Raw genomic sequence first — 144,179 nt, forward strand, 5'->3', positions numbered from 1 at the left:
GAACTGGACGATGATGCTCCTAACCCATTGCCTGAATTCACTCAGCACACTCTCAGGTCATCCGTTGAAGTTGGCCAAATGAGGGACCAATTTGCGGCCTACTTTATTTCTGATGTAGGACGGGTGCACTGGCAAGATGAAATGGTGTAATGTTTTTGTTTGTTTATGGTAATAAAAAACCTTATTTGATACCATTACTGAGTGCACTATATTTTTTAAACTCCAATTAAATAAAAAACTTCCCATGTATAACTGAATTTTTTGATGTTCACACACCTGGGCAGGTAAATACACATATGAGTTAAAATGCAGCATTGCTAGTCTGCGTGAAATATATTGGAACGAGCAAAGCTGCAGGCCATGAATCAGGAAACCAATTTTTTTCAAGAGAAAATTGTCCAACTAGTTGAAACCCAACCCCAATGAAAGTCCATTGGGAATACAAGTCAGCATTGAGTGGATGAATGTAATCTGCTCAATTCCAACTTACAAGTTATTACACTAGGCCTTGGAATGACTATACTAGGCCGTGGTATTTCAAATATGAGTATAGTAGGCCTTGGGCCTACTAGTATAGTCATATGTGAAATACCACGGCCTAGTATAGTCATACCAAGGCCTACTCGATTTTTACCAACTAGGATCTTGTTTCACGAAAAACAAACTGGTGAAACTTGACAAGTTTCACCAGTTTGTTTTTCATGAAACCAGATTCTAGTTGGTAAAACTAGAGTTATTACACTAGGCCTTGGAATGACTACACTAGGCTGTGGTATTTCAAATATGAGTATAGTAGGCCTTGGGGCTAGTAGTATAGTCATATGTGAAATACCACGGCCTAGTATAGTCATACCAAGGCCTACTCGATTTTTACCAACTAGGATCTTGTTTCACGAAAAACAAACTGGTGAAACTTGACAAGTTTCAACAGTTTGTTTTTCATGAAACCAGATTCTAGTTGGTAAAACTAGAGTTATTACACTAGGCCTTGGAATGACTACACTAGGCCGTGGTATTTCAAATATGAGTATAGTAGGCCTTGGGGCTAGTAGTATAGTCATATGTGAAATACCACGGCCTAGTATAGTCATACCAAGGCCTACTCGATTTTTACCAACTAGGATCTTGTTTCACGAAAAACAAACTGGTGAAACTTGACAAGTTTCAACAGTTTGTTTTTCATGAAACCAGATTCTAGTTGGTAAAACTAAAGTTATTACACTAGGCCTTGGAATGACTACACTAGGCCGTGGTATTTCAAATATGAGTATAGTAGGCCTTGGGGCTAGTAGTATAGTCATATGTGAAATACCACGGCCTAGTATAGTCATACCAAGGCCTACTCGATTTTTACCAACTAGGATCTTGTTTCACGAAAAACAAACTGGTGAAACTTGACAAGTTTCAACAGTTTGTTTTTCATGAAACCAGATCCAAGTTGGTAAAACTCGAGTTATTACACTAGGCCTTGGTATGACTATACTAGTCCGTGTTATTTCACATATGACTATACTAGGCCTTGGGTTGGTTTTTAACATGTATTTACCCATCAGTGTGTGTGAGCGGCGCAAACAACATTAATGAAACTTTGTAATGGTGAACCACAAATGTAAATTTATTTTTAATCACAAAAATAAACCAAAAAATTATTTTTTCCGGCGTTTGGGGGCAGATGGTTTCAATTTGGGGGTGTGCAGGGAATATGCAACACTTGCAGTTGAAGACGGTGTTTGAGGGGAAGGGGCAACAAAACTTGTGGGGGAAGGTAGTCCAGTTAAGGGAATTAAACAAGGAACACTTGGAGGAGAGGAAATCTGTTCAGGTACATTAGTTGTAATGGCATGTCGCCGTAGGCTTGTGTGCCTGGACCGACTTTGGCCCAATGCCCGCCTTGATAGATTTCGCCTTGAACTAGGGGCAAATATTGAGTGTAGGTCCCCCGTCTGCTGGTGTGGCTGCTGCTGCTGAGGTGGCTGCTGCTGCTGCTGAGGTGGCGGCTGCTGCTGAGGTGGCTGCTGCTGCTGCTGAGGTGGCTGCTGCTGCTGCTGAGGTGGTTGCTGCTGCTGAGGTGGCTGCTGCTGCTGCTGAGGTGGCTGCTGCTGAGGTGGCTGCTGCTGCTGAGGTGGCTGCTGCTGCTGCTCTTCGTTGGCAGTGCTCGTCCTTGCAGGAGGACTGGTGGCGGCAGTGATGGTCCAGGTTTGCGGAGTGGTGGTGGCAGGGCTACTACATGTTGTTGTAGCGGCAGGGCTGTTCCATGTTTGCCTAGTGGTGGCTGAGCTCCACGCATGCATGGGAGTGGCGGTGGTGCTCCAGACAGGAGCAGCGCTTGCCATGGTGGTGTCGGTGAAGTGACCAGCTGCACTCAGACTTGTGGTGGTGTAATGGTGGGTGTCCTGGCTTTGAATAGAGGTGTCCGTGCAGTGGTATGCAGCACAAGTCGGTAGTGAGGTGAAGCGAGTCAATGGTGGCACAGGTGGAAATGACACCACTGACTGCTGACCGTACCGATTATGCTGCATAGCCTGCAAGAAAGCATTGTTGCAGGCCTGCAGCACATTCAGCTGTTGCTCAGGACTAAGGTGTTCCGCCATGCCCTTTTCAATCTTACTAAAAAAATGGTGTGCTGGTCTGTTGAGGTCGGCCTCCAGACGGTCAAGGCGCTGTTCTACAGAATTGAAGCGGTGTTCAAAGTGGTTAAAACCACGTTCCATGAGTGCAAAACCGCTTTCAACTCTGTCGGACAGTGACTTGAGGCTGGAATTAAAGGCCTCGCTCAAATGCATAAACTCGGGCAAGACATTCCTGTCCAAGGCCCTCTGCCGCTGGCGGGTAGTGCCCGCATAACCAGTGGCAGAGACCTGGGACAGGGGAACACCTGATGGCCCAGCTTCCTGGTCACCAGCTGTGTGTGTGGCTGACCTGCAAGGTGCTTCCTGGCTGTCGGATGGCTGGGACGGGTCAGAGGACGTCCGAGGAAGGACCGCTCCAGGGCCAGGTTGCAGGGTGCTGCTCCAGGTGCTGTGGAAGAAAGGAAAATCATTACTACCATGCCTTTACAAGAAGCATCAGCTGTGGATTAGAAAAACACAGATTAATAAAAATAAAAACCCAAAATTTATAATACTTACGATCTCGTGGCAAGGACTGGTCTTAGGAACTGCAACGCGTGATAGTGACGGTATCTAGTTCTGGTCCTTGACGCAGATCCACTGCGAACCTGGCCCTCAGCACGAACATCACTGTTGAAGCGGTCCTTGATCGAACGCCAACGTGTTCGGACTTTGTCCACTGTTGGTAAAAAAAAAACAGTGCCGTCAAGGACAACAGTCACTGTGGCACAATATAGCAATACAATACTCAAAGCAGTCACTGTAGAGCCCGATGACACTGTTGGGTTTCCTGCTAGAATATACCTAGCAAGAAACCCAACAGTGCCGTCAAGGACAACAGTCACTGCGGCACAATATAGCAATACAATACTCAAAGCAGTCACTGTAGAGCCCGATGACACTGTTGGGTTTCCTGCTAGAATATACCTAGCACGAAACCCAACAGTGCCGTCAAGGACAACAGTCACTGCGGCACAATGTAGCAATACAATACTCAAAGCAGTCACTGTAGACCCCGATGACACTGTTGGGTTTCCTGCTAGAATATGCCTAGCACGAAACCCAACAGTGCCATCAAGGACAACAGTCACTGCGGCACAATACAGAGCAGGGAAATACTCACTAAACGCCTTTTTGGAGGATGCTGTGGCGCTGTCCCAGCCATCCATCAACGCTGCGGCCACCTCATTCCATAGCCGCCGGGTCACCACAATGTCCTTGTACAGCCGGTCATGGCTGTCCCACAACGGCGAACGCTCCTGGACCAGGCTGATGAGCTGCTCATTATCCAGGTAGACGTCTTCATCCCGTTGTGGAACCTAGACAAAACACATTCATTAGAATAATCAAATTTAAATTGAATAAAAAGTTACAAAAAAAAGAAACATAAAAACGAGTAAAAATAGAAGATAAAAAATAAAGAACATTACAAATCATATGATACATACATTCCGTATCACCACCGGGACTTGGCTTCGCTGCTCCTGCTCTTCGCCCTCACTAGTCCCGTCCGCAGAAGATGATGATGACGATGTCTTAAAAAAGTTGAAAAAAACGTAAGAGATTTGGAGAAGCAGCAGATATACTTACCAGATGCACGAAAATAATCACCTCACGGTCTGCTTGCGCCAATTCCTGCCGCGATGGGGAATACTCGGATTCTGAAGACATACTGCATGTAAAAATAATAAAAATCATTAGTACATACATAATTTAAAAGGACAGGCATATAATGTAATATACTCACATTCTTTGCTGATAGAAGATGGGTTCCTTGTTGACTGTCTGCTCTCCAATCTGTCAGTGTAGTAGTGGCAGAGTTTTGGCAGGCACCTCCTATATAGACTTTTTTTTTTTGACTTTAGAAGATTATAACTAGTACAACAAGTGGACACCACCAAAAAAATGCAGCGCTAAAAAAACGCATGCATGCGCATGCCAGTGCGCACGTATGCGCATCCATAGGCTATAATGGCCATTTTTAGCGCAAAACGTGCGCATACGTGCGCATGCGCTTTTTTGCAGGACCAAAAAATGCAACATGCTGCGTCTGTAAAATACAAACGCACACCCCAAAAAAACGCAGCGCATGAAAATCGCATACGTGCGCATGCCAGCGCGCAGGTATGCGCACCCATGTTAAATATAGGGGAAAAAACGCATGCGCACGTATGCGTTTTTTTCCAGCGCAAAAAAACGCAAATGTGAAACCAGCCTTAGTTGCATATTATTCATCCTGTGAATAAACAGGAAAATTTTGTTTCTACTTTTATTTGATCATTCACTTTTTTGTTGATCCAAATTGATTGTATATTTAAAAATTTTCAATAAAGACAGATTAAATATAATAAAGGAAATCAGTGAATTATTTGTGATTGTGGCTTTTTCTGGCTTTGATGCAGCATGAAGAATACAGAATGCTCCACCTTGTACAGTCTTCATCCTAAACAAGAGACAGAAGCGCCACATGGATTTGTGGCAAAAGTTGGAGAGAGAGTAGTCTGAATTGAGTTGGGAAACATTTGCACTTTCCTCTCAGTCATTGAGCTGAAGCTGGCTAGCCGTGAGTCAGTTCCAAACTTGACAACTTTGCATCTGTAGCAGCACAGTAATTCAGGTGCTTGTTACTTCTTTTGCTTCCAAGTCACAAGCTGACCAGTGTTGATGGGAACACAATTGCTTTATTTCAAGCAATGCTTTGTGAAAGCAGCACATGGCTCTTATCTCAGACCTTCCCCAAGGCTAGCTGAGGAGTAACTATAGTACTCTGTAAGGAGCCTCAGCACCAAGCTTCTCTCCACATGACTACCTCACTTTTCTTATGGCTATTTAAACCTCATTCTGGTAGGATCCATTTAACCTATGGAGACAACTTTTATCAAGAAAAAAGACGGCGCACAAGATGGTGAGCTTTTGCTATTGTATTATAATAGTCAAAATAGTGTACAAAATTAAAAACTGATATGGCCAAAGCTGCAAAAAATATTCTACTCCTTGGTTCTGGATTGCACATGAATGCAAATTAGATTGCATGAGAACCAATGCATTTTTTATCTGATTTTGCTTACGGATGTCAGAGCACTAAAATGCTTGGATTCTCTTCACTGTAACCAATCTATCCCTAAGGTCCCGTGCACACATTGAGTATTTGGTGAGTTTTTTACCCCAGTATTTGTAAGCCAAAACCAGGAGTGGAACCGTCAGAGGAAAAGCATAATAGAAACATTTGCATCACTTCTGTATTTTTCACCCACTCTTGGTTTTGGCTTACAAATACTGGGGTAAAAAAAACTCACCAAATACTAAATGTGTGCATGTGGCCTAATGCTCGGATTCTCACTTGGAAAAACTAGTACAATGGGAGTCATTGGGAAATCTGAGCATTACTCCGGCAGATCCTACAAAGAGATTTGAGTTTCTGACAAAATGTTGAAATGGATGTAAAAACTGCTGGATCGAAGGAGAACAGCATGGGGACGAACTCTGGAAGCATCTCTGTTCCCATATCGCTGCAGAGAGCAATGCTGTCACACTTTTACTTCACTTTAATAACTGACAATAAAACATTCAAAATCGAAGCGAAAAAATTTAAAAAACATTCTTTCCTTTATAATGACTTGTAGATAAGATAAAATTTAAAAAAGGATTTAAAAAAAAGCATAATTTAAGTAAATGAAAATTAAAATTTTTATTAAAAAGTGGAAATTTCATTGTAATTTATGAAGGATGCAAGAACTGCCAAAAATTGGATGACAGAGGGACTCTGATATACCCTGTATTAGACATAAAGGATGGCCTCGTGCACTTTCTGTTCAAATGGTCATGTAGTGGTACTCCTAAACTCATAAAAGCTATGCACTAAGTGCAAAGCCTGCCCAAAATTACAAGTAGGGTCATCCATTCAGCCTTCAAGACAACATCTGGAAGGCCTCATTCAAATATTGAGAAAGCTTAGTTGCTGTACTCCTACACTCATAAAGGCTCTGCACACAGTGCAAAGCCTGAGGCAAATTACAAGCAGAATCATTCATAGACCCTTGAAGGAAACAACTGGAGAGCCTCAGTCAAACATTCAATATTAAAAAATCACTTTATGTGTTGGTGTCTTCAGGTGGTTGTCTCAGTTGTCTGATGGGAATTTTTTCAACATATTTTCCACAGTGACCTTCTGGTATAGCACCATTTTATTAGACTTCTCATTCTCAGGAAGGAGATATGCAAAGTTCTTATTATAATGTGGGTCTAGCAGAGTGAACAGCCTGTACTCTTTTTTAGCCAAGATGAATATAATGCGAGGGCCACGGGAAAGTAGTGGTACATAAAGTTTGCCATATGTGACAAGATCCCTGCAGCCAACACTCCTCCCTAATTTCCTGCCTTTATATTCTTAACTTTTTTTTTTAATTAGCTGTTTCCTCACAATCTCTCTGTTTATGGAAAGTGTGGATTCCTTTATCCCTCCATAGCACCATGAAGATGAATTGATGTTACAATTGCTTTCTTAGAGAACACAGTACCAAAATAGGAATTTAAAATTTCGGCCTTCTGAACAACATTTTTGACCACTTAACCATATTCATCCTGAAAAAATCCTATAGCATCTTTAACTTTTCTTTTGCTTTTGACATAAGCCCCAAATCTGATTTTATTGCTCTTGGTCTCCCTTGCAAGCCTCACTTCACTACTGGCTTCACTTTTCTAACCCTTGCCCTGCATTCACTACATACAGAAAGGTATGGGAAGTACGAGTTCTCCTTAGTTGCATATTATTCATCCTGTGATTAAACAGGAAAATTTTGTTTCTACTTTTATTTAATTGTTCACTTTTTTTGTTGATTCAAATTGATTGTATATTTAAAATTTTTCAATAAAAACAGATTAAATATAATAAAGGAAATCAGTGATTGTGTCTTTTTCTGGCTTTGATGCAGCATGAAGAATACAGAATGCTCCACCTTGTACAGTCTTCATCCTAAACAAGAGACAGAAGAGCCACATGGATTTGTGGCAAAAGTTGGAGAGAGAGCAGTCTGAATTGAGTTGGGAAACATTTGCACTTTCCTCTCAGTCATTGAGCTGAAGCTGGCTAGCCGTGAGTCAATTCCAAATTTGACAACTTTGCATCTGTAGCAGCACAGTAATTCAGGTGCTTGTTACTTCTTTTGCTTCCAAGTCACAAGCTGACCAGTGTTGATGGGAACACACTTGCTTTATTTCAAGCAATGCTTTGTGAAAGCAGCACATGGCTCTTATCTCAGACCTTCCGCAAGGCTAGCTGAGGAGTAACTATAGTACTCTGTAAGGAGCCTCAGCACCAAGCTTCTCGCCACATGACTACCTCACTTTTCTTATGGCTATTTAAACCTCATTCTGGTAGGATCCATTTAACCTATGGAGACAACTTTTATCAAGAAAAAAGACGGCGCACAAGATGGTGAGTTTTTGCTATTGTATTATCATAGTCAAAATAGTGTACAAAATTAAAAACTGATTTGGCCAAAGTTGCAAAAAATATTCTACTCCTTGGTTCTGGATTGCACATGCATGCAAATTAGATTGCATGAGAACCAATGCATTTTTTATCTGATTTCGCTTACGGATATCAGAGCACTAAAATGCTTGGATTCTCTTCTTTTTTTTTTAAACATCATTTTTATTGATTTTGTAATGAAGTTGCATATTACAAGTTATAAACTTTGCATTGAATTGTTACAAAGAACATATTTAACATGCTTATCACCTAAGCCTGAATAGGAGCAAAAATAAACTTAACAAATATAAAATTATCAAACCCCCTTACCTCCACATTTTTATACATTACATTGACTGAAATCCGACACCTTATCCTCCATATAGCTCATATAACACATTTCAGTTTACCCAGATTACCACTCACATCCTCTAATAGATACCAATCCGAATACACAAAGACGCTCGTTAAGTCTGGAATTTCTCTGGTGGTCAGTGACGTTTCTATAAACAGTCTCCATTTTTAAAAAAAATTTTTCGTCATTTTATCTTTCATGGAATCATAGAATCGTAGAGTTGGAAGGGACCTCCTGGGACATCTGGTCCAACCCCCTGCTCAAAGCAGGATTCGTTAAGTCATCCCAGTCAGATGTCTGTCCAGCCTCTGTTGAAGACTTCTATTGAAGGAGAACTCACCACTTCTCGTGGCAGCTTGTTCCACTCATTGATCACTAACTGTCAAAAGTTTTTTCTAATGTCTAATCTGCGTCTCCTCCTTTTCAGTTTCATCCCATTGCTTCTAGTCTTTCCTTGTGCAAATGAGAATAAAGTTGATCCTTCTATAATGTGACAGCCCTTTAGATATTTGCAGACAGCTATTAAGTCTCCTCTCAGTCTTCTCTTTTGCAAACTGAACAATCCGAAATCCTGCAACCTTTCCTCATAAGCACTGGCGTAGCGTTGGGGGGGCGGGGGGGGCGGTCCGACCCAGGCGGCATGTGTGTGGGGGTGGCGCGGCAGCAGCAATTCCACCCTGCAGTGCAGTGCAGCGGCGGGCAGGGAGCGATGCGATCACGGCAGCTCCGCTGCCTGCAAGAGTGAATAGCAGGAACGGAGCGGCAAGGGTCCGTCCTGCTTCCTGCCCGGAGGCCGCGCTTCCTGTTTCACACAGAGGAGTGCCGCAGAATGACGTCATCATTCAGCGGCCGCTGCTGTGTGAGGGAGGAAGCGCTGGCGATGCTGCGGACAGGTGAGAGGAGAGAGGTGGTGTCTTGTGTGTATGTATGTGTGTATGTATGTATGTATGTGTATGTCTGTGTGTATGTCTGTGTGTATGATGGAGCAGGCAGTGATGGGAGTGATGGTCTAGAAGACAGTGATGGGGTGAAGGAGCAGACAATGATGGGGTGATGGAGAAGGCAGTGATGGGGTGATGGAGCAGGCAGTGATGGGGTGATGTAGCAGGCAGTGATGGGGGTGATGGAGCAGGCAGTGATGGGGTGATGGAGCAGGCAGTGATGGGGTGATGGAGCAGACAATGATGGGGTGATGGAGCAGACAATGATGGGGTGATGGAGCAGGCAGTGATGGGGTGATGGAGCAGACAATGATGGGGTGATGGAGAAGGCAGTGATGGGGTGATGGAGCAGGCAGTGATGGGGTGATGGAGCAGGCAGTGATGGGGGTGATGGAGCAGGCAGTGATGGGGGTGATGGAGCAGGCAGTGATGGGGTGATGGAGCAGGCAGTGATGGGGTGATGGAGCAGACAATGATGGGGTGATGGAGCAGGCAGTGATGGGGTGATGGAGCAGGCAGTGATGGGGTGATGGAGCAGACAATGATGGGGTGATGGAGCAGGCAGTGATGGGGTGATGGAGCAGACAATGATGGGGTGATGGAGCAGACAATGATGGGGTGATGGAGCAGGCAGTGAGGGGAGTGATGGGGGTGATGGAGCAGGCAATGATGGGGTGATGGAGCAGACAATTATGGGAGTGATGGAGCAGGCAGTGATGGGGTGATGGAGCAGACAATGATGGGAGTGATGGGGGTGATGGAGCAGGCAATGATGGGGTGATGGAGCAGGCAGTGATGGGGTGATGGAGAAGGCAGTGATGGGGTGATGGAGAAGGCAGTGATGGGGTGATGGAGAAGGCAATGATGGGAGTGATGGGGTGATGGAGCAGGCAATGATGGGGGTGATGGATAAGGCAGTGATGGGGTGATGGAGAAGGCAGTGATGGGGTGATGGAGAAGGCAATGATGGGAGTGATGGCGTGATGGAGCAGGCAATGATGGGGGTGATGGAGCAGGCAATGATGGGGTGATGGAGCAGACAATGATGGGAGTGATGGGGTGATGGAGCAGGCAATGATGGGAGTGATGGGGAGAAGGCAGTGATGGGGTGATGGAGAAGGCAGTGATGGGGAGAAGACAATGATGGGGTGATGGTCGAGAGGGCAATGATGGGGTTGTGGGTGAGAATGCAATGATGGTGGTGGTGGAAAGGGCAATAAATGGGGGTGGTGCAGGAGGAGGAAATTATGGAGGTGGTGGAATGGGCAATGATGGGAGTGGTGGGGGAGAAAGCAAAGATAGTGGTGGAGAAGAAAATGATGGAGGTGGGGGAGAGGACAATAATGGGATGCGAGGGGAGGAGGACAATGAGGGGTGTGGGGGATTGGGATATACATAATAAAGGAGACTATGTAATATATACCTGTATGTGTGTGTGTGTGGCTATATAACATCAATAATCTATATATATATGTATATATACACACGTAGCTTTGACGCCATAAAAGGAGGGGGGCCCGGACACATTTCTTGCACAGGGACCCCAAGCTGTCAGTGTCTGCCCCCTGTCCGCCAAAATAATTTGTACTTTCTGTCACATTATTAAAAATTAGTATTAAAAAAGCCATTAGGTCTTCATCCAGCATCATCAAGCTAATACATACATATAGAGAACTGCAAGAAGTTGAAAGTCTAGAAATTTAGAAATAATAGCAGAGTTAGTAGCAGACTAAAAATTAGATCTTTGAGTGTAGTGTGGGCTCTTCGGATGCTTCCGAATTATCAACGACCAAAGGGGCGGCAAATTTTTCGACCGCCCCGGGCGCCACAAACAGTTGCTACGCCACTGCTCATAAGACAGTGTTTGCCGACCGGTCACCATTCTGGTTGCTCTTTTCTGAACTTGCTCCAGTTTGTTTATTTCAGTCTCTTTATTTCTTTCTGTTTCTCTTTCTTCCAAAAATAAGACAGATCTTAAACCTTTCTTGATCTCTTTTATCCCAGGGAGTGTTTTAGCTAGCCAGTGTTGCAGAATTAGATGTTTTGTCACTATTGCAATGGTGTGAAACAAGTCATGTAGCCGACCCCTCTTGTTTTACCTGTCGTAAAGTGAAATAACCAACACAATAGATCTACTTCTACCCATATCCCACATATCTTTAGACACATATCCTGGACTTTTAACCAGAGTTCTTGTGTCCTGGGACATGACCACAATCCATGTTCTGTGTCTGTTTTGGGCATTGTACATTTTGGGCAACTTGTCTGCCTATCAGGATTCTGCGGAGTCGGAGGTATATTGAAGCCACATATTGTTTTATGCATTATTCTGAACTGACTATCTCTCCATTGTTCATTGATTATTTGCTTTCTTACCAATTCCCAGCCCCGCAGAATCTTGTGCTCAAGTTCTTCATCATGTATTTGTTTTTCCCATTTGTGAAATATGTTGCCCTTCCCTGAAGGGCGTAATATGTCCCTCAGCATCCCATATATTGAGGTGATAGATATTTCTCCAATGTCTTTGGTAACCAAGTCCTCCCATATTTCTGAATCGATTTCCTTCCTCACATCCTGAAGGAGGTCTAACACATAATGCTTTAATTGACTATATAACAGCAAATGAAATCTCGGCAGCTCAAATTTGTCTATCACTTTCCTCTGGAATTCCTCTGGAATTCTCTTCCTGAGGAAGTGGTGATGGCCAACTCACTGAATGAATTTAAGAAAGGAATGGAGGCTTTTCTTGTGAGTAACAGTATAGAAGGTTACGGATAACAGAATATTATAGGTAGATGCAGCGTCGGACTGGCCCACCGGAGAACCGGAGGATTCTCCGGTGGGCCCTGGCATCTGGTGGGCCCTGGCACCTGCTGGCATACAGGGCCAGCAGTTGCCTAGGGCCCCCGCTGCTCCAGGGGCCCCCAGCCAGTGGTGTGTCGCACACCATGCAGCTGCTATGGGGGCCCCTGCCAGCGGAGTAGCAGCGGGTGTCAGGAGGCAGGAGCCCCTGTCCCCGCTGCTAAAGAGAAATGAATATTCACTGCGAAGCAGGTCTCCACCCCCAGAGGCCCCGCCCCCAGCCCAGTAAGCTGCTCTGCAGACTACAGCTGTAAATCAGGGCCGGCGCCGCCCTCAGTCCTCTCTGCTCCTGACTCACAGCCAGTGGGCGATGACGTCACTACATCGCGCACCCGCTGTGTGTCTGGCAGAGGGGGCAGCTCCTGACACTGAAGCCGGCATCAGCGTGGGAGCGAGGAGGAGAGGTGAGTATTGTGTTTTGTTTTTTTTTTTATATCTCTCTCACTCTATCTGTATCTATCTATCTATCTATCTATCTCTCTTATATCTATCTATCTTTCTATCTCTATCTATTATCTATATCTATCTATCGCTCTATCTTTATATCTATCTTTCTATCTCTACATCTATCTCTATATCTATCTATCTATCTATCTATCTATCTATCTATCTCTATATCTATCTATCTTACTCTATCTATCTCTATATCTATTATCTCTATATTTATTATCTATCTAGCTACCATCTATATCTAGCTATCTTTATCTATATATATCTCTATCTAATATCTATATCTATCTATCTCTATACCTATCTATTTATCTATCCGTTATCTATCTCTATATCTTTTCTCTGTATCTATCTATCTCTATATCTATATCTCTCGCTATCTATCGCTCTATCTCTATATCTCTCTATAGCTATCTATATATCTATCTATCTCTATATCTATCTCTCTGTATATCTATCTATCGCTCTATCTCTATATCTTTCTATCTCTATATCTATATATCTATCTATCTTTCTCTATCTATTTATCTCTATATCTTTTCTCTGTATCTATCTCTCTCTATATCTATATCTATCTATCTCTATATATCTATTATCTCTATATCTATATATATTTCTCTCTATATCTCTCTCTATATCTATCTATCTATTTATCTCTATCTCTATATCTATCTCTCTGTATATCTATCTATCTTTCTATCTCTATATCTATCTCTATATCTATCTATCTTTCTCTATCTATCTATCTATCTATTTATCTCTATCTATTATCTATCTCTATCTATCTATCGCTCTATCTCTATATCTATCTTTCTATCTCTACATCTATCTCTATATCTATCTTGCTATCTATCTCTATTTCTATCTATATCTATATCTATCTATTATGTCTATCTATCTAGCTATCTCTATTATCTATATCTACCTATCTCTATATCTTTCTATCTTACTCTATCTCTATATCTATCTGTTATCTCTATATTTATTATCTATCTTTATCTATCTCTATCTATTATCTATATCTATCTCTCTATCTATTTATCGATCTCTGTATCTATCTCTCTCTATATCTATCTCTCTCTATATCTATCTCTCTCTCTATCTACCGCTCTCTCTATCTCTATCTATCTTTATATCTATATCTATCTCTATATCTATCTATTATCTCTATATCTATCTACCTATCTATCTCTATATCTCTATATCTATCTCTATATCTCTCTCTATATCTCTCTCTATAGCTATCTATATATTATCTCTATATCTATCTATCTATATATTATCTCTATATCCATATCTATCTCTATATCTATCTATCTCTATATCTATCTATCTCTATATCTATCTTTCTATCTAACACTATATCTCTGTATCTATCTCTATATCTCATTATCTATCTATCTCTATCTCTCTCTCTTTATCTATCTATCTATTGATCTATCCATCTATCTCTATATCTATCTCTATATCTATCTATTATCTCTATTATCTATATCTATCTATCCATCTATCTATCTAGCTATCTCTATCTATCTCTATATCTCTCTCTATATCTGTCTATCTTTCTAACTCTATATCTATCTATCTCTATACATATCTCTATATCTAGCTATTATCTCTATATCTATCTCTATATCTATCTATCTCTATATCTATTATCTCTATATCTATCTATCTCTATATATATCTCTATATCTATTTTTATTTATAGCCATCTATCTATATATATTTATCTCTATATCTATCTATATATGTCTATATTATTATTATTATTATTATTATTATTATTATATCTGTATATCTCTATCTATTATCTATCTCTATTATGTATCTCTATCTATATATCTATCTCTATATCTTTCTATCTATAGCTATCTATCTCTATATCTATCTATCTATCCATTATCTATTTTCTATCTATCTCTATATCTATCTATCTACCTATCGATCTATCTATCTATCTATATTTCTTTCTATATCTATCTTTATATCTATCTCTATCTATCTCTATCTATCTCTATGAATCTTTCTATCTATATCTATCCATTATCTTCTTTCTATCCATTATCTACTATCTATCTCTATATCTATCTATTTCTACATCTATCTTTCTATCTATATCTATCTAACTCTATATCTATATATCTATATAGCATTATTCCCTATGAGGGGGGCAGTATTATACCCTATGAGGGGGCAGCATTATACCCTATGAGGAGGCAGCATTATACCCTATGAGGAGGGCAGCATTATTCCCTATGAGGGGGGCAGTATTATACCCTATGAGGGGGGCAGTATTATACCCTATGAGGGGGTGCATTATACCCTATGAGGGGTTGCATTATACCCTATGAGGGGGCAGCATTATTCCCTATGAGGGGGGCAGTATTATACCCTATGAGGGGGGCAGTATTATACCCTATGAGGAGGCAGCATTATACCCTATGAGGAGGGCAGCATTATTCCCTATGAGGGGGGCAGTATTATACCCTATGAGGGGGGCAGTATTATACCCTATGAGGGGGTGCATTATACCCTATGAGGGGGGCAGTATTATACCCTATGAGGGGGTGCATTATACCCTATGAGGGGGTGCATTATTCCCTATGAGGGGGGCAGTATTATACCCTATGAGGGGGTGCATTATACCCTATGAGGGGGTGCATTATTCCCTATGAGGGGGGCAGTATTATACCCTATGAGGGGGGCAGTATTATATTCTATGAGATGGCTGCATTATATTCTATGAGATGGCTGCATTATACTATGTGAGGGGGCTGCTTTATATTCTATGAGGGGGCTACCCCAACTCCTGCTACATAATTAAGACATGTACAACCTTATATTATACCCGGATATTAGCGTGTTTTACCGCATAATTGGTGGTCTGGTATTTAACTCTGTGCAGCTACATAGTGGGCCCCAAGAATGATTTTCTCTGGTGGGCCCAAGGTGTTCCAGTCCGACGCTGGGTAGATGGTTGACCCAGCTTAGGGGAAGGAATTTTTTTCCCTATGGAGAAAATTGGCTTCTACTCTGTGGGTTTTTTGCCTTCCCCAGGATCAACAATGCAGAACAGCTGCACTAAAAATAGGCTGAACTAGATGGACATAAGGTCTTCCGTCAGCCTTCAAAACTATGTTACTATGTTACTTCCAATCCCCCCCGTCAACCAGCGGCCTTCTTGTAGATGTAGTAAGTCCCCTAACGTTTATATACCTTCCCCAACCACTCTGTATAATTTACTTTCTCTTCCTAATCTAAAGCCAGGAAATGCCCAAGGATTCAGGTGTTTCGACACTCTTCACGTCATTTTTAGTTTTTTTCTTACTGCCTTCCATGTGGCAATGGTATCTTTACATATTACCGAGTATTTAATGTTTGGCGGTATGTGTGACAGCAGCGTATGCAGCAGCGCCGTCAGGTCTCACAAGCCACAAAACTCCATTTCCAATTTGTAGTCAGTATATCGGCCCATTTTTTTAATCCAGTCTATTACATTCCTCATTAAACACGATAAATTGTATCCCCTAATATTTGGCAATCCCACTCCCCCTCCCTTCTTTGTGTGCATTAGAGTTCTTATAGCCAATCTCGCTCTTTTACCCCTCCAGATGAATTTAGAAAAGGCCCTGTTTAATCTGAGAACATTTGCGTGACGAATTAACATTGGGATAGTTTGCATTGGGTACAGTGATCTCGCAAAGCTTGTCATCTTGATTAGGTGGCAGCGACCCAGCAGCGAGAGGGGTAGATTTCCCCACCTCTCCAACTCCTCTATTTTGTCTATGATAGGCTTATAATTGAGATCATAAATCTGTTTCGGCGTTCTCCCTAAATAAATTCCCAAGTACTTTATAGATGTTGTCGCTTTCGGGATACCCATTATATTACTCTCCTGGCCACGTTTTACCTCACTCCTCATGAACAGAATCTCACAATTAGACTTACTTAAATGAAAGCCTGAGAATTTTCCAAACTTTTCAATTTCAAGCAGCAACATAGGGAGATCTTCCTCTCAGTTGTTCATGAACAGAATTATGTAATCTGCAAATAGGGCATTTTTGACTGTCTCATTTCCCACCTTTATCCCTTTGTAGGAACTGCAATCACTTAAATATCTCAACATATGTTCTATTGCTAAATTAAACAGAAAGGGGAAAGCGGGCACCCCTGCCTTGTTCCTTTTTTCAGCTCGAAGGCATCTGAGAGAAACTCCAGTGTGTATACCCTCGCTTTGGGATTCTGATATAGTACTGCCAAAAATTGTCTAAACGGACCTATCAGATTTATTTTATCCAACACTTGACCCAGCCATGGCCACCTCACATTATCGAACGCTTTTTCTGCGTCCAGTGTGACCATAGCTGGATCCTCTCCCTTATCCTAATGCTTCCCTCGAATCTTGTCTAGCAATAACATGGCTTTCCTTATATTAGTAACGGCTGATCTTCCCTTCACAAAACCTGTTTGTTGCTTTGATATCAATCTAGGCAGTATCCTAGCCAGCCTGTCTGACATTATTTCTGAGAGTTTAACATCTTGATTTATTAATGATATCGGTCTATATCCTGAAGGGTCTTCCAAATCCTTCCCTCCCTTTGGGAGAAGCTTTATGTAGGCCGTATTCATCCCTTCTGATGTAGCTTCCCCTTGCAAAATGTGATTATATAAATCTTTAAGCGTGGGAACTATTTTCTCACTCAGTGCCTTATAAAATGAACCATTAAATCCATCGGGCCCTGGAGCCTTATTGTCCCTCAGTCCTTTTATTGCCATACTAATTTCTTCCTCCGTGATGCAACCATTTAAATCCTGTAATTCCTCCTCCGTCAGTTTAGGGATATCAATTCTACCCAGCCATGTCTCCCCCGCTACATCTTGATGATCCTCATCTTTGATTAACCTAGCATAGAATTTGCCCAGAACTCGGTTTACATCTTTGGGATTAGTCAGTCGTTGTCCTTTTTTATCTCTAATTGCCATTATAGATGTACCCACATATCTTCCCCTAGCCAAATTAGCCAGTATTCTCCCTGCTTTGTCACCATACCTATTTAATTCTACCTCCCAGTGATTTCTATATAATTGCTCTCTTTTTTCCGCCCATTCTTCAAAATTTTTTTTGGCCCGCATCCATTTATCTTTATCCTCATCCAGTAGTGAGTTCTTATATTTTGTGTAGGTGCTCCTAACTTCGCTGCTTGCTCCTAAGTACTGCTCTTTTATTCGTTTTTTTATTCTCTGCGAAGCCATGATGTTTCCCCTTATCACCACCTTCGCTGTTTCCCAATATAGTCTGGGGTTAGATTTGTGCTCCTCATTATACATTGAAAACTCTGTCCACCATTCCCCCATCCGTTTCACAAAATCTTGCTCTTTTGTCATGTTTCCTGGGAATCGCCATAGATAGTCCGTCCCTTTCTGATGTGCATCAGCTAAGTCTAGAGATATAGGACTATGATCAGATATCATCATGTCCTCAATATTGACATCACACATTTTGTGTAGTATCTTATCTGACACAAAGAACATGTCTATTCCTAACCATGTCTTGTGTGCATGAGAGTAATGTGAATATTCCCGATCCATAGGGTGTGACGTTCTCCACGCATCTTTCAGCTGCCAATTCGATATCATATCTTCCAAATAACCTTTTTTCCCCCATATCTCTTCCCTTCTCCTGGATTTAATCTTATTAAGCTCCCTTTTCTGTCCTCTTCCTCCTTAAGCACCTCATTACAATCTCCTCCTATGATTATGTTGTTACCACTATCAGCCAGTATTTTGGTCTGTAAGGACACAAAAAATTTCTTTTGAATTATGTTGGGGGCATATATATTGTACAGGGTAATACTTTCATTATTTATCTCTAATTTCAAATGGATTAACCTACCCTCCTGGTCCATTTCTATGGATGAAACTCTGTGTGCCAGTGCTTTATGTATAAGTATTAGGACTCCTGCTTTTCTGTCTACCGAGCTAGAACCATAAACTTCTCCCACCCATAATTTCCTCATTCTAAAAAAGTCTTCTTTACCCAAGTGTGTCTCCTGCAGCAAGGCTAGATCTCTTTTCAATCTTTTCAGGTGACGAAGTATCATCATCCTTTTATGTGGTGGGTGCAACCCTTTTATATTCCATGTTATTAATCTAACCATTTTTAATTGCAAAATGTTTTTTTCTGCGAGGACGTGTGAAGCTTCTCCCTCTCAGGTATGTACTGCCAGTCAATGTCATCTCAGTCAGTAATAAATTAATTAGTACAATAGCAGTGGGCTCATGAACTTTAACTTCCCTCCCTCCCTTTTTTCCCCCTTCTCATCTCACCTTCTCTCCATATAACAACCTCTTTGTTGACTCCTCTTTTTTCCGCCATTATCCAAACCAAAAGAGAAACAATTTCCCGCTCGCCTATTATCCCATATCTATCATGTTGTACCTATTTTATATCCATTCTCTATCTGAGCCCTGACCGTCATGTAACCTTGAAACTCTGAAATCTTAGATCAACATCTAGTTCCCTTAATTTATCATATCCATTTCCTAACATCTTAATATTCACAACCATATTATCTTAAAGTCCTTCTCCATCTCCCCTTTTTGATGTCAGAGCGGTATAAAAATACTTTACTCCCACCCCCTTCATCCTCCCAAGCAATATCTCCCAATGTGAACCTCGCATTTGTATGATACTTTCCCCCTGGAAGATATCTTAATTTAACACAAAATACTCCCATCAACATTCAATGAAGATCTTGTCTTCTACCTAGTATATACTTCACATCTGGTCATCATTATCCCAACTTCAAATATGTCTTTTTGTTGTGAAAACCTCACAATGTCCATAAACCTGGAAGTCACAAATTCGCCATCAGCCAGTATGATCAGCTTGCAGACCAATTAAATCAGCATTCTCCATTCAGTCCAACAGGACCTGAGAAAAGAAATAGGATGGGAAAAAAAAGAAAGAAATAGGAGAAGGGGGGATCTCTCCACCAGCTGTCCTGTAGTCTTCCTTGAACATACATAGTTCCATCTGATATTGACCCGGTCAGGTGAATATTGGATTCTCTTCACTGTAACCAATCCATCCCTAAGGTCCCGTGCACACATTAAGTATTTGGTGAGTTTTTTACCCCAGGATTTGTAAGCCAAAACCAGGAGTGGAACGGTCAGAGGAAAAGCATAATAGAAACATTTGCATCACTTCTGTATTTTTCACCCACTCTTGGTTTTGGCTTATAAATACTGGGGTAAGAAAACTCACCAAATACTGAATGTGTGCAGGTGGCCTAATGCTCGGATGCTCACTTGGAAAAACTAGTACAATGGGAGTCAATGGGAAATCTGAGCATTACTCCGGCAGATGCTACAAAGAGATTTGAGTGGCTGACAAAATGTTGAAATGGATGTAAAACTGCTGAATCGAAGAACAGCATGGGGACCAACCCTGGAAGCATCTCTGCCTCCCATATCGCTGCTGAGAGCAATGCTGTCACACTTTTACTTTACTTTAATAACTGACAATAAAACATTCAAAATCGAAGCTAAATTAGAGAATACGGTAAAAAACACTTTCCTGTATAATGACTTGTAGATAAGACAACATTTAAAAAAGGATTTAAAAAAAACTAAATTTAAGTTACTGAAAATTAGAATTTTTATTAAAAAAGTGGAAATTTCATTGTAATTTATGAAATATGCAAGAACTGCCAAAAATTAGATGTCAGAGGGACTCTGATATAACCTGTATTAGACATAAACGATGGCCTCGTGAACATTCTGTTCAAATGGTCATGTAGTGGTACTCCTAAACTCATAAAAGCTATGCACTAAGTGCAAAGCCTGCCCAAAATTACAAGTAGGGTCATCCATTCAACCTTCAAGACAACATCTGGAAGGCCTCATTCAAATAATTAGAAAGCTTAGTTGTGGTACTCCTACACTCATAAAGGCTCTGCACACAGTGCAAAGCCTGACACAAATTACAAGCAGGGTCATTCACAGACCCTTTAAGTGAACAACTAGAGAGCCTCATTCAAACATTCAAGATTAAAAAATGACTTTATGTGCTGCTGTCCTCTGGTGGTTGTCTCAGTTGTCTGATGGGAATTTTTTCAACATATTTTCCACAATGACCTTCTGGTATAGCACCATTTTATTAGACTTCTCATCCTCAGGAAGGAGATATGCAAAGTTCTCATTATAGCGTGGGTCTAGCAGAGTGAACAGCCAGTACTCTTTTTTGGCCAAGATGAATATAATGCGAGGGCCACGGGAAAGGTAATGGTACATAAAGTTTGCAATATGTGACAAGATCCCTGCAGCCAACACTCCTCCTCAATTTCCTGCCTTCATATTCTTAACTTTTTTTTTTGAAGACGGGGACAACATTTGCCCTTCTCCAATCTTCTAAGACTTCTGTTCTCGAGCATTTTTCAAAGATTCTGGCTAGTGGTTCTGCAATTTCCACTGCTATCCTCTTACCCTAGGATGTAATTCATCTCTACCAGGAGATTTAAATTCATTTCAATTAGCTGTTTCCTCACAATCTCTCTGTTTATGGAAAGTGTGGATTCCTTTATCCTTCGATAGCACCATGAAGATGAATTGATGTTACAATTGCTATCTTAGAGAACACAGCTGCAAAATAAGAATTTCAAATTTCGGCCTTCTCAACATCATTTTTGACCACTTAACCATATTCATCCTGTAAAAATCCTATAGCATCTTTAACTTTTATTTTGCTTTTGACATAAGCTCCAAATCTGATTTTATTGCTCTTGGTCTCCCTTGCAAGCCTCACTTCACTACTGGCTTTACTTTTCTAACCCTTGCCCTGCATTCACTACATACAGAAAGGTATGGGAAGTACCAGTTCTTCTTAGTTGCATATTATTCATCCTGTGATTAAACAGGAAAATTTTGTTTCTACTTTTATTTGATCGTTCACTTTTTTTGTTGATCCAAATTGAATGTATATTTAAAATGTTTCAATAAAAACAGATTAAATATAATAAAGGAAATCAGTGAATTATTTGTGATTGTGTCTTTTTCTGGCTTTGATGCAGCATGAAGAATACAGAATGCTCCACCTTGTACAGTCTTCATCCTAAACAAGAGACAGAAGAGCCACATGGATTTGTGGCAAAAGTTGGAGAGAGAGTAGTCTGAATTGAGTTGGGAAACATTTGCACTTTCCTCTCAGTCATTGAGCTGAAGCTGGCTAGCCGTGAGTCAATTCCAAACTTGACAACTTTGCATCTGTAGCAGCACAGTAATTCAGGTGCTTGTTACTTCTTTTGCTTTCAAGTCACAAGCTGACCAGTGTTGATGGGAACACACTTGCTTTATTTCAAACAATGCTTTGTGAAAGCAGCACATGGCTCTTATCTCAGACCTTCCCCAAGGCTAGCTGAGGAGTAACTATAGTACTCTGTAAGGAGCCTCAGCACCAAGCTTCTCTCCACATGACTACCTCACTTTTCTTATGGCTATTTAAACCTCATTCTGGTAGGATCCATTTAACCTATGGAGACAACTGTTATCAAGAAAAAAGATGGCGCACAAGATGGCGAGTTTTTGCTATTGTATTATAATAGTCAAAATAGTGTACAAAATTAAAAACTGATTTGGCCAAAGCTGCAAAAAATATTCTACTCCTTGGTTCTGGATTGCACATGCATGCAAATTAGATTGCATGAGACCCAATGCATTTTTTATCTGATTTTGCTTACGGATGTCAGAGCACTAAAATGCTTGGATTCTCTTCACTGTAACCAATCCATCCCTAAGGTCCCGTGCACACATTGAGTATTTGGTGAGTTTTTTACCCCAGTATTTGTAAGCCAAAACCAGGAGTGGAACGGTCAGAGGAAAAGAATGATAGAAACATTTTCATCACTTCTGTATTTTTCACCCACTCTTGGTTTTGGCTTACAAATACTGGGGTAAAAAAACCTCACCAAATACTAAATGTATGCATGTGGCCTAATGCTCGGATGCTCACTTGGGAAAACTAGTACAATGGGAGTCAATGGGAAATCTGAGATTTACTCCGGCAGATCCTACAAAGAGATTTGAGTGGCTGCAAAATGTTGAAATGGATGTAAAAACTGCTGAATCGAAGGACAACAGCATGGGGAAGATCCCTGGAAGCAACTCTGTTCCCATATCGCTGCTGAAAGCAATGCTGTCACACTTTTACTTCACTTTAATAAGAGACAATAAAACATTCAAAATCGAAGCGAAATTAGAGTTTACAGAAAAAAAAGTTAAAAAACATTCTTTCCTGTATAATGACTTGTAGATAAGACAAAATTTAAAAAAGGATTTTAAAAAAACATAATTTAAGTAAATGAAAATTAGAATTTTTATTAAAAAAGTGGAAATTTCATTGTAATTTATGAAGGATGCAAGAACTGCGAAAAATTGGATGTCAGAGGGACTCTGATATACCCTGTATTAGACATAAAGGATGGCCTCGTGAACATTCTGTTGAAATAGCCATATAGTGGTACTCCTAAACTCATAAAAGCTATGCACTAAGTGCAAAGCCTGCCCAAAATTACAAGTAGGGTCATCCATTCAACCTTCAAGACTACATCTGGAAGGCCTCATTCAAATAATGAGAAAGCTTAGTTGTGGTACTCCTACACTCATAAAGGCTCTGCACACAGTGCAAAGCCTGACACAAATTAGAAGCAGGGTCATTCACAGACCCTTTAAGTGAACAACTAGAGAGCCTCGTTCAAACATTCAAGATTAAAAAATGACTTTATGTGCTGCTGTCCTCTGGTGGTTGTCTCAGTTGTCTGATGGGAATTTATTCAACATATTTTCCACAATGGCTATCTGGTATAGCACCCTTTTATTAGACTTGTCATCCTCAGGAAGGAGATATGCAAAGTTCTCATTATAGCATGGGTCTAGCAGAGTGAACAGCCTGTACTCTTTTTTGGCCAAGATGAATATAATGTGAGGGCCACGGGAAAGGTAGTGGTACATAAAGTTTGCCATATGTGACAAGATCCCTGCAGCCAACACTCCTCCTCAATTTCCTGCCTTCATATTCATATGGTTTTTTTTTAAGACAGGGACATTTGCCCTTCTCCAATCTTCTAAGACTTCTGTCCTCGAGCATTTTTCAAAGATTTTTTGATTCTTTTTCAAAGAATTGAACCAGAAGGGAACTGAAGGTAACTGTACACAGTCACTGTAAACAATGTTTCTGTTTGTTTTCACTTTCACCCCAATAATCCTTCACTTTCGGCTAATTCCCCTAATCCCCACTCCTAGTAAGGAACTTTTCATCTCTTCTTCAATCCTCCCCATCCACCTCGCCTCCTCCTCAAAACTGTTCCTTAACATACAATCCTCTGTCTCCAAACACAGACCCCTCATGCCCTCCCCTGCTCCCACCTGCTAACACTTTCTCTGCTCCTTCTCACTGCTGGTGATATCTCTCCAAATCCTGGTCCTCCTCACCACATTCCCACAGTCATTTCTACCTCCCATCCACGCTCTATCACAACCTTCCGTAACCACTCCAACCTTATACCCATTCACCCAGCCCCCGCTTCCCCAGTCCCACTAACAGGAGCTCTGTGGAACGCTCGCTCTGTCTGCAACAAGCTTTCCTACATCCATGATCTTTTTGTTACTACCAAACTTTCCTTCCTCGCCATCACTGAAACCTGGCTCACCCCTTCTGACACAGCCTCTCCTGCTGCACTTTCATATGGTGGCTTCCACCTTTCTCACACCCCCCGCCCCAGCAGCAAACATGGTGGAGGAGTTGGTTTTCTCCTGTCAGATACCTGCTCCTTCACCCCAATCCCACTGCCACCCTCTGTTACCCTCCCTTCCTTTGAGGTGCACTCTGTGCGCATCTACTCCCCCTCCAACCTCCAACTGGCTGTCATCTACCGGCCCCCAGGGCCTGCCACCACCTTCTTTGACCACTTCACCACCTGGCTACTTCATTTCCTTTCCGCGGACATCCCTACTATCATCATGGGCGACTTCCTCAGCTTCCACTAAACTTCTATCTCTCACTTCCTCCTTCGGCCTCACTCAATGGTCTTCTACAGCCACCCACAAAGATGGCCACACACTGGACCTCATCTTCACCCGCCTCTTCTCCCTATCTAACCTCTTTATCTCACCTCTTCCTCTCTCTGACCACAACCTTCTCACATTCTCTTCCCTCTCCACTCCATGTCTACAATCCCCACCCCACAAACTTTCACACCCTCGCAGAAATCTTAAACACCTTGACCTACACTCATTCTCTGAATCCCTCCTCCCTCTCACAGATATAAGTTCCTTACACAATGCGGATGACGCTGCTGCTCTATATAACACCACAATGGCTGTAGCTTTGGAATCTGCTGCCCCACTTACACATACCAAAGCTCGCAAAATCAACAGACAGCCCTGGCACACCAGCCTGACCAAAGAACTGAGGCGAGCTTCCAGGGCTGCTCAGCGCAGATGGAAAAGATGCCACTCCAACGAGCACTTCATCGCATTCAAACAGTCTCTCACTACTTTCAAGACCACACTCGCCACAGCGAAACAAACCTACTTCTCATCGCTCATATCCGCCCTGTCTCACAACCCTAAACAGTTATTCAACAACTTCACTTCTCTCCTCCGTCCCCCAGCAACTCCTCCCTCCCCACTCATCTCAGCTGAAGACTTTGCCTCATTTTTCAAGCAGAAGATTGATAACATCAGAGACAGTTTTGGTCAACAACCCCCAGAGCCCCTCCTCCCAACTTCCCAGCCCTCCACCTCCAAAACCAACTTCTCCACCATTACAGAAGATCTGTTAGGCGTCAGATTCCTGGCACTGCACAGCGGGAATCCAGAGCCAGACATCCTGCGGTCTCCCATTCTTCCTCGACCAGTTCACATGGTCCGGTTTTCTGAACCATCCACCGGGTCATCAGACTTATCGTCTGACGAGTTTGAGGTTAACGCCATCGTGGGGCGCAGGTTTGTCCGTGGCAAAAAGTTTTATTTGGTGGACTGGAAGGGTCATGGTCCCGAGGCTCGGACCTGGGAGCCGGTGGAGAACATTCATGCACCGCTCCTGATCGCGGCTTTTGAGCGCAGTGAGGCTCAGAGGGGAGGGGGCCCATGTTAGGCGTCAGATTCCTGGCACTGCACAGCGGGAATCCAGAGCCAGACATCCTGCGGTCTCCCATTCTTCCTCGATCGCTCCGGGTGTTGCTCAGCAAACACGGCGAGCCAGGCTTGCTGCTCAGACTCGCTCTGGCAGCCTGGATGTTGCTGCCACCTCTGGTGCAGCAATGGCAGCACAACCTGCTTTGCAGGGAACCGCTCCTGAGGCTAAGTCCTCATGCCGTGCTACTGGGCATGCCCGCAACTTGACCTCTCACTGGAGAGCAGGGGTCACATGCTCAGGTCCTGCGTCGGATCTGACTGGTCCTTCCCAAGCTAATGGAAGGTTCCGGAAGCGCATCGCTATAAAAAGCCCGCAGGGCGGCTCGGCGATGCGCTAGTGTAGACTTATCTTGCTATGTGTGTGAATGGTGACGGATGCATGGACTGGTGGCTGACTCATGAAACCCCTTCCCTCGGATAATACGATTGGTGACAGAGTGTGTTCTTAGGTCAGCACCGGGTAGAGGCAAGCTACGCCACAGTGCTCCTTCGCCTACACTAGCGTCCGTCGGTGCCCGGTCCTCGGCGCCGACGCTTGCGGCTATAGTTGCCGCTGCGCTGCATTAACGGCAGCTATTGGTGTTCGCGGCTGCGACGCCACACGCTGACTCCTGTGACGATAACAGGGCCAGCACCTTTGTATATATTTCTGGCAAGCGACTCTGTGTCTGAACAGAGCCGCTCCTAGCGTTCGGGTGATGTTAACCCGTGCGCACTACTTCACCTTCTGGTGCATCTGCCATTGCCCAGCAGCGGTCTTACCAACTACCGCACGGTGGACCCCGGGCGGCGAACGCACCTCTTATTATTTTATATCTGGTGCGTTCCGCCGACCATAACATTACACTAGCGCCAGGCTCTGGCTGGCAATGGCAGATGTGCAGAAGCTGCAGCGCTACATTCGGCAGCTGGAGATCAGGTTGGCGGCTATCGAGAGCACCAACTCAGCTGCGAATGCTGCGCTAGCTGCCGCCCAGACGGTCGCTGAGGCCGTCTCACGTGTACCCACACTCTTGCCCTCGCCGACAATCTCTTCCCTCCCGCTCCCCGATAAGTTTTCGGGTGAAAGCGCCACCTGTAGGGGATTCGTCAGTCAGTGCTCCATTCACCTGGAGTTGCTGGCTGCACGGTTTCCTACAGAGCGGGCTAAGGTGGGCTTCATTGTCTCCTTATTGTCTGGCCGGGCATTGCAGTGGGCCACGCCATTGTGGGAACGTGATGATCCTGTGGTTCAGGGGCCTGCTCAGTTCCTCGCGGCTCTGAAGCAGGTCTTCTTAGGACCACGGGTCACGCACGATACGGCTCTCCAACTGTTGTCGTTAACACAAGGGTCACTCTCGGTTAGCCATTATGCTGTCCGGTTTCGGACATTGGCTTCCGAATTGGAGTGGCCGGACAAAGTATTAGTCCCAGTGTTCTGGAGAAGCCTAGCTGAGTACGTCAAGGATGCTCTAGCTACCCGAGATATTCCCACAACTCTAGAGGAATTGATCGCCGTCTCCACCCGTATTGATCTCCGGTTCACGGAGCGCGGGTTGGAGAGGACTCTATCCAGACGTAAAATTAACCTGGCTCCCACCTTTACTGAACCACTGAGCCATTCCGCACAGGAGTCTCCCTCCACCGAGCCCATGGAGGTATCTCGCACCGGCACTAAGCCACGTCAGGTGCGGGGCTCCGTGCGCTGTTATCACTGCCAACACTTTGGCCACACGGCTGGCACATGTCCTCAGCGGCCGAAGGGACGACCCCGTTCCATGGTTGTAGGTGGTGGCCAGTCCCAGATGGAGTCCTTTTCGCCTAAGCCGGTATTCCGGGGTACCCTAGATAATGGTTCCTCCACCTGGGAGGCAGAGGTCACTCTGGATTCCGGGGCCGAGGGGAACTTTATGTCCTCGAGTTTTGCCCAGAGTCACACTATCCCTCTGGTATTACTCCCACAACCTCTGACCATCAGGGTGGTGGATGGGGCACCATTGCCGTCTCGAGTGACCCATCAGACGGTCCCACTCGGTCTCGCCATGTCCCCCTCACATCGGGAGACCCTGTCCTTGCTTATTATGCCTCATGGCATCGATCAGGTACTCCTTGGGGTTCCCTGGCTTCGTTGTCACTCCCCTCACATTGATTGGGCTTCCGGGAGAATATTGGGCTGGAGCAAGGACTGCGAGGGTAGGTGTCTCAGGGACAGTCTTCAGGTAGCGTCTACGGAGCTGCCTACAGACCTCTCCATGCTCCCTGAACCTTACCATCAATATGCGGACGTCTTCTCTAAGAAGTCCGCGGAGACACTCCCGCCGCACCGTCCCTATGACTGCCCGATTGACCTCCTGCCAGACACAGAACCTCCTCGAGGTTGTGTTTACCCATTATCTCTCCCGGAGATGGAGGCAATGTCCCAATACATCCGGGAGAACCTGGCACGGGGCTTTATCAGGAAGTCGGTGTCACCGGCCGGGGCAGGCTTCTTCTTCGTTCAGAAGAAGAGCGGAGAGTTACGCCCTTGCATCGACTACCGGGGTCTCAATGCCATCATGGTAAAGAATAAGTACCCTCTCCCGTTGATCTCTGAGTTGTTCAACAGGTTGCGTGGGGCGCGACTCTTTACTAAGCTAGATCTACAACCTGATCTGTATTCGCGAGGGAGACGAGTGGAAGACAGCTTTTAATACTCAGGATGGCCATTATGAATATCTGGTCATGCCCTTCTGCCTTTGTAATGCGCCCGCTGTCTTCCAGGACTTCGTCAACGACGTCTTCCGTGACATGCTTTCTACCTCGGTGGTGGTCTATCTGGATGACATCCTCATCTTTTCGCCAGATTTGCCCACCCACCGGAAAGATGTCTGCAGGGTATTTGACCGCCTACGGGCGAATTCCCTGTTCGCCAAGGTGGAGAAGTGTCAGTTCGAGCAGGAGTCCTTGCCATTTCTGGGCTACGTCATCTCGGCCCAGGGGTTGGCTATGGATCCGGCCAAGCTGCAAGCGGTTATGGACTGGCAGGAACCCCATTCTCTTAAAGCGGTGCAGCGCTTTTTAGGGTTCGTTAACTATTATCGCCAGTTCATACCCCACTTTTCCACCCTGGTAGCTCCTTTGGTTGCTCTCACGAAAAAAGGAGCTAATCCTAAGGCGTGGACCGAACAGGTTTCTAAGGCCTTTTCCTCCGTAAAGTCCCACTTTGCAGGCGCTCCCATTTTACACCATCCCGATGTGGATAAGCCATTTATCGTTGAGGTAGACGCTTCTTCCGTCGGTGCAGGAGCAGTCCTTTACCAAAAGGATGCTCAAGGTCGGAAGCATCCCTGCTTCTTCTATTCTAAGACCTTCTCACCGGTGGAGAAAAATTACTCCATCGGCGACAGGGAGCTGCTGGCCATGAAATTGGCTTTTTCCGAGTGGAGACATCTCCTGGAGGGAGCCCGGTTCCCCTTTCAGGTCTTCACGGACCATAAAAACCTGGTCTATCTTCAGACGGCCCAACGCCTGAATTCCCGCTAGGCCAGGTGGTCGCTCTTCTTTTCTCGCTTCCGCTTCACCCTACACTACCTCTCCGGGGAGAAGAACGTCCGAGCAGATGCCCTCTCACGCTCGGTGGTCTCAGCGGAGGAGGGAGAAGCGGAGCCTCGGTTAATTCTCCCTCCGGAGAGTTTTACGACCGTGGCTCCTATCGCTCTCGAGTCGGTACCGCCAGGCAAGACCTTAGTGCCCCCTCGGCTACGGCCAGAGGTTCTTGCCTTGGCACATGCCTCCAGGCTAGGTGGCCATTTTGGTAATAAACGGACCACCGAACTCCTGGCAAGGTCATATTGGTGGCCGCATATGGCTCGAGACGTCAAGGCATACGTGAAAGCATGCGTCTCGTGTGCCCGGAACAGGCCCTCTAGACAGAGGCCGGCGGGGCTCATTTCCCCTGCCAGTAGCGGATAGACCATGGGAAATGGTGGGCATGGACTTTATAGTTGGCCTGCCCAAGTCCAGTGGCAGTACGGTCATCTGGGTGGTTACCGACCATTTTTCCAAAATGGTACATCTGGTGCCACTCGCACGCCTACCCTCCGCCCGAGGTCTGGCCGTCCTGTTCATTAAGCATGTATTCCGTTTACATGGTATGCCGGACAAAATCGTAAGTGACCGAGGTCCCCAGTTTGCGTCTCGTTTTTGGAGGGAGCTCTGCAGCTTACTCAGCATCGAGCTAAATCTGTCTTCCGCCTACCATCCCGAGACGAATGGCTTGGTCGAAAGGGCCAATCAGACCTTGGTCACCTATCTACGACATTTTGTCTCTGCCAGGCAGGATGACTGGGCATCCTTGCTGCCTTGGGCTGAGTTTGCCCTAAACAATGCGGTGGCCGATTCCACTGGTCAGACGCCCTTTCTCCTAAATTATGGTCAGCACCCTCGCGTCCCTGTCCCAATGCCGGTGTCCTCCGCTGACTCCAGGGTGGGATCGCATGCAGGATGCTATCCGGGCATCTAAAGAAAGGATGAGGGCGTCCGCCGACACGCATCGGCGACCCGCACCAAGCTTCTCCCCTGGCGACATGGTGTGGCTCTCCACCCGGAATATCAAACTGCGGGTCGAGTCTCCCAAATTCGCACCACGTTACATTGGAACGTTCAAGGTCCTCGAGCGACTTAGCTCAGTGGTCTACCTACTGGCTCTTCCTCCACATTTGGCCATATTGGACGTGTTTCATGTGTCCCTCCTCAAACCAGTTCACATGGTCCGGTTTTCTGAACCATCCACCGGGTCATCAGCTTTATCGTCTGACGAGTTTGAGGTTAACGCCATCGTGGGGTGCAGGTTTGTCCGTGGCAAAAAGTTTTATTTGGTGGACTGGAAGGGTCAAGGTCCCGAGGCTCGGACCTGGGAGCCGGTGGAGAACATTCATGCACCGCTCCTATTCGCGCCTTTTGAGCGCAGTGAGGCTCAGAGGGGAGGGGTCCCATGTTAGGTGTCAGATTCCTGGCACTGCACAGCGGGAAACCAGAGCCAGACATCCTGCGGTCTCCCATTCTTCCTCGACCGCTCCGGGTGTTGCTCAGCAAACACGGCGAGCCAGGCTTGCTGCTCAGACTCGCTCTGGCAGCCTGGATGTTGCTGCCACCTCTGGTGCAGCAATGGCAGCGCAACCTGCTTTGCAGGGAACCGCTCCTGAGGCTAAGTCCTCATGCCGTGCTACTGGGCATGCCCGCAACTTGACCTCTCACTGGAGAGCAGGGGTCACATGCTCAGGTCCTGCGTCGGATCTGATTGGTCCTTCCCAAGCTAATGGAAGGTTCCGGAAGCGCATCGCTATAAAAAGCCCGCAGGGCGGCTCGGCGATGCGCTAGTGTAGACTTATCTTGCTATGTGTGTGAATGGTGACGGATGCATGGACTGGTGGCTGACTCATTATGAAACCCCTTCCCTCGGATAATACGATTGGTGACAGAGTGTGTTCTTAGGTCAGCACCAGGTAGAGGAAAGCTACGCCACAGTGCTCCTTCGCCTACACTAGCGTCCGTCGGTGCCCGGTCCTCGGCGCCGATGCTTGCGGCTATAGTTGCCGCTGCGCTGCATTAACAGCAGCTATTGGTGTTCGCGGCTGCGACGCCACATGCTGACTCCTGTGACGATAACAGGGCCAGCACCTTTGTATATATTTCTGGCAAGCGACTCTGTGTCTGAACAGAGCCGCTCCTAGCGTTCGGGTGACGTTAACCCGTGTGCACTACTTCACCTTCTGGTGCATCTGCCATTGCCCAGCAGCGGTCTTACCAACTACCGCACGGTGGACCCCGGGCGGCGAACGCACCTCTTATTATTTTATATCTGGTGCGTTCCGCCGACCATAACAAGATCGACTCTCCGCTCTACTCTCAAGATCACATCTCACCACTTGTGCACTTGACCCGATCCCATCCCACTTCATCCCAAACCTCACCACAGTCTTCATCCCAACCCTAACCCATCTCTTCAACCTATCACTAACAACTGGTGTTTTCCCCTCAAGCTTTAAACATGCCTCAATCACATCTATCCTCAAAAAGCCCTCTCTTGACCCATCCTCTGTATCTAGCTATCGCCCTATATCACTTCTCCCCTATGCCTCCAAGCTACTGGAACAACACGTCTACCTTGAACTGTCCTCCCATCTCTCTTCTTGCTCCCTCTTCGACCGCTTACAATCTGGCTTCCGGTCACACCACTCCACCGAAACTGCCCTTACTAAGGTCACCAATGACCTCTTAACCGCCAAGAGCAAACGACACTACTCTGTCCTCCTCCTCGTGGACCTGTCGGCTGCCTTTGACACAGTGGACCATTCCCTACTATTACAGACCCTCTCATCCCTTGGCATCACAGACTTGGCCTTGTCCTGGATCTCATCATACCTAACAGACCGGACATTCAGCGTCTCCCACTCACACACCACCTCCTCACCTCGCCCCCTATCTGTCGGAGTCCCACAAGGTTCAGTCCTAGGACCCCTGCTCTTCTCCATTTACACCTTTGGCCTGGGACAGCTTATAGAATCTCATGGATTTCAGTATCATCTCTATGCTGATGACACAGATCTACATCTCTGGACCAGCTATCACCTCCCTGCTAACCAGAATCCCTCAATGTCTGTCCACTATTTCATCCTTCTTCTCTACCAGATTTCTGAAACTTAACATGGACAAAACAGAATTCATCATCTTTCCCCCATCTCACGTGACCCCCCAACGAACCTATCCATTACAGTAAATGGCTGCCCACTCTCCCCAGTCCCACAAGCTCGCTGCCTCGGGGTAATCCTTGATGCTGATCTCTCCTTCAAACCACATATCCAAGCCCTTTCCACTTCCTGCCGACTTCAACTCAAAAATATTTCACGAATCCGTTCATTCCTCAACCAAGAATCTGCAAAAACCCTAGTCCATGCCCTCATTATCTCTCGCCTTGACTACTACAACCTCCTGCTCAGTGGCCTCCCCTCAAACACTCTCGCACCCCTCCAATCTATTCTAAACTCTGCTGCCCGACTAATACACCTGTCCCCCCGCTATTCCCCAGCTTCTCCCCTCTGTCAATCCCTTCACTGGCTCCCCATTGCCCAGAGACTCCAGTACAAAACCCTAACCATGACATACAAAGCCATCCACAACCTGTCTCCTCCATACATCTGTGACCTCGTCTCCCGGTACTTTCCTGCACGCAACCTCCGATCCTCACAAGATCTCCTTCTCTACTCCCCTCTTATCTCCTCTTCCCACAATCGCATACAAGATTTCTCTCGCGCATCACCCCTACTCTGGAACTCTCTACCACAACATAGCAAACTCTCACCTACCATCAAAACCTTCAAGAAGAGCCTGAAGACCCACCTCTTCCGACAAGCCTATAACTTGCAGTAACCACTGATCGACCAAACCGCTGCATGACCAGCTCTACCCTCGCCTACTGTATTTTTACCCATCCCTTGTAGATTGTGAGCCTTCGCGGGCAGGATCCTCTCTCCTCCTGTACCAGTTATGACTTGTATTGTTTAACATTATTGTACTTGTTTTTATGTATACCCCTCCCTACATGTAAAGCGCCATGGAATAAATGGCGCTATAACAATAAATAATAATAATAATAATAATTCTGGCTAGTGGTTCTGCAATTTCCTCTGCTATCCTCTTACCCTAGGATGTAATTCATCTCTACCAGGAGATTTAAATTCATTTCAATTAGCTGTTTCTTCACAATCTCTCTGTTTAGGGAAAGTGTGGATTCCTTTATCCTTCGATAGCACCATGAAGATGAATTGATGTTACAATTGCTTTCTTAGAGAACACAGTTGCAAAATAGAAATGTAAAATTTCGGCCTTCTCAACATCATTTTTGACCACTTAACCATATTCATCCTGTAAAAATCCTATAGCATCTTTAACTTTTCATTTGCTTTTGACATACTCCCCAAATCTGATTTTATTGCTCTTGGTCTCCCTTGCAAGCCTCACTTCACTACTGGCTTCACTTTTCTAACCCTTGCCCTGCATTCACTACATACAGAAAGGTTTGGGAAGTACGAGTTCTTCTTAGTTGCATATTATTCATCCTGTGATTAAACAGGAAAATTTTGTTTCTACTTTTATTTGATCGTTCACTTTTTTTGTTGATCCAAATTGAATGTATATTTAAAAACTTTCAATAAAAACAGATTAAATATAATAAAGGAAATCAGTGAATTATTTGTGATTGTGTCGTTTTCTGGCTTTGATGCAGCAGGAAGAATACAGAATGCTCCACCTTGTACAGTCTTCATCCTAAACAAGAGACAGAAGCGCCACATGGATTTGTGGCAAAAGTTGGAGACAGTAGTCTGAATTGAGTTGGGAAACATTTGCACTTTCCTCTCAGTCATTGAGCTGAAGCTGGCTAGCCGTGAGTCAATTCCAAACTTGACAACTTTGCATCTGTAGCAGCACAGTAATTCAGGTGCTTGTTACTTCTTTTGCTTCCAAGTCACAAGCTGACCAGTGTTGATGGGAACACACTTGTTTTATTCACGCAAAGCTTTGTGAAAGCAGCACCGTTGAAGCGCAAGTGCGTGAAACGGCTGTTGTCCGTTTCTTGTACATTCCTCCCGAGCCAATGCTTTTTATCCAATAAAGAACTTCTACGAGAGAATGGAGAGTGCCATTCTTTCTCCCTTTTTCTTAACATGATACAGTTTTGTGTTTTCTATTGGATTGAGCACCCGTTCTGAAGGTAGCATGGCGCACAGTCCAGGTGTGTGAATTTGCGTTGCAGTCATAGAACTGTATTGGGGATAACAGCAGTGCCGAATCTATTCTCTCATTTTGGATATGTATTTGATTGTTGTAATTTTTGATATATTAATAAAAGTTACATTTTTGTACATTTTCCCCTATTCTTGTGTGCATTTTCTTTTATATCATTACACTTAGCCTGAAGAGCCTGATTGGCCAAGGGAAAGGAGTTGTGACTTGGCTAGGCCCAGCTTGGCTGCAACAGAAGCCATTGACTAAATTTAAGCCCTGGCCTCAGCAGAGGCACCAGGAAGGAGCGGGATGGAACAGAAAAGAGGCAGAGCCAATAGGAATGAAAAGGATAAATAAAAATAGAAAGAGACGTATGAAGGGAAACATTAGGCTAGTGGTAAGCAACTGCATCACGAGAGGGGATGTGGGCCAGGAATTAGTGCAGCGCAGCATGATGAGGGGTGAAGATCTACTTGCTTGTCCTAAAGTGAATTGACCAGTGGTCCAGATCTTCAGCTCACTCTTCTCTCCCCGCTCTGGGGAGGGGAAGAAGATCAACGGCAAGGAACCTTTGCATCAGTATCTGAATGTTAACCGCATTAGGAGAGAAAAGGTTCTGCCATCCAGACAAGAGCAAATACGTCCAAACTATATTCTCTATCTTTTGGATCCATTGCCCTCTTTTTCCGTATCTGGAGCAGAAAAGAGAAAGAGATTAGTGAGGAATAAAACAGAACATTAGCAGAACCTGGAGACTACAGACTTGTGTCTGCCTCCTACGTGACACCAAGCTATACTGAATAGGGCGTCTCCAGATGTAGGCTGTAGTCTGCTGAGGATGAGCCGATTTTATTTCTTTAGGCGATAACTTTTAGTGTCAGCCTCCTGGTGGACACAGTGTACTCAAATGGGTACCTGTGTCCCCCGATAAACAGCCCCATAATATATATTTTTATTATATTTCAAAAACTGTCTAGCTGTAGCATTCAAATGGTTAAATAGCAGCCATTTGACCTCGATTCTGTCACTTAACGCCCTCTCAATATCCAATTTCCATTTTTGCATATTTTTTTTTGGCTAAACAATATATACTTCTGAATGACTTCATTCATTTTACAACACAATGTACTGGATAACGGGAAACAAATCCAAGTAAGGTGAACTTGCAGAAAAAAATCAATTCTGACATTGTTTTATTTTTTATTACTGCATACATTGTGTGGTAAAAATTACATTACATCATGATTTTCGAGATTGTCCTGTTGAGCGCAATTTCCATTATTTTAGTGGTGAAAAAAATCAAAAATTAAAAAAAAACCCGTAAAAAAAGGTTTGTGTCGCTATTTTCCAAGATCTGTAACGTTTTCATTTTTCAGTTGATGGAGCTATGGATGTGAGATTGTTTTTTGCAGGGTGAGCTGACATAATTGCTAAATATGACATTTTGATCACTTCTTACTGCATTTTTTTTTGCAGAGCTGTGGTGACAAAAAACATAGCAATTTTGGCATTTTTAATGTTTATCTACGGTGTTAACCGATCAGGTTAATTATTTTATCGTTTGATAGTTCGGACTTTTATGAAGGTGGTGATATCACATATGTGGATTTTTTTCAAACATCTTTTAATATCTCTACTTTTAATTTGGGAAAGGACGGAGATTTGAATCTTATTCTGTTTTTTTTTTTGCTTTTTACAGTATTTGTTCCCATAGGAGACCTGAACCTGTGATCATTTGTTCAGTATTGCTGGATATAGTAAAAATCAGAAACCTGTAATAGCAGTCACTACACCCCGACCATCATAGGGAGCCATCTGCGCCTGCGGTGCATTTAACAGGATAACAGTTGCATGCGAATCTCTGCACCTCCCGCTGGTTTTGTATGCATATCCTAGCTTTGATACGCAGCCGTTATCTGTCAAATATGTCTGAGCACACTCCATACACCGGCTCCTGACTTGCGCTGTACATTTACGGTGGATGTCGAGAAAGGGTTAAGAGGCGAGTGCTGGCTCTATAAAACAGTCACCAATTGCTCGCTCCATACTTGCACACCCTGACTGTGACAAATATATGCATCACAGGTTGTTAGGGGGTTAATAATTTACTTGAACCCCAAATCATCCTACATCTGACTACACAAAAAATTAAACATATTTTATCTCGTAATTGTATGTACAAATAAAGTAAAAGTAACCCATCATTAGCGCCATATAGTGAATGGCATAGTAAACCGTGACACTACTGTATTAAGTGCTCAAGTAGGGTCCCAAACCGTAATATACAAATATTCAAGTATAATGAAATGGGCACTCAAACGGATGATCTAAAGATCGTTTTAATGCAGTCCACAAATAGTACAAAATACAAAGGGGACATGTATCAGCCCGAGGTTATCCAGTGTCACAATGCGTATGAGGAGAGCGCGGCAAGAGGGAGGTCACGGAGAATTACCACAGTTGTCTAAGTCAAAATTCTGCCCCTTGTCTCCATTCTTCTCCCGTGTCTCCTATCCTGCCCCCGTGTCTCCAATCCTGCCCTGTGTCCCCATTCTGCCCCTTGTCTCCATTCTGCCCCTTGTCTCCATTCTGCCCGTGTCTCCAATCCTGCCCCCGTGTCTCCTTTCTGCCCCTGTGTCTCACATTCTGCCCCCGTGTCTCCATTCTGCCCCTTGTCTACATTCTGCCCCGGGTCATGTGTCTCCATCCTGCTGGTGAAACATAGTGTGGCTTGTCGCCTTCATTAAAAAAACAAAAAAACTTTCCGCTTACCTTGACGCGCTCCTGCGGCGATGATCTGTCCCGGCGTTTCAAGTACACACTTGCCAGTGAATGACAATGACGTCATACGCCGGCGATGTGCGCACTGACATCACTGCCAGCCTCCGATTGGATGGCAGCTTTAACTATTGCCTTGCGGTCGCGCACGAGCCAGCAAGGCAAAAGAATAACTGAACCTGCGTCTCGGATGCAGGTTCAGTTACTGCACCGGAGAATCCTGCCACTGGGGGCCCGATCAACAGAAGAGACGGGGCCCTCTGCTGACCGGGCCCCATACGCCAGTCAGGGCAGTAATACCCTGATGGCGGCCCTGCGCACAGACTAATCAGGTCCGTGCGTGACAATACACACTGCTGGCCAAACAGAGGTAAGCAGCTCACGTCGGCGTGCGCGTGACTGGAGGTGCATGGCAGTGACTTCATGCTTTCCCGTCGCTTGCATGCTGAAATCAACTGCCGACTGTCTCGACGCTGTTATCATGTGTCGATTGCTAGCCAGGGCCTGAAAATATAGGAGAGGGGAGTGGTCAACAGTGAACTGCTGAGAGCCTTAATGCAGAAAAGCTTCCAGGAGCTCTCAACTGAGTAGATTAATCCCTGCACTGCACCATTTAATATGAATGTGAAGAGCTTCTAATCAGTGCGAGAGTATGAGAAATCAGACGCTGTGATATACTCGCTCATCTCAGTCACAGTAAACCCGTGACATCGGCTTCAGAGTAGTATAGTGCGTGGTGGGAGAGTGGAGAGAAGGTGAGTATAATGGTTTATGTTTTCCTATACATTAACCCCTCTCTGCCATCTGACGTACTATCCCGTCCATGGGACCCGGGCCCCTATGCCCATGGACGGGATAGTACGTCATAGCGATCAGCGGCGCTCACGTGGTGAGCGCCACTGATCGCGGCCGGGTGTCAGCTGATTATCACAGCTAATACCTGGCACTATGTGTCAGGGGTGGTCACGGACAGCCCCCGACACGTTAAACCCTGGCACACTGCGATCAAACACGATCGCAGTGTACCGGAGGTTAAGGGAAGCATAGGCAGGGAGGGGGCTCCCTCCGTGCTTCCCTGAGACCCCCGCAGCAGCGCAATGTGCAGCGCTGCTGCGGGGGTCTCCTTCCCTGAAGTTCCCTGGATTCAAAATGGCAGCGGGGACCTTCGGGGGCCTGTAGGGAACTGGCTTCCTCACTGCCTGCAAAGCGATCTGTCACAGCGATCTGTGATGTGACAGTTCAGTGATCTGTCATATGACAATTATGTCCCCCCTGGGACAATGTAATAAAGTAAAAAAAAAAAAAAAGTGTAAAATTAATTTATAAAAAATCACTAAATAAATTAAAAAAAAAAAAATTCCCTAATAAATTCATTTTTTGGAAATAAAAAAAACCCAAAATAATATAAGTATACATATTTGGTATCGCCGTGTCCGTAACAACCCACCCTATAACACTGTCCCACTAGTTAACCCCTTTAAAAATACAAATAAAAAACGAAGCAAAAAATAATGATTTATTATCATACCACCGAACAAAAAGTGCAATAACGCGCGATCAAAAAGACAGATATAAATAACCATGGAACCGTTGAAAACATAATCTTGTCCCGCAAAAAACGAGCCGCCACACAGCATCATCAGCGAAAAAATATAAAAGTTATAGCTCGCAGAATAAAGCGATGCAAAAATAATTATTTATTTTTATTAATTGTTTTCATTGCATAAAAGCGCCAAAACATAAAAAAAGACATAAATGAGGTATTGCAGTAACCGTACTGACCCGAAGAATAAAAATGCTTTATCAATTTTACCGCACGCGGAACGGTGTAAACGCACCCCCCAAAAGATATTCTTGAAATGCTGGTTTTTGTTCATTCTGCGTCCCAAAAATCGGAATAAAAAGCGATCAAAAAAGTCACATGCCCAAAAATGGTATCAATAAAAACATCAACTCGTCCCGCAAAAAATAAGACCTCACATGACTCGGTGGGTCAAAATACGGAAAAATTATAGCTCTCAAAATGTGGTGATGCAAAAACTATTTTTACAATAAAAATCGTCTTTTAGCGTGTGACAGCTGCCAAATATAAAAACCACCATAAATAGTAAATCAGACCCCCCGTTATCACCCTTTTAGTTAGGGAAAAATAATAAAATAAAAAAAAGTATTTATTTCCATTTTCCCATTAGGGTTAGGGTTAGGGCTAGGGCTGAGATTAGGGTTAGGGGTGCGTTGGGGTTGGAGTTATAATTGGGGGCTTTCCACTGTTTGGGCACATCAGGTGCTCTCCAAATGCAACATGGCGTCAGATCTCAATTCCAGCCAATTCTGCGCTGAAAAAGTCAAATGGTGCTCCTTCCCTTCCTAGCTCTGCCATGCACCCAAGCAGTGTTTTACACCCCCACACATGGGGTATCAGCATACTCAGGACAAATTGCAAAACAACTTTTGGGGTCAAATTTCTCCTGTTACCCTTGGGAAAATAAAAAAATTGGGGACTAAAGATCATGTTTATGGAAAAAATATGATTTATTTATTTTCACGCCCGGACGTTATAAACTTCTGTGAAGCACTGGGGGTTCAAAGTGCTCACCACACATCTAGATAAGTTCCTTGTGGGGTGTAGTTTTCAAAATGGGGTCACTTGTGGGGGGTTTCCACTGTTTAGGTACATCAGGGGCTCTCCAAAGGCAACATGACACCCGCAGACCTTTCCATCAAAGTCTGCATTCCAAAACGTCACTACTTCCCTTCTGAGCCCCGACGTGTGCCAATACAGTAGTTTTCTCCCACATATGGGGTATCAGCATACTCAGGACAAATGGGACAACAACTTTTGGGGTCCAATTCTCCTGTTACCCTTGGGAAAATGAAAAAATTGGGGACTAAAAGATCATGTTTGTGGAAAAAATATGATTTTTTTATTTTCACGCCCGGGCACTATAAACTTCTGTGGAGCACTGGGGGGTTCAAAGTGCTCACCACACATCTAGATAAGTTCCTTGGGGGGACTAGTTTCCAAAATGGGGTCACTTGTGGGGGGTTTCTATTGTTTAGGTACATCAGGGGCTCTCCAAAGGCAACATGACACCCGCAGACCTTTCCATCAAAGTCTGCATTCCAAAACGTCACTACTTCCCTTCCGAGCCCCGACGTGTGCCCATACAGTAGTTTTCTCCCACATATGGGGTATCAGCGTACTCAGGACAAATTGGACAACAACTTTTGGGGTCCAATTCTCCTGTTACCCTTGGGAAAATAAAAAAATTGGGGATTAAAGATCATGTTTGTGGAAAAAATATGATTTTTTATTTTCACGTCTGGGCGTTATAAACTTCTGTGAAGCCCTTGGGGGTTCAGAGTGCTCACCAAACATCTAGATAAGTTCCTTGGGGGGTCTAGTTTCCAAAATGGTGTCATTTGTGGGGGGTTTCCACTGTTTAGGCACATCAGGGGCATTCCAAAAGCGGTATGGTGCCCAATCCCAATTCCAGCCAAAAAAGTCAAATGGCGCTGCTCCCTTCTGAGCTCTGCCATGCGCCTAAATAGTGGTTTACCCCCACATATGGGGTATCAGCGTACTCAGGACAAATTGCACAATAACTTTTGGGGTCCTGTTACCCTTGGAAAAATAAAAATTGAGGGTGAAAAGATCATTTTTGTGGAAAAAATATGATTTTTTAATTGTATGGCTGTACGTTATAAACTTCTGTGAAGCCTTTGGGGGTTTAAAGTTCTCACCACACATCTAGATAAGTTCCTTGGGGGGGTCAAGTTTCCAAAATGGTGTTATTTGTGGGGGGCTTCCACTGTTTTGGCACATCAGGGGCTTTCCAAACGCGACATGGCATCCGATCTCAATTCCAGCCATAAAAATCAAATGGCGCTGCTTCCCTTCCGAGCTCTGCCATGAGCTAAAATAGTCGTTTACCCCCACATATGGGGTATCAGCATACTCAGGACAAATTGCACAATAACTTTTAGGGTCCTATTACCCTTAGGAAAATAAAAATTGGGGATGAAAAGATCATTTTTGTGGAAAAAATATGATTTTTTAATTGCACAGCTGTACGTTATAAACTTCTGTGAAGCTCTTGGGGGTTCAAAGCTCTCACCACATATCTAGATAAGTTCCTTGGGGGGGTCTAGTTTCCAAAATGGGGTCACTTGTGGGGGGTTTCCACTGTTTAGGTACATCAGGGGCTCTCCAAACGTGAAATGGCGTCCAATCTAAATTCCAGCCAATTTTGCATTGAAAAAGTCAAAAGGCACGCCTTTCCTTCCGAGCTCTGCCATGCGCCGAAACAGTGATTCCCCCCCCACATGTCAGGTATCAGCGTACTCAGGACAAATTGCACAATAACTTTTGCTGTCCAATTTCTCCTGTTACCCTTGGTAAAATAAAAAAAATTGGACCTGAAGTAATTTTTTTGTGTAAAAAAGTTAAATGTTCATTTTTTTTTAAAACATTCAAAAAATTGCTGTGAAGCACCTGAAGGGTTAATAAACTTCTTGAATGTGGTTTTGAGCACCTTGAGGGGTGCAGTTTTTAGAATGGTGTCACTTTTGGGTATTTTCTATCATATAGACCCCTCAAAGTGTCTTGAAATGTGATGTGGTCCGTAAAAATAAAATGGTGTTGTAAAAACGAGAAATCGCTGGTCAACTTTTAACCCTTATAACTTCCTAATAAAAAAAAAATTTGTTTCCAAAATTGTGCTGATGTAAAGTAAACATGTGGGAAATATTAGTTATTAAGTTTTTTGTGTGCCATATTTCTGTGATTTAAGGGCATAAAAATTCAAAGTTGGAAAATTGAAACATTTTCAAAATTTTCGCCAAATTTCCGTTTTTTTCACAAATAAACGCAAGTTATTTGAATGAAATTTTACCACTAACATGAAGTACAATATGTCACGAGGAAACAAAGTCAGAATCACCAGGATCCATGGAAGCGTTCCAGAGTTATGACCTCATAAAGGGACAGTGGTCAGAATTGTAAAAATTGGCCCGGGAGTTAACGTGCAAACCACCCTTGGGGGTTAAGGGGTTAAAGAACAGTAGCAGAACAGGACATATATACCAGGCTGGAGGACATATATACCAGGATGGAGGACATACTGTATGTACCAGGATGGGGGACATATATACCAGGATGGGGACTATATATACCAGGATGGAGGACATATATACCAGGATGGGGGACATACTGTATATACCAGGATGGGGGACATATATACCAGGATGGGGACTATATATACCAGGATGGAGGACATATATACCAGGATGGGGGACATACTGTATATACCAGGATGGAGGACATATATATCAGGATGGGGACTATATATACCAGGATTGGGGACATACTGTATATACCAGGATGGGGACTATATATACCAGGATGGGGACTATATATACCAGGATAGGGACTATATATACCAGGATGGGGGACATATATAGCAGGATGGGGGACACATATACCAGGATAGGGACTATATATACCAGGATGGAGAACATATATACCAGGATGGGGGATATATACCAGGATGGGGGATATATACCAAGATGAAGAACATATAAATCAGGATGGGGGACATACATACCATGATGGGGGACACATATACCAGGATGAGGGACATATATACCAGGATGGGCGACATTTATACCACGATGGGGAACATACTGTATATACCAGGATGGGGGTTATATATACCAGGATGGAGATATATATCAGGATGGGGCCCAGGATAAGGGCCATATAGAATCATAGAATCGTAGAGGACCTCCTGGGCCATCTGGTCCAACCCCCTGCTCAAAGCAGGATTCGCTAAATCATCCCAGTCAGATGTCTGTCCAGCCTCTGTTTTTTAAATAAATAAATAATCTTTATTTTTATATAGCGCTAACATATTCCGCAGCGCTTTACAATTTTGCACACATTTTTCATCACTGTCCCCGATGGGGCTCACAATCTGAATTCCCTATCAGTATGTCTTTGGAGTGTGGGAGGAAACCGGAGTACCCGGAGGAAACCCACGCAAACACGGGGAGAACATACAAACTCCTTGCAGATGTTGTCCTTGGTGGGATTCGAACCCAGGACCCCAGCGCTGCAAGGCTGCAGTGCTAACCACTGAGCCACCGTGCTTGAAGACTTCCATTGAAGGAGAACTCACCACTTCTCGTGGCAGCCTGTTCCACTTATTGATCACTCTGTCAAAAAGTTTTTTCTAATATCTAATCTGTGTCTCCTCCCATTCAGTTTCATCCCATTGCTTCTAGTCTTTCCTTGTGCAAATGAGAATAAAGTTGATCCTTCTGCAATGTGACAGCCCTTTAGATATTTGTAGACAGCTATTAAGTCTCCTCTCAGTCTTCTCTTTTGCAAACTAAACATTCCCAAATCCTGCAACCTTTCCTCATAAGACAGGGTTTGCAGACCGGTCACCATTCTGGTCGCTCTTTTCTGAACTTGCTCCAGTTTGTTGATGTCTTTTTTAAAATGTGGTGCCCAAAACTGGACACAATATTCCAGATGAGGTCTGACCAAAGAGGAGTAGAGGGAAATAATGACTTCACGTGATCTAGACTGTATGCTTCTGTTAATACATCCTAGAATTGCATTTGCCTTTTTTGCTGCTGCATCACACTGTTGACTCATATTCAGTCTGTGATCTATTAGTATACCCGTCTTTTTCACATGTGCTGTCACTTAGCCCTATTCCTCCCATTCTATATATGCTTTTTTCATTTTTATTGCCCAGATGTAGTACTTTGCATTTCTCCCTGTTAAAAACCATTCTGTTAGTTGCTGCCCACTTCTCCAGTTTATTTAAATCTTTTTGAATCCTCTCTCTCTCTTCTCTAGTATTAGCTATCCCTCCTAGCTTTGTGACATCAGCAAATGTAATCAGTTTACCCTCAATTCCTTCATCTAAATCGTTGATAAAGATGTTGAACAATACAGGGCCCAGGACAGAGCCCTGTGGTACCCCACTTGAGACATTCTTCCAACTGGATGTGCAGCCATTTACGACCACTCTTTGGGTCCGATCACTAAGCCAGTTATGAATCCACCTAACAGTTGCCTTGTCCATTCCATACTTAGTCATTTTTTCAATAAGGATTGTATGAGAGACTTTGTCAAATGCTTTGCTGAAGTCAAGATATACTATATCTACAGCATTTCCTTGATCCACCCAATCAGTGATACCGTCATAGAAGGAAATTAAGTTAGTCTGACATGACTTATTAGTTACAAACCCATGCTGACTCTGTTTGATCACTTCATTCTTATCCAGGTATTGACATACATGTTGTTTAATAATTTGTTCAAAGATCTTCCCTGGTATAGAAGTCAGACTCACCGGCCTATAGTTGCCTGGGTCCACCTTCTTCCCCTTTTTGAAGATAGGAACAACATTTGCTCTTCTCCAGTCTTCTGGCACTTCTCCTGTTCTCCAAGAATTTTCAAAGATTATGGAGAGGGGTTCAAAAATTTCTTCTGCTATCTCCTTCAGTACTCTGGGGTGTAATTCATCTGGACCTGGAGACTTGAATTCATTTAGGTTAGCTAAGTGTTTCCTCACTATCTTTCTGTTTATAGATATCCTGGATTCTTCTATTCCCTTAATAGGACAGTGAATAACAGTAGGTGTTACATTTCCTTTCTGAGAGAAAACAGATGCAAAATAGGAATTTAAAAGTTCAGCCTTCTCAACATCCTGTCTTACCATTTCATCATTTTCATCCTGTAAAAATCCTATAGCATCTTTGACTTTTCTTTTACTTTTGACATATCCCCAAAATCCTTTATTATTGCTTTTGACATCTCTTGCAAGCCTCAATTCATTCCATCCTCTACCAGGATGGAAGATAAATATATATACCATGATAAGAGACATCATACTTTCCCCAGTACCGGAAGTCCGCTGCCTCAGAGTAACCTTTAACTCTGCCCTGTCCTTCAAACCGCACATGCAAGCCCTTTCTACCGCCTGTCACCTCCAGCTCAAAAATATTTCCAGAATCCGTCCTTTCCTCAACCCTCAATCTACTAAAATGCTTGTGCATGCCCTCATCATCTCCCGCCTCGACTACTGCTACATCCTTTTCTGTGGTCTCCCTCCTTACACCCTCGCACCTCTCCAGTCCATCCTTAACTCTGCTGCCCGACTAATTCATCTTTCTCCTCGCTACTCCTCCGCTTCTCCCCTCTGCAAATCTCTTCACTGGCTCCCATTCTCTCAGCATATCCAGTTCAAATGACTAATACTGACCTACAAGGCCATCTATAACCTGTCTCCCCCATATGTCTCTGAATTAATGTCCTGATATCTTCCCTCACGTAATCTTCGTTTCTCCCAAGACCTCCTTCTCTCCTCCACACTTATTCGCTCCTCATCCAACCGCCTCCAAGACTTCTCCCGAATAGCCCCCATCCTCTGGAATTCTTTTCCCCAAGACGTCCAGCTATCAACCACATTCGGATCCTTCAAACGGAACCTGAAAACCCACCTCTTCAGGAAAGCCTACAGCCTGCAGTGACCCCACTACCTCCTCACCACTACCGGTGATATCACCTCAACCTACACCGGAACTGCTGCAACCCCCCAACCTACTGTCTCCTTCCCCACCATCCTGTAGCATGTAAGCCCGAAAGGGCAGGGTCCTCTCTCCGCTCTATCAGTCTGTCATTGTTAGTTTGTTTACTGTAAGTGATATCTGTAATTTGTATGTAACCCCTTCTCATGTACAGCACCATGGAATCAATGGTGCTATATAAATAAATAATAATAATGAGATATATATTCCAGGATGGGGAATATATATACCAGGATAAGGGATGCGTATATACCAGGATTGGGAGTATATATACCAGGATAAGGGACATATATACCAGTATGGGGGATATATACACCAGGATGTGGGGGCAAACCTGGACCGGGACCCATTGGACTCTAGTTACGCCACTGGTCAGAACTATCAAAATATAAAATTATTTAAAACATGTTAAACCCCTTGGCGACATGGTGAAACTCGGTAGTGGGTGTATGGAAGGGGCTTATGAGGGGAGCTCGCTTCATACACGGCATGGTAGGCTGTGTGTTATGGCCAGAAAATGCCTCCAATAGCTATGGGTGGTGCGCAGAGACTTTCCACGCGCCAGTGACGTGATCGCGGAGTGCCGATGGATTACTATTACAGCCGGGGGGTCTGCTTAGGATCTCTGTGCCTGTCATTACGGACTCTTCATTGAAGCTTTGCCTATGGCCGGACTCCAAAGGAGGACAGCTGTGTATAGCACAAGCGATCAGACGATCGCAGGTTCAGGTCACCTGAGGGGACTTATAAATACAAGTAAGAAACAAAAAGGTTTGAAAAAATATGTAAAAAATAAATAAAAGTAATCTAAACATTGAAATCACCCTCCTCGTCACCAAGTAAAGATAATAAAAGTCAAACACTACATATACTGTAATTGGTATCGCAGAGTTCAGAAAATCCCGATCTATCAAAATATAAAAATAGCTAAACAAAAAAAAATCTTGACACCTTTGGTTCGGCTACAGCCGTCCTGACCCGGAGATTCGCCCTTCCGGGTTATTTTTAGTGTAAAGTGAATGCAGTAAAAACAAAAATAAAAAAAACCAAGGTGGAATTGCATTTTTTTTCTCCATTTCACCTTTCAGCGTATCTGGCATTTTTTTTTTCATGTTTTTCAGTAAAGTGAACGCGTCCAGGAAAAAAAAAACAACCCTTGTAAGGCGACTGTGACGGAAAAAAATAAAAAAAAGTCATGGCTCTTGGAAGAAGGAAAGAAAGAATGCAAACAGAAAAAGACCAACCAGCCGCATGCAGTGCTGGAAGCCAATGATTTCTCACAACACGCGCTGGGCTCGTCCGTACTTCTCATAAAAAACGGACAGAAGAACCGCAGTCGGCTCAGCGCACAGCGCCCCCTCATGGACGGACACGCCCACCGCTAAGCAATTACCATATCTCCGCCTCCTCTGTGTTGCCAGGAGACGCAGGCGTGGCCAGCTTACGGCGTAGTATGACGTGTGACACCCGCCGCTCGGGGTGAGAGGTCACGTGTCGGCCGTCGCGTTCTGGTTTTTGTCGTTTTTGCTGGCCGTGCTCTGTGCTGCTCTCGGTTCCGCCTCCCGTTATATGACAGATCTTCCAGCGGCCCGGGCGGTCTCCATGCGGGCGCGGGAGCTGTGCGGGCGAGAGCATGACCCGAAGAGCAGCTAGCAGGAAGAGGAGAGCGGCGCCGGGAGCAGGCCCCGGGGAACAGGTCGGTGAGAGGCCGGCGGGAGAGGGAGGCCGCACTGGAGGGGATGTCCGGTATACAACCGAGGGGAGAGCAAGAACGGACAGCGGGGAGCAACGGAGACCGGGGCGGTGTATAGATGGCTGTGAAGGGAGCACACTATGGAGGCAAACATCATGTGTGCACACAGCACTGAGCCTGCGTTATACCCCAGAGCTGCACTCACTATTCTGCTGGTGCAGTCACTGTGTACATACATTACTGATCCTGTACTGATCCTGAGTTACCTCCTGTATTATACTCCAGAGCTGCACTCACTATTCTGCTGGTGCAGTCACTGTGTACATACATTACAGTACTGATCCTGAGTTACATCCTGTATTATACCCCAGAGCTGCACTCACTATTCTGCTGGTGCAGTCACTGTGTACATACATTACATTACTGATCCTGAGTTACATCCTGTATTATACCCCAGAGCTGCACTCACTATTCTGCTGGTGCAGTCACTGTGTACATACATTACATTACTGATCCTGACTTACATCCTGTATTATACCCCAGAGCTGCACTCACTATTCTGCTGGTGCAGTCACTGTGTACATACATTACATTACTGATCCTGAGTTACATCCTGTATTATTCCCCAGAGCTGCACTCACTATTCTGCTGGTGAAGTCACTGTGTACATACATTACATTACTGATCCTGTACTGATCCTGAGTTACATCCTGCATTATACTCCAGAGCTGCACTCACTATTCTGCTGGTGGAGTCACTGTGTACATACATTACATTACTGATCCTGAGTTACATCCTGTATCTCTTTTTTATTATAAAAGTACAAAACAAAACTTACAGACAAACGCAATAAAAAACCCTTTATTCATAAACCCCAAAAATGTCCAGCAGAAAAAATGCTCCTCCATTTCATTAATACCCCCCAGCAAAGGAAGAGACCTCAACCTATATCGTTTTTTTCCCTTCCTATGTACCTTTTTTCCCCTCACACTCATACTCATGCATTCACCTCTAGAAAAAAAAAAAATATTAGGCCAACAGCCGTAAAGAAAGTAAATGGGCCACCTGGCCAAAACTTATATACTGTGTGTGTGTGTGTATGTATGTATATATATATATATATATATATAACATTTTTAAAAAATTTTATTTTATTTTTCCCTCCTAAACTAAACTACCACCATTCCCCAAAGATCCCACGAAAGCTTGTGACCTATCACACCGCAAGGTCCATACAAGTTTATGGCCTTTTTTTCCCATCTTCTTGGCATCCCGCCGGACGTCCATTCTTCAAAACCCATTACCCCCTCCCACCCAAAAAAAACCCCACCCCACCTAAACTAAATCCCCCCTACACGCATCATAGTACACCTACAACATATATACAGTTGTGGCCAAAAGTATTGACACCCCTGCAATTCTGTCATATAATATTCAGTTTCTTCCTGAAAATGATTGCAAACACAAATTCTTTGGTATTATCTTCATTTAATTTGTCTTAAATGAAAAAACACAAAAGAGAAGGAAGCAAAAAGCAAAACATTGATCATTTCACACAAAACTCCAAAAATGGGCCAGACAAAAGTATTGGCACCCTCAGCCTAATACTTGATTGAACAACCTTTAGCCAAAATAACTGCGACCAACCGCTTCCAGTAACCATCAATGAGTTTCTTACAATGCTCTGCTGGAATTTTAGACCATTCTTCTTTGGCAAACTGCTCCAGGTCCCTGATATTTGAAGGGTGCCTTCTCCAAACTGCCATTTTTAGATCTCTCCACAGGTGTTCTATGGGATTCAGGTCTGGACTCATTGCTGGCCACCTTAGAAGTCTCCAGTGCTTTCTCTCAAACCATTTTCTAGTGATTTTTGAAGTGTGTTTTGGGTCATTGTCCTGCTGGAAGACCCATGACCTCTGAGAGACCCAGCTTTCTCACACTGGGCCCTACATTATGCTGCAAAATTTGTTGGTAGTCTTCAGACTTCATAATGCCATGCACACGGTCAAGCAGTCCAGTGCCAGAGGCAGCAAAGCAACCCCAAAACATCAGGGAACCTCCGCCATGTTTGACTGTAGGGACCGTGTTTTTTTCTTTGAATGCCTCTTTTTTTCTCCTGTAAACTCTATGTTGATGCCTTTGCCCAAAAAGCTCTACTTTTGTCTCATCTGACCAGAGAACATTCTTCCAAAACGTTTTAGGCTTTTTCAGGTACGTTTTGGCAAACTTCAGCCTGGCTTTTTTGTGTCTCGGGGTAAGAAGTGGAGTCTTCCTGGGTCTCCTACCATACAGTCCCTTTTCATTCAGACGCCGACGGGTAGTACGGGTTGACACTGCTGTACCCTCGGACTGCAGGGCAGCTTGAACTTGTTTGGATGTTAGTCGAGGTTCTTTATCCAACATCCGCACAATCTTGCGTTGAAATCTCTTGTCAATTTTTCTTTTCCGTCCACATCTAGGGAGGTTAGCCACAGTGCCATGGGCTTTAAACTTCTTGATGACACTGCGCACGGTAGACACAGGAACATTCAGGTCTTTGGAGTTGGACTTGTAGCCTTGAGATTGCTCATGCTTCCTCACAATTTGGTTTCTCAAGTCCTCAGACAGTTCTTTGGTCTTCTTTCTTTTCTCCATGCTCAATGTGGTACACACAAGGACACAGGACAGAGGTTGAGTCAACTTTAATCCATGTCAGCTGGCTGCAAGTGCGATTTAGTTATTGCCAACACCTGTTAGGTGCCACAGGTAAGTTACAGGTGCTGTTAATTACACAAATTAGAGAAGCATCACATGATTTTTCGAACAGTGCCAATACTTTTGTCCACCCTCTTTTTTTATGTTTGGTGTGGAATTATATCCAATTTGGCTTTAGGACAATTCTTTTTGTGTTTTTTCATTTAAGACAAATTAAATGAAGATAATACCAAAGAATTTGTGTTTGCAATCATTTTCAGGAAGAAACTGAGTATTATCTGACAGAATTGCCTGGGTGTCAATACTTTTGGCCACAACTGTATATATTGTGGTGTAGTGACCACTGTGTCCGCTAGGGGGCGCTGTGTGGATGTCCCAAGAGAGAGGGTGAGTGGCAGAATCCTGAAGGACCGTTATGTATCTCAAGGTGGGTGGCCTTGAGATGGAGACTTGTGTGTGTGTTGATCAGCAATGATACTGCTGAGGTGTTGTTTCAATGTGTCAGGGAGAAGTCTCCAGGTAATTGAGGAGGCGGGCGGGCCCAGTTAGGGTATGTGCACATGGTGTGGATTCTGCTGCGGATCCGCAGCGTTTCTGCAGCTGCGGGTCCGCAGCAGATTTAGGTGCGTCGTACAGTACCATTGTTTTCAATGGTAAACTGGAAAACGCTGTGCACATGCTGCGGATTTTTCCGCGTGGTTTTGCTGCGGTTTACAATCCGCAGCATGTCAATTCTTTAGTGTATAAACGCTGCAGTTTCACACCTCATCCATTATGAGGTGCAAAACCGCAGGACTTTAGTCCTGCGGATTTATCTGCGGTTTTTACTACAAAATCCGCAGAGCCAAAAAACTCCGTGTGCACATAGCTTCACCTGCAAACCCACCCAGGGTGTGTGTTTGAGAACGTTGTGATAAGTGTGTTAATGGTTCAAGGACCTGTGATGAGGTCATAGCCATGTGACCCGGTGGGCGTGGCTACGGATCGTATAAGGTGGCCAGGGTAGGTCACATGTAGTGAATGCTGGGACCTGGTTTGTTCGTTTTGGAAGGTCCCGTCTCAGAGAGATGGGGCTGTCTTCCTGACAGCAAGGAACGCTGTGTTGAATGGCTGCATGTGCCTGATGATTCCCTTGACGAAATGGACGTCTGCAGCATGATGAAGGAACTAAGAGGAAACCCTGACGTGGGTGAGATAACTGAGACTGACGATCCTGTGTATGCATAACCTGTGTGACCACAGGGATTGCAGAGCTGAACTCTGTCATGGACGCTATGCTGATTAAGTGAACTTTATGTTGCCGCTGTGGGTTTATGATGCTAAATAAACCGCATGGACTATGATTGTTTATGGAAAACCCGTGCCGGATCTGGTTTTGTGGCGGCTAAGTGAGTATCCCCTACTTGAATAACAGCGCTACCTCACAATATATACAATCTTATAATAACATATATCAATAATATCTACTATATAATTGTCTAATTCTGTCTGGTGCAGGATTTCCGTTACAGACAATCAGCGACAGGCGCAGTGCGCAGGTGCAGTCCGGAATTCGAAGGACGCACGCCACCGCTACTGTCGGGAGATCAGCGGCGTTAGCCGCTGATCTTCGGACGGTTGCCGCGGGTCATCTCCGGCCGCACTGACGTCAGCGGCGACGCACCCGGTAGATGACCGGCGCTAGCCGGTACCCAGGGTCCGGAGGAGAGGAGACTCCTCCTGACCCTGGGTACCATAAACCTGTAAAAAATAGAATTAAAATAAAAAAGTGATCTCACCTTCCGACGGCCCCCGGACTCTTTCCCTCCTCTTACCACGTGCCCGGCATCTTCCGGTCCCAGTAATGCTTTGCGCGAAAGACCGCTGATGACGTCACGTTCTCACGAGAGTGACGTCACCACCGATCCTTCACTGCATAGGCAGCATCAATAGTAAAAATCCACACTTGCGGACAAAAAAGAATATTACTCCTTCTTATCCAAAACGAAGCGAACCACAATTATATTAAAAACCTGTAACTCTATTAAACAAAATAAAGACATTTAAAATTGGCTACATATTCATTGCTTCCTGACCTGTACCTAAGTATCATTAATAATACACTAAGAAGAGCAGTTTATTTAATCACCATCCAAAACAAACCATTAATATTCCTATCCAGAAAAAAATCATATCCTGGGAGATCAATGACATGATTTTTTCTGGATAGGAATATTAATGTTTGTTTTGGATGGTGATTAAATAAACTGCTCTTCTTAGTGTATTATTAATGATACTTAGGTACAGGTTTATATGAAATAACACTTTGGATATGCGTATGGATTAGAACCTCCATTGTTATTGTGTGCTGTTTTTTTTTTTTTTTTTTTTTTTTCCCCTTTTGGGGTATGTTATCAGGAAACAATGAATATGTAGCCAATTTTAAATGTCTTTATTTTGTTTAATAAAGTTACATGTTTTTAATATAATTGTAGTTCGCTTCATTTTAGATAAGAAGGAGTAATATTCTTTTTTTGTCCGCAAGTGTGGATTCATGTGTTGAAGTGTTTATTTAAATACTTGGAAAAAATTGTGGTTTGAATCAATATTAAAAAGTTGATCACAATTGTCAAACACTATGCTTAACAAGTGTGACCAACCTGTCAATCACATTCCAAGCGATGCTTCAAATCGCTTGGAATGCGCTTGAATTCCGCACTCGAAAATGGCGTGAAAAACGCATGTTTTACGAGGGAAAACGCATGCGAATTGGCCATAGTCTAGAATACCCGATGCGTTAGAATCGGGCCACCATCTAGTATATCAATAATAACCACTGCACACCTTAACCATGACCAAAGAACAGGCCCAAGTCCAATGCTTGCAAGCCCTATGCCCGGGTTACCAATTAGAAAACAAAAATCTATAAGAGGGATACAGCCCACCACCAGGAACTGGAGACCATAGAGGCTCTCGCCCTAATCTACCGCACATCACCCTGACCCTCCCTAACAACACAAAAGAGAAAAAAACCTGTCCCTATAGCCCAACCAATCGCTCCCTACCTGTCCCTCAGTGACCCTCACTACCAATCTAATACTAACTACCTGTCCCTAAAGACTGTCCCTATCTGTCCTTCCCTGTCCCTACACATCTATCTGACCCTAAAAAATAAATATAAAAGGATAAAAAAGACTAAAGTCCTCGTCACACACAGCGATCTCGCTAGCGAGATCGCTGTTTTTGTGACGCCAAAGCGATCTCGCCAGCAAGATGGCTGTGTGTGACGGGGATCAGTGACCGTCCCCCCTGCTTGGTATCGCTGATCGTGCTCGATCGTCCTGGGCCATTATTTGATCGCTGGTCTCCCACTGGCCAGCACGCATCGCTGCGTGTGGCAGCGAGAGACCAGCGATCAGCGACGCTGGTTTCTAATGTAAACATCGGTTATCCAGGAGCCGTGCGGCTCTTAGATACCCGATGTTTACCTTGGAAACCAGTGTGTACGCCAGTTTCCAAGGTAAACAGCAGGCATCCAAGAGCTGCGGCTCCTGGATACCCGATGTTTACATTAGAAACCAGCTTGCTCGCTGGTCCTGATCGCTGGAGGGGCTGTCTAACGATGTCCCAGCGATCCCATCCATGTCGGATAGTTGGTGGGATCGCTGGGACCTCGTTATGTTTAACGGGGCCTTAACTCAACCCTATCACAGGCACACAGAACCTAACTCTCCCTAGGGCACGTTAAAGGAGAAACCCCTCCATAGAAGTGAGGCCCTCCCTGCACCCAGCCTCTCAAACTCCAGTGAGCGCACTTTTGCCAGGTCACCCAGGATGTTCCTAATCACCTCTTCCCTGGGGAGGACTTTCCGCTGAGTAGACACTAGACACCGTGCATTCCATGTGTAGAACCTAGTTACTAAACTAACTAAGAAAACAGTGCCCTGATCTCGGCCACCAAGGGACCTGAATGCCCCATAGAGCCACTCCACATAGGAGAGGCCTGCCAGCCAATGGAACACCCACCCTGCTGTAGACCTCTGTATTAAAGGTACACCGAAGCAGGAAGTGCCCCATGCTTTCAAGCATACCGCCACACTCCTCGCGGGGACAATCCCAGTCATCAGAGCTCCTGCACTTCAGGTTGTCCCTCACAGCTTCCCATGGAAGCAGCGCCAAGTCCTAAAACTTCAAGGGGATCCGCTTAGAGTTCAATAACTCGAGCCCCACCTTCAGATCCCGGCTTGGGCAATCCCTGAGCGCCAGGGGCTTCTGAAAGTGGGTCAACAGGACCCTATTGTCAAGAAACCTTCTCAACATGATCCTGATCTCCCAGACCCCACCGACGGATCACCTTCAGAACCGGGGTAACATAAGCCGGAAGATGCCCATGAGGTGTATGAAGGTCCTTCACCTGCCCTCCTGTCTCCCATTCCTGGAAGAAAGGCCGAAACCACCCCCTACAGAATACCCACGGAGGAGCCCTCTAACCAGAGGTTGGCGATGTTTGCCTTAAGAAAGGTTTTTACTAGAAACACCAGTGGGTTGACCATACCCAACTCTCCTAGTCTCCTCGTGCGGTACGTGACCTTCCTCTTGATTTAGGTTCAGCCTATTTCCACATAATAATTGGAAAAACAGGCTGTAGACCCGTGTCCAAAGAGGCTCTGGCAAGATGCAGACGCTGCCCAGATATATTAGCAAAGGAAGCAAATAGCCCTTGGCAAGACTAACCCTTTCCCTTAGGGTCAAAGACCAACCCTTCCACTGATCCACCTTCTGGGCGGCAACCTTAAGTCTGCCCTCCCAGTTTTGCTGGGGATAGTCCCCCGGGCCGAAACTGATGCCTAATAATTTTGCTGTGGCCTGAGGCCCTGGAAGGGTGTCTGGGAGATCAAAACTTGGATCTCCCCCTCCCAGCCAGAGACTCTCACACTTTTCCCGGTTGATCATGGACCCGGATGCCACCGAGTAGCGTTCAACCTCAGATATCATCCAATCTGCCTCCTCTCTCGAGGATACAAAAAGAGAAACGTCAGCATACGCCACTACCCTCAAGGCGGCCTCTGGCTCCACCTGATCCATCCCGACTCCCACCAATGGTCTGCGCTCCACCCTCCTTAAAAGGGGGTCAATAGCGAACACGTATAACGGTGGGCTCAGAGGACAGCCCTGGCGGACACCAGACCTCACCTTGAAAGGGTGTCCGACCCAACCGTTCACGAGCAGAAAAGTCTCTGCCCCATTGTATAAAACTCTCAACCAATCAACAAACCTCCCAGGCAGACCATACCTCAGAAGGACGGACCAGAGGTACTCATGGTTAACCCAGTCAAATGCCTTCGCCTGGTCTAAGAACAGCAAGTACCCCTTCCAGTGACCTGACCTGCCCTGCTCCACTGCCTCCCGGACACCGAGCAACACTAAATGTCCTGCGGCCTGGAACAGCGCAGTGCTGGGCCTCCGAAAGGAGCTGGGGCGCAAACTTCACCAACCGATTAAAAACACCTTTGCCAGAACCTTTCGGTCCGTATTGAGAAGCGCTATGGGATGCCAATTCTCAATACGGGACGAGTCTTTACCCTTTGACAGAATAATCAGGGCTGACTTCCTCATTGAACTGGGCAGAATGGCCAAGGAGAGACACTCATTAAACACCTCAGTCAAGAGGGGGACCAAAGAGTCCCTAAAAGTCTTGTAGAACTCAGATGTTAAGCCATCCGGACCAGGCGACTTTTTGGGCCGGAGCCCATCAATCGCCCGTCTCCCTTCCTCTTCCCTGAATGCTTCTGTCAAAACATGAAGATAGGGGTCATCCCCCGGCTCAGGGATGTTTTCAGCCAGGAAAGCCGACATCTCATCCCGATCAGGATCCCTCCTCCCCAAGAGGTGTGAGTAGAAGGATCTGACCACCTCCAGGATCCCTGATTTGAATCTGTTCAGGGATCCCGTACTGTCGATCAGTCCTGTCACCATCTTACAATTCACTGACAACCTGCAGTTTCTGTAAGGGTCGGGCGAGTGGTACCTCCTGAAATCCCTCTCAAAAACCAAGGATATGTGTGACGATTAGGAACAGGCTACGTCCGAGCGTGGACCCTCTGGATCGCGGATCCGGAGCCCCTGGGACGAGCACGCCAGGTGAAGACCGACCCCTATACAGGGATCGTTTGGGGCAGGACCACAGGGGACAGAGGTGCGACAGCCGGAACCAAGAGGGACGGCTCGAAGGACAGCAAGGCTATGGGAGACAGACAGAACTAAGGAACTAGAGCAGGGATTCCTGGGCGGGAAGGAGGAACAATAGGAGCAGCAGGGAAGGGTATGGAGAGACAGGCGGAGAGGGTCTAACACAGCCGACAGACAGGGAAGACACTGGGGAAATGCACAGACAGAGCGGGGCAGGCAAGGAGGGCGGTACAGGGACAGAAGCGGAGCAGACGGGTGACAAGGAAAATATGTGAAGTGAGGACTACAGTGGAACTGTAGCGGTCAGAAAGGTGCAGGAGTACCACATGATCACCAGGCGCCCTCCTCATAGGGAGGACGCCTGAAATATCCTGCAGCCCCGCCCCTCAGCGACGCCCCCCCCCACCAGAGGAAGAGAGCGGGACAGGAGCGTGCAGGTGCGGAGACGCTGCGGCGGGCTCGGCCGCTGAAGGGGCATCGGCGGCGGGTGCCTATTATACTGGCACCCCTTGAGCAAGGTCTTCACCCTGGAGATTTCCTTTTGATCCCCTCCAGTCGAGACGAGCTGCCGATACAGGCGGTACCTGTTCAGGCCCCTGAGGCTCGAGAGCTGACGGAAGAACCTTGCTACCCTTCTTTTGAAGCTCTCCCACCACTCAGACTTACTGCTACAAAGACCTAAGAGAGGTACCTGGCTCTGAAGAAATTCCTCAATAGACTGTCTTACTTCTGCTTCTTCGAGAAGGGACGAATTCAGCTTCCATAGGCCTTTCCCCATGCGGGGAGTCTCTGTAACATTCAAAGTAAAGAAAATTAAACAGTGATCGGAGAACTCCACCTCAACAGCGGACACAGCAGAAGAGACGGCTTCCTCCTTTAAAAAATCCTATCTATCCTAGACCTACTGCTTCCCCTATAAAAGGTGAAACCCCAGTGAACTGGGGTGTGCTCGATGTGGACATCCACCAGGCGAGCTTCGTTTACTATGCTATTCAGGGCTATGCTATCATAAGCCAGCAGGTCTCCGAGGCCTCCCCTATCACGGAGTCTGGTTATAGTATTAAAATCTCCACCGAAGACCACCTGCTGACTCGTAAAAAGATAGGGCTTGATCCTCAGGAAGAGACATTTACGGTCCCACTTAGATTGCGGGCCATAAATATTGATGAGCCGAAGCTCCTGTCCCCTCATGAAGACGTCAAGGACCAAACATCTCCCCATTTCTACCTCGATCACCCGTCTGCATTCCACCTCCGCGGTCTTAAAAAGGACCGCTATACGGCTCGGCCGCAAGAGACCACTATGAGGGCCCACTCCTCCATTCCCTCTTTGCTTTGTAGATGGACCCCAGGTCCGTTAGTCTGGTCTCCTGCAAAAATAAAATATCAGCCTCAACCCGGGTGAAAAAATCAAAGGCCGTAAATCTAGCCGTATCCGACTTTATGCTGGCGACATTAATCGACGCCAGAGTCAACAGGGTAGTTTCCGCCATCATGGGTGATTGAGTTAGGTGGCCTGTTTTTTTTATCCGTACCCCCCGATTTCCTCTCTCCCTCTGAGGAGGATCCCGACTCACCCCTCCTCTTTAAAGACACCGAGGTGTCCATATCCTCCTTTACAGCACTGGACATCTCCTTCCCAGAACTAGTTTCCTCTCTCCTGGACCCTGAGGTAGTCCCCCCTCCAGAGGAGTGTGAACCCCCGGAGGATGGACCTTGCCACTGCCTGAAGGCACCCCAGATGTAGCGTCCGGTCCCTCACCCTCGACCTCCGACACAACAGAGTCATCAAGGGCTTGGAACCGATTGGAGAGGGGGATCAGAGGAGAGCCGGTGAGCCCTCCCGTAGACACCCTAGCGGTCGGGGGGGCATTACATTTTTTTTAGCCTTGTTCTTCCGACTCTTACCGGTACGATTGTCACCCGTTTTTTTAGGCTGCTCCAGTACCTCTTCATCCAGACTTTCATACTGGGAAGAGTTATCAGAAGCAGCCAACTCCTCCCTCTCCATCCTCCGGATCTCCTCGCTCACCGCCTTCTCCCCCAGGGCCTCAGAGGCTTCAGCTTCCGCCTCCAGGATGGGGCAGTCATCACCCCAGTTGACTGAGGCTTATCCTGCCCCCTGTCCTTACTGCACCTCACCTGTTGCCACTGGTGGGCAAATGTACTAGCCTCGCCTTTCAATGACCCCTCAGTTCCCCTCACGCCTCCACCCTCAGCTCCAGCAGAAGTTGCACCACCGGGGCCCCCCCCCCTTGGCTCCCCCCTGCCGTGCCAGAGATGGTGCTGGAAAAGGAAAGGGGGCAGCGGCTACACGGGTGACCTAGGTCACCACACAGGTGACACCTAATGTCACCACAGGTCGAGGCAAGATGGCCTTTGGTTGCCCCTGGATTCTGTCCTTCCCCAGAAATTCTTAGGAGGGGATGTGAGTGACCATACCACCTGAAACCTTCCACTTTAACATGAAGGTCCATCGCCCTGACCAAATGGCATACTCGTCCCTATTTTTCTTTGGGACCTCCGTGACGTCCCCATAACGGGAAAGCCACGTCAAGATGACGACCCCAGAGAGTGACTCGTTACTTGTCAGGACGATCACCCTCTTTACACTATTTTAGCAAGACGCCGCCTGTACGGCAAAGTCTCGCCATCCGGGCTCCCTTTGCCATTTCGAAATTCGACCAAAAAAGCTCTAAGCCTTCTGGCCGAACAAAACTGACATCGAAGAAGGAGGTGCCAAACGGATGAATCGGGGCAAAGATGTCCGTCGCCCTGAAGTCCATCTTCAGAAGGAGCTCTACAACCCTCGCCCTTGACGGGCATGCTTCACTGCCCCTCCACCGAAGATGGACCACATTCCGCCAGGCCACCCCGTTTCCCCCTCCCTTTTATCTTGGAAGGCAGCCAGGCCGTATCTATTCAGCCAGAAAGGCCAAGTCCACCTCTCTTCCCTCTACTTCGATTGTCTGTTCTCCCTTTTTGAGGGCCTCCAGGAAACTGTGCCGCAAGATGCTCTCCCTGAGGTCCAGAGGTGAGGAAGCCCCCCGACTAGACCCCGAGGCTCTAGCCCCCCCTCCTTAATATCTCTGGTGGCTGGGGGGGGCAGATGGACCGGCCCCCTCCCTGCTCCTCCCACTACCATCAGACACCCCATTCACACTTGCCACCCCATTCACACTTGCCACCCCATTCACACTTGCCACCCCATTCACACTTGCCACCCCATTCACACTTGCCACCCCATTCACACTTGCCACCCCATTCACACTTGCCACCCCATTCACACTTGCCACCCCATTCACACTTGCCATCTTAGACACACTGCCACTCGCATCCTCAGCCACAGACACTTCCATACCCGCACCCCCTCCTCATCCTTTCCATCAGTCACCCCACTCTCGCTCACATGCACACTGGGGTCAATATCATTTTGCCTCTCTTTTTGGGTATTTCCAGGTTTTGCCGTTTCTGCACTGCTACCACCACCTACTGGTGGCATTTTCCCTGCTGGGGGTTCTGCACACAGTGCTGCTGTCCCAGTCATGCTGCCATAGGGTTTTAGCAGCACTGCACCCACAGCTTGCACAGAGCTGCCTCCATCACTGGCAGGGAGGAAGCCAGGAGCAGTTCTGCCTCCAGCTCCATCCTGCGTAGTTGCCGGCGCCCCTACCTCAGGTAAGCCCCCAGACTCGGGGGACCCCGCCAGGCAAGCGCCTTGCTGCTGTCTGCTGCAGCTGCAGTCTCTGCTTCATTGCTGGCCAAGACCATTGTTTTTCCTTTGGTTGGCAAGCCACGCCCCCAGCCTTCAGCTGCACAGCCACCCAAAGCTCCACCCACATGGGCAGCAGGTGCCGAGGAGGCCACGCCCACAGAGACCGGCTGCATCGGGACCCCCGGAGCCGACCCAGAGCCGGGACCACCCCCAGGGAGCGCCCCCCCCACTATCACACCCAGGGCCACAAACAGCCTGGCCACAGCAACTCCGGCGGCCGGCCCCAGGCTAGGCCACTCCGCCTCAGCGTCCACTGGTGGCGGGGCCCCCAGCCCTGACTTCACCGCAGACCCCTCCAGGGGAGCTGACCCCACCATTTTCTTCTTATGAGCCAGCTCTGCCAGAGCCGCAGGCCCCTTCACTTTACTAGGTGCCTGGGTCCCAAGAAGCGATCCAGCTTTAATGGATCTGTACGTGGGGGACCCAGACACCCCAGCGCTCACCGCCGGAGATGCGGAACCGGCTGTCAATCTCTTGCCCACTGGGACGCCCTCAACAACATGCTCCATATCAGACACATCACTACCCCCTCCGTTATCACAAACAGAGGCAGCACCCTGCGTGTCATGGCCTGTAATCTCCCCGCTCCCTTGATGTGGACCCACAACAGATCCCGAGCCGGGGTGGGTAGTGGGTGCCGCACAGTGGGACCGAGGGGCCCCAGAGAGGGGGACATACACAAACTTCTGCACAACAGATGTTTTCTTTATCTTTCTTTGCTTTTCTCTTCAACCCCCTCCTGGTTGCCTCGTCTTCGCAGATCTCATCCCCGAACCTCAGCTGCTTAAAACGGATCGGGAACTTGATCTGCCGGATCTGCTGCATGACGAGGCAGCCCCCCTCACTGCTACTACCACCATCCTCATCCTTCTCCCTCGCTCCCGCTGCCCTCTGAAGGGCGAGAATCTGACAGCCACTTGCTCGGGGGCTATCCCACTATGCGACGCCTGGAGATCTCTTACCAGGCGGTGGGCAAGGCACGACCTCCTCCTCGCATTCCTCTTCCTCATCTCCGCCTGGCCGGAGCTCCGTGGCCCCTCCGCAGCCCCACCAGTCATGGCTCTGAACCGGTCGTCGTTCTCCTGCTTTTCGCAGAGTGGCCCGCTGCCGGCCAGGATCTCATATCTCCGGCTTTCCAGGTCTTGAATGGATTTTTTTTATCTTCCTGACCTCGGCGGATAGCTCGGCCTTCTTATTGCTGGAGGCCGTGTCCGACCTCTCCTTAGCTACCCTCAACTCACCCCAGAGGGATTGAAGCTTCCTTGAGGCGTCCTCATACTCGCAGAGGTGCGCATAGATGTGGGAACCAAAGACCACGGTGGATTCTTTCGCCACCTTGGTGCCCCAATCAAGAGGCACCGCTGCAGCACCCCTGCTCGTACTCTGCCCACCTCCGGGGGGAGGAGCCGCCATGGCCTCGGGGGTCCTACAGGTCTTCATGCTAGATCCCTTGCCTGATCCTTGGCTAGATCTTGTGACCCTAGCCGGAATGGGAGTCCTCCCCCCCCCCCCCCTGCTGGCTTGGACCGGGAGGTGGGAGCTGTGGGCCCAGCCCTGGAGGCCAGTCCCAAAATGAGCCTTCTTTCCTGGGAAGGAGGCAGAAAAAAAATCCTGGATGGAAAACTTTTCCCTTCCCAGGAGCTCTCTCTAGGCAGCACACACACAGAGCACACGGCAAGCTTCGCCTCTTCCTGTATGACACTCAAGAGCTGCACTCACTATTCTGCTGGTGCAGTCACTGTGTACATACATTACATTACTGATCCTGAGTAACATCCTGTATTATACTCCAGAGCTGCACTCACTATTTTGCTGGTGCAGTCAGGGGCGTAACTACCATGGTCGCAGGAGTTGCCACTGCGACCGGGCCCAGCAGGCATATCTTCCAATCATCCCGATTCTCGTGAGACTTTGCCTCATTTTTCAAGGAGATTGATAACATCAGAGACAGTTTTGGTCGACAACCCTCACAGCCCTTCCTCCTAACTGCCCTGCCCTCCTCCTCCAAAACCAACTTCTCCACCATTACAGAAGATCGACTCTCCACACTACTCTCAAGATCACATCTCACTACCTGTGCACTTGACCCGATCCCATCCCACTTCATCCCAACCCTAACCCACCTCTTCAACCTATCACTAACAACTGGTGTTTTCCCCTCAAGCTTTAAACATGCCTCAATCACACCTATCCTCAAAAATCCCTCTCTTGACCCATCCTCTTTATCCAGCTATCACCCTATATCACTTCTCCCCTATGCCTCAAAACTACTGGAACAACACGTCCATCTTGAACTGTCCTCGCACCTCTCTCTTCTTGCTACCTCCTTGACTGTTTACAATCTGGCTTTTGGCCACACTACTCCACTGAAACTGCCTTTACTAAGGTCACCAATGGCCTATTAACCGCCAAGGCCAGCGACACAGTGGACCATTCCCTATTACTACAGACCCTCTCATCTCTTGGTATCACAGACTTGGCCCTATCTTGGATTGCGTCATATCTAACAGACCGGACATTCAGCGTCTCCCACTCGCACACCACCTCCTCACTGCGCCCCCTATCCGTCGTAGTCCCACAAGGTTCAGTCCTAGGGCCCCTGCTCTTCTCCATTTACACCTTCGGCCTCGGACAGCTCATAGAATCTCATGGCTTTCAGTATCACCTCTATGCTGATGACACACAGATCTACATCTCTGGACCAGATGTCACCTACCTACTAACCAGAATTCCTCAATGTCTGTCTGCTATTTCATCCTTCTCCGCTAGATTTCTGAAACTTAATCTGGACAAAACAGAATTTATCATCTTTCCCCCATCTCACGCGACCCCCCCAACGGACCTATCCATTAAAGAAAACGGCTGCCCACTCTCTCCAGTCCCACACGCTCACTGCCTTAGGGTTATTCTTGACACTGACCTTGCTTTCAAACCACATATCCAAGCCCTTTCCACTTCCTGCCGACTTCAACTCAAAAACATTTCACGGATCCGTACATTCCTCAACCAAGAATCTTCAAAAACCCTTGTCCATGCCCTCATCATCTCCCGCCTTGACTACTGCAACCTCCTGCTCTGTGGCCTCCCCTCTAACACTCTCACACCCCTCCAATCTATTCTAAACTCTGCTGCCCGACTAATCCACCTGTCCCCCCCGCTATTCTCCGGCCTCTCCCCTGTGTCAATCCCTGCACTGGCTCCCCATTACCCAAAGACTCCAGTTCAAAACCCTAACCATGACATACAAAGTCATCCACAACATGAGTCCTCCATACATCTGTGACCTCGTCTCCTGGTACTTATCTGCACGCAACCTCCGATCCTCACAAGATCTCCTTCTCTACTCCACTCTTATCTCCTCTTCCCACAATCGCATACAAGATTTCTCCCGCGGCATCCCCCCTACTCTGGAGCGCTCTACTACAACATATCAGACTCTCGCCTACCATGGAAACCTTCAAAAAGAACCTGAAGACCTACCTCTTCCGACAAGCCTACAACCTGCAGTAACCACCGATCCACCAAACCGCTGCACAACCAGCTCTACTCTCGCCTACTGTATCCTCACCCATCCCTTGTAGATTGTGAGCCCTCGTGGGCTGGGTCCTCTCTCCTCCTGGACCAGTCGTGACTTGTATTGGTTCAAATTACTGTACTTATATGTGTTATGTATACCCCTCCTCACATGTAAAGTGCCATGGAATAAATGGCACTATAATAAATAATAATCATTTTTGACCCCCCCCTACCCCACCCACGTCCTGCACTGAGCCACCACGCCCCCCCCCATGCACCCCATCCTCGCCCTCCCGCAGAGACCCACAGCACTGACAGCAGCCTGTCGCTAGGCTGTTTTCTCCAATGTGCGCACAGGACCTGTGATGAGGTTACAGGGGGGGAGGAGTCAGGGGTCACATGATCAGTGGCCTTCGTGTCTGCAGGACTCTGCTGTGCTGGTTGTCATGGTGCTGGATGAGGTAAAGTTTGTGTGGGGTCAGGAGGGGTTTGCAGTGTGGATGTAGCAGAGCCGTGTGTGTACGAGGTGTACGGAGCAGAGATGGGCATGTATTTTGGCATGGGGGGGCCCATAACTTTGTAATTACGCCACTGGGTGCAGTCACTTTGTACATACATTACATTACTGATCCTGTACTGATCCTGAGTTACATCCTGCATTATACTCCAGAGCTGCACTCACTATTCTGCTGGTGCAGTCACTGTGTACATACATTACATTAATGAACCTGAGTTACATCCTGTATTGTACCCCAGAGCTGCACTCACTATTCTGCTGGTGCAGTCACTGTGTACATACATTACATTACTGATCCTGAGTTACATCCTGTATTATACTCCAGAGCTGCACTCACTATTCTGCTGGTGCAGTCACTGTGTACATACATTACATTACTGATCCTGAGTTACATCCTGTATTATACCCCAGAGCTGCACTCACTATTCTGCTGGTGCAGTCACTGTGTACATACATTACATTACTGATCCTGAGTTACATCCTGTATTATACCCCAGAGCTGCACTCACTATTCTACTGGTGCAGTCACTGTGTACATACATTGCATTACTGATCCAGAGTTACATCCTGTATTATACCCCAGAGCTGCACTCACTATTCTGCTGGTGCAGTCACAGTGTACATACATTACATTAATGAACCTGAGTTACATCCTGTATTATACCCCAGAGCTGCACTCACTATTCTGCTGGTGCAGTCACTGTGTACATACATTACATTACTGATCCTGAGTTACATCCTGTATTATACTCCAGAGCTGCACTCACTATTCTGCTGGTGCAGTCACTGTGTACATACATTACATTACTGATCCTGAGTTACATCCTGTATTATACCCCAGAGCTGCACTCACTATTCTGCTGGTGCAGTCACTGTGTACATACATTACATTACTGATCCTGAGTTACATCCTGTATTATACCCCAGAGCTGCACTCACTATTCTGCTGGTGCAGTCACTGTGTACATACATTACATTACTGATCCTGAGTTACATCCTGTATTATACCCCAGAGCTGCACTCACTATTCTACTGGTGCAGTCACTGTGTACATACATTGCATTACTGATCCAGAGTTACATCCTGTATTATACCCCAGAGCTGCACTCACTATTCTGCTGAAGTCACTGTGTACATTCTGATGCGCCGTGGCTCTGCTCCAGCTTATCCCTTTAATGGCAGTGACCTATTGGGGCTCATGTCAGTCTTCAGTGAATAATCTCGTGGCTTGTCCCCTTCCATCCAGTTTATCCTTAGATGGCTAAAAGCATAATGAAAACAAGTTTTCCTTTTTTGACATGTAATACTGCAGATCTTTGGCTCCGTTTGTTTTATTCTCAGTCAGTACGTACCCGCGGCCCCGCCACTGCTCTATTGCGGTGACATTGATGACGCGACTACAGAGTGGTTACATTAGCCAATGACTACTCGGCAGCCTCTTGCACGATTACTGAGCCCAGTGACCATAATAAAAGAAGGTCTGAGAGCAATGCAATGACCACTCTACAAATAATCACTTTATTTTCATTGGGATCAAGCATTTGGGCTATTTGAAAACGGAACCTGCAGTAAGATTTGCCCCGCTGCATTATTTGCCAAGCTTGCAGCTTTATCAGAGGTGATAGTGGCTTCCACCTACGCACTATAAGGGCCCAATTGAAAAGCAGAACTTGATCGATGATCTCCAGATGAGGACTTTGGCCAGTAATTAGTCATTTTATAGGTTGTCAATAAGTGATTTATTTATTTTTTTTACATTTTTAGATTTTAAGTCGTAGGATAAACAGAATGGTTGACCTCGTTAAAGGGCTAGTCTGCTTAGGTAACTTGGTTTTTATAGTAGGGGATATGGTTTATCATCCGTTCATGTCATGCAGTTTGCAGAGCTGCTGCCAAGATCTGCCTTTGGTCTATGTGTGAGGGCAATTTCACACATCCAGATAATTCCGGTAACGGAAAACACGGTACCGGAGATATCCGTGTGGCACATGTGTGCCGCATCATTACCACACCTGACTTTCCTCCGGGGAAGTAGTGCTACAGTAGGCCACTGTTCCTCCGCATATGGTGCTGAACGTGGCTCTCATTCTCCCTGCTCTGCCGGCAAAAGCGTGTGCAGGGAAGAATGACTGGAAAAAAAAAAAGATTTGGGGTCCTCCTTATATTTTTAACCAACCCGGCAAAACTAACAGGTGCGGGCTGCTACTTTCAGGCTGGTAAGGGGCCATGAATATGGCCCAAATAAATCAGTAGCCTGCAGCTACACAGAAAAGGCGCATCTATTAGATGCGCCTATTCTGGAGCTTTGTCGGGTTCTTCCCACTTGCCCTGTAGCAGTGGCAAGTGGGATCATAAGGGGTTAATGTCACCTTTCTATTGTAAGGTGACATTAAGCCTGGCCTTTTCTGGGCAGCTGCGGGCTGCTGTTTTTAGGCTGGGGGGGGACCATATTCATGGCCCCTTACCAGCCTGAGAATAGCAGCCTGCACCTGTTAGTTTTGCCTGGTTGGTTAAAAATATAAGAAGGACCCCACGTCAGTTTATTTTCCTTCATTCTTCCCTACTTGCGCTGTTGCTGGCAGAGCAGGGAGAATGACAGCCGCGTTCAGCACCACATGTAGGGGAACAGCGTTTACAGTAGCGCTTCTTCCCCGGCAGCCGTCCGTACTGACGGAGGACTGTGTACACTGTTCTCCGTGTGCACATGTGCCGCACGTATTGCAGCCCGTGTATCCGTGTCAAAACGGACATGTCTGCGTGTTTTGCACACGGTCCGTGTGTCCGTGAATGCACGCTGACATCTGCGTAGACCCATTCATTTGAATGTGTCTACGTGTGCCGTACCGGAGCCACTGACGTATGAAACAGGCCTTACAGGGCTGCCCTGTCCCCCCCAGCAGTGCCAGGTATTGCTGCATCTTTCCTGCATTACTTATGGTGATGCAGCTTTCTTTCATGATAAAGAAAGTGAAGAAAAATAATAAAATTAATGTAATGTGGTTTCATTAGTGTCAACACCCTCTTATAATCGGATGTTTGACCTATTCTGAACAAACCAATCGTATTTACGTTCATGACACATAGTAGTCAGAACATGGCTGTCTTTGTTTAGTGATTCTGATTGACCCCATATAAAGTTTTGCTGTTCTTATAGTAGGATTTTACTGACATTTTTTAGTTGGATTTTACAGCAGAAGCCATGGTCTGTAAATAGCTGACAGCACAGCAAAGGGAACTCGTTGTTGAATGTGATCAGTCATGAGGGGGGTACAAAATATGCATTTGATATACCATATAACATTGTGAAGATGTCATCAAGAAGTGGCTTAAATTTGGCACAGAAAGACTTTATCTAGAACTGAACATCTCAAAAATTGATAAAAAGACTAGAAGAAAATTGGTCTAGGAGGCTGCCAAGAGTTCTACAGCAACATTAAAGAAGCTGCAGAGATTTCTGGCAAGACTGGTTGTGTACTGCATGTGACATCAAGGCCTCCTTATGTTTGGTCTGTGGGGTAGGGTGGAAAGACTGAAGCTTTTTCTTACAAAGAAAAACACCTAAGCCCGGCTATATTATGCCAAAACCTACAAAAATTCTGCCAAAAGATTGGGGAAAACATGTACTGGTCTGATGAGACCAAGGTTGAAGTTTTTGACCATAATTTCAAAACGTTAGTTTCGCACAAAGCCAACATTACACATCACCAAAAGAACACCATACCCCCAGTGAAGTATAGTGGAGACAGCATTATGCTTTGTGGATGTATTTCACTCTCTGGAATGGAAACTTTAATCAAGGTTGAGGGAATTATAAACATTTCCAGTATCAGTTAATTTTGCATCAAAACCTTATAGCTTGTGTTAGCAAGATAAACAGAAATGTCACCTTTCAGTGACGACTCTAAGCATACCTCCAAATCAACAGAATAATGGCTTTGTCTGAAGATCAAAGTTTTGGGTGGCCCAGACCTGAATCCAGTTGAAAATGTGGGTGTCCTGAAGAGGGCCCTGTGCGCAGGAGATGCCCTCGCAATCTGACATATTTGGAGCTATTGCAAGGAAGAGCGGGCAAAGATTAATTCTACAACCCCTGGTAAAAATTATGGAATCACCGGCCTTAGAGGATGTTCATTCAGGTGTTTAATTTTGTAGAAAAAAAGCAGATCACAGACATGGCACAAAACTAAAGTCAATTCAAATGGCAACTTTCTGGCTTTAAAAAACACTAAAAGAAATCAAACAAAAAATGTGGTTATAAATGGTATATTCTCTAACTGGGTCGCTGTGACCAGTGGGGTATCGCAGGGGTCGGTGTTGGGACCTATTCTCTTCAACATATTTATTAACGAACTGGTAGAAGGTTTGCACAGTAAAATATCGATATTTACAGATGATACAAAACTATGTAAAGCAGTCAATACACGAGAAGATAGTATTCTGCTACAGTTGGATCTGGATAAGATGGAAATTTGGGCCGAAAGGTGGCGGATGCAGTTTAACAATGATAAATGTAAGGTTATACACATGGGAAGAAGGAATCAATATCGCCATTACACACTGAACGGTAAACCACTGGGTAAATCTGACATGGAGAAGGACTTGGGGATCCTAGTTAATGATAATCTTACCTGGAGCATCCAGTGCCAGGCAGCGGATGCCAAGGCAAACAGGATCATGGGGTGCATTAAAAGAGGTCTGGATACACATGAGAGCATTATACTGCCTCGGTACAAATCCCTGGTTAGACCGCACATGGATTACTGTGTACAGTTTGTACAGTTTTGGGCACCGGTGCTCAGGAAGGATATAATGGAACTAGAGTGGGTACAAAGGAGGGCAACAAAATTAATAAAGGGGATGGGGGAACTACAATACCCAGAGAGATTAGCAAAATTAGGATTATTCAGTCTAGAAAAAAGACGACTGAGGGGCGATCTAATAACCATGTATAAGTATATAAGGGGACAATACAAATATCTCTCCGAGGATCTGTGTATACCAAGTAAGGTGACGGTCACAAGGGGGCATTCTCTGCGTCTGGAGGAGAAAAGGTTTCTTTACTGTTAGGGCAGTGAGAATCTGGAATTCCCTGCCTGAGGAGGTGGTGATGGCGAACTCAGTCGAAGGGTTCGAGAGGTCTGGATGTCTTCCTGGAGCGTAACAATATTGTATCTTACAGTTATTGTTAGGTTCTTTAGAAGGGCGTAGATCTGTGGATTTATTCTGACAGAATTTTATAGGCCGAACTGGATGGACTAATGTCTTTTTTCGGCCTTACTAACTAACTATGTTACTATGTAAATGTGGTAGTCAGTAATGGTTGGTTTTAAAAAGTAATCACAGGGGAAAAATTATGGAATCACTCAATTCTGAGGGAAAAAATTATGGAATCACCCTGTAAATTTTCATTCCAAAACTAACACTTGCATCTAATTAGATCTGCTTGTTAGTCTGCATCTAAAAAGGAGTGATCACACCTTGGAGAGCTGTTGCACCAAGTGGACTGACATGAATCATGGCTCGAACACCAGAGATGTCAATTGAAAGAAAGGAGAGGATTATCAAACTCTTAAAAGAGGGTAAATCATCACGCAATGATGCAAAAGATGTTGGTTATACACAGTCAGCTGTGTCTAAAATCTGGACCAAATACAAACAACATGGGAAGGTTGTTAAAGGCAAACATACTGGTAGATCAAGGAAAACATCAGAGCGTCAAGACCAGAAACTTAAAGCAACAGGTCTCCAAAACAGGAAATGCACAACAAAACAAATGAACGAATGGGAGGAAACTGGAGTCAACGTCTGTGACCGAACTGTAAGAAACTGCCTAAAGGAAATGGGATTTACATACAGAAAAGCTAAATGAAAGCCATCATTAACACCTAAACAGAAAAAAACAAGGTTACAATGGGCTAAGGAAAAGCAATCGTGGACTGTGGATGACTAGATGTCAGTCCTATTCAGTGATGAATCGTGAATCTGCATTGGGCAAGGTGATGATGCTGGAACTTTTGTTTGGTGCCATTCCAATGAGATTTATAAAGATGACTGCCTGAAGAGAACATGCAAATTTCCAGTCATTGATGATATGGGGCTGCATGTCAGGTAAAGGCACTGGGGAGATGGCTGTCATTACATCTTCAATAAATGCACAAGTTTATGTTGATATTTTGGACACTTTTCTTATCCCATCAATTGAAAGAATGTTTGGGGATGATGAAATCATTTTTCAAGATGATAATGCATCCTGCCATAGAGCAAAAACTGTGCAAACATTCCTTGAAAAAAGACACATAAGGTCAATGTCATGGCCTGCAAATAGTCCGGATCTCAATCCAATATCTTTGGTGGAAGTTGAAGAAAATGGTCCATGACAAAGCTCCAACCTGCAAAGCTGATCTGGCAACAGCAATCACAGAAAGTTGGAGCCAGATTGATGAAGAGTACTGTTTGACACTCATTACGTCCATGCCTCAGAGACTGCAAGCTGTTAGAAAAGCCAGAGGTGGTGCAACAAAAGACTAGTGATGTGTTGGAGTGTTTTCTTGTTTGTTTTTCATGATTCCATAACTTTTCCCCTCTGCTTGGTTTGAAAAATAACCATTACTGACTACCACATTTTTTGCTCTTGATTTCTTTTAGTGTTTCTTAAAGCCAGAAAGTTGCCATTTGAATTGACTTTAGTTTTGGGCCATGTCTGTGATCTGCTTTTTTTTTTCTACAAAATTAAACAACTGAATGAACATCCTCCAAGGCCAGTGATTCCATAATTTTTGCCAGGGGTAGTAGATGTGTTGTGTGCTGATAGACTGCTACCCAAAAAGACTGAATGCAAAGGGAACGTTCACAAAGTATTAGTTTAAGGGTGTGTATATTTATGCAGCCACTTTGTGTATTTTCCATCTGAAAAAATTCCGTTTTTCTCAATGGATCTGTACCGATTATGGGTGACCTTAAAGGTTGGAAAAAGTTTTGGAATAACTCTTCATGGTTTGAGATATATATATATATATATATATATTTTTTACATGGCAAAAACCTGACCTGTTAATAGAGGTGTGTAGACTCCTTATAGCCACTGTAGAGACAGCGTAAACAATTTTACAGGTTTGAGATCGCTGCAAACTGCTCCCGATATTTTAGCTTCTTGCGCTTAATTATTTTGCAGGCTAATTGGGATCCTGTGGCTCATAAGCGCAGGCGGCTTCCTCCAGAGAAGAAGTCTATGGTGTGTTATCTGAAAGCCAGGGAGTTGAAGGCACAGGATGACCCCAGTTACCACCGCCTGTTGCGGGGCTGCGCGGCTCAAGCACTCCCTGGCATCCTGAAGGAGAGGGAGTTCCAGCTTGGAACCCTCAACAAAGTGTTTGCGTCGCAGTGGCTGAACCATCGCCAAGTCGTCTGCGGTACCAAATGCAATACAGTAAGTTTATTGAATGTTTGCCTCGTCTCATTGTATATGTTTAGTGGAGGCTGAAGAATATGGCGCTTCTACATTCTTTTGCAAAAAAATTTTGATAGGGGGAAAATTCCTTTTGTGCAATAGAACACGTAGTAGGAAAATGGTCAAACGCTGACAGCGGCATTTAACAAGCATTTCCGGCCGCCAGGTGGGAAATACGCACATCACTGACCGCCATCATGTGATCAGGGGTCAGCTATGCGTTGGCATAACAACCTGGAGACCTCTATGGTTGTTGATGCCGGATTGCTAAGCGCCACCCGGTGGTGGGCGCTCATAGCAATGCTGTAATTCGGCTACATGTAGGTGATCTGTTCATCGCCTATATGTACCAGAGCCAATCAGGCTATGGCAGCTTGGCTATTGAAGCATGCCAAAAAAAAAAATGTTTTTAAAAATGTGAAAAAATAAAAGAAAGTTTAAATCGCCCCCCTTTCTCCCCATTCAAAATAAAACAAAGAAAAATCACACCTATTAGGTATCGCTGCGTTCTGAATCGCCCGATCTATCAGTAAAAACAAGGATTAACCCTATCGCTAAACAGCGGGAAAAAAACACGACATTGAGTTAAAATGCAATAACTGGCGATCAAAAGATCATATCTGCACATAAATGGTATCATTAAAAACGTCAGCTCAGCGCACAAAAAATAAGCCCTCACCCAGCCCCAGATCACGAAAATTGGAGACGCTATGGGTATCGGGAAAATGGCACAATTTTTTTTTTTTTTTTTTTTTTTATTTCCTAGCAAACTTTGGAATTTTTTTTCACCACTCAGATAAAAAAAGAACCTAGATATGTTTGATGTCTATGAACTCGTAATGACCTGGAGAATCATAATGGCAGGTCACTCTTAGCATTTAGTGAATCTAGCAAAAAAAGACAAACAAAAAACCTGTGAAATTTCACTTTTTTTGCAATTTCACTGCACTTGGAATTTTTTTCCCGTTTTCGAGTACACGACAAGCTTAAAACAATGATGTCTTTCAAAAGTACAACTTGTCCCGCAAAAAATAAGCCCTCACATGGCCATATTGACGGAAAAGTAAAAAAGTTATGGCTCTGGGAAGAAGGGGAGCGAAAAATGAAACCACAAAACCGAAAAAAGCTCCTGTCATTAGAGGGTTAAACGTTCTGTAGACAAATCACACCTGTAATTTGCAGCAAAACCTGCAGTTTTTATTGCAATGAGAGCAGGTTAGCATTAAAAAGAAGAAATGCATGAGAAAATGGCATAAAGATATGACCACTAGGTGTCCACAGCAGCGGAGGTATGTGTACCCCAACAGTTTGACTGACAGCTAGCACTGATGCACTGCAGAGCCGTCTGTTGGTCAAAATGCCTGGGGCATGCATACGGCCACTGCGTTCAATCCTGTGAGTAGTGACTGTAGCCACATCAGCACGCCTGTATGACTGATTTCTCCTCAGGAAAATCAAGTTAATTTTCTCTTGGGTGCTGCACTTTCAGGCCGGGCACGTTCCTAACACTACTAGCCTGTAAGTAAGTTTGGATATAATGCTACAGTGGGGAAAAAATTATTTAGTCAGCCACCAATTGTACAAGTTCTCCAACTTAAATAGATGAGAGGCCTGTAATTGACATCATAGGTAGACCACAACTATGAGAGTCAAAATGAGAAAACAAATCCAGAAAATCACTTTGTCTGATTTGACAAGATTTATTTTTCAAATTATGGTGGAAAATAAGTACTTGAAGTTCATCTCAATATTTTGTTATATATCCTTTATTAGCAATGACAGAGGTGAAACGTTTTCTGTAAGTCTTCACAAGGTTGGCACACACTGTTGGTGGAATGTTGGCCCATTCCTCCATGCAGATCTCCTCTAGAGCAGTGATGTTTTGGGCCTGTCGCTGGGCAACACGGACTTTCAAATCCCTCCAAAGGTTTTCTATGGGGTTGAGATCTGGAGACTGGCTAGGCCACTCCAGGACCTTCATATGCTTGTTACAAAGCCACTCCTTCATTGCCCCGGTAGTGTGCTTGGGATCATCATGCTGAAACACCCATCCACGTTTCTTCTTCAATGCCCTTGCTGATGGAATGAGATTTGCACTCAACATCTCACGATACATGGCCCCATTCATTTTTTCATGTACACGGATCAGTCGTCCTGGTCTCTTTGCAGAGAAAAAGCCCCAAAGCATGATGTTGCCACCCCCATGCTTCACAGTAGGTATGGTGTTCTTTGGATGCAACTCAGTATTTTGTTTCCTCCAAACACTGCGAGTTTTGTTTCTACAAAACAGTTCTGCTTTGGTTTCATCAGACCATAGGACATTCTCCCAAATGCTCTTCTGGATAACCCAAATGCTCTCTAGCAAACTTCAGACGGGCCCGGACATGTCTGGCACTGCAGGATCGGAGTTCCTGGCGGCGTAGTGTGTTACTGATGGTAGCCTTTGTTACGGTGGTCCCAGTTCTATGCAGGTCATTCATTAGGTGCCCCCCCCCATGTGGTTCTGGGATTTTTGCTCACCGTTCTTATCATTTTGAACCCATGGGGTGAGAACTTGCATGGAGCCCCAGATGAGGGAGATTATCAGTGGTCTTGTATGTATTCCATTTTCTTATTATTGCTCCCACAGTTGATTTCATCACACCAAGCTGCTTGCCTATTGCAGATTCAGCCTTTCCTACCTGGTGCAGGGCTACAATTTTGTTTCTGGTGTCCTTTGACAGCTCTTTGGTCTTCACCATAGTGGAGATTGGAGTGTGACTGAGGTTGTGGACAGGTGTGTTTTATACTGATAGCAAGTTCAAATAGGTGCCATTACTACAGGTAGAAAAATATTATGAATTGCGAGTCCTCAGTGGTTGATACCGTTTAATGGCTAACTGAAAAGATGGTAACAAATTGCAAGCTTTCGAGGTTACTCAATTCTCCATCAGGTCTCTGCATTATTTCTGTGTGATGTTATGTATAAATGTGATTCTTCAGATTTTGTATGCGTGATGAAGAGACCTGAGTAGCCTCGAAAGCTTGCAATTTGTTACCATCTTTTCAGTTAACCATTAAAAGGTATCAACCACTGAGGACTCTCAATTCTTAATATTTTTCAATCTACTGGCTAACACGGTACAAAGATATAGATCTTTACTACAGGTAATGAGTGGAAATAAAGTCCGTGGAGCCTCATTTAAGTGTCTCAAACATGGGACTAGCCAGATCTTCCTCCAGGGAAGTACCCAGCCAAGGGGTGGCTCCTTTCGGAAACCACCATATTAAGTGGAGTAGTAGGTAATGAGTGGAGGACAGAGGAGCCTCTTAAAGAAGTTGTTACAGGTATGTGAGAGCCAGTAATCTTGCATGTTTTTAGGTGACCAAATACTTATTTTCCACCATAATTTGAAAAATAAATCTTGCCAAATCAGACAAGGTGATTTCTACTTCGCCTCATTGGGGGACACAGGACCATGGGTGTTATGCTGCTGCCACTAGGAGGCTGAAAATAACTGAATACAAAAAAGGTTAGCTCCTCCTCTGCAGTATACACCCTCATGCTGGCTTCAAGAGAACCAGTTCTTGCTTAGTGTCCGTAGGAGGCACACGGGTCTGGTCTTCAGACTCCAAATTTTTTTTTCTACTTTTTCCTCGGATGAAGGGGCAACATATCTTTTCAAGGCTCCGATCTCCCCAAGCTTCCACGTATCCTCTCCTGCGACGAGGGACGCCATGTCTGAGCTGATTTTTAGGGGCGACGGGTCCCTTGAAGGGCACCGATCTCCCCGCACCATCAACAGATGAGCACATGGAGTGTCGCCTTCATGTGTACCCTCTTCTGCAGCCAGGCCTAATGGTGGACAACCAGCTCTGTCCCATCCTAGGGGATTGAACCCCTTGGATGTACAGAGGCACTTCCTTGGCATCCATGCAGCCCCCACTGCATCACCACTTTTTTTTAAGCGGATGATACAAGGAGGCGGACGGTCCCTCTCCACCTCCCTATTAAAGGAATGGTGGATTGAGGATTCCTTCTTTATCCCTGCACCGTCCAAACGATAGCGACCACACTCTGAACTGCTGAATAGAGCTGTGTAATTTGCCATCCGGCAGCTGCCGTCCGCATTATGTTGCGATAAGGCGGCTCCGGCAGCTAACCTGCAGGCAGAGCGGTCGATCTCTGCATTTTGCTCCACGGCCTTCCGGTTCCCAGTGGTGAGTACCCAGGTCAGATACGGTGGGGGACAGGGGCTCCTGAGCAAGATTTGCGTTCCTTCCGGGATCCAGCCAGCGCTGAAAATTTAGCCTCCGGCTTTTACCTCCGCTAGGCCGCAAGCTGGAGATTCCGCCCCATTGCGCGCGTTCCCAGCGACTCCGCCTCTATTGGCGCTTCTCGCAGCGCGAGATCTCCTCCCACAGGAAGTCTCGGCGGCCATTACAGGACACAGTTTCCATTGAGAGTCCTCAGCTGCCCCTCCCCTCTCCGGGTCCAGGTATCCTCTCAGAAGCACAAAGGATCGCGAGGCATAGAGCCTGGGTAAGACTATTTCTGCAGTCCATTGGCCTTTGTACCCCCCCCCCCCGGGTTGGGAGTCACCACCCCCTCTGTAGTGAGTACATGAGCCCTGCTGTTTACCTCAGGGACCAAGGCACATGCTGTGTTTTTTCCCTAATTCCCAGCTGTTTACCTTGCTGATAAATGGGATGTATCTGCCTTAGATAACGGACAGTGTGTCCTATCATTTACTTGGCTACATTTTGACAGACGATTAATCCCTGCATTGCTTGTTTTTGCTCACACTACAGAGCAGAGCGGATGTCCTTTATAGAAATGACCCTGGACACCTTCCGACGGGTTGATGCTCCCTCAAGACATCGTCCTAACACTTCATCAAATGTTATTCCAACCGGTTTGCCATGACAGTACTGGGAAGAATAGTGGAAGCAACGGAAGCGGTTCCCTTCGCTCATTTGCATCTCCGTCCCATGCAGCAGGCTCTTCTGGCGGCTTGGGACAGGAACCCGTTCTCTCTCGACCGCCGGTGCCCTTGCCCCTGCGGGGACATTGAGGTCTTCTCTCATCCAGGGAAAATTCTTTCTCCTGGTTTAATGCCTAGTGGTGTCTACAGACTCCTGTCTCCTTGGCAAGGGAGCAGTCCTTCACCACCACACTGCTCAGGGGCGCTGGTCAACTCGGGTGACAAGCCTCTCGATCTGGCCAGCTCTGCAGCAGATCCATTATCTCCTGGCAGGTCACCCCATCCAAATTCTATCGGACAAAGCCACGGCTGTGGCATATATCAGTCATCATAGGGGTACCCGCAACAGGGCGGCCATGTGCGAGGTAGCACGTATTCTCCGATTAACAGAGAGGAATCGCCTGGTATTTTCAGCAGTTCATATCCCATGTGTGAAAAATTGGGCGGCAGTTTTTCCTACCCGTCAAAGTTTCGCCTTGGGACAGTGGGAACTTCATCTGGAGGTCTTTTGACAGATCTGTATTCGTTTAAGGACTCCGGACATGGTTCTGATGGCTTCAATATTAAACACCAAGATACTCCACTTCAGAGCTCGGTCTCGGGATCCCAAGACCATCGAGGTGGATGCACAGGTTTCTCCGTGGCATCAGTTTCGTCTTCTGTACGTGTTTTCCCCCGCTTTCTTTACTTCCGAGGGTCAGCAGGAATTTCAAGGAAGAGAGATCTCCAGTAATCCTAGTCCCCTCAGATTGGCCATGCTGGGCATGGTATGCAAATCGTCGCTGATCTCCCGTGGCGACTGCCGGTTCATCCAGTTCTGCTCTGCTAATGTCCGATTTGTCATGAGAACTCAGGGGTCTTGTGTTTAACAGCTTGGCCGTTGAAGTCTGGGTGCTATCTCAAGCTGGGTTCTCTCATCAGGGGTTTCTCGCCATGAATTGCGTTTGGAAGCCTGCATCAGCTAGCATCTATCACCGCACCTGATAACCATTTTCGCATGGTACAGACACCGCGGACGTTCTTGTGTCTTCTCTGTTCCCTTCATTTTGGGAATTTTTTCCAGGCTGGCCTGGAATCAGGTTTGGCGCTCAGCTCTCTCCAAGACCAGATCTCGGCCTAACTGTTTTATTCCAGCGCAGGATTAATTCCAGTCTGCCAGTGAGGACTTTCTTTCAGGGGGTCGCCCATGTGATAACTCCCTATAGAATGCCGTCAGAGGCCTGGGGACTTTATTTTGGTCCTGGGTGCTCTTGCAGATGCCTTTCGAACCATTGCAGGACGTCTCTGTTGTGAGTTCATTTTCCCCTTCACCATTGAGGTCTGATGAACTCCCTCTTCTAGTAGTGAAGGAAGGTAGTGAGGCTGATTACCAAGCACCTGAGCAGGATGATGATGACTGGGTGACTGGAATTGCTGACTGGATATAAGGCAGCCGACGCCCTTCTGCCTTGCTGGTGATTTCCCTGAGGGATTCTAGGAGACCAGTCTGATTCCTGCTCCTCAAAAGCTAAGTTTTCTGCTCTACTTTTTGCATTTGTGTTTTGGTTTTGTTTTGCCTTGTTTTTCTGGATTTCTGCCATTCCCTGCTGGGGTGAGCTGAATTCCTTTTTGCTCTGTCTTCAGAAAATACCTGAGTACTGATATAGTCTTTTTGAAGCCTAGCCTCTTCAGGGCTTTTTTCCCTATCAGTCTGTTGGCTCTTGTTTTGGCGGATTGCAGACAGCAGCTTTTCTATCCTGTCCTATTTAGTTAGCTTTGGCCCCATCATTTGCTCAGCCTATCTTGCTGTGTGAGTGTTTTTTCATCTTGCTTCACCGTCATTATATGTTGGGGGCTGCCTATTGCTTTGGGGTCTGCTCTGGGGCAGTTTAGATTTCCCTTTCTGTCTTTAAGCTATTTAGTGCTCTGGCTGTGATCGAGGGGTCTAGGGCACCGTGGGAACCCCCCACGGCTACTGCTAGTTGTTGTTGTTAGGTTCAGGGGTCTGCAATCCGATAGCTGCCAACTTCTCTGGTTTTCTGGACTTAGCTAGTATTTCTGTTTTTTGCCTCCTACGGTGACTCATTCATAACACATGGGGTTTGACCTGTTATGTGGTTCCCCACTCAGGGACTGCTTTGGAACGTCCCATGGTTTGTGTCCCCCAATGAGGCGAAGGAGAAATGGGGATTTTTGTGTACTCACCATAAAATCATTTTCTCAGAGCCACTCATTGGGGGACACAGCACCCACCTTGTTAACCTTCTGGCTTGTTCTTGTTTTATTTAGCTTGATGTGTTGCACTCTGATATGATGTTAATGATCTCCTACTGCTTTTGCACTGAATGGTTCTCTTGGAGCCAGCATGAGGGTGTATACTGCAGAGGAAGGGCTAACCTTTTTTGTATTCATTTAGTGTCAGCCTCCTAGTGGCAGCAGCATAACACCCATGGTCTGTGTCCCCCAATGAGTGGCTCAGAGAAAAGGATTTTACGGTGAGTACACAAAAATCCCTATTTTCTGGATTTGTCTTCTCATTTTGACTCTCATAGTTGTGGTTTACCTATGATGTCTATTACAGGCGCCTCTCATCTTTTTAAGTGGTAGAACTTGCACAATTGGTGGCTCACTGAATACTTTTTTCCCGACACTGTATATAGACACATCACTTTGCTGCACCGACTCACGCTATGCAGGAGCACGCAGTTTATATCTGTTGCTGGGGCCATGATGGGGGGACACAATATCTCTGCATACCACTCCACATCCCCTCTATGTGATCTGATAGAGGCTACAATTGTTTTTTCGCTGAGGTCATTGTTCTATTTCTGGGTATCGGGTGTAGATTGTCTTTGTATTGAGCGTTTCCTAAAATACCGAAAGTCTCCTGATAAATCTGTAAATGTGCATTATTTTCCAAACTTAATTCCCCCTGCTTTTTTGTTCTTCTTTTTTTTTTTTTTTTCATTAGTTATTTGTGGTGGATGTACAGACTGGACAGATTACAAAGATCCCCATCCTAAAAGATCGAGAACCAGCCAATACGACGCCTCAGAGCTGTGGAATCCATGCCATCGAGATCAACCCTTCCCGGACACTGCTGGCTACCGGGGGAGATAACCCCAACAGTCTGGCAGTGTATCGACTGCCAACCCTGGATCCCGTCTGTGTGGGAGATGTGAGCTTTAGTTTTTATTTGGACTCCAGATATAAATAATGTAGGTTCACCCCCAGTTCTTGTGCAGCGTCATCTTGTTCTCCACGGGCATGATCGGAGAGGTAATGTGTACTGTGATGAAGCCGGGCACAGCACACCCTGTGTCTCTTCATGCGTCCATGGAGGGAAAGGCATTGGTGCAGAGCCCATGCTTTGGAGCCCGGTGGTGACTACAGCATTTGTGGGAATGTGGACCGATGCTAAAGGAGCAATATTGGACACTGGACTGCATTAATTTTATCGCTGTTATAGAATGTTAGAGTTGGGTCATCGTGTCCAACCCCCTTGGCTCAGTGCAGGATTCACTAAACAATCTCAGACAGATGTCTGTCCAGCCTCTGAAGACTTCCATTGAAGGAGAGCTCACCACCTCTCGTGGCAGCCTGTTCCACTCATTGTCAAAGTTTTTTCAAATCTTTTTCTTCTCCCTTTCAGTTTTATTCCATTGCTTCTTGTGTTTCCTTGTGCAAATGAGAATGATGATCCCTCTACACTGTGACGTCCCCTTCAGATATTTGTAGACAGCTATTAAGTCTCCTCTTAGCCTTATTTTTTGCAAGCTAAATATTCCCAAATCCTTTAAAGTTTCCTCGTAGGACATACTTTGCAGTCTGCCCACAATCCTGGTAGCTCTTCTCTGAACTTGCTCCAGTTTTTCAATGTCTTTTTAAAATGCGGTGCCCAGAACTGGACACAGTATTCCAGATGAGGCCTGACCAAGGAGGAGTAGAGGGGGATAATGACTTCACATGATCTAGACTCTATGCTTCTCTTAATACATCCTAGAACTGTGTTTCCCTTTTTCGTTGCTGCATCGCACTGTTGCTATATTTGAGAAAGACAAAAGAGGCAAGATAGTTTGGAATAATGAGGTTATCCGGTATGGCATTGTGGCGATGAACGGTAGAAAAATCACTATAGCAGTTCGTTTTTTAAATTTATACAATTTTAGTTTCCTACAGACCCCACTAGCGGGAGATCACTGCATACTGTTGTATACATTAACCTTAATAATGGTAAAACTCCAAAGCTCCATCCTAGTGAGGGCTGTAGACAAACACATTTATATTTAGAGCTTTAAATTGAATCTGACTGTATGATCTCAGCCATGTATGTTTGACTCTGGAATGCGGCGGTGCAACTGAGGAGCAAAACATGCTTTAAAAGCTGCTAAGCTGCATTGGAGACTAGTTGGGCAGGCGGGAACCTGGTGGCTTCTTGTTGTCCTGGAGTGACAGGTCTGATCCTATACCCTCACGTAGGAAGAGACTTATCAATCCAGGGCAGTGGGCAAGAGGAAGCCGCCGGGGACCAATCTGTCCGACTGGAGAACTGTTGTTGAACTCTGTGGTTAACCCCCCACATTAGTGCTTCTTAAAAAAAACTATGCATTGCTTACTTCCTACTATCATAAGCTTCTATACATCTTGTATGTCTTACCATAATTATATTTTATTTTTTCTTTAAAGGAGGGTCACAATGACTGGATATTCTCTATTGCATGGATTAGTGACACCTTGGTTGTGTCAGGTAAGTTGTTATGAGGACAAGAGTTTCCAATTGGTCTTCTACATTTAGGCCCTGATTCATTAGGACCGATAGTTTGCCCACCAGTCTTAATGAATGAAGCGTTGGCGTACAAGGCGTATACCTTTTAATGAATTTGGTTTATCTTACAAATGTTGTACGCCTCTGCCAGAAAATGTTACTCCAAATATCTGGTGTTCACTTCTGGCATAATTTGTTACTTTTCTAATTTAAAATATGATTTTTGTAATGTAAAATTTGATTAATTTGTTGGACAGGCTTTGCCCCAGCTCCAGACGCTTTAACCCCTTACTGCCATCGGATGGAATAGTACCGTCTGATGGCAGCACACCCGCTTTGACGAGGGCTCCGGTGGTGAGCCCACCTCAAAGCCGGGACATGTCAGCTGTTTTGAACAGCTGACATGTACCCGCAATAGCCGCGGGTGGAAGCGCGATCCGTCCGAGGCAATTAACTAGTTAAATGCCTCTGTCAAACTCTGACAGCGGCATTTAACAAGCACTTCCGGCCATCCGCCCGGAAATATGCTCACCGGTGACCCCCATCACGTGATCGGGGGTCATCGGTTCGTTGGCATGAGTGGTCGGCGCTCAAAGCAATTGAGCAATTCTACTATATTGAGGCAATCTGCTCATCTCTGTGTAGCAGAGGCGATCGCGCTATGACAACTTCGAGTCTCTCATGGAGGCTATTGAACCATGCCAAAAGTAAAAAAAAAAAAGTTTTTCAAAATACGAAAACAATAAAAAAAAACATAAGTTCAAATCACCCCCAAATCGCCCCATTCAAAATAAAGCAATAAAAAAATCAAACGTACACATATTTGGTATCGCCGCATTCAGAATTGCCCGATCTATCAATAAAAAAAAAAAAGGGTTAACCCGATCGCTAAACAGCGTAATGAGAAAAAAATCCAAACGCCAGAATTACGTTTTTTTTGGTCACTGCGATATTGCATTGAAATGCACTAACGGGCGATGAAAAGATCGTATCTGCACATAAATGGTATCATTGAAAACGTCAGTTTGGCGCACACAAAATAAGCTTCACCCGACCAGAAATCACGAAAAATGGAGACGCTACAGGTTTCAGAAAATGGCGCAATTTTAAATGTTTATTTTTTTTTCCTTCCACATTCCATTAATTCCTGTGAAGCACCTGAAGGGTTAATAAACTTCTTGAATGTGGTTTTGAGCACCTTGAGGGGTGCAGTTTTTAGAATGGCGTCACTTTTTGGGTATTTTCTGTTACATAGACCCCTCAAGGTTATTTCAAATGTGAGGTGGTGCCTAAAAAAATGGTTTTGTTTCATTTTATGTAAACATGAGAAATCTCTGATCACCTTTTAACCCTTATAACTAATTGTGCTTATGTAAAGTCGACATGTGTAAAATGGTTATTTATTAACTATTTTGTGTGACATAAGTCTGGTTTAAGGACCTAAAGATAAAGACTCTGTACCGTTTAGTTAACTTTATAGAAAACTGCAGGAGCTGCAGCAAAAAAAAAAAAAATGCATACCCTGTAGGGGTGTGGAAATTTCATAGCATTCTTTACTTGAATTAGAACTGGAGTCTCTTACAAGAGACTATTCAGAGACATAAAGGAAAAACATAACTTCTCCCTTCATTATAGCAGGATGCTATAGAAGCTTGCTGACTGTTTCCAAAAGTAAGCAACAGAATTGTGACTGAATCTCTGGCCTAACGCAAGATGACTACACAACGCAACGCAAGTTTCTCCAGAAAACTACCCTGCATGCACTCATTGTCATAAAACAACAAACTGTTTTATTAATCCTCTCTGTGTCCAGCGCCAAGTCTCTGCCGCTGCCCTAGGCTCTTATGTTTGGCTGCAGCAGTGACATCACATCGACATCGCTGCAGCCAATCATGAGCTTTGGCTGCTTTGTGTGTGTAGATGGCAGAAACCGCTCAGAGCCGCTGAGCTTATGATTGGCTGCAGCGATGTCGACGTGATTGCTGCAGCCAAAGAGATGTACACTTTTTATTACAAAAAAAGAAAAGACCTTTTGTCCAGATTGGTCTGAACCCCTTTCTTTTTTCAGGCTCCCGTGATGGATCCATGGCTCTTTGGGAGATTAATGACGAGGTGCTGAATGAATGCAACTTCCAGCACAGCCGCTCCCGGGTACCAGTCTATGCTCACATTTACCACAAAGCATTGAAGGACATCCCCAAAGAGAGCAGCAACTCCTCAAACTGCAAGGTCCGCGCCCTGGCATTCAACAGCAGGAAGAAGGTAACGTGTGCCCATACCTTGTCTGTTGCTCCACCGCTACTGAGCTCCTGTCTTGTGCAGAAAATTCCAGGAAACCTTCCCCTCCAAGCTGCACAGACTGTGACGACCAAACCTCTTCTCTAATGGAGATCAGGGGAACCTCTCCGCTTCTGTTGGGACTCCTGTTACTTGTGACATCTTAAAGCAGGGATGACAAACTCCAAAACAGAGATGGCCAAAAAAAAACAAAATTTGCACAAAGTTACTGGTCAACCTTGATATCTTATTAACAACCCTCCGCACAGTGTCATGATGTGCCCCACAGAGCCCTCCGCACAGTGTCATGATGTGCCCCACAGAGCCCTCCGCACAGTGTCATGATGTGCCCCACAGAGCCCTCCGCACAGTGTCATGATGTGCCCCACAGAGCCCTCCGCACAGTGTCATGATGTGCCCCACAGAGGCCTCCGCACAGTGTCATGATGGGCCCCACAGAGGCCTCCGCACAGTGTCATGATGGGCCCCACAGAGGCCTCCGCACAGTGTCATGATGGGCCCCACAGAGGCCTCCGCACAGTGTCATGATGGGCCCCACAGAGGCCTCCGCACAGTGTCATGATGGGCCCCACAGAGGCCTCCGCACAGTGTCATGATGGGCCCCACAGAGGCCTCCGCACAGTGTCATGATGGGCCCCACAGAGGCCTCCGCACAGTGTCATGATGGGCCCCACAGAGGCCTCCGCACAGTGTCATGATGGGCCCCACAGAGGCCTCCGCACAGTGTCATGATGGGCCCCACAGAGGCCTCCGCACAGTGTCATGATGGGCCCGTATGATCACCCTGTGGGCCAGAGTTTGATGTGTGTCTTACAGGAAATGCTAGAGATACTGTCAGTTTCCTTAAACATCTAGTAACACTAGTGCTAGCGGATGTAGCTGCACCATATGTCATCATAACTCTGAATATAATATATTTCTCCTACGCCTCATTGGGGGACACAGACAGTGGGTGTTATGCTGCTTGCCACTAGGAGGACACTAAGTAAACACAGAAAAAAGTTAACTCCTCCCCTGCAGTATACACCCTCTCCCTGGCTGGGAATTCCCCAGTTCTTGTCTGCAGGAGGCACTTGGGTCTGGCTTCAGACCCCACCGTTTTTATTTTATTTTTTAATTTTCTGTAAATTTTTATTTTTTAATGGAGTGAAGGGGGTGACGGTTCCTTTCAACGGCTCGCTCTCCCCCGAACCAACAACAGGCAAGCACACGGAGTATACCTCCCCGTACACTTTCCTGCGACGACTGGGGCACTGATTTTTCTGGGCGACTGTTCCTTTACGGTCCCGGACTCCCCACACGGATACGAGGGCAAGCGCGGAGCATACGGAGTGCATGGAGAAGACTTGTGGAGCTCTTCGGATGCCCTGAATCAGCCCCATAGCCTCTCTATCCCCCTGCCCATAAGGTGGATCGATTGAGGTATACCCCTTTAACAACTCCGGCTCTGCAACATCGCCCGAGAGCTTTTTTACCTCAGGATCTGAGATGGGATGAAATCTGCAGTCTCCTGGACAGCGCAGAAGGCGTGAGCACCGGATTGAAGGTATGGGGTCAGGTCCTGGTCCTTGGGAGAAGCGCTGACCTAGTCTCAGCGGCGGTACACCAGCGCCCCGTCGCGGCTCCCCCCTTCACCCGGCGCTTGCCGCGGGTAGGCCCAAAAATTTAGTCCCTGGCTTTTCGGCCTACTAGGCCACAATTTACATAGCGCCGCCCGCCGTTAGCGCCGCCGCCCATGTCTTTAGCGCCTCTCGCTCTGTACGAGAGGCGCCCTGCTAGTCTTGAGGGCCATGTCCTTAACCCCTTCTCTGCTCCTCGGGCTCTGTGACTGCTGCGGGGGTGCGCGCACGGATGGACAACACCTGGTGACGCTACAGGGCCACCGATATTCCTCCCAGGGACACAGCATCAGGACCATGGGTAAGCTGCATCTGCCTCAGAGCAAAGCTTAACCCCTTCTCTGCACATTCCCTGCAGCTGTAGCTAAGGCTCTGCTTGTAACCCTTTCAGGGACACTGTCTAAATGTAAAAAGGCAAAATGGGGGCTACTAAGAAGCACCCTGCGTCCTTTACCGCTTGTACCACAAGTCTGTCTTGCCCAGTGCCCAGACTAATCCGCTATGCACGGATTGCAACCCGGCTTGCGCTAAAACATCATCCGCCGCCGCTGCAAGGTGTTCCCTGTGTTTAGCTCCCCTGAGTGGGCTGCGCCCCTGTCACGGTCTGTGGAGTCACTGTCCAAGGCTACAGACTTCCTCCAGGAATCCTCTTTAAGTCAGAACGCGTCTTTACCGCCCGAGGAGGGCTTTGGAGACAGCCGGGAACCGTCCACCAGCAGGTGCCGTGCTCGTTCAAGGGATCCTCGGTCTTTAGAAAGTGGACCCATGACGCGTCCCCTAGTCACGCTCGCGCTTCAGCATTGTCGAGTTCTGCCTCTCGCTCTCCCTCTCCTAATGTTCGCATAGAACATGACTCTGAATTCGAGTCTGACATGTTAGTCCCTCACAATCTTCCAAATGTCCGTGAGTCGCTTGGTTCTCTTACAGAGTCAGTCAACAAGTTTTCTGAAGTTGGACGAGGAGAATATTCCCGCTCTGGAACACGTTATCTCCTTTAAGAGGACTAAACGTGAACGCAGGGTATTTGCCAGCCATCTGGAGTTTACGGACATTGTCCAGAAACTTAGGAACCGACCACATAAACGGTTCACAAGGCAAAAGCCTATCGAGGCTAAATACCCCTTTCCTCCAGATCTAATGAAGGATTGGTTACAGTCCCCCTCGGTGGATCCTCCCTTATTGTGTCTTGCTCCTAAAACTCTTCGATCCGTTTCTGAGGGCTCTTCAGTCAGAAACCCCCCCGATCGTCAAATTGGCTACCTCGCCCGTTTGGTTTTCGGAGCTTCAGGAGCGGCTTTTTTCTCTTTTGCGGCGACTTGACTGGCTAAGGACAACCAGTGTGTCACGCTGCCTCCGGATACTCACCCGGCCTCCGCTCCCATGCCGCAGCCGCCCGACAGCCACGGCGGTCCCTTCTGACAGGCTCGCGGCCGACGGGGTCTCTGCATACAATGCGCATGCGCGCCTCCCTCCTGTTACTTGTGCTCCGGCAATGCCCTGACCCGGAAGCACCTACGGACCAATGGCAGACCTGACAGGGCCATATCAGGCCGTTCCCCCCCCCCCCCCCCGAGGGAGGCGCCTGATCGTTGTTTGCTAGCACACTGGGCCCTGCTTCCTCTTGTGCTCTCTTCAGTCTCGCAGTCCTGTCTTCAGTGATTCCTGCAGTATCCCCGCAGACGTGCCTTCCGTGTTCCCTGCAGTAGCCCCGCAGTCCGGTGCTCCGTGGGTCCAGCTATCTACACTCCAGTCCTGCAGTCCTACTCCAGTCCTGCCTCCGGTGTTCCTGCTCCGCCCTGCTATCCACACTCCAGTCCTTCAGTCCTACTCCATCCCTGCCTCCGGTGTTCCTGCTCCACCCTGCTATCCACACTCCAGTCCTTCAATCCTACTCCAGTCCTGCCTCTGGTGTTCCTGCTCCATCCTGCTATCCACACTCCAGTCCTACAGTCCTACTCCAGCCCTGCCTCCCGTTCTCCTGCTCCATCCTGCTATCCACACTCCAGTCCTACAGTCCTACTCCAGTCCTGCCTCCGGTGTTCCTGCTCCATCCTGCTATCCACACTCCAGTCCTACTCCAGCCCTGCCTCCCGTGTTCTTGCTTTGTCCTGTTGTCTATGCTCCAGTCCTGCAGTTCTACTCCGGTCCAGTCTCCAGTGATCCCGCACTCCTACTCCAGTCCGTCCTGAGCCGCCTCTCTGTACCGGCTATCGTGGTACCCAAACCCCTGGGCCTGCTCCTAACGATCCCTGTATAGGGGTCGGCTCCACCTGGCAGCTCACCCGGGGCCCCTCGGTGCCACGGTCCAGAGGGTCCACTCCTGGAGAATTTTCTCCTTACCAGCCGTGGTAAGTGTCGCCAAGCAGATAATTCACGCAGATTTTGTAGTAGACGCCTCGTTTTAGATGCTGCTAATTGCACTGCTAAGGCAACCACTAATGCAGTCTCCATCAGAAGAGCCCTATGGCTACGCGATTGGCGGGCAGATTCCACTTCCAAGAGATCAAAGACTTCTCTGCCCTATCAAACTAGTCGCCTGTTTGGAGAAAAACTAGACCAGCTCTTTTCTGACACTTCCGGGGGGGAAAAGTAGGTTTCCTCCCCAACAAGGGGCTGTCCTGCAGTTTTCAGAATCAACAGCCGTCTCGTTTTTTTCGACCTTTTTCGTAACAGCTCCAGCTGGTCCTCCACAACCTTTTCTTCCGGATCAGATCGGTCCCCACGTGGAGACAGATTCCCAGGTCTCTCACAGACCTAACCGCTCTTGGAAACCCAGGCCAAGAGCATCTGAATCTAGGGGAGCAGATCCTATAGATCCTCTACTCAATGACTTGTGGTGTCCGGCAGACACCGACACCAGGCGTCGGCAGAACAGTTCTGCAACGCTGCGACTTAGTCCAGCCTGCATACCTTTACAAAACATTGCCAAATTCATTCTCAGGCCTGTCTATAAGGCTGCGACTTGGTCCAGCCTGCATACCTTTACAAAACATTACCAAATTCATTCTCAGGCCTGGCTATAAGGCTGCGACTTGGTCCAGCCTGCATACCTTTACAAAACATTACCAAATTCATTCTCAGGCCTGGCTATAAGGCTGCGACTTGGTCCAGCCTGCATACCTTTACAAAACATTACCAAATTCATTCTCAGGCCTGGCTATAAGGCTGCGACTTGGTCCAGCCTGCATACCTTTACAAAACATTACCAAATTCATTCTCAGGCCTCTGCGGATGCAGCTCTTAGCAGACGCATCCTGCAATCGGCAGTACCACAGTGTTGAGTTGGTGGTACATGGGGTATTAGCAATTGTATGTTCCCCACCCAGGGACTGCTTTAGGACGTCCCACTGTCTGTGTCCCCCAATGAGGCATCGGAGAAATAGGGATTTTTATGTACTCACCGTAAAATCCTTTTCTCCGAGCCAATCATTGGGGGACACAGCACCCACCCTGTTTGGCCTATTGGCTCACTGTAGCATTCTTAGGTTTTGACAGTTATGGTTGTCATTTGTTTAATGCTCCTAATGCTTTTCCACCGAACTGGGAAATTCCCAGCCAGCGAGAGGGTGTATACTGCAGGGGAGGAGTTAACTTTTTTCTGTGTTTACTTAGTGTCCTCCTAGTGGCAAGCAGCATAACACCCACTGTCTGTGTCCCCCAATGATTGGCTCGGAGAAAAGGATTTTACGGTGAGTACACAAAAATCCCTAGTTTTACATCATTGGATGTTAGTGTTGTGCTTATGCAATGCTACATTTCCACCAAATCAACTACCTTTTTATGCCCTACATAAATATGCACAGTATAGGTGCTGAAAAATAAAAATTGAGGCAGCTATGAAGACTGAGGCTGTGCTCACACTACTGGCTTATAACAGAAGCCATATTGCTGCAGTGGATCCTGCGTGTGGCTGCTAGCCGATCCATTTGACTTAAATTTGGCGCTTTCTTATTTCCATTACTAAAATTGCTACTCAAAGGGCTATTCCCATCTCCAAGATCCTACACCAATATGTAGTAGGTGTAGTAATAATAATATTGGCAAATATTTCCAATTAGAAATGTAGTATAGTTCCTCTGATTCGCTATGTCTCTTACCCCATGTGCAGGGCGTTGCAGTAACTTAGGTATTCATGGTTGCGACCACTCATATAGTGACAGTTAGTGGTCGTAACCACTGAACGTATGAATGTGGCCTAAAGAACGTCCTGGTTCTTCTAGGAACACTAAACAATTAGACATGCATACAAATAAAAAAAATCCTAGTGCTTTCCCTTCATTTCCTTACTGTTGTGTTTTTTTTTTTTTTGTTTTTTTTTTTGTCTCGTGTAACAATTTAGGCTGCTAAACACATCTGTCACTCTGACTGCAGACTTGTGAATCCTCGCATCACGCACAGTGCATGCTGCCGGGAGTGGGAAGTCATGACCACAAGTATGCAGTTAGTATCCTACCTGCCACATTCCGACTAGATGTGTCCAGGCTTGCTTAATTCACTTGTATTGAGTGAGGCCGCACATGTTTAGTTGGCACATGACAGCAAGTATGTGATTTGCAGGCATGCCGTCATGCGCCCTCCTGGCACTGGAAAATCCTGACAGCGTACACTATACGCGCTGTGAGAATTCACAAGCCTGCAGTCACATAGAGGAATCATGAACCAATATTCTATAAAGTGTCTTTAATAAATTCTGTTAATATCTAGTTATATCATTATGGGCTATATAATTCTAACAAGAAAATTGTTTGTTTGCAGGAGCTGGGGGCCGTGTCTCTGGATGGTTATTTCCACTTGTGGACCGCAGAATACAGTTTAGCCAAGGTATCTGAATATGGCGCTGAAGGGATTTAGGGAAACTTAGCCAGGTAGTTGGAGGTCTAATACGTTGGATACAATTTTTTTATTTTTTTTTTCTTAAATGAATATATTTGGGGCTAAAAAACACCCGTCACCCCCTCTGATCAACTGTGATTGTCAGGCGACGGCTAGAAGTACTCACGGCGCTGGCCGTCTTCTGATAGTGGCCACCGCAGGGTACTACACATTCGCCTCATTCAAATCTGTAAACTAATAATATAACAGCCGCACTCAAAAATTTTTAGTTTTTCCACTGCAAGTGAAAAAGGTTTATTGAAACACCACAGAAGTAAGTAGCATGTTGAGGTAACGTTTCGACCCTGTGTCGGGTCTTTCTCAAACCTCACTTAAGGAAGAACACGAAGTAGAAAACAGGAGAAGCCACAGCAGAATGAATATACAGAAAGGGCTAGAAGCCGTACGTGAAAATCCGGCAGGGCAAAGGACCAGGCAGGAGTCTTGGAATAAGCTGGAACTGTGAAGCACTACAGACGGCGCATTGTGCTTCACAGTTCCAGCTTATTCCAAGACTCCCCGCGGCTGCATGTCTGTCTGTTAGGCAGTCCCTGCATGGGTTGTGGCTGTGGAACAGCAGCGAGACATGCAGCCGCATGGACTCGAACATATTATTCGACCACGCTGAAGACACTCGGTTAGCACCCGAGCATGCTCAGATAACGCCTTATCCGAGCGTGTTCGCTCATCATTGGTCACAGCCAATCCATTGGCCCATCTCCAGGCAGTACAGCACGAACAATAGTTATATTGTATGTAGTCAAGTGTTGCATTTTTTAATGCAGTAAAAATGCACCATTTAAAAAAAATCACTGCAAAATGTTACTGGTTTACTGTGTTTGTTATGGTTTATTTCATAACAAATTTTCTCTTCTATTTTTGCACCCATTTTGGTCCATATAATTTTTTTTTATTATTCGAAGGCAACTGAACATGTGAGCAGAGCCTTACAAACTCTGCCATCAGACCGAGCATACTGACGTATTTTTACATAACCCATTCTGCAGGAAAACAAACAGCGTGTGAAAGCCAAACTGCAAAATTTGTAATGACTCGGCTGCAAAAATAAGTTTTTGATTTCCCCCCCCCCCCCCAAAAAAAAAAAAAAAAATGATTTTACTAAAACAATACCCTATAACCTGAAAATGAACTAACCATTTACTTTGAAGCAAGCTATGTATGCGGGGAGCTCCCCCTAGTGGTGGGTTAATTTGAATCCAAATGAAAACTCTTGCATACTTACGGAAACTCAAGTGATCAATAGATCTAATCTAAACAGGAACCTCCGTGGTATAATAGCAGGCATTATGGTTTTACTGCTTTGATATCAGATGGAAAAAATTGTACACCAGAACTATATATAATAAAGATAAAACACACTTTATTAATTACAATAATACAAAAAACATATAAAAAGTGGGAAACCACAAGATAGCACCACAAGCCCACATATAACATGTAGTAGTAGGCATATGTTATACAAAAAAATGAATCCATGTTCCCTAATGGTAATATGCAGTCAAGTACATTATATGGTCTCGGAGACATACCATGCAAACAAGTTGGTTAAACCAGCACAAGCTAGGAAAACAGCAGGAGAAAAGTGTGTATAAAGAGAATCGTTACCTCCTGTGGGATGTGGTGCCAAGCCCCCCACTCCAACGCGCGTTTTGGCGCACTGCTTTCTTCTGGGAGTTTTACTACGTTGTAGTATTACTGCTTCTCTAAAGACAGGTTTAATGGTTAAACTTGACATCGGATTTAATGACTACTTTTTCTTTCTCCTCCTTCCTTTCTGGTCTTAAGCAGCTGCTGTCTACAAAGTTACCCTATTGCAGAGAGAACGTCTGTCTTGCCTATGGCCTGGAGTGGTCCGTCTATGCTGTGGGATCACAGGCGCACGTGTCTTTCCTTGATCCTCGGCAGCCTCCTGAGAGCGCCAGGTCCGTGTACTGCAGGGAGCAAGGCAGTGGTGAGTCTATGGACCTTAGTAGTTGAACATGGTGTTGTAGAGAAGTATTATTTCCTATTTTAGGAATTTACATCCCTCACAAGCCTTGGAACATGAGAAATTTCAGTTTTGGATCAGCTTTTTTTTTTTCTTATTTTAACTAGTGCTTCAAACTAAGCAGGAGTAAATATTGATTGGACCCACATTCTCCCCAGCAGCAAAGTGATGATTGAAGTAATGGTGGAATAAGCTGGAGGTCTTCTAGATCTGAGCTGTAATTTTGTCTCTGGCTAAATCAGCAGTGGGGCTATTAGCCATGTATATACTGTACGGCTGCTGCAGACGGGAGGATACTCTGTCTTGGTTTGATCACATATAGTCTGTATTTGTGTGCAGGTATCCGCTCTGTGAGCTTCTATGAGCATATAATCACTGTGGGGACCGGTCAGGGCTCTCTGTTGTTCTACGACATCCGGGCGCAGAGGTTTTTGGATGATTCCACCAGTTATTTTAATGGTTCAAAGTCCAAAGGAGACATCCTCAAACTGACAACCGGGAAAGGCTGGCTGGTGAGTACATGCAAAGGCGATAAACGGAGGTCCTGGGTTTAATTAGCAAGACGGATGCTAATGTAACTTTTTCTATTGGCTTGCATGGATAAATTAATCTTGTATAGCAATTCAATATTTATTGGGCTTACAGCATTTTTCCTATGGATAGGAGAGAAGTTTGCTGGAAATGGGGGTCTAACTGATGGGAGCGCCTCCCATCCTGGAAATGGGGCGCTGCATAGCCCCGTTTGAATGGCGCGATAGTCGAGCATGGAATGGTGGTGTACATGCTCAGCCTCCAGTGATCAGCAACTTATCAGTTGTCCTATAAATAGGTGATAACTTGAAAAATTGTATAATCCCCGGTTTTCCATACTTCATAAAATTAGAGTTTTGAACTGCATGTAGGTGGTGCTTTTAACCCCTTAGTGACAGCCAGTTTGGTACTTAATGACCAAGCCAATTTTGACAATTCAGACCACTGTCACTTTATGAAGTTATAGCTTTGGAACGCTTCAACGTACCCCACTGATTCTGAGATTTTTTTCTTCGTGACATATCGTACTTCATGTTAGTAGTAAAATTTCTTCGATATGTCTCGTGTTTATTTATGAAAAAAACAGAAATTTGGCAAAAATTTCGAAAATTTTGCATTTTTCAAACTTTGAATTTTTGTACCCTTAAATCAGAGAGTCGTTTCACACAAAATCGTTAATAAATAACATTTCCCACATGTCTGCTTTACATCAGCACAATTTTGGAAACATATTTTTTTTTTTCTGTTAGGACGTTATAAGGGTTAAAAGTTGACCAGCAACTTCTCCTTTTCCAACAAAATCTATGAAACCATTGTTTTTAGGGACCACATCACATTTGAAGTGAGTTTGGGTGGTCAATATAACAGAAAATACCCAAAAGTGACACCATTCTAAAATCTGCACCCCTCAAGGTGTGCAAAACCACTTTCAAGAAGTTTATTAACCCATCAGGTGCTTCACAAGAACTAAAGCAATGTGGAAGGAAACAATGAACATTTTACTTTTTTCACAAAAAATTTACTTTGGAACCAAACTTTTTTATTTTCACAGGGGTATCAGAAGAAAATGCACCACAAAATTTGTTGTGCAATTACTCCTGAGTATGCCAATTCCCCATATGTGGGGGGGAAACCCACTGTTTGGGCGCATGGCAGGGCTCAGAAGGAAGGGAGCACAGTTTGACTTTTCGAAAGCAAAATTTGGTGGAATCAATGGTGGAGCCATGTCGTGTTTGGAGAAGCCCTGATGTGACTAAACAGTGGAGCACCCCCCCCCCCCATTCTAACTCCCAACGCCCCAGCCCTAACCTCAACCCTTGTTGTGACAGCCATTTATGAGCCATCCTTCAAGCACCAAACCCCAAAATCTTCATATCTCCCTGTAACCCCTATGCAATTACATTGAAGAGACTATAGCTTGTTTTTGTGACAGCCATCTGTGAGTTATCCTTCAAGCACCAAACCCCAAAATCTTCGTATCTCCCTATATCCCTAGCCTCAGCCCCACCCCTAACCAAAAAATGGAAATAAATACTTTTTTTTTTTTTCCTAACTAAGGGGGTGAGAAAGGGGGGTTTGATTTACTATTTTTTATTTTGATCACTGTGATCAAAATGAACCAATAGGAAAAACCTCCCTATTGTTGCTGACCGTCAGATCTCAGCGGCACGCCTGCTGTTTTCTTCCCAAAAGAAGATGCTGGGAGTCATCGGAGGTACCAGGGGGGCTCAGGGGACCCCATTTCGCTCTCCTCTGATGTGCTAGATCATATCAGAGAAGAGAGAAATAAATGGGAAACCAAACTTTTTTTTTTCCGGTTGCCGTTATTCGGTGAATAACGGCGATATCAACACTGGGGATGGTAAAAACCAACCCGAATCAAGTTCTCCTGGGTCTTAGCTACCCCCGATAGCCGAGCCCTCGAGATTTTTCGACTCTGGAGGGGCACTATACACTTAGCGCCTTTAAAATGCGTCGCTGAGGAATAAGTACCCTTAACTGCCACCGTTAAAAGGCGTATTGGCGGTTTTTAAGGGGTTCAAGTAGCCCCGCGAATTACATTTTTCACCTCTCCACAAAATAGTTGACAAATGTACAGTGAGGGACCGCCACTCTTTGCAAGAATGCGACTTTTCTGTCCCCTGTGTACATGGAGCATTGTCCGTTGGGGAGGAAATGTTCCATATCCCATAGATTTGTACAGTGTGTTGCAATTTTCTGAGACCAAATAGAGCAGTGAGAATACATTGGGCAATGGATGCCTAATGGTGGGATCACACTCCATAAATGTCCCTGTCAAAGAGACGGCAACATTTAAGAGGATAATGGCAGCAATCAGAGATGAACAACCCCAGCAGGCATCTGTCATACAGTGGGGAAAATACAGTGCCTTGCAAAAGTATTCGGCCCCCTGGAACTTTTCAACCTTTTCCCACATATCATGATTCAAACATAAACATACCAAATGTAAATTTTTGGTGAAGAATCAACAACAAGTGGGACACAGTTGTGAAGCTGAACGAAATTTATTGGTTATTTTAAATTTTTGTGGAAATTGAAAAACTGAAAAGTGGGGCGTGCAATATTATTCGGCCCCTTTATCTTAATACTTTGTTGCGTCACCTTTTGCTGCGATTACAGCTGCAAATCGCTTGGGGATTGTCTCTATCAGTTTTGTACATCGAGAGACTGAAATTCTTGCCCATTCTTCCTTGGCAAACAGCTGTAGCTCAGTGAGGTTTGATAGACATTGCTTGTGAACAGCAGTTTTCAGCCTTTTCCACAGATTCTCAATTGGATTCAGGTCTGGACTTTGACTTGGCCATTCAAACACCTGGATACGTTTGTGAACCATTCCATTGTAGATTTTGCTTTATGTTTGGGATGATCATTGTCTTGTTGGAAGACAAATCTCCATCCCAGTCTCAGGTCTTTTGCAGACTCCAACAGGTTTTCTTCAAGAATGGTCCTGTATTTGGCTCCATCCATCTTTCCATCAATTTTAACCAGCTTCCCTGTCCCTGCTGAAGAAAAGCAGACCCAAACCATGATGCTGCCACCACCATGTTTAACAGTGGGGATGGTGTGTTCAGGGTGATGAGCTGTGTTGCCTTTACGCCAAACATATCGTTTGGCATTGTTGCCAAAAAGTTCGATTTTGGTTTCATCTGACCAGAGCACCTTCTTCCACATGTTTGGTGTGTCTCCCAGGTGGCTTGTTGCAAACTTTAAACAACACTTTTTATGGATATCTTTGAGAAATGGCTTTCTTCTTGCCACTCTTTCATAAAGGCAGATTTGTGCAGTGTACGACAGATTGTTGTCCTATGGACAGACTGTCCCACCTCAGCTGTAGATCTCTGCAGTTCATCCAGAGTGATCATGGGCCTCTTGGCTGCATCTCTGATCAGTCTTCTCCTTGTTTGAGATGAAAGTTTAGAGGGACGGCCGGGTCTTGGTAGATTTGCAATGGTATGATACTCCTTCCATTTCAATATGATCGCTTGCACAGTGCTCCTTGGGATGTTTAAAGTTTTTGGAAATCATTTTGTATCCAAATCCGGCTTTAAACTTCTCCACAACAGTATCACGGACCTGCCTGTTGTGTTCCTCGGTCTTCATGATGCTCTCTGTGCTTCAAACAGAACCCTGAGACCATCACAGAGCAGGTGCACTTATACGGTGAATTGATTATACACAAGTGGATTATATTTATCATCATTAGTCATTTAGGACAACATTGGATCATTCAGAGATCCACAATGAACTTCTGGAGTGAGTTTGCTGCACTGAAAGTAAAGGGGCTGAATAATATTGCAAGCCCCACTTTTCAGTTTTTGTATTTCCACAAAAATCTAAAATAACCAATAAATTTCGTTCAACTTCACAATTGTGTCCCACTTGTTGATTCTTCACCAAAAATTTACATTTGGTATCTTTATGTTTGAAGCATGATGTGGGAAAAGGTTGAAAAGTTCCAGGGGGCCGAATACTTTCGCAAAGCACTGTATTTGATACACTGCCAATTTTTGCAAGTTTTCCCACCTACAATAAATGCAAAGGTCTGTAATTTTTATCGTAGGTACACTTCAACTGTGAGAGATTGAATCTAAAAATAAAAAAAAAAAACAGCAAATCACATTGTATTATTTTTACATAATTAATTTGCATTTTCTCTCTCACCCATGACAGCACCACGGAGAGAGGGGATCCGCCCTTCAGGGACAGGAACCTACAGAAAAAGGGCGGTACCTCTCCTCCGCCTTCAGTTGGGTTCCTGTCCCTGACGGGGGGACCCACAGTACGGCGTACCTGTGAGGAGTCCGGGGCCGGCCTGTCCGGGTATCGGCAGCGGGGAGGCCCCTGTCGCGGCAGGTGCGGTGCCCGAAGCCGCCACCGCCGGGGCCGATTCGGGCTGCCGAGTGAGCGGGGGGGGGGGGGGGGAGACGCCGGAGTCGCCGCTCCGGAAAGGTGGTCGGGGTTCAGCGGGACCCAGTGGAGCGTGGGCAGCGCCATGGTACGGAGAGTACCAAGATGGCCGCTGCCCCGGAAGTAGACCAACGACTTCCGGGTCCCGGAACCAGGCGCATGCGCAGGAGCGCGCTTCCCGACCAGCGCGTGCAGGGGGAGCGGTGACGTCACGCGGCGCCAAGTTTAAAAAAGGTGAGGTGCAGAAACTCCTGGCTGGAAGCGATCCTAACAATGGAGGATAGCGACCAGCAACAGGAGCAGAGGCAGCAGCTGAAACAGCAGCAGCAGCACCACCAACACCACCACCGACAAAAGGAACGAAACACAGAGTGCCGTTCCAGCAGTCACTCCACGCGGCGTAGCACGTCAGCAGCGAGGAGCAGAACGCCACCAGGAGATCAGCCTATACAGGACCTGACTCCGTCTCCCGAACCGGTACCTGCAGCCGCGCGCCTTTTTTTGGGGTAAGTGATCTTCGTGAATGTCACCCTTGTAATGCAATCCCTCTCCCTTATTAGGGAAAGAAGAAGGCTAAAAAGAAGAACAGGGAATGTCCCACTTGCGCTAAACCCCTACCGGTATCATGGGAGAAAAAACTATGCGAGTCCTGTACAAAAGAAATTGTTTGTCAGGAGACTCCGGATTTCGCATCTGACCTAAGGGCCGCAATTAAATCAGAGGTCCAGAGTGCCCTCGAATCCCTTAAACATAAGGCTAAAACGAGGAAAAAAGACACGGTAGAAACCTCCCAGTCAGACTCTTCCACATCGGGAGAAATCTCGACTAAATTCTCAGAATCCGGCTCCTCATCCTTAGACGAGGAAACAGGAGGACGCCATTGTTTTCCCCTAGAAGAGGTAGACAAACTGGTGAAAGCTGTAAGGTCTACCATGGGGGTATTGGACCCGAGGCCGGATAAGACAGTCCAGGACATAATGTTCGGGGGGCTAGACCAGAAAAAACGGAGAGTATTTCCGCCAAACGAAATCGTCAAGGGTATAATCAAAAGGGAATGGGACAAGCCAGACAGGAAAAATACTACAGTCCCTTCCCTTAAAAGGAAATACCCCTTTGAGGAGGAGGCATCCACGTCTTGGGACAGAGCCCCGAAACTCGAGGTGGCAGTCGCTAAAGCCTCAAAGAAATTCGCCCTTCCCTTTGAGGACATGGGCACCCTCAGGGACCCCCTAGATAAGAAGGCAGATACCTTTCTAAAGGGGGCTTGGGAGTCTGCAGGCGGTAACCTCAGGCCAGCGATAGCGGCGACATGTACCTCAAGAGCCCTAATGGTATGGGTGGACCAACTTGAGAAACAGCTGAGGGAAGGGACACCTAGAGATAAAATTCTAGATTCTATTCCAGTAATAAGGGGAGCGGCTGCATTCCTAGCAGACTCATCGGCCGATTCAGTCAGACTGTCGTCCAAAACAGCAGCACTTTCAAACACGGCCCGAAGGACACTATGGCTTAAAAGTTGGCCAGGGGACCTTCAGACCAAAATGAAATTATGCTCCATCCCCTGTGAAGGAAAATTCCTTTTGGGAGAAACGTTAGATGACATCCTCCAGAAAGCAGGGGACCATAAAAAAGGATTCCCAAATTTAGGGCCAGCGGCATTTAAAAGACCCTTTCGGAATAGGAGGTTTTTTCAGAGAAGACCACCAAGGGAACAAAAGTGGGATGATAAAAGAAGAGATAGAGGCTTCTTCTTTAATAACTCTCCCCGGGACAAAAAGCCCTCCAAGTGACAGTACGCCAAGGGTGGGAGGAAGGTTATCCTTTTTCCTTCCAGCCTGGAGGAGAATTTCAACAAACCCCTGGATAATAAACAATCCAGGAGGGCCTAAGGATAAACTTTTTCTCTCTCCCACCTCAAAAATATGTAACAACGCCGCTGAGATCCAGCATGCGAGAACAGGAAGCGCTAGAAAGCGAGGTTCTAGGCCTAGTAAAAAAAGGAGTCCTCCAGGAGGTCCCCCTGCAGGATATGGGCAGAGGGTTCTACTCCCCTCTTTTTCTAGTGACCAAACCAGACGGCACCTTTCGTACAATTATAAATCTGAGAAAGCTAAACAAATACGTCAAGAACCAGAGCTTCAAAATGGAGTCGATCAAATCTACCACCAAAGTCCTGTTCCCAAACTGCTACATGACTGTGTTGGACCTCAGCGACGCTTATTATCACGTCCCTATCCACAAAGACTCCAGGAAGTATCTGAGGTTAGCCGTCTCAATAAAAGGCAAGGTCAAAGAATTTCAGTACAGAGCCCTGCCGTTCGGAATATCGATAGCCCCGCGAGTATTCACCAAAATAGTAGCGGAAATGATGGCTCATATAAGGAAACAAGATATAATAATAATCCCGTATCTAGACGATTTCCTAATAGCGGGCAGCTCGGCTCAAAAATGCAGGGAACAGAGAGACAGGGTGATGAACACTCTACTAGACCTGGGCTGGCTTCTAAATCTAAAAAAATCAAGATTGGAGCCCAGCAGGGTACAAGAATTCTTGGGCCTAACACTAGACTCAAGCATTCAGGAGTGTCGCCTCCCAAACCACAAAAAGGAGAAGATCGCTCAAATTACAGCAAGATCAATCCAAAATCCCTCCATGACGCTAAGGAAGGCCATGTCACTGTTGGGTTCACTATCTGCCTGCCTACCAGCAGTTCAATGGGCTCAGTTACACACGAGAAATCTCCAGTGGGACGTATTGGCCAACCAGGCAGTAGTAGGGGGACACCTAGAGGGTCGCATTACCCTAAATTCAAGCACTATTCATTCCCTAGCTTGGTGGGGAAACCAGGAGAACCTGTCCAAAGGGATCCCCTGGGCACCAAAGATAACACACGTAGTGACAACAGATGCCAGTCCCACAGGATGGGGAGCGCACATGAACAACGAGGTGACTCAGAGCGAATGGGGAAATCAAGAATTAAGAGCCTCCTCAAATCAAAAGGAGCTTCTAGCAGTAGGCTATGCCCTAACACACTTCCTACCCCTACTCCAGAACCACCATGTCCGTATCCTATATAAACCACCAGGGGGGAACCAGGTCCCGAACCCTAATGGACACATCCGCCAAAATCCTCAAACTAGCGGAGGCAAACCTATTATCTCTGACAGCCCTACACATCCGCGGTACAGAGAATCAAAGGGCAGACTTTCTGAGCCGCACCCAATTGCGACAGGGGGAATGGGTACTAAAGCAGTCCATTTTTCGGCAGATTGTAAAAATGTGGGGGACCCCAGACGTGGATCTGTTCGCCGACTTCAAAAACAAAAAAGTAGACGCCTTCTGCTCCCTAGATCCCAGGGGGAATCCTCTAACTCTGGAAGCATTTATGCTCCCATGGACACAGGATCTAACATATGCCTTTTCCCCAATCATGCTCATCCCAGCAGTCCTAAAGAAAGTCAGGCAGGACAGGGCAAGAATGATACTGATAGCCCCCTTCTGGCCCAAAAGAACCTGGTTTTCCTGGCTAAGAATGCTCTCAGTAACCGACCCATGGGTCCTACTGGATCTCCCGGACCTGCTATCGCAGGGCCCAGTGCTACATCCTCAGGCACCGAACCTCCATTTAACAGCATGGAATTTGAGAGGGCACTGATGAGGGACAGGGGTTTTTCAGAAAACCTGATAACTACACTACAAAAGAGTAGGAAACCGGTTACAATGAGAGCTTATGGTAGAATATGGAAAAAATTTCTATCCACCTCTAGGGCAAAGGTTTAGGACGGGGTTCAGATTGATAAGATCCTAGAATTCCTACAAGTGGGCCTAGAACAGGGTCTGGCGGTCAACACATTAAAAGTACAAATAGCGGCATTAGGCGCCCTCTATAACCATGATGTGGCGGGTGACCCCTGGGTAGCACGGTTTATTAAAGCCGCAACCAGATCGAGGCCAATAGCCAGTCAAAGATTACCATCATGGGACCTGAATCTTGTACTTTCAACACTGACAGGCCCTCCGTTTGAACCAATTTACTCGGCACCCCTAAAAATCCTATCTCTTAAAACGGTGCTTCTGGTGGCACTAACATCAGCCCGAAGAGTGAGAGATATTCAAGCCTTGTCAGCGGGGCCTCCTTTCACAAAAATTCTAGAGGATAGAGTTATCTTAAAACCTGACCCAGCCTATTTGCCCAAAGTGTCATCACATTTTCACAGGTCCCGGGAGGTAGTCCTTCCTTCCTTCTGCCCAAATCCAAAAAATAAGGGGGAAGAAAAGTTCCACACTTTAGATGTTAAAAGGTGCCTAGTACAGTACTTAGAGGCCACCAAAAAGTGTAGGAAGGAAGGCTCTCTTTGTATGTTTCCAGGGTCCTTGGAAGGGGCTCAAAGCATCCAAGAGTACCCTGGCAAGGTGGATAAGGGATGCGATTTGCCCTGGCATATTCATCCAGCGGGAATACCATCCCAGAAGGGCTGAGAGCTCATTCCACAAGGGCAATGGCGACCTCATGGGCTGAACGATCTGAGGTATCAATAGAACAAATCTGTAAGGCGGCCACCTGGTCATCACCTTCGACCTTTTTTAGGCACTATAGATTAGATCTAGCCTCTACATCTGACCTGACCTTCGGGAGAAGGGTCCTTCAGGCGGTGGTCCCTCCCTAAGCTACCAATCTCTGAAATTCTCTCCGTGGTGCTGTCATGGGTGAGAGAGAATAGCTTACTCACCGATAACGGTGTTTCTCGGAACCCATGACAGCACCCGCTTATTCCCCTCCCCTTCACGAGTATGGTGAGCACGTGTTATTGTTAGTAGAGTGTTTCCGTTTAGGCACGGTGCTTTGATAAGTAAGCAGTATTATAATATTGTGTATGTATTTCTGTTGTCTAACTAACCTGGAGACCCTCTGATGCTCTGTAACCAACTGAAGGCGGAGGAGAGGTACCGCCCTTTTTCTGTAGGTTCCTGTCCCTGAAGGGCGGATCCCCTCTCTCCGTGGTGCTCCGTGGTGCTGTCATGGGTTCCGAGAAACACCGTTATCGGTGAGTAACTAAGCTATTCGTGCATGAAATAAGTATTTGATCACCTACCAACCAGCAAGAATTCAGTCTCTCACAGACCTGTTAGTTTTTCTTTAAGAAGCCTCCTACTCTGCACTCACTACCTGTATTATTTGCACCTGTTTGAACTCATTACCCATATAATGGACACCTGTCCGCGCACTCATTCACACTCCAAGCTCTCCACCATGGCCAAGACCAAAAAGCTGTCCAAGGACACCAGAGACAAAATTGTAGACCTTCACATGGCTGGGACCAGCTACAGGACAAAAGGCAAGCAGCTCGGTGAGAAGGCAACAACTGTTGGCACAATTATTGGAGGATGGAAGAAACACAAGATGACTGCCAATCTTCCTCTGTCTGGAGCTCCATGCAACATATCGCCTCATGGGGGTAAGGATAATTCTCAGAAAGGTAAAGAATCAGCCCAGAACTAAGCGGGAGGACCTGGTCAATGACCTGAAGAGAGCTGGGACCACAGTCTCATACATTACTGTTAATAAAACACAAAACAGTCATCGATTAAAGTCCTGCAGGGCTCGCAATCGCTCCCTGCTCACCCCTGCATATGTCCAGGCCCGTTTGAAGCTCGCCAGTGACCATCTGGATGATCCAGAGGAGGCATGGGAGAAGGTCATATGATAACAAAAAGTTCTATTTCTCTCTCACCCATGACAGCACCACAGAGAGAGGGGACCCGCCCTTCAGGGACAGGAACCTACAGATAAAAGAGCGGTACCTCTCCTCTGCCCCCAGTTGGGTTCCTGTCCCTGACGTGTGACCTACAGTACAGCGGTACCTGGTGAAGATCTGGGACCGACCTGTCTGGGCACTGGCAGCGGAAAGGCCCCTGTCACGGCAGGTGCGGTACCTGAAGCCGCTGCTGATGGGTCAGCAGGGTGAGCGGGGAGGGAATGGAGCCACCGCCCCAGATAGGCTGGGGCTCACAGGGACCCGGAGCAGACGCGTGGCAGCGCCATGGTACAGAGGTGTATCAAGATGGCCGCTTCCCCGGAAATAGATGACACCTTCCGGGTTCCTGAGTCGGCACAAACGCGGTGTGCGCTCCCCGGGAGCGCGGTGCACGATGGGAGGAAGTGACGTCACACGCCGGGAAATGGAGGAAAGCGACCAGCAGCAGCCCCACCAGCAGAAGGACCGGGACAGGCGAGACACCCGATCCAGTAGTCATTCCACGCAGCTCAGCAGGTCAGCTGTAAGGAGCAAGTTACCATCAGGAGATTATCCTATACAGGACCTGATTCCACCTCCCGAACCGGTACCTGTGACCGCGTCCATCTAGTGAGTGATCTTCGAGAATGTTCACCATTGTAATAGGCTTCTTTTTCCTTATTAGGGAAAGAAGGGGAAATAGGGAATGGCCCACTTGTAACAGAGCCTTACCAGAATTATGGGATAAGAAGCTTTGTGAATCTTGTATACAAGAAGTGCTCTGTGAGGAAACCCTGGATTTTGCCTCTGAACTTAGAGCCGTAATTAGATCAGAGGTTCAGAGTGCCCTTACATCCCTAAAACCAGAGGGATAAAGTAAAAAGGACACCTTTAGTGGGTTCCCAATCAGATCCCTCTACATCGAGGCAAATTAACTCGGATACATCGGACTCCTCCTCATCCTCAGACGAGGAAACTGGGGGCGTCATTGTTTTCCCCTAGACGAGGTAGACACGCAAGTGAAAGCTGTGAGATCTACCATGCGGGTGTCGGACCCTCATCCTGATAGGTCGGTTCAGGACATAATGTTCGGGGGACTGGGCCAAAAGAAACGCAGGGTGTTTCCGCTAAATGAGAACGTACAGGTTTTGATCAAAAAAGAATGGGAGAAGCCAGACAGGAAGAACTCCACGGTCCCTTCCCTTAAGAGGAAATATCCCTTCGATGAGGAGGCGTCCACATCTTGGAACAAGGCCTCGAAACTTGACGTAGCCATGGCCAAGGTATCAAAAAACTTTGCCCTCCCCTTTGAGGACTTGGGTACTCTTAAGGACCCTTTAGATAAAAAAAACTGACTCCTTCCTCAAGGGGGCTTGGGAATCAGCAGGGGGAAACCTTAGACCAGCCATAGCGGCAACCTGTACCTCCAGAGCCCTAATGATATGGGTTGATCAACTCGAGAAGCAACTGAGGGAGGGCCCACCGAGAGATAAGATTCTAGAATCTATCCCAGTCATAAGAGGAGCTACGGCCTTCTTGGCGGACTCATCGGCTGACTCAGTCCATTTAAGCGGCAGCACTATCGAATGAATCCCGGACAGCATTATTGCTCAAATGCTCTCCAGGGGACTTAAGGTACCGTTACACTTAGCGATGTACCAGCGATCCCGACAACGATATGGATCGCTGGTGCATTGCTAAGTGGTCGCTAGTGAGCTGCCACACAGGCAGATCTTACCAGCGACATAGCAGGGGTCCGGGGTCACTACTTACCTGTCAGATCCTGACGTCCTCCCGCCCGCGCCACAGGAAGCGCCCGACGAGAAATGGTCCAGGACTTTCTCGCGCGACCAGTGATGAGCAGTGGGTGAGCGGTTGGAGGTAAGAATCAGACATAGCGATATCGCTAGCAATATCGCTGCTACGTCACAAAATCAGTGACGTTGCAGCGATATTGCTAGCGATATCACTATGTGTAACGGGGGCTTTACAAACTAAAATGAAATTATTCTCAATCCCATGTGAAGGAAAATTCTTATTTGGAGACACTGGATGATATCCTCCAGAAAGCGGGGGATAAGAAAAAGGGCTTTCTGAATCTGGGACCTGTGGCGTTTAAACGGTCCTTTCGGAACAAAGTTTTTTTTCATAAAAGGCCATCAAGGGAACAGAACAGATGGGATGAGGGGAGAAAGAAAGAGGGTTCGTCTTCGGCAGCTCTTTCCGGGGCAAGAAATCCTCTAAGTGACAGTTCGCCCAGGGTGGGGGGAAGATTAACAATTTTCCTTCCGGCCTGGATGAAAATCTCAAACAGCCCTTGGATATTAAATCTGATCAAGTCGGGCCTGAGGATAGACTTTCTCTCTCCCACCTCAAAAATGTGTGGTAACTCCACTAAGGTCCTCTACACGAGAGCAAAAAGCTCTAGAATGCAAGGTCCTAAATCTAGTAAAGAAAGCATTGTTCCAGGAGGTTCCCCTTCAGGAGATTGGCAAAAGGTTCTACTCCCCGCTTTTTCTAGTGTCCAAACCGGACTGCAAATATCGAACAATTATAAATTTACGGAAACTAAATGGATATGTCAAAAATTCAAAAGAAAATCTAACAAATCCACCCTCAAAATTCTGTTCCCAAACTGTTTCATGACAGTATTAGATCTCAGCGACACGTCCCCATTCACAAAGACCCTCGGAAATTCCTCAGACTAGCAGTTTCCATATAGGGCGAGTTAAGGGAATTCCAATACAGAGCCCTGCCTTTCGGAAAATATCTATAGCCCCACGCGTATTGAGAAATTTTAGTAGCAGAGATGATGGCTCACCTAAGGGAGCAGGACATCCTAATAATCCCATACTTGGACGATTTCTTAATAGCAAGCGACTCGGCCCAAAACTGCAGAGGGACAGAGTGATGGACACTCTACAGAACCTTGGCTGGCTTCTAAACCTAAAAAAAAATCAAGGCTGGAGCCCAGCAAATTGCAGGCGTTCCTAGGGCTCACGTTGGACTCAAGCATGAGTGCCACCTCCCAAACTGCAAAAAAGAAAAAATTGCGCAGCTAGTGGCAAGAGCAATACAGAACCACTCCATGATACTAAAAAAAGCTATGTCACTGCTGGGTTCCCTTTCCGCCTGCTTAGCGGCAGTCCAGTGGGCGCAACTACATACAAGTGATCTCCAATGGGATACATTAGCAAACCAGTTGGTATTAAAGGATCACTTAGAGGGTCACATAACTCTAGATTCGAAAACTATTCATTCCCTAGCCAGGTGGGAAAATACTGACAACTTATCCAAGGGGATCCCCTGGGTAACAAAAATATCACGCATAATCACCATGGATGCCAATTCCACGGGATGGGGAACACACATGGACAGCAGGGTGGCTCAGGGGGAATGGGGAGGTCGGGAACTAGAAGCCTCTTCAAACCAGAAGGAACTTAGTGCATAACCTACTGCCCAATCACGCTTCTTACCTTTCCAGAGTCGGCCCCGGAAGTCCCAGAACATAGGATTTGCTTTGAAAGTGTTCAGAAACCACCTAAGGTCTTCCCTAATCACCATGAGTTTGAGAAAATACTTACCAAACAGTTTGCGCAGCCTGAGAAAAAATTTGCTAATCGCAAATATTTGGAAGCAAAGTACCCCTTCCCACAGACAGACACCAAACAATGGACAGATCCACCTGAAGTGGACCCCCCGGTTTCTAGGCTGGCAGCGCAGACCTTACTCTCTCTGCCAGATAGCTCAACCCTCAGGGACGCAGCAGACCGGCAAGTAGAACGCATGGCTCGTTCTGTTTTCGAAGCGGCAGGCGCCTCTCTGGGCCCTGCGTTTGCTTCAGTTTGTGCGGCCAAGGCCATCCTGGCTTGGGCCAAAAAACTACAGGAGGGTCTTCAAGCTTCAAATCCCGAGCTCTCGGACCAAGCGGTCCAGATAGCAGTGGTAGTCGACTACATGCTTTATGCAGCCCTGGATTCCGCAAGAGGTGTAGCGGGAATAGCATCAAACGCCATCACGATCCGACGCATCCTCTGGCTGCGAGAATGGAAAGCAGATGCGGCCTCAAAGAAGTCCCTCACGCGACTTCCGTATCTTACTGGAAGACTTTTCGGCGAAAAGTTGGACACAATGATAGCCAATGCCACTGGGGGTAAGAGTACCTCTCTCCCTCAACTAAAACGGAAACGCACGTTTAAACGAAGAAACCAGACGCGATTCCGATCCTTTCGGAATTCCTCGGGCTGGTCCGTCTCGCGCCCAGCGCAAAACCGTAACCGCTCTCCACGCAGGGACAACCCACGAACGCAGCAGCGACCGGACAGGTCTTGGCAGTCGAAAGCAGGCCAAGCGAAACCCAAGGGAGGAAAACCTCAGAACTTCGCTTCATCATGACTCACGAACTCCGGAAGACACCCCACCAGTAGGCGGCCGACTTTTACTCTTCCAGCAAGTCTGGCTGCCTATTACAGAAGACAGGTGGGTCAGGGAAAGTGTCTTCCGGATACAAGATAGAGTTCACTTCCGCTCCACTGAACCGGTTCTTCCTTTCTATTCCTCCAACACCACCAGACAAGGCTCGTGCTTTCCACCAAGTGGTCTCCTCTCTCCTTCAAGCAGGAGTTGTGGTGCCGGTTCCCGCGAACGAGAGATTCCGAGGGTTCTACTCAAATCTGTTCGTAGTCCCCAAGAAAGGAGGCAGCGTCCGACCCATACTGGACCTAAAACAGCTCAACAATTACGTACGGGTCCGTCATTTCCGCATGGAGTCCCTCCGGTCCATCATTGCATCCATGGAGCAGGGAGAATACCTTGCCTCCATAGACATACAGGATGCGTATCTGCACATACCAATTGCCCCCGCCCACCAAAGGTTTCTCAGGTTCGCGGTCAACCAAAATCACTACCAGTTTGTCGCCCTTCCGTTCGGACTCGCCACGGCTCCAAGAACGTTCACCAAAGTCATGGCGGCCACCATGGACGTTCTGCACTCAAGAGGCATTCTAGTCATCCCGTACCTGGACGACCTCCTCATCAAGTCTCCCACTTTCAAAGACTGCGAGGTCAGTGTCTCAATCACAATAGACACACTGAGTCGACTGGGATGGCTAGTCAACCTACAGAAATCGTCGACCATCCCAAGTCAGACTCTAACATTCCTGGGAATGTTATTCAACATCTCCAGGGGCCTGGTGTTCCTTCCCAAGGACAAGACACTGGCCATCCGTCTGGGAGTTCGTACACTCCTTCGCAGTCCTCCTCGATCTCTCCGGTTTGCCATGAGAGTCCTCAGCCGGATGGCAGCAGCAATAGAGGCAGTGCCATTTGCCCAGTTTCACCTCAGGGTCCTTCAACTAGCCATACTCAGCTCTTGGGACAGGAATCCCTTCTCCCTCGACAGGGAGTTCAGGTTGACGTCGTCAACCAGGAGGTCCCTGCATTGGTGGCTCAAACCAACCTCACTTACACGAGGGAAGCCCTTTCTCTCAGGACAATGGAAGATCCTGACTACCGATGCAAGCCTGACAGGCTGGGGGGCGGTGCACCTATATCACAGGCACAAGGCAAGTGGTCACCGAGGGAAGTGACATTGCCCATCAATATTCTGGAAATCAGGGCCATCCTCTTGGCACTGAGAGCCTTTCATCACTTGCTTGCAGCCTCGCACATACGGATACAGTCGGACAATGCCACGGCTGTGGCATACGTGAACCACCAAGGCGGGACCCGCAGCGCCCAGGCGATGAGAGAAGTGGCGCATATCCTCCGCTGGGCGGAAGACACGAGGTCGGTACTTTCTGCGGTCCACATTCCGGGTGTAGAAAACTGGGAAGCCGACTTCCTCAGCAGGCAAGGAATGGACTCGGGGGAGTGGTCTCTCCATCCCGAGATTTTTTACCAGATCTGTCAACGCTGGGGAACCCCGGAGGTGGACCTAATGGCATCCTATCTCAATACCAAGGTCCCCAATTTCATGGCCAGGACACACGACCCGCGGTCGCTCGGAGCGGATGCCCTGGTCCAGGACTGGTCCCAGTTCCGACTCCTGTACATTTTTCCACCCCTCCCCCTAATCTCCAGGGTCGTGAGGAAGATCAAGCAAGAGGGAGTTCCAACCATCCTCATCACGCCAGACTGGCCCAGACGTACATGGTACGTCGACATCGTTCAACTTACAGCAGACGTCCCCTGGCGTCTACCCAACCGTCACGACCTTCTGTCTCAAGGTCCGTTCTTCCATCAGAATTCAGGGGCTCTCAATTTGACGGCATGGCCCTTGAAACCTGGATTCTAACCCAGGCAGGTTTTTCACAGGCAGTCATTGCAACTATGATCAGGGCAAGGAAGCCTGCCTCCGCCAAGATCTATTATCGTACCTGGAGAGCTTTCTTTTCTTGGTGCGAATCTCATGGACAAGTCCCACTCCCTTATTCCCTCCCGAAGGTACTAGGTTTTCTTCAATCGGGCCTAGACGCCAAGCTATCCTTAGGCTCGCTTAAGAGTCAGGTGTCGGCGCTTTCAGTCCTTTTTCAAAAGCGCATTGCTACTAAACCGCAAGTAAGGACTTTCATCCAGGGAGTTTCCCGATTGGTTCCTCCCTACAAACGTCCGCTGGATACATGGGACCTCAATCTGGTCCTGACAGCATTGCAAGCTCCACCCTTCGAACCTCTTAGTGGAGTTCCACTCTCCATTCTGTCTCAGAAAGTGGTTTTTCTAGTGGCGATCACCTCGTTACGCAGTGTCGGAATTGTCAGCACTTACCTGCAGACGGCCTTTCCTAGCCTTTCACCAGGACAAGGTGGTTCTCCGCACGGTACCATCCTTCCTTCCGAAGGTTGTGTCCAACTTTCACCTCAATGAGGAGATTTCACTGCCATCCCTTTGCCCGGTTCCGGTTCATAGAGTGGAGAAGGCTCTGCATACGCTTGACCTCGTCAGAGCATTGCGGATTTACGTGTCCAGGACTGCACCTTTCCGGAAGTCTGATTCCCTCTTCATTCTTCCAGAAGGTAGTCGCAAGGGACTGCCGGCTTCCAAGGCTACCCTTGCCAGGTGGATTAAGTCCACCATACATGAGGCCTACCGACTTAACAGTTCCCCTCTTCCGGCCGGTATCACGGCACACTCTACACGGGCAGTAGGGGCCTCCTGGGCCTTTCGGCACCAGGCTTCGGCACAACAAGTGTGTAAGGCGGCCACTTGGACTAGCCTACACACGTTTACGAAACACTACAGTGTTCATACCCAGTCCTCAGCGGATGCGAGCCTGGGTAGACTGGTTCTGCAGGCGGCAGTGCCCCAGATTTAGGGAACTGCTAGCACAATATTCGTCCATTGCTTCCCACCCAGGGACTGCTTTGGGACGTCCCATGGTTCTGTGTCCCCCAATGAGGCGACAGAGTAAAGGAGATTTTTGTGTACTCACCGTAAAATCTCTTTCTCTTAGCCTCTAATTGGGGGACACAGCTCCCACCCTGTTGCCCTTATGGGCCGTTGTTTACACTTGAGTTCTCATATTGTTCTTTGAGCTCGTACATAGTAGCCTTCTTACAGGCATGGTTATGTTATTTGGTTACGTTCCTCCTAATGCTTTTGCACAAAACTGGAGAAGGCGAACGCCGTCCAGGGGTGTATACTGCAGAGGAGGAGCCAAAGTTAATCTTTTTCAGATTATGCATAGTGTCGCCTCCTAGTGGACAGCAGCATAACACCCATGGTTCTGTGTCCCCCAATTAGAGGCTAAGAGAAAGATTTTACGGTGAGTACACAAAAATCTCCTTTTTTTTTTCGCAGCAGCAGCATATGGGGCATATTCTTTGGAGCATCTTATGGTGCATAATCTATTGAGCATCTTACGGGGCATAATCTACGGAGCATTTTATGGGGCATTATCTATGGAGCATCTTATGGGGCAGCATATGGGGCATAATCTATGGAGCATCTTATGGGGCCATAACCTTTATGGAGCAGCACATGGGGCATATTCTATAGAGCATCTTATGGGGCCATTATTAACCTTTGTACAGCATTATATGGGGTGTATTTTGTATGGAGCATCTTATGGAGCCATCATGAACTGTATGTAGAATTATATGGGGCTCCTGAATCAATATGGATATTCAAAAACATTTAACCTACTGATGTCTCAATTAATTTTACTTTTATTGGTATCTATTTTTATTTTTGAAATTTACCAGTAGCTGCTGCATTTCCCACCCTTGGCTTATACTCGAGTCAATAAGTTTTCCCAGTTTTTTTGTGGCAAAATTAGGGGGGTCGGCTTATACACGTTTATATATGGTACTTATTTCATGCAATAAAATGCAAATTAATTTTGTAAAAATCCTACAATGTGATTTTCTGGATTTCTTTTTTAAGATTCTGTCTCACAGGTCAAGTGTACCTATGATAAAAATTACAGACCTCTCCATTCTTTGTAGGCGGAGAAAACTTGCAAAAATCAGCAGTGTATCAAATACTTATTTTCCCCACTGTATTTGGTACAGGCTCAGCTCCATGGCCTACTTCTTGGACCTGTCGCATGTCATGAATGGGTTGACCACCAGTTGCAAGATATTTATAACTTCTAGGAAATCTTAGCTTCTCTGTGTCTCAGCTTGTTGTCTTACTTTTGCTCCTCCATAGACTTTTATAGGCAGCAGATTTAATCTGAATGAATTCTCACTGTAGACTGTTGCCGTAGCTCCTGCATTTTCTCAAACATTGTAGTGGTTCTTATTATGCCAGTAAGGTAACTTTTGGCTTTTTCCTGTCTCGTTATAGAATCACAATGATATGTGGAGGAATTACTTCTCAGATATCGACTGCTGCCCCAACGCTGTTTACACCCACTGCTATGACTCGTCCGGAACAAAACTCTTTGTAGCTGGTGGTCCTTTGCCAACTGGACTCCATGGAAACTATGCCGGCCTGTGGAGCTAGGAAAAGGGGCCCGAGAGAAGGTGGCGAAGTGTCGTTAACCCATTCTCTCCTAGTTCTCCTAATGTGAAATGTATCAAAAGACTCTTTGGCAGCCACTACATTATGTCTGCTGCTCATTTTATTTTTTTTTTGTCCATTCTGTTTTTATTTCATGAAATTAAGCGCTTTCTTCAATAACCCTTCCCAGCCGATCCATCAATTCTAACTAAGATTTTACACTTTTGCTTCTTTTAAGAAGTCTTTTTGGTGTGTTTTTTTTTTTTGTTTTTTTTTTTAATAAACTTCCCAATCTTTTGTTTTTCCTCCAGAAATTAGAAAATAATCTGGAGAACACAGTCAAGGTTAGAAGTGACTGCTCTTCTAAAGTGCTGCCTGAAATCCCAGCACATGTGGTTGTTTGACCTTTCTTTTATGCTCTTCTATAGCTATATATTTTTTTTTTAAGCACTTAGTTTGTGTCTCCAACTTCTGAAGTCGTGGATATTTTCATGCACATTCCAGCAAGAAGACACATTTGGTGGCCACTTAAATTGCCCGCTCCTGGGGTTTTGCGGAACTTCATCTGTAATTAGCTCTGGACAGATACATGTAATATTTTGGTGGACGGTTCCAGGTTTTCTGTGAAAATCTCGGAAACTCTTATATTGTATGTGCGTGAAGGGTACTTTTTTTGTCAAGTACAAACCATTTAAGTCACTTGGAGTGAAAAACCTACATCATTAACATTGTTTATACAAAAGAGGCTTTACCCAGTAGGTCCTGATTGCGGGACTTAGCTTTTTTTTTTTTTAACGTGTTAAAGACTCTAACATCTGTATATTGAGAAAATTAAGACAATAAATTGTAACTAAACAGATTAGATGGTGTTCATTTAGGTCATTGGGCACACAATACTAAAGATAATAAAATAAGATGCTCTCAAAGACTGATCATAATGGGATATCCCAGGAACTGGAAAAAATAAATCTCTAGAGTAATGCACGATTTTCCCTCCTGTAGCTATGGAGGGAAAATCGTCCTGTATTCTGGGCCACTCCATGATTACAATACATAACTCTGTTATGATTGAGTCACCGTAGGAGGCAAAAATAGAAATGCTAGCTAAGTCCAGAAAACCAGAGAAGTTGGCAGCTATCGGATTGCAGACCCCTGAACCTATCAACACAACTAGCAGTAGCCGTGGGGGGCTCCTACGATGCCCTAGGACCCTCGATCACAGCCGGAGGACTACATAGCCTAAAGACAGAAAGGGAAATCTAAACTGCCCGAGAGCAGACCCCAAAGCAAAAGGCAGCCTCCCACATATAATGACAGTGAAGCAAGAAGAAAGAACAAAACACAGACAGAAAGATAGACTGAGCAAAGATGGGGCCCACGCTAGCTTTAGATAGGAAAGGACAGGAAGGCTGCTGTCTGCAATCCGTGAAAAACCCTATGAAAATAAGAGCCAACAAACTGACAATAAAAAAGGCCCTGAAGACGCTAGGCTTCAAAAAAGCTATGTCAGTACTCAGGAATATTCTGAAGACAGAGCAACAGGCAAAAGGAGATTCAGCTCACCCCAGCAGGGAATGGCAGAATCCAGAAAAGCAAGGAAAAACAAAACACTAATGCAAAAAGGCAAAGCAGAAATCTTAGCTTTAGATGAGCAGGAATCAGACTGGTTTCCTAGAAGTCCACAGAGAAATCACCCGCAGGTCAGAAGGGCGTCGGCAGCCTTATATCCAGTCATTAACTCCACTCAGCCAGTCATCATCATCAGCCCCAGGTGTTTGACAATCAGGCTCACTACCTTTCTTCACCAGAAGAGGGAGTTCCTCGGGCCTCAGTAGTGAAGGGGAAAATGAACTCACAACATAACTCATTATCAGTAATTCCTTCCCTCACTGTCCCAGGCTGCTGACAGCAGTGAGAACAGACTGTGTGATGGCCAGTGATGGGGGGCCTGCAGCTTCTAATCTGCACAGGGGATGGCAGTCACTGATGTAATCTGTTGTGTGACAAAGCCTCTGCTGTGTGAATGAGACAGCTGTGTCACTGATGTCTTCACACAGCAGCAGATTTGGTGCAGTGTATGTGTGAGCACTGTGTCTCTAATGACACAAATACTGATGGGAGCAGCCTGTCCCAGAATACAGGACGATTTTCCCTCCTCACTAGTTTCACTTTCCATAGATCACTGTTCAGCGTGTGTCTGGGGGAGGAGCAGCTGGGTGGTCTACTCTCTGCACTGAGGCTGCTAGAAGGGGAGGATTTGTTACTGTGTGATGAGGGCTTCTTCATGTGGACGGGGAGGGCCTGTAGCTATGGAGGGTGGGGTTGTTGCTATAGAGGGCATGTTTGGAGTAGAGTAGGATGTTACGACTAGTTCTCATTTCAATGCCATAACACCCCCCCCCCTTGGACGTTCTGTTCAGAATATCTAGAAAACCGTGCAAACTAGTGACAGAAAGTAAATTACTTATTGTCATAATTCTGCAGCCCAGATATGTACTGAGATTATGTGAAAAGCCCGGACAACCCCTTTAAGGGGGACAAGGATCTTGCACCGAAGAGTAAAAAACTAAAGTGACCAGCCGTAAATGTGGAAAGAAGCTTTCATCTTCCCATAGAAAACCACTGTGCCAGGGATGCACAGATAAAATTGAGGAACATCCTTCCTTAATGAAGGAAACTATAGGGATGGGTTGCCAGGAAATCCAATCTTCCCTGGCTTCTTTTTCCCATTCCTCATCCGGGATCCCTTCAAAGGCAAAGTAGAGATAAATTAGGCTAGAGGAATAGTTACTCAGATTCCCAGGAGGATCACATATCTATACCAGGAGAACTATTAGAAAACGAGGAGTTAACTTTAGCCCCAGATGTAACCAAGGAAAATAAAAAATATTTTTGTTCTTCCAAAGATAAAGAACTTACTGTGGTAAGGAGTACCATAGAAGTAGAGGAGAACACCACCAAAATGGCCCAGTAAGGTATGCATGAGGGCCTCCCATCAAAAAAGAAAATGGAATTTCCCATACATGAAAACATCCAAAACATAACAATGGAGGAGTAGGAATCTCCTGAGAAACGGCTAAGTATTTGTGACAAACTAAGGCTACTTTCACATTAGCGTTTTTTAGCGCTGCGCTTCGTGCGCAATAGAAACACATGCAAAAAACGCATCATGCGTTTTGCATGCGATTACGTTTTTTAGGCGCATGCGATTTAACCAGTTTCTAGCCATGTTAACTCTTAAAACGCATGCTATTTTAAACGCAGGCGTGCGCATGTCCATAGACTGTAATGTGTTATTTTGTCGCATTCCGTGCGCAAGCGTGAGCATACGTTTTTTTTACACAGTTGGACGCACCAAAAAATGCAACAGGTTGCATCTGGCGCGCCTAGGTGCACACTACAAAAAAAGCATGCGCAGGAAAACGCTTACGAACGCGTGCAAATGCTAGACCATGCGCCCGCCGTGTTAAACATAGGGACTGATGGCGCATGGACGCGCACGATGCGTTGTGCTAAAAAATGCTAATGTGAAACCAGCCTTAGTTCCCAATAGATGAAGAAATTTCTAAATGTTGGTCTGAAACACCAATGGTCGACATACAGGTAGCTAGAGTGGCTAGGAAAACAACTTTTCCATTCGAAGATTCCGCTCAGCATAAGGATCCTTTAGAGTGGCAACCGTAATAATAATATTAATAATACATTTTATTTCTATAGCGCCATATTCCGCAGCACTTCACATTTCAGAGGGGACTTGTACAGACAATAGACATTACACTGTTCCAAATTATTATGCAAAAAATATTTCCTCATATTTTCTCTAAATTACCTATATGAATTGCAGTCAGTTATTTTCCAGTGATCTAATATTCTAGTATAATTGCAATGTTTTTGAACAAACTGCCTATGAAAACAGTATATTTTTAAAAATAAGAAACACTCAAAATGCATGTTCCAAATTATTATGCACAGTAGAGTTTTCAACCCTTTTATTTTTATTTTGAACAAAAAAATGGTCAATTGTGAAATTATAAGCATTATCAGCTTATTACAAAATGAAATCAAACAGTTTTCAAGTCAAAACTTTATTCTAGGTGATGTTACTTTTGCACATAGGACCCCTTGTTCGAAGGAAGCTTCTGAACTCTCTCGACCATTGAATTTGTCAGTTTTTGGATGGTTTGTGCTTCAATTGTTTTGCATGTGGACAGAATACCCTCCCAGAGCTGTTGCTTAGATGTGAACTACCTCCCGCCATCATAGACACTCCTTTTGATGATGCTCCAGAGGTTCTCAATGGGGTTGAGGTCAGGGGAAGATGGTGGCCACACCATAAGTTTGTCCTCTTTTATGCCCATAGCAGCCAGAGATGCAGATGTGTTATTTGCAGCATGAGAAAGGCTTCTCAGCAGCCGACACATCCTTTTTCTTTCCCGTTTTGGCCAAAAATGTAGGCTGCTTAATAATGTGGAACAGCCTTCTTAAGTAGTCTTGCCTTTATTTGGACACACCTGCCAAACTAATTTGCACAGGTATCTGCAATTGCTTTCAGTGATATAAAGAGCTCTGACACACATCACCATCAATGAGTTTAAATGACAAACAAAAAAATTCTAACCTTATCAATCCTAAACTCTTTTTGCATAATAATTTGAACATTGTTTACAGCATAACAATAATCACCTAGATCATAACAGATACCAAGAGGAATGAGGGCCCTGCTCGCAAGATTACAATCTGTGAGGAAAAAAGGGAGACATGAAAGGTGGGTGGTAACAGTTGCCCTGATTGTATGGACCAGCCATAATGTTAAGTGTGTAACAGTACAGACGCAGAGGGCTAATGGATGCATAAAGCATGTGGGAACATGATGCGGGGAACCTGGTTATGGTAAAAACTTTTGGCTGTGCCACATAGGGATAGATTAGGTTAATGTGTTGAGGCAGTAGGCCAGTCTGAATAAATGAGTTTTCAGGGCACGCTTAAAATTGTGGGGATTGGGGACTAATCGCATTGACCTGGGAAGTGCATTCCAAACAATTGGCGCAGCACGTGTATAGTCTTGGAGACGGGAGTGGGAGGTTCTGATTATTGAGGATGCTAACCTCAGGTCATCAGCAAAACGGAGGGCGCGGGTAGGATGGTATACTGGAACAAGGGAGGAGAGATGTAGGGTGGTGCTGAGCTGTGAAGGGCTTTGTGGGTGAGGGTAATAAGTTTGTACTGGATTCTGGAGTGGATGGGTAGCCAGTGTAATGACTGGCACAAGGTAGAGGCATCGGTGTAACGATTGGCGAGGAATATGATCCTGGCAGCAGCATTCAAGACAGATTGTAGTGAAGACAAATGTCTCTGTGTGTGTGGCACGATCTGTGTCCCCAAGGCTAGATCAGCTAGAAGATCATCTTAGTATGGGGACTCCTATACAGGATATATTGGCTTCCTTACGTCTTCTCCAGAAGGTCACTGGTTTCCTGGCAGTTGCATCAGCAGAATCAGTGGCTGCAAGATCCTCAGTTCTGTCTAACTTAAGGCCCCGTCACACACAGCGATCTCGCTAGCGAGATTGCTGTATGTGACAGCGATCAGCGACCGGCCCCCCTGCCGGTATCGCTCATCGCTGCAGGAAAGACCAGGTCTTTTTTTTGGGTCGCTGGTCTCCCGCTGGCCACCACGCATCGAAGCGTGTGACAGGCGGGAGACCAGCGATCTGCTGGTAACTAATGTACACATCAGGTATCCAAGGGACGTGCGTCCCTTAGATACCCGATGTGTACGTTAGTTACCAGCGCGCTGGTGCAGGGAGCTGGTAACTAACGTACACATCAGGTATCTTTGGATACCCGATGTGTACATTAGTTACCAGCTTCCTGCATCGGCGCGCTGGTTACTAACGTGCACAGCGACGCTGGGCGTCGCTGTGCTGATCGCTTGTGAAGCTGTCTGACAGCTCACCAGCGATCACATAGCGATTCACCAGCGATCCTGACACATTGATATTGTTGTCAGGATCGCTGGGGAGTCGCTATGTGTGACTCCAGCCTAAGGGTACTGTTACACTTAGCGATGCACCAACGATCCCGACAACGATATGGATCGCTGGTGCATCGCTAAGTGGTCGCTAGTGAGCTGCCACACTGGCAGATCTCACCAGCGACATAGCAGGGGTCGGGGGTCGCTACTTACCTGTCAGACGAGGCGATCCTGGCGTCCTCCCACCCGTGTCCACGCGTCGCTCGTCGGCGCCACAGGAAGCCCAGCAGGAAGCGCCCGACGAGAAATGGTCCAGGACGTTCTCGCGCGATCAGCGATAATCAGCGGGGAAGCCGGTCGGAGGTAAGTATCACATGTAGCGATATCGCTAGCAATATCGCTGCTGCGTCACAAAATCGGTGACGTTACAGCGATATTGCTAACGATATCGCTATGTGTAACGGGCCCTTAAGACGTGCACTCTGGCTAAAATCATGGAGCAGAGATGTTGCAGGGAGAGAACATGTTTAGGCCAGCTCTGGATGACTTACTGGAGAGAAGGCCTCAGATAAGAAAGCTTTGTCTGAGCCAAATAACTTCAGGAAAAGATCCTTTTGACCTTCCCAAGAACAACCCCCTTAATACAGAGGGAAAGGAAAGTCAGAAAGGTGGAATTACCCTAAAGGGAGATGGGACAGAAACCTTTTTCTCTCCCAGTACCAATGACAGAACAAACAATGATGCCAGAATAGTAGGTTGTCGAATTTCAGAGTTCCTCCCTCAGTGGCACACACTTTGTTCAAGCCCATGGATCCTAAAGTCTGTACGAAAAGTAAAGATGGAGTTTTCCTCCTATCCTCCACAAAGGCTGAGAATAACTCTCCTGCTATGAAATTACGAAGCACCCTAATATTCAGTCTGCAAGGCTTAGGCCGGGGTCAGACTTGCGAGTGTGATGCAAGAAACTCGCGCATCAATACCCCGGCATGTCTTTCTATGCAGCCGCACACTCCGGTCCAGAGTGACTGCAGCAGTGCCGGGTATTGATACGAGAGACTAACGGGCCTGTCACACTGGAAACTATGGGTGTAGGCTGCTGCCACTAGGAGCCTGACAGTATGCAAATATAAAGTTAGCTCCTCCTCCGCAATGTACACCCCACCGACCAGGGCCAAGCTTAGTGTCAGTAGGAGGTGGACACGGGTCTTTTACTACACCTAGATCTACCCCAGTGTTCGTTGTTTCTTTTCAGATGGGTCTTCTTACCTGTGGAGAGATACAGTGTGAAGTCGCACTGTACTCCCACGTAGAAACTGAGTTACGGCGTCTACTGCCACCCCGTATCCTCATACGTCTAGCTGGCAGGACCTCAACCCCTAACACATGAAGCCATGTCTAAGTTATCCAAACATTGGTCCTGGCCCCGTCTTTTACCTACTCGGCCACCAGAGCGTGACAGTTTCAGGAGGCATGGACGTCCCACAATCTCAGAAGGCTCTGATGTCTAAGGATGTTTCCTGACTACATCAGAAATGTAGAGGTACTTCCTTTTCCTTCCTTCTCTCCTGAGGTGCTGAGAAGACATTAAGGTTCGCACCTACTCCTGTAATTTTTTTCATAGAGCCTGAGGGTTAGATTAGTCTTATACCTCTGTGTGGGGTTTCCTTGTAGCAGGGTCCCAGAGTGGTAGTTTAGACCTTTTGGTCTATATGCGCCTGTGTGGGAGCTAGTTGAGGCAGGATCGGCGGGCACAGGGTTTTTTCGCTTTTTTTAGGCTCCATGCCGCAAATACCTAACCCCCCCCTCCCCCCATCTCGCTGGCCTCTTACGAATATAGGCCCCGGCTTCTGTGCGGCCTAGTCGCAGCAGTTAGCCCCGTCCCCTTTTTCCTGGCTTTTTTTTAATGGGCTTTTCTCCCGTCCATCGCAGGCATGCCCCCCTTCCTCAGTGGCACGGGAGCTGCACACCCTTTTTAGATTTGAAGGTCCTTCTCTCCCTCCCTACGGTTGCCATCTGCCAGCACCCGGGAGGTGGCGCTTTCTCAAGGTAACACAGGCACTCCTGCAGCTCCTCCCCACAGTCCTTCTGATGCCAGCGTTACACTGCTCTATGCAGAGAGGTCTGCTGCTCCTACCCCTTCACTAGTACAGTGTTTGGGACTGACTTCCTGCTGAGAAAAGACTATGCTCCAGCAGTGTCTGCTGTGGTTCAGTGGACAAAGAAGCTGACCACAGAGCTCTGGCTCAAGGGTTTGAACACAGGAGCCAGTGGGTAGAGTTTAGTTTACCTCTGATCCCAAGCTGACTGTTCTGCCTTCAGGAGAGATGATAGGACAGGACATACAGCCGGACATGAGACTGTTATTCTGCCTAATGACGTCAAATACCCAGACCTGGACAGCAACACAGAATCGGCTCTCTCCTATGCCCTTTTTCCAGGGTTTGCTCAATGGTGAGTCAGTCGTAGGATACTGAGAGCCGAATGCAGCACACCTACCAGGTACAGTATGGTTGATTGAAGCCGTTGTCCTTTCAGTGCATTAGACGTGTCTGCTGCAGTCTTACTGATATTCTCTACTGTTTTCAGGTGAGTCGGAAGCACTCTCCTTCATGTTAATCACATTCGATTGCAGCAGTAGTCTATTCAGGATTTTGAGGCTGCACCTACCAGGTACATTTATTTGATATCTGCCATCTTCCAGTGGTTCAGACCTGCCTGGGGTTGATTGCTGCATCGGTCCTGGTGTTCTGTCCCATAGGTGAGTCAGAAACACCCTCTATCATGTACCTCACGGTCATTTGCAGCATCTACCTACGCTCCCTTCTATTCACCACTGTTATGATTGAGTCACCGTAGGAGCAAAAACAGAAATGCTAGCTAAGTCCAGAAAACCAGAGAAGTTGGCAGCTATCGGATTGCAGACCCCTGAACCTATCAACACAACTAGCAGTAGCCGTGGGGGGTTCCTACGATGCCCTAGACCCCTCGATCACCGCCGGAGAATTAAATAGGCCTAAAGAAAGAAAGGGGAAATCTAAACTGCCCCAGAGCAGACCCCAAAGCAATAGGCAGCCCCCAACATATAATGACGGTGAAGCAAGATGAAAATACTAACACAGACAGAAAGATAGACTGAGCAAAGACGGGGCCCAAGCTAACTAGATAGAAAAGGACAGGAAGGCTGCTGTCTGCAATCCGTGAAAAACCCTATGAAAATAAGAGCCAACAGACTGACAGTGAAAAAGGCCCTGAAGACGCTAGGCTTCAAAAAGCTATGTCAGTACTCAGGAATATTCTGAAGACAGAGCTACAGGCAAAAGGAGATTCAGCTCACCCCAGCAGGGAATGGCAGAATACAGAAAAGCAAGGAAAACAAAAAACAAAACAAAAATGCTAACAGGCAAAACAGAAAACTTAGCTTTAGAGGATCAGGAATCAGACTGGTGTCCTAGAAGTCCACAGAGAAATCACCCGCAGGGCAGAAGGGCGTCGGCAGCCTTATATCCAGTCCGTGACTCCACTCAGCCAGTCATCCTCATTAGACTCAGGTGCCTGATAATCAGGCTCATTACCTTCCTTTACCAGAATAGGGAGTTCACCAGACCTCAGTGACGAAGGGGAAAATGAACTCACAACACACCACTCAGTGAGCCAGAGGTGCCTGGTATTCACTACTTCTGGTTGGCTGCAGCAGCGGTACTAGTCTGTTTGCTGGTGAGTCAGGCGCACCTTCTACTACGTGTCTCATGGTTATTAACATCTGTGATCTTTTTCAGTGGACAGACATTCTACCATGTACCACACGGTTGTTCACAGCGGCAGCATAAGTGACAGTCCTCTTTCAGGGTAGGTCAGACACTCAAATGTCAAGTACCGGATGACCAGCAGTCGTCTTTAAGCCATACATGTTGCCCTGATTGCGTTTGCTCTCGAAGTGCCTTTCCTCACCTTCTGGTTAGTCGGGCCTACCGCTAACTTATCCAGTAGGTCAGTTTTCAGTGCTGTTCTCAGGCTGTCTTCACCACTATCCAGAGCATTACACCAAACATACTTGATTTACCAATTGCAGTTTATACGTTCTGGCTATCTCTTTCTGAGTCAGATCCTACATATACCATGACTCCTCATGACTGGTCACTGTATGATCCTAGAGGCCTTTTAGCTATCTCGGCACCCGAGCTCCCGATCTGTTTGTTAGTACTTACCTCTTCTTTCTTACAGACACCGGATAAAGCCTTGAGCTCAAAAATCTATCAACTCTGGGATTTTAGTTTCCGAAAGTTGCAAGAACAAGTTCCCCTCTTTGACAGGGACGGGATTTTACTCTACGCAAGCACTGACCAGTGTACAAAGGCTGCTCGAGGCCTGGATCCGATGAGGAGCATGGCGATAACCGGTTACGTCCTTTGGGAAGAATCGTATCCTTGTCAGTATTTTACCAATTACATTTTCACCGTTATCTGTGGTTGTGTTGCGACTCATACCTAGATAAGCTGGTCCACACTCGAGAATTCTTGCCCAGATAGTCCAGGACCGATAAGGTCACCCAGGACATCATAGTGATGGTTGTTCCTTTTGTCAGTCAAGTTTTCTTCTGGATGCTATGTGTTCCTTCCCATGGCCAACTTTCTATGGATTTGGCTGATCTCCTCCCACATGGACTTGGCATAATTCAGTTCTTCAGGAGTTTTCCTTCTAATTTCTCCCTGTTCGGAGTAGGGCGGTATCCATCTTTTTCTTCAGGCTCGACTGCTCATTTACTATTGTGCCTTCGAATGTCCATCTTGACAACTATTTCCATAGTCCCTTATGACCATCCTCATTCCAGTACGCTTGTGTTTGGCTTATTGCTCCGAGTCTGAGGAGTAGTACATGGTAGCCTACGTTCTACCTACTTAGACAGGCAAGGAGTTGTTTCTTCATACGGTTCTCTTTTTATGAGCCGGTTGTTGATGAAGCAGAACCCGTATCGCTCTGAAGAGATCCTGAGTATTTCACGAATTGTCCCTCAGTATGGACTCATTGTTTTGTTCTCCAGTATGTTCCTAGTAGCCTTGATTCCTAGTGGCTTCCTGGGCATCTTTAAGATAGTCCTACTCTGGTGGCGGTCATTTTCCTGCTTTCCTCCTTGTCTTTCTAGCATTTTTCCCGGATTCGTTCCTTCTGTCAAGAACAGTTTCTTTAGACGCTCAAATTCCCTGTTTGCATTCGGACAGTCGTCATCTTTTGTCTTCCCTACTTCTCTCGGCATCTGGACAAACGGCCTCTTGCAACATTCTTTCTCTGGTTGCTAATAGCAGATTTCTGTGGCTAGTTTCACACTAGCGTTTGGGTACGCAGGCCGTGCGCAGGTATGCTTTTGCTGCCACATGCATCCTTTTGACGGTGCGCCAAACGCACCATGTTGCATTTTGGTGTGCTCGGCGCACCGTCAAAAGGATGCATGCGGCGGCAAAAGCATACCTGCGCACGGCCTCCGTACCCAATGTTAAAGATAGGGTCACGCAGGTCGCATGCAGCGTCACGCGCCCATAGGCGGAGTTGACCGGAGGAGGCCCGGCAGGGGGCGGAGCTTCACGGCGAGCATCCACTGTGCCTCCAAACGCTAGTGTGGAACTAGCCTAAGCTGCTGTTCTGTTATATTTTTGCCTTGATCAAAACAGTATTACTAAGCACTCTGTGTTAGTTAAATGCACTTTTGCGTTTTACTTATTTAGTTACAGCAGGAGTTTTGCTTACTTTTTCCCTTGTAGGTTTTGCATCCTTTTCAATCAGGACGGATCTCCGGAATCCCTAAACAGGAAGATTTGGGTGTTTTGATCTAGTAAAGTCCTCTCTAACCTCGCGGTTCAATCCAGGGAACCTAAGGAGAGGCGTTCCCTGGATCTAGAATCCTCTATCAGCGATAACAGTGGATGTCATCCGAAGAGGATGGGGAGCTATAATTTTCCACGCTTCCTTCCAGGGATTCTGGATAAGGGAAATCAGCCAGCAGTCATCCAATTTCAGAGAGCTGAAGGCAGTAGAAGAGGCACTCAGATCACCAACGTCCATAATTCAGGGCACCCATGTAAGGGTTTACTCAGACAATATGACCACGGTTGCCCACCTCTGTTATCAGGGAAGCACAAGGTAGGAAGACCTAAAATCAGTCTCAAATAGAATTTTTTCTTGGGCAGAAGAACATCTTTCTGTATCTGCTTTCCACATAAGAGGCTCTGCCAATGTCCAGGCAGACCTTATGAGCAGAAGAAATGTGCATCCAGGCGAATGGAGCTTAAATATAGAGGTTTTCCAAATGATAACCAGAAAATGGGGTCATCCAGAAGCAGACCTGTTTGCAAGTCCACAAAATGCAAAGTTGGATCCATACGTCTCCCTGAAACCAAACAATGCCTGCCTAGAGGTTGGCTCGTTTGCCCACCCCTGGAGATTCAACCTGGTTTATGCATTTCCGCCAATCCCGATCTTGCCGAGGGCTCTACAAAAGATAAGAACCGAGATGGTCAAAGTAATCTAAAGGCCCCGTTACACATAACAATGTCCCAGCGATCCCACCAACGATCCGACATGGATGGGATCGCTGGGACATGTTAGACAGCCCCTCCAGCGATTAGGACCAGCGAACAAGCTGGTATCCAACGTAAACATCGGGTTTCTAAGAGCCGCGCGGCTCTTAAAAACCCGATGTTTATGTTTGATACCAGCGTGACACTGGTATCCAACGTAAACATCGGGTTTCTAAGAGCCGCGGGGCACTTCCTCATTCTGGCAGCGCCAGCCGACACCGATAAATTTAGTCCCCGGCTTCGGCCTTCTGCGGGCCGCAGCTGGCTGCTCCGCCCACTTTTCTGGCGCTTCTTGTCTAGCACAAGAAGCGCCTCATAATCTCGGCAGCCATCTCCCCTCCTCCCACAGACCCTCCAGACACGCTGACATCTGGCAGACATTTCTTTTATTGACAAAAAATTTTTTTATTGTTAGAGAATATATATTTTTATATGCTTGTATATGTGTATATATATATTTATTTTCACATGTACATTTTTTTTATTTTCATAAGTGGTTCATTTCATTTTCTTTTTTTCTTTCCTCCTTCCAAGACACGTATCCTGTCTGGTGTGGTGGTTTAAGTAGTGGACTGCAATCCTCCTCCTTCCTTTTTTTTTTCCCCTGTTTTTCGTTTTCATCTATCAAATAATAAAAAGATCAATTGTTTTTATATGATATGGATTGACCGTTGTTATATTCATATTTTTGTCATTTTACTTATTTGAACTTTGACTTCTGTGCCGCGTAGCATGTGACTGTTTGGCGCCAATTTTCAAATTTTGAATGTATATAACTGGAGACAACTCTATCTATACGTATATGTCATCCCCTGAGGAAGAAGTGCTGTACACTTCGAAACGCGTTGGGTCATAAATGGTTAATCTTTCAACACAATTTGGATTTCAATCAGGGGAAGTCTTTTCTCCCGGGTCGATGGCTAATGGTGACTATTGATGCCAGTCTTTTGGGCTGGGAGCAGTCTTTCGTCACCACACTGCTCAAGGTCACTGGTCAATCTGGGAATCGAGGCTCCCTATCAATGTTCTGGAGATCCGTGCGATACGGCTGGCCCTGCAGCAGTTCCATCGTCTTCTAGCGGGTCACCCCATCCGAATTCAATCCGACAACGCCACGGCTGTGGCATACATCAATCATCAGGGGGGTATCCGCAGCAAGGTGGCCATGTCCGGGGTAACTCACATTCTCCATTGGGCAGAGAAGAACCACTCTGTAATCTCAGCTGTGCACATTCAAGGCGTAGAAAACTGGACAGCAGATTTCCTCAGCCATCAGGGGCTCGCCTCGGGGGAGTGGGAGCTTCACCTGGAAGTTTTCAACCCAATCTATCTTCGCTGGCGGCCCCCATATGTGGATCTGATGGCATCCAGACTGAATGCCAAAGTTCCACAGTTTATAGCGCGGTCCCGAGATCCAAGAGCAATCGGAGTGGCTGCTCTGCTTCTTCCATTGGCGCCACTTTAGTTTTCCATACATTTTTCCCCCGCTACCGTTACTTCCGAGGGTGATCAGGAAGGTCAAGGCGGAAGGAGTCCCAGTGATCCTGGTAGCTCTGGACTGGCCGCGCGTGGTTCGCAGAGTTTGTGCGCCTTGTCGTCGACATACCCTGGAGGCTGCCGGATCGTCTAGATCTGCTTTTCCTGGGTCCGATTTGCCACCAGAACTCGGGTGCCCTGTGTTTACCGGCATGGCCGTTGAATCCTGGGTTTTGACCCAGGCTGGGTTTTCTCAACAGGTCACCTCCACAATGGTTAGTGTTCGTAAACCTATGTCGGTACGCATTCATCACGGTACCTGGAAGACATTTTTTGCTTGGTGCAAGGATTGTGGCCTTCCTACTCTTGTCTTTTCTATTCCCACCATCTTGGAGTTCCTACAGGCCGGTCTGGTCTCGGGCCTGGCACTCTGCTCTCTCAAGGGCCAAATTTCTGCCTTATCGGTCTTATTTCAAAAAGGATCACGACACGACTTCAAGTGAAGACTTTCATACAAGGGGTTTCACATGTGGCATCTCCCTTTCGCATGCCTTTAGAGCCTTGGGACCTCAACTTGGTTCAGAGCACCCTACAGGAACCTCCCTTTGAACCGCTTCAGGACGTTTCGTTTTTTTTCTGTCCTGGTAGTTTGCCTTGTTGCAATCACATCTATCAGACAAGTTTCAGAACTATCCGCTGTCTCCTGTTGGGCGCCTTTCCTTAATTTCCATCAGGACAAGGTTGTCCTCAAGTCGTCCTCGTCCTTCCATCTTAACGAAGACATTGTTCTCCCTTCATTTTGTCCGGCCCCTGTTCACAGGGTGGAAAGAACTCTCCACACTCTGGGCCTAGTCAGAGCTCTGAGAAGGTACCTCTCGAGAACGGCGTCCTTCAGAAGGACGGATGCTCTGTTTGTTATCCCGGAAGGTCATAGGAAGGATTTTGCCGCTTCAAAGGCCACGATAGCCAGGTGGATTTGTTCCGCCATCCAAGAGTCATATCGTGTCAGAGGTCAGCCCATCCCAGCAGGGATCAGAGCACACTCCACTCGGACGGTTGGTGCTTTCTGGGCCATTCAACACCAGGCATCGGCGGAGCAGGTCTGTAAGGCTGTGACTTGGTCCAGTCTACATACCTTTTCGAAGCGCTATAATATTCTCTCCCAGGCTTCCGCAGATGTGGGTCTGGGCAGAAAAATTCTGCCGGCCGCGGTGGCACACATCTAGGCAGTTGTTACGTGAAGCCTAATCCTTTTGACGGTGCGCCGAGCGCACCAAAATGCAATCAGTGTGTTTGGTGAGGGTCGGCGCACCGTCATAAGGGCGCATGCACCGGCAAACACATATCTGTGTACTGCCTGCGTCCTCAATGCTAAAGATAGGGGGCGCAGGTCGCATGCAGCGTCATGCGCCCATAGGCGGAGCTACCGGAGGAGGCGTGGCAGCGGGCGAGGCTTTAGCGGCGGCCGTGCGCAGGCCGACGCTGCATGAAACGCCAATGTGAAACCACCCTAAGGCAGAGTCTGCTGCCAGAAAAAATACACTTAAGCCAGGAAGTCAACCCTCTTGGTCAGTGGGTCATTGAGAAACACTACATCAGAAAAGGGCAAAGTAGTGGTTCTTGAGAGTCCAGCTACCTGGGGCTCTAGGGAGTAAGATTTAGACCATTTGACCACCAATTCTTCTGCAAAGGGAAATAGGCCTTTTTCACTGCGCCGGTGCAAAACTTCTAGCACTGTGTGGATGATGCAAGAGACGTCATCCATTTCCATCTATTGTAGATAGAGGAGGTGGCATTTGAAGGTACCGGAACATCACGGAGCGTGATCTGGATTCGACCATCGGTCCGGACCACAAAATTTGCATGCAGCGTGGGACATGAACAAAATACTTTATTTGGAGGTATGCAGAGGCACCTCTGAAAGCATAAATGTTATAGGAATCCCATTTACATGATTTTAAAGGTGATGGGCAGTGTTTATAAGGAAAAAAAATAGGTGACAAATTGCTTTTTAAACAAAATACCACAAAAAATAAGCCTTGAAGCAGGCTATATCTACTGAAAAATGGAATATTTAGGATACTAGACTACACTGAGATTACTGATTATTGCATGTGTTCCAGCAGCGAGTGTGAAAACTTTTTTTTTTTTTTTTTTTTAAGGATGGTCACATTAAAACACAAGACAAAAATAAATGTGGATAATATAAATCTGTTTTAGATTATCTATTCCCTTATAAATTATGTAGCTAGCTATCATATCTGAAAATTACTTTTAAATGTGTGGAAATCCCGACTTAAAGGGTGTTCTCCACCTCTCCATGTATTTGGGGCTAAAAATATCGTTTTTGCAATTTTGGTTTCATTACAAATATTGTATAATCTAGAGGCTCATCCTTGCACATTCAATGTTGACGTGGTCTGTGGCCATTAATAAGGTGATAGGGGCTCAGAAAATGGGATATAAGAGTTAAAAATGCTCCTATGGGACTGTCTGAACTATTACATGCTACTATACATGTATTCCTAAAATTATTAAAAACTACACCCACAAAAAATATGGAGCAATATAGTTTGCAATCAAATATAAAAAACTTTATTTAAATATGTACAGAAAAGACAAGGCATAAATATCAAAGTACTGAAAAAGTTGATTGTTGGACGACACAGGTATAAAGAACATACTGTTCAAAAAATAGTCTTTAGTAAGTGGGAAGAAATTGCATAAAGTGCCAGTGCTCATATCAGTAGCATCATACTACACGCATCCACTTAAATAAACCTCCAATGCCCATATGGCCAATTTTTTATAATTTCATAATTGAAGAGTATCGTATTAATGACAAAAAGGGCTCAGTTATAACTAAAGGTGTGTGTATACCACTTTAAGGATACATTAAAATAAAAAATAATGTGGCTCCATTAAATCTTACCCATAATCCCCACGTGGAACATTGTGACCAGTATGTCTACAAAGACGCCTCTCTTACTAACCCGTGGGCTTGATGTCACCAAACAATACGAAGGTGACATCAACCCCACAAATATTACCCTAATATATAATAGATTTGCCTTTTCTGGGCAGCTGCGGCCTGCTATTTTTAGGCTGGGGGGGTCGATATCCATGGACCCATATCAGTCTCAGAATACCAGCCTCCAGCTGTCTGCTTTAGCATGGCTGTTTGTCAAAAATGGGGGGGACCCCAAACCATTTTTTTTTTTTTTTAATTATTTAAATCTAAAAAAAGGCATGGGAACCCCTCTATCCTTAATAACCAGCCTTGCTGAAGCTGACAGCTGAGGGTTGCAGCCTGCAACTGTCCATTTTGCCTTGCTGGTTATCAAAAATACATGGGAACCCACCCAGTTTTTTTAAATTTATTCATTCATTTATTTATAGTGCAGGCGGTGGCAGCTGAATACTTCCATCCGCCGCTCCTGCTGTCACTGTTATTAGCAGTAGCAGGTGTAGGTTCAAGGGAGTAATAGTCCCATCTGCCACTCCTGCTGTCATTGTTATTAGTGGTAGCAGGTGTAGGCTGAAGGGAGTCATCGTCCCATCCGCCGCTCCTGCTGTCACTGTTATTAGCAGTAGCAGGTGTAGGTTCAAGGGAGTAATAGTCTCATCTGCCACTCCTGCTGTCACCGTTATTAGCGGTAGCAGGTGTAGGCTGAAAGGAGTCCTAGTCCCATCAGCTGCCGCCTGCTCTCACTGTTATCACTTGAAAATAACTCTCCTTATTCACGCCTGCTCGTGCTGATCGCTGGCAGAACAGGGGAGAATGAAGAGAGCAGTCTTCAGTACCCGGCGCTGGGGAACAACACTAACTGTACCGCTACTTCCCTTGCCGCCAGTACATGTGGTACTGATGCGGCACACGGTTGCCACACACATGCCACAAGTATTACACACATGGACACGGATATCTCCAGTACTGTTTTTGTTGTCTGTGCTGGAAATATCAGGACGTGTGAAACCGGCCTTAAATAATCTTTGTTATATTTGGTTGCGTGCTATATTGCTCCATGTTTTTTTGTGGATGAAGTTCTAATGGGAGTGTTCTTGAATATGAACTATTTTGGCTCTTTATAATCTTAGACACAGGGCCTTATTTATAGCTATACTATATACTCTGTTCTTTTGATTCCAGTGAAAATTATTAAAAAACGAATCTACCACTGTTAATACCATGTTTATAAATCAAATTAAATCATATTCACACTTTTGTGCAACCCTTGCTCTGTTGTCCAGTCAGCTTCTGGTAACACAATATGGGCCATTTTAACATGTGGTTACAGTGATCATGTTTATCCTGTGAATGGCGTCCTTGCACTTATGAAAAAATCTTTCCATTGAATGCCTGACACCAGATGACCTCCGTAAATTACTGTATTTATGGCATCTATTCGAAGTACAGGGCGCCTCTGAGGACAATGGATGCATTTGCCAAAACACCAGAATTGTGTGTATAACAGAGTACAATGGCCAACCAGCTAATCCTGCTAACTGTATCCATATGACCACCACAGGAGGTAAGCATAGAACAACGCCTGTTAACAATAACCAACCAGTCAATATTATTCGTAGTCCAGTTGATAATCTTTGCAGTAATCTCAGACCAAATTGTAAGTTCAGTAAACGTTAGTTGTGTATATTCTAACTAGTTCTATTAGTTGCTTTCTTTTGGATGTAATTTTGTATGCATTTTTAACATTTTTATGGAAATCAGAATTATGCGACTTTTTGCTCTACAAAGCTTCAAAAAAAAAATGTAAAAGACATTGAAGAGTTTTTTTGTTTTTGTAAAATTTACAGTGTGAACCCACGTGCTCCATATTCAAGAATTTGAAATAAGATAGCAAGCGCAATAAGGTCTTATGCTAAGGAGGAAAATCAAGGAGAAAAATAGGGAATTGCTGCTCACCTTATGGGGTTGTTGGTCCCACACCTGAGGAGCCACGTATAACAGCTGCTGCAGCACCCTTGAGCCTGGAAATCCCATTGTATAGAACATCGTAAGACTGATGTAGGACTCAAGAAACCAAGGACGATAAGGAAATTTGACTAGCTGTTTATCCTCTACACGTTTCGAAGTTGGACCCATGAGTGCACATTCCTACAGTTTCTCTGTAAACTCATCAGGCATACATATAATTTATCGCTTGATTATTTCTTACATACACTTTTATATATAAATATAGATATGTATGTGTATATGTATGTGTATCGGCCACACCTACTCCACATAGCCCCTCCCAATCACTAAGCATCTTTCATTTCACCAGAGCTGTTTAAAAGAAGCTGAGCTGTGATTGGTTGCTATGAGCAACAGTTTTCCCACTCCACAATACCTCAGCAGACACTGACCATGTGGCAGAAATCTAGCATCCCCGGGAACATAAGCTCCCAGCCATTGTCTTCCCCCCCAGAAAGGAGCAAAGAGCACATGACAGAAATGAATCCCCCCCCCGCCCATATACCCATCACACTTCCTCCATCCCATAGGCACATCTTGACCACACTAGGTACACTGCCAGTGTTGCCCATAGCAACCAGTCACTAAGCATCTTTCATTTCACCAGAGCTGTTTAAATGATGAAAGCTGAGCTGTGATTGGTTGCTATGAGCAACAGTTTTCCTTGTAGACAGCTGTGGTAACTGAGGCCTATTATTCTTATAATTTCTACGGTGTTATCGTCCTTCTGTAAAGCTGGAAATAACACTATTTATTATCGTGCCGACACAGACCGCCCTTTGACACAGACAGCAGGGGGAGCCCAGTATCACACAGGATAGGATTAGATACACAGCTCAGCAGACTGTATCACACAGGACAGGATTAGATACACAGCTCAGCAGTCAGTAACATAGGATAGGATTAGATACACGACTCAGCAGACTATCACACAGGATATGATTAGATACATGGCTCAGCAGTCAGTATCACACAGGATAGGATTAGATATACGGCTCAGCAAACTGTCACATAGGATAGGATTAGATACACAGCTCAGCAACAGGATGTGCCAAAGGAGAGGACATTTTCATTCCAAGAATTCCACTCATTCCATCTGATTTGCCTTTTGATTTTAAAATGCCTCCAGTTTCCACTTCGACTGGCATTTGCAATGTTGATTAACAAGGCCAGGGACAGTCCTTGAAAGTAGTAGGGATCGATTTGCAATCTCCATGCTTTTCTCATGGTCAGCTTTACGTGGCCTGTTCAAGAGTTGGAACTGCCAAAAATCTGTTCATCTATGCACCGAAAGGAAAAAACAAAAATGTCTATCAAAAGGCTTTTGAATGAGTTGAAAATAAAATACTAAATACTATCAATACATAGGTAATCGTTTAGTTAAATTGTGTTGCAAATCTGTAGTGTTGAATATATAATGTGAAATGTTTTTATGTGCAATATAATCATTATAATTTGTTATAACTAACCACAGTTAGTTACTGTGCCCGGTCAATGCCGGGCTCTTCAGCCAGTTTAATATACACTGCTCAAAATAATTAAAGGGAACACTTAAACAACAGAATATAAGTACAAGTAAATCAAACTTCTGTGAAATAACTGTCCATTTAGGAAGCAACGCTGATTGACAATCAACTTCACATGCTGTTGTGCAAATGGAATAGACAACAGATGGAAATTGGCAATTATCAAGACACCCTCAATAAAGGAGTGGTTCTGTAGGTGGGGACCACATCTCAGTACCAATGCTTTCTGGCTGATGTTTTGGTCACTTTTGAATGTTGGTTGTGCTTTCACACTCGTGGTAGCATGAGGAGGACCCTACAACCCACACAAGTGGCTCAGGTAGTGCAGCTTATCCAGGATGGCACATCAATTCAAGCTGTGCCACGAAGGTTTGCTGTGCCATCCCCACGGCCGCTGTTAAACTAGGTGGCTCCGAGCGCGAATAGGTCACCGAGGATGGCAGAAATCGGCGAGGCTACCAGGAAACCAGAAAGGTTGGTCACTTAGCAGATTGCAGACCCCTAGTCCTAACAACACAACTAACAGTAGCCATGGAGCATACCTACGATGCCCTAGATGCCTCGACACAGCCGGAGAACTAATTAAACCTAAAGCAAGAAAGGTGAAATCTAAACTACCCCGGAGTAGAACCCCAAAGAAATAGCCCCCAAACATATTGGTGAGGCAAGATGAGGTACGAGCACAGGCAGAAAATAGACTGAGCAAATGATGGGGCCCGAACTGTCTGAGTAGGACAGGAAAGGAAAGACACTGTCTGCAATCACGCAAAAACCCTAAAAAATCCAACACGTCTGATGTACAAAAACACTGAGGTCTCACGACCTCTCCCCCACTATATCAGCATTCTGGTGTGAACTGGCAGCAAAGCAAAAGAGACTAATATAACAGGGGACTGAACAAGCTGACACAAGCTGTAACATATGGAGCGGGGTCCAGAACAGCCCCAGCAGGGAGCACGCTTCACCCTCACAGCAAAGCAGAAAGAGGCACAAACAGATCAGATGCAAAGGATTAGCAAATGAAAAACTTAACTGAAAAAAATGCAGGATCAGGCAGGAGACAACAGACCTCAAGATGCACAAGAAGAACTAATTACCAGCAACCAGTGAAGGAAGCCTACTCACTTATATTCTGCCAATCAGTAACCCCTGATTTCCAATCATAGTCGTCAGGTGGCAGACTTTCAACCCGGCCAGCTCCACTACCCACAGTAACCACCAGATGGAGCCCAGACTCAGAAGTCAGAGAATTCACAATACCGCCCGGAGTGTGAAGAGCCGAGGAGGAGTAGTAAAAGTCCCACCAGCCTTGTTTCCTTGTGCCCCCTGGTCTGGGCCGAAATCAATGGAAGAGCAGTGCGGTGTCTGGTAGACACCGGTTCACAAGTGACTACCATGCCGGCGGGATATTTCTGTTGTCACTTTGCGGAAGCACTACGGCCCGAGTGGGGCCCCGTGATCAAACTCATGGCGGCCAATCACTTGCCCATCCCGGTAGCAGGGGTGGTATGAACATCGAGATGTGCGGTAAAGATGTCGGGAGGAAAGGAGTTGTACTAGTGGATGGAGAGGCTACTAAGGACCATACCGTGAACCTGGACATGAATGTATTAAAATACCTAGAAGTCTTTTTTTTCAACGAGTCCCCTGAACAATTCTTACAACAATTGAGTGACCGAACCCCCCAGAGAAGAGTCTTCCAGCAATTGATACGAACGGCCCGAGTCCAAGAAGCATATGGTGGCGGCAAGGAACTTGGTAAAGTTATCGCACCTGTCTGTCAATCGGGTGTTGCCGCCTGGACAGATGGTACTTCCCCTGCCTATACAAACTGGTATCTCGCTTGAAGGGGTGGAAGTTCAAATTGAGCCTAGAAGAGCCGACCAGCTGCCGTCAGGAATATTGGTCGCGCGGTCCCTGGCCACTGTGCGGGACGGAATTGTCCTTTTGCGCTGCATAAATGTGGGGGAGACGGATGCCATCTTACCCCCCCAAGAGCGAAGTCGCCCAAGTCCTGGGCCTCGCGGATGAGCTGGTTCCAACTGAGACAGTGCAGATGACTGCAAGGCCAGAAGACCCATGGTTGGGGACCATCAAAGCGGAGGTAGCCCCGGATCCCAGACTACTGCAGGAAAGGTGCTGAATTTTGGGACGCATGCGGGCAGAACTCTCAGAACTGGACCCGCAGCAGGTCTCTCAGGTATAAGCCTTGCTGTGGAAATATCAGGAGGTGTTTGCCAAGGATGAAGATGACTTTGGGCACACCATGGCCATAACCCACGAGATACCCACTGGAGATGCGGCGCCGATCCGGAAACGGTACTGTCAGATACCACCACAGATGTACCAGGAAGTGAAAGGAATGCTGTCACACATGTTGAAGAAGGGAGTTATTCGTGACAGTCAGCCCGTGGGCTGCTCCCATAGTCCTGGTGAGGAAGAAGAATGGGTCCTTGCGGTTCTGTCTGGATTATCGCCGGCTCAACGCCTGCACCGTGCGGGACTCGTACCCACTGCCCAGGATAGAAGAGTCCCTATCGGCACTGGGAAATGCCAGATTCTTCACGTTAGACTTGGCCAGTGGATATTGGCAGGTGCCCATGTCCGAGCAAGATTGCGCCAAGAAGGCTTTCATCCTCCCAATGGGACTGAGCAAATTCGACCGGATGCCTTTTGGTCTAGCAAATGCTTCAGGAGCGTTTCAGCGACTCATGGAAAGGTGTCTGGGAGACCTGAATTTTGAGGTTACTTTGATCTATTTGGATGATATTATCGTCTTTGCCCCCACCTTTGAGGAACATCTGCAGAGCCTGGAGCAAGTTCTGAGTCGACTACAAAAGTATGGCCTGAAGGTAAAACCCCAGAAGTGTCACCTCTTCCGGACTGAGATTTAATATTTGGGACACGTCTCCGCAGAGGGGGTGAGGCCTTCCCAGGAGAAGATCGCTGCGGTACAAGAGTGGCCGACTCCAAAGACTGTAAAAGATGTGCATACATTCCTGGGACTTGGTACTTCAGACGCTTCGTAAAAGACTTCACCCGCTTGGTGAATCCACTTCTGGAGTTGTTGAGGGGAGTGCCCTCCTGCGCAAAAAACAGGAACATACAGTGGGGAAAGCGTCAAAAAGAATCATTCCTAGCTCTGAAGAAGGCTTTGACAGAGGCCTCTGTGCTGGCCTACGCAGACTTCACGCAGCCGTCCATCTTGCACATTGATGGAAGCCTACAGGGGCTCGGGGCAGTACTCTCAGATGCAGGACGGGAAAGAACGTGTCATAGCATATGCCAGTCGATCCTTGCATGACTCAGAAAAGAATCCAGAAATTTACAATTCATTCAAGCTGCAACTGTTGGCTCTGGTATGGGCTGTGACAGAGAAGTTTGCAGAATATCTGGCAGGTTCAGAAGTTCATGTACACACCGATAACAATCCGCTGGCTCATCTCGAGGCTGTCAAGTTGGGGGCCCTGGAACAACGCTGGGTGGCCTGAATGGTCAAGTTCCGGTACCGAATCTCATACAAAAGAGGGGCCGAAAATATCCATGCAGATGCCCCCTCTCGAGTAAATTATTACAGACCAATGGCTGACCCGGATGAAGAACGGGAGGATGTAGAAGTTCCTGGCTTTGGAGAGACTGCCAAGACGGTGGCAGCTACGCGGGAGACTGAGAAAGAAGAGGCTTGTGTGAATTTGTTGGAGCAACCTCGGGATGAGTGGGTTCGAATGCAGCAGGAGGTTCCGGAGTTAGCTCAGCTGAGACAATGGGTCGCGTCAGAACAAATGCCTAACCGCCATGAGAGGGGGTCTAAATCACCTGAGGTGTTGAAGATGTTACGACAGTGGGAAAGGCTCCACTTGCGGGATGGCATCCTGTACTGGAAGGTCAACCTACAATCTGAACTTAATCTTGTTTGGCAGACTATCATTCCCCCGTCCTTGGTAGATCAGGTGGCCAAGGAAGCACATAAGAAAGGAGCACACTTTGGGCCAGAGAAAACGTTCCAGGGGCTGCAGCGGTTATTTTACCACCCCCACTTGAGAAACATCGTGGAGAGAGTATGTCAACAGTGCCGGAATTGTGAGCTGGTCAAGCCACCAGGACAGTGAGCTCCCACAGAGATCTTCTGACCCCATGGACCTACTGGCCATCGATTACTTGACGATTGGACAAGCGCATCAAGGCTACGAGCATTGCCTAGTAATGATAGACCACTTTTCTAAATTTGCTGTAGTGTCGCCCACGCGGGACCAGACTGCCGAGTCTGTGGCGTATGCAATCTGCAAACACTTCATCCAGGTGTACGGGTGTCCCAGACGCATCCATTCCAATCAAGGAGCCTGCTTCCTTGGGAAGGTGATGGAGTTGCATCAGCTGTACAAAATCAATAAGTCCCGGACCACCCCTTATCATCCACAGGAGAATGGGCTTGTGAATGATTTAATCACACCCTGATTCAAATGCCGAGGACAGTGGAAGAGGACCTGAAAGCACGATGGACTCGGTCCGTCCCCGAATTGGTGTGGGCGTACAACAACCGAAAACACAGCACCACTGGATTCACGCCCTACTCACTGTTCTTCAGCCGACCCGGGAAGGGACTGACAGAGCTTGCGCTGGAACCCGAGGAGGACTACCCGTGGACGGGGGTGTACTCCTGGGCTCAAGAACATAGTTGTCAGTTACGGACCATTCAACGGCTGGTGCAGAGCCGACTACGAGAATTGGAACATTCCCAAGTCACTCCCCAAGAAGGGACAGTTCTACGGCCTGGGGATCGAGTCTTAGTGAGGGAGAAGCGCCCACACAACAAATGGGAGTGCCGGTGGGAGAAAAGGCCGTATAGAGTGAAGTGACGGCTTGGTGGCAAGGGCCCCGTCTACGAGATTCTGCCTGAAATGGGGGAAGTGTCTCCCACCCGCACACTGCATCGGAGTATGTTGCATCCATGCTTGTCTGGAGACCCTCAAGTGGTACCATCGGCTCCAGTACTTCCACCAGCTGAGCCAATGATCAATGCTGATGAAGAAGATGAGGGAGATTCAGAATCTCTCGGGGAACCCGGAAACAGGGCTGGTGCTTGAAACTTCTGATGTATCAGAGAGGGCTTCGACCCCCGCTCCTCCAGCGATGGACACCACAGCCTCTGCTGATTTGAGACGCTCTGAACGTTCAACGGCTGGTGCACCCCCCATCCGCTACAACCAGGACGAGTTCATTTGGCAATAGATTGTGCAAGGACTGGAAGATTGCCAACAGGAGCTCCAGAAATTCTTGCCCGTGGAATGGTGAGCTAAAAGAGAGGGAGAATGTAAGCGGGTGAAGTACAGGAAGAGTTGGGGGAGGGTTGCCTCCTCTGCTCTGTGCCCGGAACCATTGAGCAGCACAGCAAGTTCCCCGGGGCACACAACAGGGGCCTGGTACAGAAAGGAAGCCGGGCAGAGAGTGGGAAAAGTATGTGTGCTTTCCTGGGCAGCGGTCAGGACAGGACGCTGACGCAGACCGGGAGAGAGCCAGAGCTCCCGTTCAAAAGACAAAGAAAGGGGAACCGCACACAGACTGCAGCCCGTGAGTACGTGGAGCCAGAGACTGCAGTGACAGCTAAGATGCGTCCTCACCCCCGTGGGGAGACTGTGACCCGTACAGAGATTGTGGCCCATATTGAGACTGTGCCCTGTGTTGAGACTTTGACCTGTCGAGAGAGAGAGTGATCCCTGAGCGAAGCCCCAGTACCCACGGTGTTAGAGCAGAGCCCCAGAGTGCTGTGGAGAGACTTCACTGTAGTGTTGGAGAGAAGGATTCGGAGCAGAGGGGACCCCCGTTTATCTCTTACCCCTCTGGCTCCCGCAATAACCCCTGAGACCCCGGCTGGGGATTATTAAGGACCACAGAGTACCGAGAGACTTCAGACGACAAGTGCCGCTGGTGATTGGGCGCCAACGTGGGAGAAGTTTGACCCTTCAAGCAAGTCCCCTTCAGAAGGATAAGTTCTTTCACAAGAAAACGCTGTATAATACTGTTTATGCCTTTTTGACTGTTTAGAACCTGTTTTCATATTACCAATACTCACACTGTTATATTGCCAGTGTTAATCCCTGTAAATAAACCTCCCCTTTAACTGTTGGTCCGTCTGTTCGGTGGTGGCATACCCAACACCTGCACTTTATTACAAGTTCTCCTTCAATGGAAGTCTTCAAACAGAGGCTGGACAGACATCTATCTGAGATGGTTTAATGACTCCTGCATTGAGCAGGGGGATGGACGACACGATGACCTTGGAGGTCCCTTCCAACTCTAACATTCTATGTACCGTGTATACTCTTGTATAAGCCGAGATTTCCAGCACATTTTTTTTGTGCTGAAAATGCCCCCTCAGCTTATACACAAGTCATTGTGCAGAAACCAGCAGGGGAGAGCGCCGGCAGGAGCCGGTGGCTGGGACATCATACTCACCCTGCTGTGCCATCGCTGAACGTCCCCTGCATCCTCCGTTGTCCCAGGGCTGGCAGTTTCTTCCTGTGTTGAGCGATCACATGGTACCACTCATTAAGGTCATGAATATGGACGCAACTCCACTCCCATAGGCGTAGCATCCATATTCATGACCTTAATGAGCGGTACCATGTGACCGCTCAACACAGGAAGAAGCTGCCAGCCCTGGGACAACGGAAGATGAGGGGACGTTCAGCTATGGCACAGCAGGGTGAGTATTGACGGGGGGGAGCACGGGGTAGAACGGAGCAGGATGGGGGAGCACAGAGGAGGACGGGGGTGCACTAAGGAGCATGGAGGAGGACGGGGGTGGACAGGGAGCTGAACCATACATAGAAGGATGGGACGGGGGACCCGAGCCATGCATACTGGGAGGGGGGAGAGCCACACAGAGCAGGACAGGGATGAGGGGACAATGTACACCCGGCTTATACTCGAGTCAATAAGCTTACCCAGTTTTCCGTGGCAAAATTCGGAGCCTCGGTTATACTCGAGTATATACGGTAGGTTTTATTTGTCGGATTTTGATATACAAACATTTTTCAATGTATATATAACCTATAGCCTTCTCTATCCAGTCTGAAGACAGTGCGGGAAATGGCAGGATGTAATTAAGCAGTAGACAGTAGTGGACAACCTCTATAATGAGCTGGGGGCATCTTTCAGGCTGTTCATGCAGCGGGAACAACACCAGGCAGAATGATATGTTCAGAGGCAAACCGTGCACATTGGCACACCAAAGCTTAGAAAAAAGAAGCTCAAGCTCCATATAAACATGAAAATAGGAGGACAAAGGAGCGTATAAAATAGCAAAAATGTATTAACATCATCTCAATAACAACATGTCTAATAGTGAAAAATTAGTGCAAAAATGGCACAGTATAAGATACACAAAGAAGAGGGAGATAGTGAGGGTAAGTAGCTCAGGCCACAGCGTTGGCACAAATGTTATACTTAAACATATATGGACCCCAAAGAAAATATATATATAATAAGGTGTTAGTTTCCCTGAAAAGAGACAGGGCATATGTGCAACATCAATATTGGGGGAAAAATAGCCTCTGTGTAAACGCCAGCACTGCACTCAGGATAAGAACCATAGAGCAAAGACCCCAGAGCTACAGTTGTGGCCAAAAGTATTGACACCCCTGCAATTTTGTCAGATAATACTCAGTTTCTTCCTGAAAATTATTGCAAACACAAATTCTTTGTTATTATCTTCATTTAATTTGTCTTAAATGAAAAAACACAAAAAGAATTGTCCTAAAGCCAAATTGGATATAATTCCACACCAAACATAAAAAAGAGGGTGGACAAAAGTATTGGCACTGTTCGAAAAATCATGTGATGCTTCTCAAATTTGTGTAATTAACAGCACCTGTAACTTACCTGTGGCACCTAACAGGTGTTGGCAATAACTAAATCACACTTGCAGCCAGTTGACATGGATTAAAGTTGACTCAACCTCTGTCCGGTGTCCTTGTGTGTACCACATTGAACATGGAGAAAAGAAAGAAGACCAAAGAACTGTCTGAGGACTTGAGAAACCAAATTGTGAGGAAGCATGAGCAATCTCAAGGCTACAAGTCCATCTCCAAAGACCTGAATGTTCCTGTGTCTACCGTGCGCAGTGTCATCAAGAAGTTTAAAGCCCATGGCACTGTGGCTAACCTCCCTAGATGTGGACGGAAAAGAAAAATTGACAAGAGATTTCAACGCAAGATTGTGCGGATGTTGGATAAAGAACCTCGACTAACATCCAAACAAGTTCAAGCTGCCCTGCAGTCCGAGGGTACAACAGTGTCAACCCGTACTGTCGGCGTCTGAATGAAAAGGGACAGTATGGTAGGAGACCCAGGAAGACCCCACTTCTTACCCCGAGACATAAAAAAGCCAGGCTGGAGTTTGCCAAAACTTACCTGGAAAAGCCTAAAACGTTTTGGAAGAATGTTCTCTGGTCAGATGAGACAAAAGTAGAGCTTTTTGGGCAAAGGCATCAACATAGAGTTTACAGGAGAAAAAAAAGAGGTATTCAAATAAAAAAACACGGTCTCTACAGTCAAACATGGCGGAGGTTCCCTGATGTTTTGGGGTTGCTTTGCTGCCTCTGGCACTGGACTGCTTGACTGTGTGCATGGCATTATGACGTCTGAAGACTACCAACAAATTTTGCAGCATAATGTAGGGCCCAGTGTGAGAAAGCTGGGTCTCCCTCAGAGGTCATCGGTCTTCCAGCAGGACAATGACCCAAAACGCACTTCAAAAAGCACTAGAAAATGGTTTGAGAGAAAGCACTGGAAACTTCTAAGGTGGCCAGCAATGAGTCCAGACCTGAATCCCATAGAACACCTGTGGAGAGATCTAAAATTGGCAGTTTGGAGAAGGCACCCTTCTAATATCAGGGACCTGGAGCAGTTTGCCAAAGAAGAATGGTCTAAAATTCCAGCAGAGCATTGTAAGAAACTCATTGATGGTTACCGGAAGCGGTTGGTCGCAGTTATTTTGGCTAAAGGTTGTGCAACCAAGTATTAGGCTGAGGGTGCCAATACTTTTGTCTGGACCATTTATGGAGTTTTGTATGAAATGATCAATGTTTTGCTTTTTGTTTCATTCTCTTTTGTGTTTTTTCATTTAAGACAAATTAAATGCCAGTGTAATGACTGGCACAAGGTAGAGGCATCGGTGTAACGATTGGTGAGGAATATGATCCTGGCTGCAGCATTCAAGACAGATTGGAGAGGGGAGAGTTTGGTAAGAGGGAGACCGATTAGAAGAGAGTTACAATAGTCGAGACGAGAATGAATAAGAGAAACAGTAAGAGTTTTTGCAGAGTCAAAAGTAAGAAAAGGTCGAATTCTAGAAATGTTTTTGAGGTGCAGATGACAAGAGCGAGCCAGTGATCGAATGTGGGGGGCAAAGGAAAGCTCGGAATCAAGTATGACCCCAAGACAGCGGGCATGTTGCTGGGGAGTAATAGTGGAACCACACACAGAAATAGCAATGTCGGGTATAGGTACATTAGTAGCGGGAGGAAACACCAGGAGTTCAGTCTTTTGACAGGTTCAGTTTCAGATATAGTGAGGACATGATATTAGACACAGCGTTTAGACAATCGCCAGTGTTTTCTAGAAAGGCTGGCGTGATGTCAGGAGAAGAAGCGTATAATTGGGTGTCATCAGCATAGAGATGGTACTGGAAACCAAATCTACTGATTGTTTGACCAATAGGGGCAGTGTACAAGGAGAAGAGGAGGGGGCCTAGAACCGATCCTTGAGGAACCCCAACAGTAAGGGGAAGGTGAGAGGAGGAGGAGGAACCGGCAAAAGAAACAGTAAAGGAGCGGTCGGAGAGATAGGAGGAGAACCAGGAGAGAACGGTGTCCTTGAGGCCAATGGAATGGAGCATAGTGAGGAGGAGCTGATGATCCAGTGTCGAATGCTGCAGAGAGATCCAAGAGAATTAGCATGGAGTAATGACCATTTGATTTAGCTGTTAGCAGATCATTAGAGACTTTAGTGAGGGCAGTTTCAGTGGAGTGTAAAGAGCGGAAACCGGATTGGAGAGGGTCGAGAACAGAGTTTTCTGAGAGATAGCGGATAAGACGGGAGTGGACCAGGCGTTCCAGGAGTTTAGAGATGAAGGGAAGATTAGAGACAGGTCTATAGTTAGCGGCACAGTTTTGGTCGAGGGATGGTTTTTTAAGTAGTGGATGTATGATGGCATGCTTAAATGAGGAGGGAAAAATACCAGAAGAGAGAGAGAGGTTAAATATTTTAGTTAGGTGAGGGGTGACAGCAGGGGAAAGGGACTGGAGGAGATGTGACGGAAATGGGTCACTGGTGCAAGTAGTTGGGCGAGAAGATGCAAGGAGCCTGCTTACTTCTTCTTCTGTGACTGGTTCAAAATCAGAGAGTGAGTTAGATGCAGTGGGGGAGGGAGGACAGTGCATGGTATGAGGGGATTTGGAGATAATTTCCTGTCGGATCTGGTCAATTTTTTCTTTGAAGTAATTGGCCAGATCATCAGCTCGGAGCTCCGTGGTTGGGGCCTGTACTCTTGGATTGAGTAGAGAATGAAAAGTGTCAAAGAGACGTTTCGGGTTATTGGACAGTGAGGTGATGAGGGTGTTGAAATAGGTTTGTTTGGAGAGGTGAAGGGCAGTGTTGTATGTTCTAAGCATAAACTTAAAATGGATGAAATCTTCGTGTAGATTGGATTTTCTCCACAGACGTTCGGCGCACCTGGAGCACCGCTGCAGGAAACGTGTTTGCACCGTGTGCCAGGGTTGTCGCCGTCTGTGTTGTGGTGTTCTATTTATAGGGGGTGCAAATTCATCCAGGGCACTTTGAAGTGTTTCATTGTAATGCTTCAATGCAGAATCAGGACATGAGAGGGAGGAGATAGGGGCCAATGAAGACTGCAAGTTCTTCAGAAGTTTCTTGGTGTTAATGGCCTGTATGTTTCTATAAGTCTGGACAGTGGGGGTGACCTGAGCAGCCTGGCAGTTCTTTATAGAGAATGAAAGAAGATTGTGGTCAGAGAGCGGGAGAGGGGAGTTTGCAAAATCATCCACTGCACAAAGCCGAGAAAAGACCAAGTCGAGGGAGTTTCCGTCTTCATGCGTTGGAGAATTAGTAAGCTGCGAAAGGCCAAATGAGGAGGTTAGAGATAAAAGGTGAGTAGCAGATGGGGAGAGGGGAAGAGCAATGGGGATGTTGAAATCTCCCATGATGAGGGTAGGGATGTCACAGGAGAGAAAATGTGGAAGCCAAGTGGCAAAATGATCCAGGAACTGATGGGAGGGGCCGGGAGGACGATACACCACCGCCACTTGCATGGAGAAGGGGGTGTAGAGTCTGATGGCATGGACCTCAAAAGAAGGGAAGACAAGTGAGGGTACTTGAGGGATAACCTGAAAGGTACATTTTGGTGATAGGAGCAGACCAACGCCTCCACCAGCTCTATTGTCTGATCTTGGGGTATGAGAGAAGTGTAGCCCCCCGTATGAAAGCGCAGCAGCAGCGGTAGTATCTGACTGCTGGATCCAGGTTTCAGTAAGAGCCAGGAGGTTAAGAGAATTAGAAAGGAAGAAGTCATGGATGAAGGAGAGTTTGTTACACACTGAGCGAGAATTCCAAAGTGCACAATTAAGAGAGACAGATGGCATGCAGGGAATATTAATAAGATTAGAGGGGTTTCTGAGTG

General features: G+C 46.3%; 2 protein-coding genes across 5 annotated transcripts; one reads left to right on the forward strand and one right to left on the reverse strand.

Annotated features, from left to right (window-relative positions):
• Nucleotides 1–1,500: 1,500 nt before the first annotated feature.
• LOC141056393 (uncharacterized) lies at nt 1,501–3,996 on the reverse strand. The gene is made up of 3 exons (XM_073553173.1): nt 3,733–3,996; nt 3,129–3,288; nt 1,501–3,018 (listed from the first exon to the last, which is right to left on the reverse strand). Exons 1-3 carry the CDS (start codon nt 3,776–3,778, stop codon nt 1,647–1,649), a joined length of 1,578 nt encoding a protein of 525 aa, XP_073409274.1. The 5' UTR covers nt 3,779–3,996; the 3' UTR covers nt 1,501–1,646.
• A 43,439-nt stretch (nt 3,997–47,435) lies between these two features.
• DCAF12 (DDB1 and CUL4 associated factor 12) lies at nt 47,436–112,822 on the forward strand. Of its 4 annotated transcripts, none has more exons than XM_073553174.1 (9): nt 47,436–47,707; nt 71,545–71,799; nt 79,735–79,941; nt 81,450–81,510; nt 83,597–83,790; nt 90,201–90,266; nt 92,124–92,289; nt 92,665–92,837; nt 111,808–112,822. In XM_073553174.1, the coding sequence occupies exons 1-9, from the start codon at nt 47,645–47,647 to the stop codon at nt 111,964–111,966; spliced, it is 1,344 nt and encodes a 447-aa protein (XP_073409275.1). In that variant the 5' UTR covers nt 47,436–47,644; the 3' UTR covers nt 111,967–112,822. The 4 variants fall into 4 exon arrangements, with proteins under 4 accessions (XP_073409275.1, XP_073409276.1, XP_073409278.1 ...); XM_073553175.1 differs by having other exon boundaries at nt 92,127–92,289; XM_073553176.1 differs by having other exon boundaries at nt 47,474–47,490.
• Nucleotides 112,823–144,179: the final 31,357 nt, after the last annotated feature.

The sequence above is a fragment of the Dendrobates tinctorius genome, unplaced genomic scaffold (assembly GCF_039654945.1).
Source record: "Dendrobates tinctorius isolate UK_male_01 unplaced genomic scaffold, ASM3965494v1 ptg000197l, whole genome shotgun sequence".
NCBI classification, from domain to species: Eukaryota; Metazoa; Chordata; class Amphibia; order Anura; family Dendrobatidae; genus Dendrobates; species Dendrobates tinctorius.

Excerpts from the sequence above, each read along its gene's own strand:
- LOC141056393 (XM_073553173.1), bottom strand. The coding sequence starts at position 3,778 with ATGGATGGCTGGGACAGCGCCACAGCATCCTCCAAAAAGGCGTTTA. Across the intron at positions 3,289-3,732 it reads ATCCTCCAAAAAGGCGTTTA|TGGACAAAGTCCGAACACGT; the intron begins GTGAGTATTTCC and ends TTTTACCAACAG. Across the intron at positions 3,019-3,128 it reads CCAGTCCTTGCCACGAGATC|CACCTGGAGCAGCACCCTGC; the intron begins GTAAGTATTATA and ends TTTCTTCCACAG.
- DCAF12 (XM_073553174.1), top strand. The coding sequence starts at position 47,645 with ATGACCCGAAGAGCAGCTAGCAGGAAGAGGAGAGCGGCGCCGGGAGCA. Across the intron at positions 83,791-90,200 it reads CATTCAACAGCAGGAAGAAG|GAGCTGGGGGCCGTGTCTCT; the intron begins GTAACGTGTGCC and ends GTTTGTTTGCAG. Across the intron at positions 90,267-92,123 it reads CAGAATACAGTTTAGCCAAG|CAGCTGCTGTCTACAAAGTT; the intron begins GTATCTGAATAT and ends TCTGGTCTTAAG.